Below are 144,179 nucleotides of genomic sequence, written 5' to 3' on the forward strand. Positions count from 1 at the left end.
TGGAAGAAACAAGATCAAAAACTGAGTCCCGAGCGAGGAGATATGCCCCGAACAAGATTGACAACTAACGGGGTTCAAAAATTCAAAATAAATAAAATAAAAATATAAAAAATATTTTGAAAGTACCAGAGTCTATAAAAAGTGAAAATAAATCCCTCATGAAAGTTTGAATCCAAAACGAGAAAATTTTCTAAAAACTTTTCAAAATTACACAAATGCCCCTCCACTAAATAGCTCAAAATGTGAATTTCCCAAAAAGCCCAAAATGATGTGTCATTCAAAAGATACATTTAAAAGAATCTTAAATACAAAATATCATCAAAGTATAATTACGAAAAATACCCCAAGTAAAGAAAATAATTTTTAAGAATCTTTGCATTTATACCCCTACGGACAAAAGTAAACATCTAACATACTTTTCTACAAAATTAAAAATGTGCAACACATTAAAATCAAGTAAAATGAATGCATGCAAGGTCGGAATCAAATCCGAGCATGACCCGATATGTTACGCAAAATGAAAAGATAGTGAAAAAAGACTGGAAAAAGAAAACTCGGAAAAAGAAATCAATAGAAAAAAATATATCCGCAAAATTTGAAAAAATGGAAAAGAAAGAAAATGACCGGATAATTACATAAAGCATGCCTAACTTTTATATATATATATATATTGTGTAGAGATATCATGATTATTAGTAGTTTGTTGAATTGTGGCTTATATGTATTATATAGCTTGTTTAATGATTCAAAGCGTTTGGAGCATGTATATCTTGTTATATGTAAATTATTTCATTCACTAGGTTGCTTGATTCTAGAGATTTTTCATGTTGAGATGACAAACTCTTGTAGAATAATGCATTTAATTACCTTGTGAGCTTGAAACTAACTTGTTATAAATTTAGTACTTGTGGCTTCCTATGATGGTAATTTGATTTAACATGATATCATTATCTTGTATAGCTTGTGTATACATATCTTGTATGTGTGTGTTGCTTATTTAGAATATCACTAATGTTTACCCTGAAAGCTTGTTACTAAGTTTTAGTATATTTATTACTTGTGGCTTACATTTGGTAACTTGATTTAGTTGTTAAAAGATATTCTTGTTTTATTAAATAAATCGTATATTGAAGACACATTTCATACGCCATTTAAACTTGAAACTTTAGGACATGGCTTATGTGGCTTCAACCTTACTTGTGCATGGAACGTGGTTTCTTACATTATTTCTTTGTGTATAAGTTTTGAACTTGTTGATTTTGGAAAGCTTGTAAGGACATAAGATATGTTACGGTTAGGGTTCGGCTCTAGTATGAGAGATAGAGAGCTCCCTACAACATATAGTGCGCACTAGATAGTACCTTGTGGGTCGTAATCACCCGAAATCACTTATTTGGTCTCGAGACCACATGTCCTGGTCATTCCACTACTTGATTTTGCATTCAATTCCAAGTTGTTAATTATTGATTACTTGTAGCTTGTGATTTGGCGTTTCCATATTTCAATTGCTTGGTATACTTGTGCATTGTATACTTGTTTCGTGCGTATTTCAATTTCATTTAGTATACTTGTGCATTGTATACTTGTTTTGTGCGTATTTCGATTTCGTTTAGTATATTTGCGTCATGTATACTTGTTTCGTGCGTATTTTAATTTAGCTTAGTATACTTGTGCCTTGTATATTTGCTTTACGTGTATTTCAATATTGTTAGTATACTTAAATACGTATACTTATATATTCTATATCTAGTTCCAATATTGTTTAGTATACTTATAAGTATATACTTATATATTGTACATTTAGTTTAATATTGTTTTGTATACTTGAGTATGTATACTCGTATATTGTCTTTCATTTCAATTAATTGTGTAACTTAAGATGATCCTTGAGTTCACCTTGGAACATAGACTACGAGGAATGATCCCTTGTAATGATCTATGTTGAACTTGCATTATACTTGAAACTTTAGAATACACGTATACACTTCTTCCTACAAGTAACTTGTTTACTTATCCTAATTGTTTGGGTTATTTTGCAGGTAAAGGAACCTTGTTTTAGGATGCACAACATTCCTAGGTTGCCTTGGATACTTAAAAGTACTTTGAGTATTTGTAAACATGCATATGTTAGCATGTTAGAGCATCTCCAACCGTTGTGTATATATTTTTGTGTAAATCTAATGTGTCAGAGTAGATTTACACAAAAATTTTGTACTATCTATTTTTAGCTCCAACGGTTGTTTTATGCTTTTTGTGTAAAAAAATATCCCCAATAACAACCAACTACGTATCATACCCAAGACCCTACAAAACTTTTACAAACCTACTTGATTCACTTTACTTTTTGACGATTAAACCTTACGTCCCAATCCTCCTCAATTAGGAAAAAAATAATAATTTCCCCCTATATTTCACTTTACCCTCTCAAAATCCACCCAAATCTGAATGTACTATGCAAAATTACCACCTTCTACCAACCAGATTTGGTGCTAGGAAACAAATTCAAACAATAATTCCAGAAAGGATTGGCATAAAAATCCGAGTACAGAAAGCAAAAATATGCAACAACAATTGCGATTAAATTGATTAATCACCAAAAAGAAAAAAGAAAATAATTTCTATAACTGTATCAAACAACAATTATATACAAACGTGATTAAAATATATATCTATTTTTTGGCTAGTACATATTTATCTCATTAGAATATAATGTAAAAGAATAAAAAATCTAAAAAAAACCTTAGAATCTACAGCGATGATTGCAGAAGATAAGATCAAATGAAAGTGATAAATCAAAATATGTTTATTAAAAATAAATAAATAAATAAAAGATGGTCAAGTAATTCTTAACTTACCGCTAGTTGCAGATTATTCTCGATGGTGCTCTAGAAAAGTGGAAAAAAAAGAGGCGTGAATGAATGAGAGAGAAGAAAGAGAAACGTGAGCGGGAAAGGAGGAAGAGATAGAAAATATGTTTATGTGGCTGTGTAAAATACACAACCATTTTACACATTGGTGATGTGGCAGTGTATCTTAACAGACGGCTGAAGATGAAAAAAATTTACAATTCATATGTGGCAGTGTATATTTTACATAAAAGGGTTTTTTAACATACGGCTGGAGATGCTTTTAACTTTTAATTGGTTTAATATATCAAGTTTTGTAATATTTGTCTTGGGTATGTAATGTATACTTAAGTACCCTTTTTGGGACTTATTCAATTTGTATGACTTAAAGCCAAGGACCATGTACCTTTAATTATAAAAGTGTTGAAAATTGAGGTTTGGGATATGAATTTTAGTGTTTGACATAAAATGAGGCTGTAGGCCAATGTAACGCATTTCTATATGTAAGATACGTTTGCGAGCATGTTTGTATACTCACACAACTTTCAATTTAGGCCTTGGAGCCATGTTTTGGAAATTTATGCATTTTTACGCTAAATTATGCATTGGTGTATGCTTCACACATTTTTATTGATTTTTCATGTTGTAGGTGCTTGTGTGAGACCTTGGAATGTTTTAAAAACAGTTTTGGGATTTTTGGGATACATGTGTAAGTTTAGTTTTGGACCAAGCACATTTCCCACACTCTGCTGTAGCTCATTTTGCTGCTATCTGGTGCGTCGGTCGACTGATGAAGGCCATCAGCCGGCTGACAAGCTTCTTTTGGTTTTCCAGTGAGTTTGCAATTCTCACAGGGTGTTTCGGCCGGCTGATCCTTGCTGTTAGCCGGCTGATCCTCCATTTTTCTCAGTACCTTTTTAGTTTCTTGGACAGATTTGTTGCACTGACTTTAAACAGTCATATCTCACTCGTTTTTAATCCAAATTGGGTCATTCTTGAGTCTAAATTCAAGAGCTTGAAGTTATATTTCCAATTGTACCAACCACACACAAAAACTCCAATCATAGTAAGAGTTATGATAGTTTTTGTGAGATAGGGTCGTGGTATCTCTTAATCGGAGGATGCCACTTTGTTCTGTCTTCATATCTTTGTCATCCGGACTCCGAATCAGGCGATTCTTGAGTCTAACCTTTTTTATTTTTTGTTGTCTTTCCAATGATATGCCTGGTAGCATCCATTTCTGTTTGAAACAACCACTTCACCCTTGGTTCATTTCTTGTCAGGTTTGAAACCTTAACTTCCGCAATTGACTCATTTGAGTTTCGTGGCTTCATGGGGAGTCATTTTGGTGTCTTAGGGATAACGTACATCTCTAGAGGCCTTGTTCTTTCTTTTACTTTTGAATTTTGGATCCATTATCGGGTCATCTTTCGGTTCATCACAGGACGCACCGGGTTTGTAAAACTAGGATCGTCACAATTTATTTTAATTGGCAACTTATTTTAGTATTCGGTAAATTATTTAATTATTTTATCTATGAATGATTTTAAACATCTTGATTGAATTTTGATTAAACAATTACCTACTTAATTTTAATTGGTAATTTATTTAATGATTTGAAACATCTTGATTTATTTTCAATTAAACAATTACCTGATTTGTTTTAATTGGTAACTAATTTTATTATTTGGTAATTTATTTTATTATTTTATCAAATGATTAAATAGGAATTTATTTAATAATTTGAAATATCTTAATTGAATTTCAATTAAACAATTACCTATTTAATTTTAATTAACAATTTATTTTATTATTTTTTAAAATAATTAACTATTTTGTTCTAGTTGTTTTAGTAATGATTTGAAACATCTTGATTAAATTTCAATTAAACATTTACCTATTTAATTTAATTGGTAACTTATTTTATTATTTTATTTATAAATTATTTAAAACATCTTAATTGAATTTTAATTAAATAATTACCTACTTAATTTTAATTAGTAATTTATTTAATGATTTGAAATTAACATCCTGATTGAATTTCAATTAAACAATTATCTATTTAATTTTAATTGATAATTTATTTTATTATTTGATAAATTATTTTATTAAATAATTAACTATTTTATTTTAATAGGTAACTATTTTTAGTTGTGTTAATAGTTTTATATAAATTTTTTTATTTTAATTCATTTTATTTATAATTTTATTTTATTTTAATTTATTTTATTTTTATATTAATAAATAAATACTGAAATATTGAAACACTTTACACTTTGGAGCTTTTTTACAATTCACCACTTTGTAACATAGGCCTCCACAAATTTTCAAAAATCAAAATTTTCTCGTAACATTCCGTAGTTCTAATATTTTAGTCGAGTTATTTAGTTATTTTTTAATTTTTTTTAGTCGAGTTATTTAATTAGCCATTTTATTTAATATAGTCTCCGAATCTTTGACTCATGACGTGCAAAAGAAATCTTTGACTGATAAATTAATAATACTATATCAAGTTTCGGTGACCTACCGCAAATAGCCTAATGCTAGTAGTCTAGTACTATGTATTATTTAGTTTAGCGCCATCATCTTTCATGCATTCAATCTTAGCTCGCCACGTATACCACACTCAGTTTTTTTATTTAGAAAGCGAAACACTTTAAGTTACCAAAATTAGCCATTATTAATTACTAGTATTAAATTTGTCAAACATAATTAGAATTTAGACGGGTCTAAGATATAATTTGAACCTAACTCATTATATAAAATATTAAATTCAAATTTAATTTTAATTCGATTTTCAACTCTAACTACTCAATTCGAACCCAATTTACCTTTTATTTTTAAATTCAAACTTAAAACTCCGGCGTAGATTCTGAATTAAAATTTCAGTAAATTCAAGTTAACTTGTGTTCATATTGAAAAATTAATATAATTTTAAATTATTTTTATATTAAATTACTCTTAAATAATAAAAAAATAATTATACTAAATGTTAACATACAATAAAATAAGATTTAACAAAACATGTTGAAAAGAAAAAAAATGTAATCATGATTTAAATATTATGTATAATGTATTTAAAATTAAATATTTATATAAAAATAATATTGGAGCTTGAATTCAAGTTGCTAACACCTTGTATGGTGAGTTAGGTTTAAATTATACCTTAAACCGGCCAATTGAAGCCTTAATTGCGCTTGACAAATTTAATATTAGTAATTAATAATGGCTAATTTTGGTAACTTAAAGTGTTTCGCTTTCTAAATACAAAACTGAGTGTGGTATACGTGGCGAGCTAAGATTGAATGCATGAAGGATGATGGCGCTAAATTAAATAATATAGCTATTTGCAGTATGTCACCAAAATTGATATAGTATTATTATGAGTCAAAGATTTCCTTCGCGCATCACGAGTCAAAGATTCGGAGACTACATTAAATAAAATGGCTAATTAAATAACTCGGCTAAAAAAAATGTAAAAAATAAATAAATAACTCGACTAAAATATTAGAACTACTGACTGAATGTTACAAGAAAATTTTGATTTTGAAATTTTTTGGAGCCTATATTACAAAGTGGTGAAGTGTAAAAAGGCTCAAAAATGTAAAAAATTCAGTGTTTAAGTATTTATTTATTAATATAAAAAATGTAATTATAATTTAAATATTATATATAATATATTTAAAATTAAAAATATATATGAAAATAATATTAAAATTTGGATTCAAGTTGCTAACACCTCAACTCAAGTCCAACCTTAATTAAATTCGAGTTAAAAATTTTCAACTCAAACACAACCTTAATTGTAAAAATAAGCTCACAAAAAATCGGGCTAAATGATTAGGGTTACCTAACCTAAATTACACCCTCTACGCATTGTGCACAGGCTCACCAAGACTAAGCGCAGAGTGCCATCAAATACCTTCTCCCAATGCTCTATCACTATCATCATTGGCTTTGTCAATCAATAGTTAATGCTAAGTAGCCTAGCTCGGTAAGAAACAAAAAATTTGAATGAGTAGGAAAGATAATTTTTTTTCTTTTTTTTTTTATAATAATATTTATAATGTTGGATAATTTTAATTTTAAAATTTATATAATTTAAAATACTATTTAATTAAAAGTTTCAATAATAATCTATTTATCTTCTCTTCTTTCTTCCATCCAAAAGTGAACCCATAAAAATTTATAGACGTATTTTCTTTATATAAATTGTACGAACAAAAGCATTCTTTTCTATTTTCTCTCCAAACTCCTTCCCTCTCACGTACAAAAGCATAAGGATTTTTATTTTTTATTTTTATTTTCTCCTGACACCCTTTCCTTCCAACCGAACGAAAGCATGAGAGTTTTTGTTGGACAGTACCGTCAATATATTTGTCAATTAATGATAAACTAGTGTTGTTACACGATGGCTTGATTAAGATCTAAGTTCGCTCTTCAAACGCCTATTCGACACAACAAAGTACTGTCTCTCTAAAGTGCCTTTTCTCGTAATCAATCTCTCTCTGCATATACATATACATTCCTACACATATTGATGGACCAGGTTTTTTGAACAACAACGGCAAAAAGAGGTTCAGCAGATCTGCCTCCATTGACATTAACGACCATGAGTGAAAGAATTTGAGGAAATTTCAGGTTTTATTATTATTATTATTATTATTTTTTGGCTATACCTATTCATTCATTTATTTAATATTTTACTTTATCAGTCATTTATTTTAATTTCTTTGGGGATTTTCAGATCTCTTGGTTTCCTGCATTTAAACATAGTTTTATTATCAGATTGATGTTGGAATTAAACTAATACTTTTTTTTTTTCCTTTCTAAGAAGAGTGTAATCTATTCGGGCATCTGCTAATACCAGATGCTATGTATCCCATATATTTTGTGAATTTTTAGTCTGTTAAAAAATTTTCATTACAATTTGACTGCGTTGTTATTTTCTTATTTTTTTCAATTTTTGTTACATTTTTATAATGTGGAGATCTTACTTGGAATTTTTTTTTTTTTTGGTTAGATATTTTCTTGAGCACAGTTGAATACAAAATATTTTTGAGTGTGTATGAAGTAGCCATGGTAGTACTTGAATAATCATCCAAATAGTTTATGCGTGCGGTGGTTTATATGAGTTGATAATAGGTCACTTTTTGAGGAGTTTTTGCTTGATCTTTGCAAATGGTATATCCTTACTGATTGACAGGGCTCTTGTATATTCCTTAGTAGCGGCTATAGAGGCACTGCTACTATGATCTTTCTTGTACTTTTTCTACAGGAATGGTGGAAATGAGGGCACACTGACCTCCCCTGTATAAACCAGGGCATGCCCCCTTATAAGTTGTATTTTGGTTGCCTTGAGGCTTGCTAATTGAAATCTTACCTTATGGAAAAAAAAAATTGAATATGAATTCAAAATTTAAAATAACTTCTGGGACATTTTTCTCTAATAATTATGTGTTTCATAGGGTGTAAAAGATAATTTATGCAAAACTGGTTTGTTACTGCCAATTATTTAATATATTGGTGAAAGAGCGGAGGTGCACAAGAAAAGAAAAAGAAATCCACACCAAATTACTGGTGTTGGTAGTATTCAGTTTAAGGTTATTTTATTATTTGAAAACACTTGTTTTAGTAGTATCAGTTTTTGTTTAGTCATCATTTGCATAGCATTTCTGATTCAAGATGAGAGGATAGATCGAGAGAAGTTTGTTGTTGTGGTCAAAGATGGTGGATTCGTCCCAGATTTTGTGATTGTGGAGGATGAATGGCTTGCTTTCAGATTTTCGCTTCCTGTAATAGCTCCTCTGACAATGGAAGCGACGGTGGCGTGGGCTACTCATAAGGCTTACTCGTCGGATCCTAAGGTTGGGTTGGGAAGAACGAAGAGGGAGGATACGGTGGTGGATCGACCGGAAAAAGAAAACCAGAATGGGTTTCTGCAGGTGTGAGTTGTGGAAGGTAAGGGATGAGTGGTGGTCCACGCGAAGGATAAGCGCGTGAGGGAGGAGTGACATGATCAACGTGTCAGCAAGACACTTAACGGATATAAGATAAGGTATACAGCTGGTGGGACGCGTGTTGAAGACTGTGTGGTGAGGGGCTCTCGGTCACGTGATACGCAGCGTAATTTAAAGTTCTTTGGGCCGAGGCGTGGACCTGCGGATAAGCAGTACGGTGGGTCTGGTGTTCTTGGGCCTTTATTTAAAATGAGGGCCCTAAGGCTGGGCCTAACACTCGCAGGCCACATCTAAAGGAGACTGGGGGGATGATTACCTGCTCTAGGCTGGGTTGGACTAACACGAACAGATTTGGGTCACTCCATTTTGCTAATAAAGCTGCAGATTGTTTTGATGGGTTGGATCAAACATGGGGTGAATGTAGGCTTGGCCCATTTAATAAGGCCTCCAACTCGAGACAGATTCAGAAGATACACGAACCGTTTGCAGCTAATCTGAAGTCTGATGTCCTTCGTCGTCATCCTCGACCTAGTCATCGTAAATGGTCGCGAGTAGATAAACAAAAATGGCGTGCGAAAAAGGTTGTTGTTGATGGTTCCATTGCGGGTAGGTCTTCTTTCTCTCACTCTGCTCCATCTTCTTCTTGTGGGGGACCATCTTCTACAATTGCAAATCAGAGTAGAAGGGAGGGGGGTCCGCCTCCTACTTTCCGACCTGCTGGGAGGACTGAACTGAGCTCCATGTAGAGACCAGTCCCTTTTTTTTTTATTTTTTATTTTTATTTTTTTTTTCCCGTTTATTTTTCGGGTTTGGGTCTTGCCGGACCAAGTCGAGTCAAGTGCTTGGGAATAGTTATCGACACTTCCTTCATTAGAGATTTGTGTTGCACTTGTTTTTGTTTCATCTTTTATTATTTGGGGTTATTTATGCGATTAAGTTTTGAGGACATTTTTGATTTTTTGGGGCCTTTGTGCGGAATATCTTTTGGAGATATTTTTATTTGGGGCAATAATGCAATTATCTTTTTGAGATATTTTCTTGGAAGGACTTTTGTGCAATTAGTGGAAGTTAGGGCAATGTGCCTTAATTGGGTTAGGATTCTTGTACGGGTTTCTTTTTTTGCCTTTTTTCGAGTCATGAACTCTTAGAAATGCATTTTAGACCTTTTATCCCGTTTTAGGGTTTTTGATCCGGGAGGTCGTCGTGTGGGTTCGGGACGGATTCTCGGGTACGGGATTTATTTTTCGATGCTGTTTCTTTTGTCGTTGATTATTTTGGCCATCGGTATTTTTACATTTACGGTTTTGATCCGTTTGAGCGTGTTTTGACAATTTTTGTTTTGCGGGTCGCGCGGGACCCACTCAGGGGATATTTTAGTGAGTATAAAGGTAAGAGGGGAGAGAGAGAAATCAGAATTTCTCTCCCTCTTTGCCGAATCCTCTCTCCTCTCTTTTCTCCTCTTTTCATTTCCTAGATCTACTTTCCCTCTTTAGGTTTTGATCTCTTTCCCCTTTGATTCATTCCTTGGCGTAGAAGGGTTTTGTGTTGGCCTTGGCAACGGCCATCTTTCCATCCGATTAGATTTTCATTTGGATCGTTCTTGAGATTTTAGAGTGAGCTCGGGTTTGGATTCGGAAGGTGCCGCAAAAGGATTAGTTGTTGCCTTCATTGTCTCCGACGTAACCCCGAAATTCCGTCGCATTTGGAGCGGTTCCGTTTTGGTGTCATTTGAGGTTTTCATCTCAAAGTGAGGCAGGGGTATCTTATGCTAGTAATTTATACTTTCTTTGGGTCTTGTGGATGTGGGGATATGTAAAGTGAGGTAGGTGTGTTGGTAGGGACTTTAACGTGGTGAGATCCCCGTCGGAGAGATCTTTAGAAGGAAGGTGGTCTTCAACTATCGAGCAGTTTTCGGACTTTATTGACAGCCATCACCTTATTGATTTGCTAATGGAGGGCACTTGTTTCACTTGGGCTAGTGGCAAGGAGGATGGTACACTTTCTCGGCTGGATAGATTCTTAGTTTATGGGGATTGGGAGGTGCGGTTTCTGGATGTGGTACAGACAGCTTTAGCCAGACTAGCGTCCGATCATATTTCGTTGGTTTTGGATTGTGGAGGGATGAGCTCCCGGCGCACTCCCTTTCGTTTTGAGAACATGTGGCTTAGGGCAGAGGACTTCCAGGGGAAAGTCCGTTCTTGATGGGAGGAGGCTACAATTGTTGGCACTTCGAGTTTTATTTTGGCCGGAAAGCTTCGGTTCTTGAAGGTTGAGATTAAAAGATGGAATAAGGAGGTATTTGAGAATCTAAGTGGAGGAAGAATACGGCCCTTGCTGAGATTGCAGAGATCGATAGGTTGAAAAGTTTGGGTGGTATTGTCGAGGCTCAGAGGAGTGGAGGGCGGAGTGTTTGGCAAAGTTTGCGGAGATTGTAACTTTGGAGGAGATATCGTGGCGTTAGAAATCACGGGCGTTATGGCTCTAAAAGGGTGACCACAATACAAATTTTTTTCATAGGTTGGCTAATGCTCACATGAGGGGTAATCATTTTGGGCGGATTTGTGTTGATGGTGTGGATCTATGTAGGGAGGAGTAGGTGTGCACGGGGATTGTCTCGTACTATCAGAGACCTAGACTTGGTGGCTGGTTGACTCGATTTTAGAGATGGATAGGGAGGGTCTGGAGGTTCCTTCTCCGAAGAGGAAGGTTTGAAGGCGCTAAAGAGTTGTAATGGCAACAAGTCCCCGGACCAGATGGTTTCACTATGAGGTTCCTGTTGGTGAGTTGGGAGGTGGTCAAGGGTGAGGTGATGGGGACATTCAAGGAGTTTTATTATTTTGGGCGGTTCGAGAAATCTTTGAATGCTACTTTTATTGCTCTCATTCCCAAGAAGAGTGGTGCCACTGATGTGAAGGATTTTAAACCTATTAGCTTGGTGGGGTGTGTTGGAAATCATATCTATAGGCTGACTTGATGATTATGACAGATTTATTGGGTCTTCATTATAGGCTTATGTTTAGGCTTTTGTTTTGGGATTTGATTTTTATTCTCTTTCCATATTTGTAATTTTCCTCTTGTATACAATGATAGTCAGTCTCTCAAATTGAGTGCGCCAATTTTACAAGATCACTTTTTGGTATCAGAGTCTCAAACCTATCCTTTCCTCTCTCCCTCTTTCACCGCCTTTTTCCCTCTTTCTCTCTCTATCTCATCACAGCCTCTTCCCTCTTTCTTTCTTTCTTTTCGTCGCAGACCCTCTTCTTTAGGCCGCTGTTGCGACAGTCCTAGGGGAGTCAATCTCTTCTAGGTTTGACCCTGTAGGGGTATTCCCTTAGTGTTTTTCATGCACTAAGGGTCAGAAGACATATTTGGAATTTTTTGGTCTACCGAGATATTCGGCAGCGTTTTCGGATCGAACCGCCATTTATCTAGCTTCTTAGTTTGATCAAAATCAGGTTTATAACTCCTTCATTTGAAATTATTGGTGATCTGTTGAATTGTTCTATTTAATATTATGGTTGATTCAAGTAATAATAAAGAAACTCTTTTCTGCTCAACACACATCGGCTCAACAAGTTACTAGTGTGCTGTTGAATGGCCGTAATTTTGCATCCTGGTCTCGTTCCCTTTGCCTTTATGTTGGTGGAAAAGGCAAATCAGGGTGGCTTTTGGGTACTAAAAAGATGCCAGATATTAAAGATCCTAAATATGCTTAGTGGGATATGGATAATTGCACCATTTTAAGATGGATGTTTAATTCTATGGAGGAATGAATTTATAATATATTCATGTTTTTTTGACTCTGTTCATGATTTGTGGACTACTTTGAATCAAATGTATGCTCATTCTAGGAATGATGCTCGTATTTTTGAGTTATACCAGGATATTGCTAAGTCCTCGCAAGAAGGCCTGAATTTGTTTGTAGCTGATTACTTTGGTTATTTGAGATCTCGTTGGGAGGAACTAGCTCAATATGAGCCTCTGAGTGAATTTCCTCCCAAGGCAGCCTCTCTTCTTGTCAAACGTCTTGACCACCAGCATACCTATCAGTTTTTTATGGGAGTACGTCCAGAATTTGAACACTTAAGTCCCACATCTTGAATGCATCACCAATGCTAACCCTGTTGGAAGCCTTTGCTACTGTTGATGCTGAAGAACGCAGACACCATTTAATTCAACCCCCACTTGTTTGGTGGGATCACGTAGGATTGGAGGTCAGATTATTTGTCACCATTGTGGAGGGGTTGGACATGTTAAGGCTCGCTGCTTCAAACTTCATCCTGAACTGAGGTAGAAATTTGCTAGGAATCGTTTATCTGGAACTGGTTCTTCTCGTACTGCTGCTGTTGCAGAGACTCCTGCTACTACTGGTGGACCTACTGTATTTTCTGGACTGAGTGAGCTTCAGTCCCAAATTGGGCAGATCCAAGACCAGCTTGGCTCCTTTGCTTCCAGAGTTGTGCTCCTTTGGCTGCTCCCACTGCTACTATTGTTACAGGTACTCCTACTGCATTTCATGTTAAGGCCAAGCAGCTTACTTGGGTTCTGGATTCTGGGGCCATTGATCACATGACTGGTGAGTTATCAGTTTTTTCTTCCAATGTCATACCTGTTACCCAATCTGTGTGTCTTGCGGATGGCTTTCCATCTTACATTCATTGGAAGGGTGATGTTTGTCTATCTACTGATATTACTCTTTCATCTGTCTTTCATGTACCTAAATTTTCCTTTAACCTTTTATCTGTTAGCCGGCTTGCAAAAGACCTCCAATGTGCAGTTATTTTCTTACCAGATCATTGTCTTTTGCAGGACTTTCATTTAAAGAGGATTTTTGGCAGGGGTTATGAGCGTGATGGGCTTTATTACTTTCGGGAACCACCTGGAATGGGTCTCCAAGCTTCTGTCTTACCTGCTTCTAGTGCTTATGATGTTTCTTTTTGCACTTTTAGTCTATGGCATGCCCGTTTGGGGCATGTAAACTTTCAGTATCTATGTTTATTGTTTCATTCGTTAAATAAAGCATATAAGGATCATAATTTTCAATGTGAAGTTTGTGAGCTTTCTAAACATACTAGAACTAGCTATATTTCTCATATGAGTCATGCTCCTAGTATGTTTGATCTTAACCACTCTGATGTTTGGGGACCTTCCCCAGTTATTGTTTCTCTTTCTCTGGGTCATCGATATTATGCGACATTTATTGATGATTATTCTCGTTGTACTTGGGTTTATTTATTGAAAAAGAAATCTAAAGTGCTTCTTTTATTTACCCAGTTTCTTTAATTGATCAAAACCCAGCATAACACTGTTCTCAGTAATATTCGTTCTGATAATAGGCATGAATATGTTTCGAATGAGTTCCGGATTGAACTTAATAAAAAGTGGATTTTACATAAACTCATTTGCCCTACAAACAAAATGGCGTGACTAAATGCAAAAACCGTCATCTTATGTATGTGGTCCGATGTCTTTTGAGTGGTATGTATGTGCCTAAATTCTATTGGCATATGACTGTTCTTACAACTGCTTTTCTGATTAATCGTACTCCCAGTCGAATTTTGGGTGGTAAGGCCCCTCTTCAGATTCTCCAGCCCGATTATACATTGTTTCACCTTCTGCCTCGTGTTTTCTGCTATACTTGTTTTGTTTAGAACCGTAGTGTTTCTCGTCATAAACTTGATGATAAATCTAGTAGGTGTATTTTCTTGGGTATTCTGCTATGTCAAAGGGATATCATTGTTATGATCCTGTGGCCAAACATCTGTACCATTCTCTTGATGTGACATTTTATGAAACTGTTCCTTTTTATAGTACTAATTTTGTGGTACATGATTCTCTCTCTTGTAGTCTGGAGAAGGAGATCTCTCCTTTTATCCGCCCTGTTCCTATCTTTGAAGATCACGCTGTCCTGGAATCTCTTTCTCCACCTATGCGGGGGTTCGCCTCCGCTTGCAGGTCTACTCTCGTCGCCATCGCACTCAACCTCCCCTGCCAGAATCATCTTTCGAATCGATCCAGGTAACTATCCTTCTCCCATGGCTCCTACCATTCCTGAGAATACATCTCGTTATCCTACCCGTGTTCGTCACTCTCTTAATTGGTATGGTTTCTCTAGCAGCACTAACCACCCTATTTCCCAGTATGTCTCCGATGGTCTTTCAAGTGCATATATATCCTTTTTGGGTAAGATTGGATCACAATTGGGTGTCTAACAGCAGAAATAGATGCTTTAGAGCGTAATAATACATGGGAACTTGTTGCCTTACGTGCTGGGGAGAAAACAGTTGACTGCAAATGGGTCTTTAGTGTGAAGTACTTAGCTGATGGTTCTATTGATCGGTATAAGGCTCGGTCGGCGGCGAAAGGCTTCACTCAGATTTCAGGCAAAGACTTTGGTGCTACCTTTGCTCCTGTGGCAAAGTTGACATCTGTTCGACTACTTGTCTCCTTGACTGCTGTCCATTCTTGGCCTCTGCATCAGTTAGATGTCAAGAATGCATTTCTTAATGGAGATTTACTTGAAACTATATCTATGGATCCACCCCCTGGATTTCGGGTTGACGGGGAGTATGCTGGGAAAGTCTGTCGGTTTCGTAAGTCTCTTTATGGTCTGAAGCAATCTCTATGACCATGGTTCAGTCGTTTTAGTGATGTTGTTCTATCCATGGGCTTTGTGCGCTGCCACTCAGACCAAGCTTGCTTTATTTGACATCGCTATGATGGTCACTGCATTATGTTATTAGTATATATGGATGATATCATTATCACAGGTGGTGATGCTTCAGGGATTGCTCAGACGAAACTTCATCTTCAAAAGTCTTTTGATGTGAAGGACTTGGGTCCCCTTCGATATTTTATTGGAATTGAGGTTGCTAGATTTCGTCGTGGAATTTCTTTTATCTCAAAGGAAATATGTTTTGGATCTTCTTCAAGATACTGGTATGCTTGGGTGTCAACCCGCTTACACTCCTATGGACCCTAATCTCAAACTCTCTGTTGAGTCAGGGGAATTACTTCCAGATCCATCCGTATATCAACGTTTGGTAGGTCGTCTTATCTACTTGACTAACACAAGGCCTGATTTGACCTTTGTTGTTAGTGTGGTTAGTCAATTCATGCATGCCCCTCGCTCAACTCATATGGATGCAGTCTACTATATTTTGAGGTATCTTAAGTCGTGCCCTGGCCTTGGTCTGTTCTATGCCTCTGTCCGGACTCTCATGTTTTACTGATGTAGACTATGCTGGATGACAGATAGACAGTCTATCTTTGGCTTATGTACTTTCTATGGTAATCATCTCATATCATGAAAGAGTAAGAAGTAAGCTGTTGTCTCCAGATCCTCTGTTGAAGCTAAGTACCGAGCCATTGCTCAAGGTACCTGTGAGCTCCTTTGGCTTCAATCAATTTTGGGAGAGTTGGGTCTTGTAGAGAAAGGTTCTTCAAGGTTGTTTTGTGACAATAAATCAGCCATTATGCTTGCTTCTGATTCTGTGTTACATGAAAAGTCGAAACATATTGAGGGTAGACATTCACTTCATTCGAGAGAAGGTTCGATCAGGTATCTTTAATCTTCTTTTTGTTCCCTCTTCAAAATAGGCTGCAGACGTGTTCACGAAGTCTGTTGGGCCTTCTCTTCTTCAGTCTTCCATAATCATATCTATAGTTTGACTCGACGATTGTGGCAAATTTATTGGTCTTCATTATGGGCTTATGTTTAGGCTTTTGTTTAGGGATTTGATTTTTATTCTTGATTTGATTTTTATTCTCTTTCTATATTTGTAATTTCTCTCTTGTATATAATGATTGCCAGGCTCTAAATTGAGTACGCTAATTTTACCAAATCACTTTTGGGTGTTTGTACAAGTTGATAGCTAAAGTTCTTGCCGTGAGGTTGAGGGATGTTTTGGATGGAGTTATTTTAGAATCTCGAAATGCTTTTATTGGGGTCAGCAGATCCTGGATTCAATGGTCATTGCTAGTGAGTGTGCTGATTCTAGGTTGAGTAGTGGTGTTCTGGGAGTTTTGTGAGCTTGATATTGAGAAAGCTTACGATCACGTTAGTTGGAGTTTTCTGCTTTATATGATGGAGAGGCTGGGTATTGGGGTGAAATGGAGGAGGTGGATCGATTTCTGCATTTCGTCAATGGGATTCTCGGTGTTGGTGATGGGGCTCCGTTTGGCTTCTTTGGCATTTCTCGGTGTTTGAGACAAGGGGATCCTTTTTCTCCTTTTTTGTTCATTATTGTTATGGAGGCTCTTAGTAGGTTGGTGTGGAGGGCTTTAGATTTGGGATTCATTAAGAGCTTTAGGGTGGGCAAAGGCTCGGATCATTAGATAGAGGTTTCCCATTTGTTATTTGCGGATGATACATTAGTCTTCTGTGATGCTGATGTGTCCCAGATGAGATATTTGAGATGTGTTTTAGTTTGCTTTTAGGCTGTTCTTGCAGATTTTTTAAGCAGACCTCCGGAAGTATCTAACAAAGATATTTCTTCTCTCCTTCTACAGAAGAATACCCCTTTTGACTGGACTGATAATGACACAACCATTATCGGTGGGGACCGTAGAGGGGACTGTAGAGAAGTCGTATTGATCTGTTGGATAATGGTTGTGTCATTATCAGTCCAGTCAAAAGGGGTATTCTTCTGTAGTTTCTTTAATAAAGGAAGTTCTTTTTGTGCTAACCCTTTAATAAAGGAACGGCCATAATTTAAGATTCCTAAAAAGCGGATCAACAATCTTTAGCAAATTTGATTGTAAAGCTGGTTTCTGGCAGATCAAACTACGCAAGAAGTCCAAACCGCTAACAGCATTTAGCACGCCCATTTCCGCACTGGAAACGATGAAATTTTGATTGCTCCTTCTCAAGGCAAAAAACGAAAATACACATATGATCTCACGTATACGAGTGATGATATGGGCGCTTTCGTCGAACGTGAGTTTTGGATCGACATATAAAGCTTGTAGGCAACTGAGCTGATCTATGATGTTATCATCTTTATAAGGAAAGTGAGTAAGATCTAGATAAGTTCCATTTTGTGAAATGGGGAACTTATTGAGGTCATCTTTACGTGTCCAGGTGGGGACCGTAGAGGGGACTGTAGAGAAGTCGTATTTATAGGAAGATGTATAGATTTTAGGTTCAGCGGCTGGTTTAGCTTTGTCGTCGTCAGTTTTTTGACCTGAACCAAAGACTTCTTCTGCTGGAAGAAAATCTTCTGTAGGAAAATCGCCATAGAAGGATTCGTCGAGAACTGTCTTTGCTTATATGTCAATGTCTAAAAGCGAATGTAGGGAAGAGTTTGTTTGTCCCTGTGGGGGAGGTGCATAACATTGATGAGCTTGCAGCGGTGCTTGGGTGTGGGATCTCCTCTTTCCCCATTTCTTATTTGGGCTTGCCTTTGGGTTCACCGTCGAGAAGGGTGGGGGGTTTGGACCCTGTGGTTGAGAGGTTTGAGAAGAGATTAGCTGGGTGGAAGAAGTAGTATCTTTCGTATGAAGAGCACATTGGCGAGTCTTCCCACATACTTTCTCTCTTTTTCAGATCCCGGCAACCATGGCTTAGATGATTGAAAGGCTTCAGCGGAACTTCCTTTGGGGCGGGTTAGGGGATGAGTTTAAGTACAATCTTGTTCGTTGGGAGCAAGTGTGCAGGCGTATCCAGTTGGGTAGTTTGGGTATCAGGAGGGTGATCCCTTTTAATAAGGCTCTCCTAGGGAAGTGGCTTTGGAGATTTGGAGGGGAGCGACATCGATTATGGAGGAGGGTCATCTCTTGCCGCTTTGGGGAGGAGAGAGGTGGGTGGTGCTCTAGTGTGGTTAGATCACCTAGTGGTGCTGGGGCTTGGAAGTTCATTCGGAAGGGTTGGGATGAGTTTTTGAAACACATCAGATTCAAAGTTTAAGTTCGAGATGGCAGGGACACTCGGTTTTGGGAGGACGTTTGGTGTGGGGAGCGGCCATTGGCATATTTGTTCCCTAGGCTCTTTAGGATTGCCGTGGACAAACATGCTTGGGCAGTTGACAGTTATCAGTTTGATAGCGGAAGGATTACTTGGGATGTGTGTTTTTGACGACATTTTCATGATTGGGAATTGGACGATGTTTTTGACTTTCTTGATCCGGTGTATAGACAGACGCTGGATGGTGGCGGCCCAGATTCCCTCTATTGGGTGCTATCTTCTCAGGAGAGATTTGAGTGTCGGTTCTTTTTCTGTTGCCTCTCGGGTTTCTTAGGGTCTGATTTCCCTTGGAAAACGGTGTGGTGTTCGAAGGCTCCCCTCAAAATGGCTTTTTTTGTTTGGACTGCAACTTGGTTTAAGATTCTGACACTTGATAACCTCAGAAGGAGAAGGCAGGTTAAAGTTAATTGGTGTTGCATGTGCAAAAAAAGAATGGTGAGTCGGTGGATCACTTGTTGTTGCATTGCTCTGTGGCTCAGCTGGAGTTTGATTTTTGGCTTGTTTGGAGTGCAGTGGGTTATGCCCTGGACGGCGAGAGGTTTGATAGACTCTTGGAGAGGGTGTGGGGTGGTTCTCATGCTTGTCTTTTTTGGACGGTAGCTCCTCTCTGTGTTTGGTGGTGCATTTGGAAGGAGCGAAATAACAGATCTTTTGATGGGGCGGAGTCTCCTATAGGAACTTTGAAATTCTGTATTATTAGCTTCATTTTTTGTTCAGGTATGGGCAGATATTGTACATCTATAGAGGAGATTGTTGATTTCTTTGCCTTTGTGGGTCCTTAGGATCCTTCTTTTGGCTTTGGCTTCGGCCTCTGTGTATTCTAGGGACGCGTTCCCCTTTTGAACCCTTTCTATATATATTTACTTATCAATTTTTTTTTTTTTGATTCAAGATTCTCTTTGTTAAAAATGAGTGTGAAATTCTTTTATTGGTTTGATTGTGAATCTCAATTAAGCCATCATGGATCAGGGTACTTCTCTTATGGGGCCTATTTTTTTACCCTCTCTCGGATCTCTTTTGAATTGTCTGATCTTCTCTTACACAGAATTGTTAACTGAATCAAACTCTAATTATCGATGCTCAAATTCATTGTTTTGAAAACCATAACCCTAGTATCCTTATTTTGACAACTTAATTTTTCCTTGCAATTCTTCCCTAAAAGCTAAGAAACCTAGTTTTGTGACATTTCCTGTCCAACTTTTATTTTATTTTTGTATTTATATTTTATAACCATGATCTCATGTTCATGTCCAAAGTTGTGATGTTGTGGCCCGAATTTGGTGCCGGGTCGCGATGCGATCCGTTTTTGCTCATGGGTTGTGGATCCTAATTAGTACTCTCTTGTAGCCCGATATATAAGGGCGGTTAGAGTTTGGAGTGTGATAATCAAGAGACACTGAAAATCATACACAGAGAGAGTGGGGTTGAAATTGTAATCTCCGATTCTACACATAAGACTTTCTTCGGATCTCCACCGTGGATGCAGGCTTTGCCGTATCACGTATAAATCTTTGTGTGATGTGTTTATTTTTCTGTCGTGTTTCGTAATAGTTGCTTTGTTCGCTGCGTTTGGCGTAACAAAAGTCATGCAATTCATTCTTATGTAACCTCATTGTTGAGTGTGGATTATTTCTGAATGATGCTGATAATTGTTTGGAAATTTTTCTTAGTGGAAGAAGGAAAAAGAAAAAAAAATCAAATACTTCATTTTCATAGTCCGAAAGACTATAAGGATACATATTTTGAGATTGAGTTTTCTTCCCAACTGGTGAGATGATGTACATTCTATAATCAAAATAAGTAGTTTGATATATCATTTTAGGATATAAATCATATTTCTGAATAACTGTGAATTATTTATCAACTTAAAAATAGGGGATTAACCATGGGCTCGGCGTGTAACTGAAATAAGTATAGAAATGACATTGCTTTTGAAGTTCTATACGAAGAATTGTAGTTTATCTCATTGTTAGCCTTCTGATGCATGGTTTAAGATTAGGATTCTTTTTAGTCATTTTGGTTCACTTCATAACACGGTTGCAATTTAGATGGAGTGCATGATTGGAAAAGGTTGAGATGTTTGGTCTAATTGTTCAATAAAGTGAATGTTGTGGGTGCTAAGTTGTCTTACAAAGTGAATGTCAAAAACATTAGGTAGGATTTGAACTCGAGAATAACCAGAGACATAAACTCTTCTATGAGATGCGTAGAAGAGACAACTTGAGATAAATATGTAATATTGACTCATTTTTTCAGAAGATTCACTTGGTGCAGAAGGGTGTGATGTGGTAGTATGGTATAGCATCTTAACAACCATATGGCTTCCTAAGCAGATATGTGTAACTTTTGTTTCTTTTATTTTTTTCTTTTTTCTCCTTTTTGGTTTGTCAGGAGGAGCATAAGAACTACAACTCCCTGTTTCTCTTTTGATTGTTTACGGTCCATGGGCTCTTATTGTAGTAGGGAGGACCATGTGGCTGGACTGTCAACTAATTATCAAAGTTCATAAAACTCAATGAATCAGACAAAAAAATTAAAAAAAAAATAAACGAAACTTTTGACGAATTCTACACTAATATTAATCGTATTGTTAATAGTACTTTTGTTTTAAGAGAAGCTCTTCCTGAAAACCAATTGGTTCACAAAGCTCTTAGGTCCGGGCTTTAGAGATTTCAACCTAAGGTCACTACCATTGAAAAAGTAAAGATGTAAATAAAACCAAGGTAAGTTGATATTGTAGGTTCACTACAATTCACTTTTTATACACATTCAAAGATTGCTGCCATTGATCTCCGTCAATTCTCCCTGGCTTGGAAAAACTCGTGCCCGACGAGTTGAAGGGATGAAATTGCCATAAAACTAAGGAGCTAGGTGTTTTAACACACTATTGGCAATCCATTTATCAAGGAACTTTTGATAACGACCTCCTCTTGTTGAAACAAGTTGGTGATCAATAATATATTTTATTTCCTCCTTTAAACGTGTGGCTGGTGGAAGACGAGTAACTATGAATCTCATGGAGAGTTCGATCCTCGCTCAGGATGAACGCTGGCGGCATGCTTAACACATGCAAGTCGGACGGGAAGTGGTGTTTCTAGTGGCGGACGAGTGAGTAATGCGTAAGAACCTGCCGCTAAAGATCAATCCCCACACCACATCCTTCCTGAAGTTGATCCCTCTTCCGCACCTCACCCTAAGCCGTATGTGTTTAAAAAATCCATCCCACCCTCTCCAGATTCCAAACCCCCACCTTGGCCAACTGCCTACTCACAGCGATGGATGTCAACGCGCCATGAAATTACTCACAGGGATGGATGTCAACGCGCCATGAAATTACTCACCAATACTAAAAAATAAGAATGATGAATGCAAAAATAAATATGATGCACTCTAGGACTCGTAGATGTACTCTCTCTATATTCTCTAGATAGATATTCTTTATATATTGTATTCTACCCTAAGTAAGAGTAGTGTATATATAGGCAAAATAGAGGTGTATAAGGAAGTGTTTTTAGTGTTTAAATTTTAAAAAGAAATTGGAGTTCCGCACTCCTCGATCGATCAAGGCAATTCCAGTGACCCTTGATTGATAGCTCGACAGATTGAAGTCTACTGCAATTTGTATACTTACAGAACTTCAGAAAGGAAGTTTCCATACTAGCTCTATCAAACCCATTTCCAGTGGCCCTTGATTCATTACTTGATTGAGTCTACTGCAATTTGTATACTTATAACTTCAGAAAGGAAGTTTACAAAAATACTTTCATGCATATCAAATAGGTTTTGAAGAATAAATCATGAAACCTTAGAAGCCCTAATACATGTATGCATGAACCCTAATTGGTAAGTAAATCCAAGTGTTAAAATTACCTTTTTACCCTTGGTGTAGAAGATTATGACTTTACCCTTGTATGTAGCTTCAGCTTCATCCACAAGCAAACAACTTCTACAAAATTTGCCAACCTAAGACGTATTCACAAAACATCCTCTGTTACATTTTGCCTTGCGGTTTTATTTGCAACTTACTTTCCATGGACATTTAATAGTATGCTTTTTTATTGCAGAGTTAATTTAAAAACCTATTTTTATACAGAATAGTATGACTAGATTTACACTGCTTATTTATATTTTAAACTGATTTTTTTTTCCTTTTTCAATTTCTACAACTGAAGCTTTAAGCATTGTAACTGAAAGTCATGATGGATTTTGTAGGAATATCTTCATCTGGAGAATCTTGAAGTCCTCATCTCCACTATAACTGATAGATGCCAGTGAGGTTTGACTGAGGAATTCTGTTTTTTGGTGTGTATATGCGGAGATGAAAGGAGGAAACTTTAGTAGATTTTGGGGGAGACAATTTTCTTTTACTATGGTTCTTATTTTTACTACCTTTTTTCTATGGTCTTGGGAGAAAAACCCTCTTCTCACGACTTTGCTCTCAGCTCAAGATCAGTTCATAATGCCTTCTTCAGGTCGGTACTCTCTCCATGCTTGTATATGTGTATTAGTGTTTGTCCATGGTATACATGTTTGTATCATATTTGATATCCTACACTATTTGATTTATTTTTTGTCAGTAAAAAGCTTAACTGTAAGTAATAAAAATTACAAATCAAACTACATAAAATATTCTTTTTAAAATTTTCATCTATTTGTCTGTGGACAAACATAAGTTTTGAAATCTCTACTTCTTGGGAATCATCTTGAGACACTTCCATCAATTTCTTCAATGGTTCCCCCTTTCTCACCTCAAATCCATGATTTGCAGACTGAATAATGATAGCTGCCTCAGTTTTTGACAAGTTCTTGGCTGCTGCTTCATACTTTTTCACTTCTGCCTTATTTTTTTCTTCATGTACCTTCATTGTTGTCGAATCCTGGAAGCGAGAAAGTTGAATTTTCCTCCAGTCTCTCACGCTCTTCATCATCCCATCCAACGAATTCATCCCAAGCTGATTTCCAATGTCTTCCTCAATCAAGAATTGTTTTGTATTGACCATGTGATTATCTAAAATTATTGGACACTCGATAGATTTGCATCTCAAACCCTCGTGTCTGTAATACCACAAATCAGACTTCTTGGTATTGTTCACCATTGCCGTCCAAATGTTTTTTGACTGCTTAACTGAAGTGGCAGCACCTGATTTTGCACTTCCGAACTGCTTACGCTGCTGATTTCTTTCTCTAGTAGGCTGTTTAGTCCAATCCTTACTTTTGAACTGCTTATGCTGTTGAATTCTTTCTCTAGTAGGCTGTTCTGTCCAATATTTGCATTTATATGCATCCATTTGCTGATCCCTTTCTCTCCTGCTGTCCAGATTCAGAAATGATTTCATATTGTTATAATAGAGTGCTCAGTCCAAGGCTCTGATTCGGAGGATGCTGAAATACCTTTATTTTATTTATTTATTTATTTATTATTTTTGTAAATTAAATGCCACTTCAAAATTTTTATGAAATAAAAATCATTTAGTTTCTCAAAATAAAACAACCCGATTTCCAAATTTTCATTTTCTCAAGACGAATAGTGTCTACCAATCCATGGTGAAATTTCGAAATAAATTCACCAGCCAACCTTTGCATTGGCGTGGCCCCAACCCTCAATTATTCAACCAAGCAAATGGTGGTCCTACGAGATCGATCCACTGGCCAACCTTTACACCAGTGTGGCCCTAACCCTCAGTAAATCATTCTAATCAAATGTTGGTCCTCCGAGAGGAAAGCAACAGCCAATTTTTACACCGGCATGGCCCCAACCCTCAATTATTCAACCAATTTTAGCTTTGCAGTTTAACAACTAATAAAAACTCAGTTAACATTCAAGAGTTGTCATATAACACTTACACTTCAAAGATCCAGCTGCAAAGTACCATAGGTACTTTCACAATTTAACAAGAGATTAATTGTATAAACATCTAGAATAAGTGCATTACAGTTTACAGCAATTTTCCGAAAATGATCATGCTTTCAAAATTCACAATAGAAGATGTCACAAGTAGTCATGCTTTAAACTCATTTTAGAAGACAAGCAAATGGAGATATAAAAAATATAATTAGATCTAACTATCTAAGATTGTCAAACCCATTTTCACAAAGAAGAAAACACACCCAAAGTGAATAAAAGTTGGAATTTCCCTACCTCTAAAGAGAGTATTTTCTAACCCAAATCTTCAAGAAATTGCAGCTATGTTTTGGGGTTCTTTAACCTTGAAAGCCCTCCATTTGTATCTTCCTCATTCTCTCTCCATCTATTACTCCCCTTTTCATTCATTCCTTTCTTTAGCTTAATTCTCTTCTCCTCCCTCATATGTGTGATAAATGTAAATATATATTAAATAGTTTTTGTATATATTGCCCAAGAATGTGGGTTAAGCCAAAGGCTTCCATAGGAAGCCTTGTTGTCTTATAATATATATATATACTCATCCTTGGCAAGGCTTCCTTGGGAAACTTTTTCATCTTTTTCTCCATTGGGCTGTGGCCCAAGATTGTTGGGGCCTTTTGTTGAGTTTGTTTGGGGTCCATGGGGTTATGCCTAGGTCCTCTAGGGGTTTGATTGAGGTTTGGAGAGGTTGTACAGTGGATGCCCAAGCCCGCGACATTTGGAGGATAATGTCTCTGTGTGATTGGTGGTGCTTATGGACATAAAGGAATAGGAGATCCTTCGGTGGCGTAGAGACTCCTATGGAAGCTCTCAAGTTCTTTGTTCTTTTTTCTCTTTTTTGTTGGATTTTGGGGAGATTGTAAATCCATGGGGGAAATTGTTGATTTTTTTGGACTCTTTGAGAGCTTAGTGGCCTTCTTCGCTTTGTGTAGTTTTCTGGGCCATGTTCCCCGTTTGAACGCTTTCTAATACAATCTTACTACTTGTTCACATGTGTCTCTTTGGGGTACGGTTAGTTCATCGGGAGGATTGCCCTTCCTTGTAAAAAAAAAATATATAAATAAGAAAAGAAAAAAGAAACCTATTTATCTTGATTTTTATAATATTATATACACTTCAACACATGCACACTACTAATTATATGCATAACGTGTGAGAGTGGAGGTTTTGAAGCCCGATGGATCGGCGGGTCACATCTTGATGTTGTGGTATAGGAGGTTGGTGTCTAAGATTGTTGTGTGGGTAGGGAGACTTTCATATCATGGCTTTTCTCTCTTGTGGAGGATGGATCTTTGTGGGTCTTTTTGGAGTTTTGGCCTGGTGATGGATGGGGAGAGAGAGGTTGTGGGAGGAGCTAGACTATATTAGAAGGAGATAGAAGTATCCGTGGGGTGTGGCGGAGATGTCAGTGCTTCGATCCCTATTCGAGAGCTCTAGTGGAGGGAGATGCACTGTAGCGATGTAGCAGTTTTTCGGGTTTATTGACTCTTATCAGTTGATTGATCTTCTGATGGAGGGAGCTTATATCATGTGGTCTAGTGGCAGGGAGTGTTCCAAGTTATCTCATCTTGATAGATTTTTGCTCTCAGGGGAGTGGGAGGAAAATTTTCCAGATGTTGTGTAGTCAGCTTTGGCTAGGCCAGTCTCGGATCATATCCTGGTGTTGTTAGGCTGTGGTGTCATATGAATGAGGAGAACCCCATAGCAAGCTTTGGTCCTTGAAAGAAGATTTAAAGAAGTGGGACAAGGAGATTTTTGGCAACTTAGAGGGGAGGAAGAACAGACTTTTGATGGAGATTGCTGAGCTGGATTGGAAGGTGGATGAGGTGGGGTTGGTTGAGAAATCTGTGTGCTTCAACAAAGGAACGAGCCCTCACATATTTACCCAAAAAAACGAGCCATCACAAGAAAGGAGTCAGGGAAGACCTGCCGCCTCAAGAAAGGAACAAACCATCGTAAACACGTTTTGTAAAAAGAGTAATATTATATTGGATGTAGTAGCTTTTATAATGTAGGATATCAAGCCTTATGTATGTGTTCAGGAAGATCAAAATTCAAATGAGATGCTTCAAATGAGAAGGCGCCGTAAAACCTGTAGCCCAGATATGTGCTGTGCAAAATAATTGATGAAACCTCTAGCCACGTTTTCAGTCATTTTCCCATATTTTTTTGATAAAAGAATTATCTGTGTTCAGGAAGATCAAAATTCAAATGAGATGCTTCAAATGAGAAGGCGCCGTAAAACCTGTAGCCCAGACATGTGCTGTGCAAAATAAATGATGAAACCTCTACCCACCTTTTCAGTCATTTTCCCATATTTTTTTGATAAAAAATTATCTTTTATTTTATTTTCTCGGAAAATATAACATTATTGACACTTATATGACTAATGACTTTTTTCCAGTAGATGGTATTGTCTGGGTTGCCTCTGGATGTCCATTCTTAGTATGTGGGTGAAAATAGAACTTCTGTTCCTTTCTCTTATGCCGATTTATTGAGAAAGATCTTGGATTTTTGTGCTTCCTTCGAACAGTTATGACTTGTAACCCTTGGTTGACAAATAAAGATGCAGACAAACTGGGCTAATAGAGGGGACCATTTGGTGGTTTGTTGGTATCATTATGGATGTTTGCTTGTTTTGCCCCTTCTTTTCTTTTTTTTTCTTTTTTTTTTTTTTTTTTTTTTCTAGTTCAGAATATTTCCTCCTCTTCATTATACTTTCTCTTTTCTCCATATAATAATATTCTAGTTTCTAACGAAAAATTTTAAGTCTAATATTTTGACTAATACGTGTCCATAGTGCAATTCAGCCTGCCTAGGGGCATATCATCTACATTGCAGGCCATTTTTTCTATTCATCACCTTAAATCTTGTTCTGTTTGGCAATCTCCATGTCCTTATTGTTGCTTCCACTCGAAGCATGTTGTTCCTTACAGATAATTTCATTTCTGCTCATGATGAAACTGTCTTACATGTGTTTCTTGTTCTTGATTGGTGTTATTTTAATTTTATCACAAAGATATTAATTTCTTGATTACATACTCTGTTTATTTCTTATTATATCTTTCAGTTATATATCTATTTCTGATGCAATTAGATGTGTATTTAAAATTCATACAATTCATTGTTTTAATACTTGGACTAAGCTTCTTCATTAACCCTTTCTTTGTGTTTGACGGAAAAAGTATGTCTTTCTGCTCATGCTGCATAAGTTGAGAATCTAGATTGTCTCTCTCTCTCTCTCAAACGTTCTCTCTTGTGGCTCAGATATGCACATAGATGATTACAGTGATTTGGCAGTGTCTTTACACTCAACGAAGCATATAGCGAAAGAACAGTCACATTCACAAGTGGCTGATGATACAAGAAATGCTGAAACAGTGCAAGGTTTTGATAAAGCACTAGTGAATATAACATCCACATTCTCTTCTGAAAGAAAAGATAATGACAAGATTCTTAGGTCATCTTTCAAGAAGAAAGGTAGAGTTCTGTGCTCATCTAATAATAAAATTGCTTTTTGATAATTGTATTGTTCCGTCTTATATGTTTACTAGATATCCTTATTTGATTAATAGTTGCGGCTGAAGAAGTTACTGGATATATCATCTCAACTGGGATGATTAGTTCTTGATGGACTTATCATGCTAGGAAACTGTTTTTAAGAACTCTAGTACCCATTCATCTTTTCATCATCTTCGTTCCCTTTTATTTTTATTTTTTCAAGGGTTACAAGAATTTTTTTTGTAGCATAATTCTTTATCGTAGATGCCATACCTGCACCACTTTACTATAATGGTTTTTGTTGACTTTAAAAGATAATCAAATCAAGAATAAAGTATAAGAAGACGAAGAAAAAGAGAAGAAAGAGGATGAGAAAAAGAGAGAGTGATGGGGAAGGAGAGAAAGAATGAAAGAATACTTTCATCATTCCATCATATTCTATTTATACTAACAAGTTTCAGAAATTACATAAGCACCTAACGTTATAGAAGTAATAACAGATAAGCCCTTGACAACACTCTCCCTCAAGCTGGTGCAAAGATATCTATCATGCCCAGCTTGACTAACATATTTTGCAAGCAAGTCTTGCTCACACCCTTAGTCAAAACATCAACAACTTGATCATGTGTGTTGACGTAAGGAGTACAAATCAGGCCAAGACGAAGTTTTTCCTTGTTGAAGTGTCGATCGACTTCAATATACTTTGTTCTGTCATGTTGAACTGGATTGTGGGCAATGCTAATAGCAGGCTTGTTGTCACAATACAACTTCATTGACTCGCAAATAGGGTAACCAAACTCACCCAACATAGTTCGTAGCCATAACAACTCATAAACTCTATGTGCCATGGATTTGAACTCAGCCTCTGCACTAGATCTAGCTACTACAGACTGTTTCTTGCTTCGCCATGAAACAAGATTACCTCCAACAAATGTGCAATATCCAGAAGTAGATTGTCGATTTGTCACAAACCTTGCCCAATTGGCATTAGTATAGGCTTCAACACGCAAGTGACCATGATGGCCAAACAATATCCCCTTACCAGGTGAACCCTTGAGGCTGCAAAGAACATGATGAGCTGCCTCAAGGTGAGGTGTACGTGGAGCATGCATAAATTGACTAATCACATTAACAACGTAGATAATATCCGGGCGCGTGAGAGATAGGTAAATCAGTCTCCCAACCAATCGCTGAAATCTTCCCACATCATCTAATGGGCCTCCATCTACATCATTAAGCGTTTGGTTCTGCTCAATGGGAATATCAATAGGTCTAGCTCCAAGCCTGCCTATTCAGCCAACAAATCTAACACATACTTTCGTTGAAAAATGAACACCCTTTTCTTCGATTTGCACACCTCGATGCCAAGAAGTATCTCAATGATCCGAGGTCTTTAACCTCAGACTTTGTCCCCAAGAAAGACTTCATTCGATGAATCTCTTCTAGATCATTTCCAGTGATAACAAGACCATCAACATATACAATAAGGGTAGTGGTGTAGCCTTAATGCTTCTTGATGAAGAGAGTATGATTTGCCTGACTCTGTGTTTACCCTATTCTTTTCACAGCAGTGTTGAATCTCTCAAACCAAGCACGTGGCGACTGCTTTAGCCTATACAAGGCTTTATTTAGCTTGTACACTAAATTCTGACCATTGGCAAGCTTACCCTGTGGCATAGTTATATACCCCTCTTCCTCCAAGTCACCATAAAGGAAAGCATTATTTACATCCAGCTGATGTAAATGCCAATTCAAATTAGCTGCCAAAGAAAGGGCACGTATAGAGTTCATCTTGGCAACTGGAGCAAATGTTTCTAGATAATAAATCCTATAGGTCTGAGTGAAGCCCTTTACAACTAATCAGGCTTTCTATCTCTCAATTGTTCCATCTACATAATACTTTATTATGTATACCCATTTGCAGCCTACTGGTTTCTTACCCCTATGTAATGGAATAATATCCCAAGTAACATTCTTCTCAAAGGCCAAGGCCTTCATCTCTTCAAGCATAGTTTCGTTCCATAGAGTTTGACTGAGAGCATCTGAAACACTGAAATAGTAGAAGGAACAGATACAGAGGAGATACACAAAGTGAAAGCACAATATGTTGGAGATACTGCATTATAGGATACAAACTGAGATGTGGGATATTTTGTATAACTACGAACACCCTTACGATAAGCAATAGGGACATCAAGATCAACATGAATGCTATTGGGAAAATAATCAGGAGTATCAATGTCAATTGCGGAATTACTTGGATCGAGGGAGACTTCTTGGTCCTGGGGTGAGTCAATGACTTGTTTTGTCCTCCTATAATTGATTGCTTTCCCTGCTGCAAATCACTAGTGTTAGGAGGACTAGACATTGACTCCTCAATAATAAGCTCCACTTGAATAGGAACCTCCCCCTGAATGGGAACAGGCAAAGGAAGGCATTCCTTTTGAAAGGACGACGGATTCTTTGCCTGTATAGTAGTCTCCCACTATAGAGAATCCCGAGTAGTGGGAAAAAAAAGAACAAACTTAAAAAATTTATCATCCATGGAGCAAACCAACGAAGAATGGTAGGGTTATAACACTGATACCCTTTCTAAGTGGCGGAATATCCAAGAAAGACGCATCGGATTGTCTTAGGTCCCATTTTGTAATTGCGATGATGAATGTGAACAATATATATATATTTTTGATAAGTAAAATTGTATTATAAAGCGTTCAAGGGGAACGCGTCCCAAGAGCTATACGAATACCGAAACCAAAAAGGGGGTCCTAAGGACCCAAAGAACCTAAAAAGTCCACGATTTCATCTAAAGATATACAATTTCTCCCCATGACCCAACTAAAAAGAGAACAAATAATAGAAAACTTCAACACCCCAATGGAGGATTCCTCTCCATCAAAAGATCTTTTATTCCGGACTCCAACAAACATAAAGGGGGTCGCCTTCCAATAGCCACGAGCATGAACCCCCACCCTTTGGCCCCTCCACAACTGAAGAAAGTTTTTGAATAGGGAATTATATTAATTTCCTTCATTGTTTACAGATTGTATAAGGCCTATATATACAAGAAAGGACAGCTACACTCTAAACTATAAATAAGGAAAGAAATAAATGTACAAGGTCAAAGATTTATAGCTGCACAAACAATTGGAATCAGAGACTAAAATGGGAAGGAATCATTCCAATTTATTTAGGGAATAATTCCGAATAAATTGGATCTATAAATAAGGAAAGAAATAAATGTACAAAGTCAAATATTTGCAGCTGTACAACTAGAATCAGAGACTAAAATGGGAAAGAATCATTCCAATTTATTCAGGGAATTGAATAAATTGGATCCGAATCCTAGGTCAATCGCGCCTAGAATCCCAAATTTTCTGGTGATTTGTTTTTCCACACTCCCACTCAAACTGGCGTGTAGTCATGCCCAGCTTGCCAATTGAGGAAAGTTTTTGAATAGGGAATTCTATATTTCCTTCATTGTTTACAGATTGTACAAGGCCTATATATACAAGAAAGGACAACTACACTCTAGGCTATAAATAAGGAAAGAAATAAATGTACAAAGTCAAAGATTTGTAGTTGTACAAATAGCTGGAATTAGAGACTAAAATGGGAAGGAATCATTCCAATTTATTCAGGGAATAATTCTGAATAAATTGGATCTGAATCTTGGGGTCAACCGCACCTAGGATCCCAGATTTTCTGGTGATCAGTTTTTCCACTCCCCCTCAAGCTGGCGTGTAGATATCAGTCATGCCCAGCCTGCCAATTAACTCCTGAAACTGTCCTTTAGCCGGTCAAGGTATCAGCTAGCTGTTCTTTAGATCGGATGTAGGGAGTACAGACTAGGCCTCCTTCAAGTTTCTCCTTGATAAAGTGTCTGTCGATTTGTGTGCTATACTAATGGCTGCTTTGTTGTCACAGTATAGTTTCACAGGATTACTGCTTTCCAACTTCAGTTCTTTTAAAATAAACTTCAGCCAAAGTAACTCACAAATTTCTAAAGCCATTGCACGGAAATCAGCTTCAGCGCTTGATTTAGCCACAACTGTTTGCTTCTTACTACTTCATGTCACCAAATTACCTCCTACAAAGGTACAATACCCTGAAGTAGAGCGTCTATCACTAAGTGAACCTCCCCAGTCTGCATCGGTGTAGGCTTTAATCTCCATATTCCCATTTTTGGAGAATAAAATTCCTTTTCCTGGAGTGCCCTTGAGATATCTTAGGATCTTGAATGCAGCGTTCCGATGGTCTTGATTAGGAGGTGCATGAACCTGCTGACAATTCCCACGGCATAGGCATTATCAGGCTTAGTATGGGATAAGTAAATGAGCTTTCCAACTAATCGTTGGTACCTCTCCTTTTCCACCACTGGGCTTGTGGTTATACCATCAAGTTTGTGGTTAAAGTCAATATGAGTATCTTCTGGTTTGCATCCCAATAGGCCAGTTTCCTTAAGCAAATCGAGGATATACTTTGTGACAGAGATATTCCCTTTTCTGACCTTGAAAATTCTATTCCCAAGAAATACCTCAGATTTCCCAACTCCTTAGTCTCAAATTCTTTTGCAAGAGACTTTTTCAGGTCATCCACCTCGTTGTCATCATTATCGGTCACAATGATGCCATCAACATACACAATTACTACAGTTACCTTCCCTCCTTTGTGTTTGTAAAACATCTTGTGATCTCCTTGGCTTTGCATATATTCCTTACTTCGGACAACCTTGGTGAGTTTTTCAAACCAAGCACGTGATTGCTTCAGCCCATAAAGAGATTTCTTTAATCTACATACTTTCTTTTCTTCAAAATTACCTTTGAATCTTGGCGGCAGCTCCATATACACTTCTTCCTCAAGGTCTCCATGGAGAAATGCATTTTTTTACATCAAGTTGGTGCATCAGCCGGTCTCAGTTTGCAGCTGTTGATGCGAAACATTAGGCTTATGGTTATGCTCAATGGGAATATCAATAGGTCTAGCTCCAAACCTGCCTGTTTCAGCCAACAAATCTAACACATACTTTCGTTGAGAAATGAACACCCCTTTCTTCAATCTGCACACCTCGATGCCAAGAAAGTATCTCAATGATCTGAGGTCTTTAACCTCGAACTCTGTCCCCAAGAATGACTTCATTCGACAAATCTTTTCTAGATCATTTCCAGTTTTAACAATGTCATCAACATATACAATTAGGGCAGTGGTGCTGCCCTGGTGCTTCTTGATGAAGAGAGTATGATCTGCTTGACTCTATGTGTACCCTACTCTTTTCACAGCAATGCTGAACCTCTCAAACCAAGCACGTGGCAACTGCTTTAACCCATATAAGGCTTTATTTAGCTTGCACACTAAATTCTAACCATTAGCAGGCTTAAACCCCGGTGGCATAGTCATATACACCTCTTCCTCCAAGTCACCGCGAAGGAAAGCACTCTTTACATCCAGCTGATGTAAGGGCCAATTCAAATTAGCTACCAAAGAAAGAAGAACACGTATAGAGTTCATCTTGGCAACTGGAGCAAATGTTTCCAGATAATCAATTCCATAGGTCTGAGTGAAGCCCTTTGCAACTAACCGAGCTTTATATCTCTCAATTGTTCCATCTGCATACTTTATTGTGTAAACCCATTTGCAGCCTACTGGTTTCTTACCCCTAGGTAATGGAACAATATTTCAAGTACCATTCTTCTCAAGGGCCTTCATTTCTTCAAGCATGGCTTTCTTCCATGGAGTTTGACTGAGAGCATCTGAAACACTAGAAGGAATATATACAGAGGAGATACACGAAGTGAGAGCATGATATGTTGGAGATAAGGCATCATAGGATACAAATTGAGATATGGGATGCTTTGTGCAACTACAAACACCCTTACGATAGGCAATAGGGAGATCAAGATCAACAGGAAATGCTATTTGGAAAAGAATCAGGAGTATCAATGTCAACTAAGGAATTACCTGGATCGAGGGAGACTTCTTGGTCCTAAGGTGAGTCAATAACTTGTTTTGCCCTCCTAGTGTAAACAATTGGCATAAGAGATTTGATGGACAATCCCGTTATCAGCAAAAAAGGAGGTAAGACCTCCATACATAAACTCTCCTCCATTATCAGATCGAAGGATTTTGAGGGGACAACCAAACTGAGTACATACCATCCTATGAAAGGTTTTAAAAATGGAATGAACTTCATCTTTGGTTTTCATAAAATAAAGCCAAGTATATCGACTAAAGTCATCAACAAACACAACAAAGTAACGAAGTAGTAGATTCAGGACCCCACACAGTAGGATAAGAAACACGACATTGTTTGGCAAGAATGCATGTTTCACAATTTAACTCAAAAGATTCAACAGAAGCAAACTGGGGAAGCATGTGCTTCAAATCAGGAAGAGGTAAATGACCTAGTCTATTATGCCATCGCATCAACAGATTTTTATTGACATTACTATTCCTAACACTAGATTGATTTGTAACATAATAAGAAGTTGGCCTTGCGTTCAGCAAATACAAGCCATTGTCCTCACGTCCACTTCCAATCGTTTTCCTCGTGTCCAAGTCCTGAAACACACAGTGAGATGGAAAAAAGGTTACACTACAATTCAAGCCTTTTGTAATGTGACTGATAGAAAGGAGGTTATTAGTAAACTTTGGGACATGAAGAATAGAAGATAAGGTAAGATTAGGAGAGGCAGAAACTGTGCCCTTCCCCGCAATGGAGGTGAAGGTGCCATCAGCCACTTTAACCTTATCCTTATCAAAACATATCATGTGATCGTGGCTCCTGAATCAATGATCCAGGGTGGCCCACCAGATAATGTGGAAACCTGATGTGCCGAATGAGAGTTACTTGTCTGAGCGAAGTTAAAGGTGGAAACGGAGGAATGTTGTGTTAGTAGATGTCGGAGAGCATCAAGTTCAGCCTCGGACAAAGAACTCGGTTGCCCTGAGGAGGCATGACTAGTAAAAGCAGTCTCACGCTCTGCAATATGTGCCGTAGATAACCCCCCTAAATGGACCAGGCCTTGGCCTAGCATTCGCATTAGCAGGAGCTGCAGTAGGGCGGCTGTGTAGATTCTAGTATGTTTCCTTAGTGCGGTGCGTACGCCCACAGTGATCAAACCTCAACTTGCTTTTGTCATCATGTTTCCCTCCTTTTGGAGGATTGGGCTTGTTCCATTGTTGTGTGGCAAGAGCAGACATCTCAGACAATGGTACTTCTGGCATAGGCTTAGTGTATATAGGTGCAGACACAACCTTCACTCTACTCTTCTCAGCCTGGATATATGAAAACACATCTCTAACAGAAGTAGGGGCTGGATACCTGCCTAACATTTGTACCCTGGCATGCTTGTATCTCGGATGCAGACCACCCAAGAACTCATAGATTTGATTCCTTTCTACTATAGCATGAAATGCTTTAACATCAGCTGCACACACAGGTATATAGACTTGGTAGTGATCTAACTCTTCCCATTTAGCACGTAGAGTGTGGTAATATGTAGCAAGAGTTTGGTCTTCCTTCTTAAATCTTGAAATCTGTTGTTGGAGTTTATACAATTTTGCAAAATTACCAACCGAGGAATACGTCTCTACCACAGCCATCCATGGCTTTTTAGCTATTTTCACAAACAGAATCTATGGCTGCATTGACTGTAACAACCACGTCATAACTAGTGCATTATTTGCAGTTCACTCTTTGAATTCAGGATCGCTTTTGGAGGGATATGTGACAGTCCCTTCTATATGGTCGATCATCCCACGACCAGTGATATGCATACAAGCAGATTGAGCCCACTCCATATAGTTCGTCTTATCCAGCCTAATAGTCACAATACAAAGGCTTGGATGGTGATCACTACCACTTCCCAATACTGGAGTCAGACTAGGAGAAGACCTAGCTTCTTTTGAAGTCACCTCTGGGCCAAACATTTTATCAAACAGTTTCTGGGTATACAATCCTCAGAAACAAAAACAGCAACAAAATACGTAGAGAACCACCTCTCTGACACACAAACTTCAACTAAAAAGATTACCGTCTTCTGAGATGTATAAAAAAGCGACCACATAGTCACCACATAAACCCTAGAATTCAACAAAGTAGATCATACCAGAATCGCGAACGACGAAGAAAAAGCCACTGTTGCAGAACCTCGCGAATACAAAAAAACACCAATCGAGATTGCAATAGATAAAAAACAGGTCCAAAAAATCCCATCAGGTTCAAAACCCTTCACACCCACTAGGGTTTACACAAACTTTCCCTAGGGTTTCAACTACACACCTAAAGCTTTACAAACCATGCACTGATACCATGTTGACTTTAAGATACAATCAAATCAAGAGTAAGTGATAAAGAAGAAAAAGAGAAGAAAGCGGATGAGAGAAAAAGAGAGAGATGGGGAAAGAGAGAAAGAATGAAAGAATACTTTCATCCTTCCACCACATTCTATTTATAATAACAAGTTTAAGAAATTACACATAAGCCCCAACATTATATAAGTAATAACAAATAAGCCCCTGACAACACTTTTATCACCTTAAAATTGGAATTTGTTCTGGAATTTTGGAGAAGTTTATAAAAGTTATAATCCAAGTCAGTCAAATATAATGGTAAGGTTTTTCCCAGTATATGTTTTTTTAATTCATTTGTTTTGTCATATATATATATTCAGGCTCTCAATTTGGTGAAATTACTTAATGAGAATTATCAGAAGTTGTTTTCATTAAAATATGTTCAGTGTTTAAAGTTGCCTAAAAGTATCCAACCTTTTACCTTTACAGTTTGTAATTATGCGAAGGGTAGATGGGTTGCAGACAACCGCCACCCACTGTATTCTGGGTTTGGTTGTAAGCAGTGGTTATCGGACATGTGGGCATGTAGACTGACCCAACGCACAGATTTTTCTTATGAGGGATATCGTTGGCAACCAGAAAATTGTGAGATGCCAGAATTTGAAGGGTCAAATTTCTTAAGAAGGTATGCATTCTGTTAAATCCCATTTCATGTTGAACCTTTAGAAGATTTGTTCTCCATTATAATTATGCTTATTTCAACACGTTTTACTCGTCCTAACAAGCTTTTGAAACAGTTGAGGAAGACTAAATATAACCAAGTTCCTTTCAATGTAACCCATCATATATTTTAAATATTTTAGGAACGAAAAAGAAATCAAAAAGAAAAAGAAAAGAAAAGAAAAGACAGATTTCAATTAATTTTACTACCCTAAATGTGACTAAATTCCAGAATGCAGGACAAAACTATTGCTTTTGTAGGAGATTCCCTGGGCAGGCAGCAATTCCAATCTCTCATGTGCATGGTCACTGGTGGTGAAGAGAGATTGGAAGTTCAAGATGTTGCATGGAAATATGGTCTTGTCAATCCTCGTGGAGCAATTCGTCCTGATGGCTGGGCTTATTATTTTCCGGACACCAACACTACAATCTTGTATTACTGGTCAGCAAGCCTTTGTGGCATACAGCCCGTTAACGACACAGATCCAGCAACTGAATTCGCCATGCATTTGGACCGCCCTCCAGCATTTTTGAACCAATTTCTGGATCACTTTGACGTTCTGGTTCTTAATACAGGACATCATTGGAACAGAGGGAAACTCAAAGCAAATAGGTGGGTGATGTATGTAGACGGAAAGCCTCTTGAAGATAGGAAGCTTGCACAAATGGGGAATGCAAAAAATTTCACAGTTTATAGTATTGCCAGATGGCTTGATTCGCAAATTCCTTCACATCCACAGCTTAAAATTTTCTTTAGGACCATCTCACCAAGGCATTTCTTTAATGGGGACTGGAACACTGGAGGGAGCTGTGATAATACCACTCCATTGGCTGGTGGGAGTGTTGTTTGGCAAGATGAATCCAGTGATCCTGTTATTTCTGGTGCTGTTAAGGGCACAAAGGTGAAGATTCTGGATATAACTGCACTTTCTCAACTGAGAGATGAAAGTCACATATCGCGCTACAGTATAAAAGCATCGGAGGGCGTACGGGATTGCTTACATTGGTGTCTACCTGGCATTCCCGACATATGGAATGAAATCCTTTGTGCACAAATATAGGGTTAATCATGTCATCTGAACATGGCATTAAGGCATAGTCAGTAGAAGCGGCATTCAATTCAGTCCCAATAACCAAGTATTGTGTTTCTTAAAGGTACAGTGATAACATAGAAGAGAGTTAAATAACCAAGTATTGTGTTTCCAGTGAAAACTTAGGAGGTATTCAATTATCCAGATAGAATGTCAAATTGATAGTTATCTCATGGATTTCTTTTGTAAGTTCAAATTGCAGTTAGATTAAGAAAGCAGCCTTGCGGCTTTTTGTTCTTCCCAAGAGCCATCCTATCTAATTACTTTACCTGCAGTTCTTTTTTTTAAATGCTCATTCATCCTATAGTAATTCTAGAAAGAAATCTTGTGATCATATCATCTACACAACATTGTATCGAATATTTACTATTTATCGTTATATTGACCTGAAGGAAGCTGATTTACTTAATATTTTCTTTTTGAATTGGACACTTTTATTATTGGGTAGAGTGTAAAAAAGAAGAAGCTTGATTTCACTTTAAAAAATTGAATACAAGTACCTCATAAATGATTGGTTAGAGTGTAAAAAATAAAAATAAAAAAACACCTTGAAGAATGGCCAAATATGTAAATAACCCTTGAACTATTTTTATTTTTATTTTCTAAACCCTTGCACAATAATCTAGTATTGAATACCCCTCAACAATTACATTTTGTTACAAAATGCCCCATATGCCTATCGGATGGCTATTTTTCATTAAATGATTATAATGCATTTTCTTATTAATACAATTAATCTATTTTTTTATTTTTATTAAAATCAATTATGAAAAAATTCATACTATTTTGATGATAATAGTTCATCAAATGTGCACAAATTTATCATTAATTATTGAAATTAGTTGTTTTAATAAAAATCATGAGTAGAAAATTTTAAAACAATTTAAGTAATTTTTTAATTTTTCATGAATATATTGCATGAAAAAGAAAGTATTTAATTAATTAAGTAATTTCTTAATTTTTCATGATTATATTGTATGAGAAAAAAGTAATTTTTTACGATAAAAAAGTATAAATTAAGTATAATAAATTTTATCATAAATAAAAAGTTTATATAATAAATTTTTCCTTTTACAAAATGACTAAATTTTTTAGTAATACAACTCACCAACACAATTAATCATTTGATAAAGAGAAAAGATAATAAAAATAATTTAATAAGAAATGACAAATTTAATAAGAATGGATAAAATTGTCTTTAGTGATGGTATGTTTTTAATTGTAACAAATCATCAGGGCAATTGTAATTTAGAAGGTTATTTGCAAAATGTACATTGTGTGTAGGGTGGCATAGTTTGACACGAGCCACCAACATAGCACAAGTTAAACGGGTTTGGGTCTAAAACAATCCGTTTAGTAAATTGTGTCGTATTTGGGTTAAGGGGTTCAACCCGTGTAACTCACTTATACCCGTTTAACTATATATGTTATAAATAAAATTCTATTAAAGTTCCAAAATAACTATCTAATTTTATATCTTATAATTTATTCTTTTGTAGATTATAAATTATTTAGTAATTTGGTTGGATTGAAATTTATATTTTTCTAGTATTTAATGTTTGATAAAGTATTATTAATAATTTAAATAATAAAATATTTGATTTTATTAAACAGGTTACACTTGTAACTCGTTTAATAAACAGGTCGGGTTAGTATTGAGAGTTCTTGACAAAATTATTAAACGGGTCGTGTTCAGATTGAGCTGTTTAAACGAGCTAGTTTTATTAGCCTTGAACTCAAAGAGTCAAATTAATGATAAACAACGAAAACATAGGAATTGTGAAATCACTCACGGCACCATTAATGTATACCTTCTACCAAATAGCATTTCATGTCATTCCTAGTTGGGCTCGAGATCAAGACAAAGGCTTGTATATAAATCTTAGGGTATTTTTACTACAGCTGAAAATGAAATTGTTATGGGACACAAGGAATTTATAACAAACAAGCTTATCCATAAGAAGTATAAAAGATGATTAACATGATTAGAAAAGGGGCAGTGAGGTAAAATGAGTTCCTTGCTTTCAACTCATCCGAAGAGTTGGTTCGTTTGAAAGCAAAATGGAGAGGCAAAATGGGGTGAATACAGCTGGGCACTCTTTGTTTGTTGTTGGATTGCCATGTCAAACGAAGAAGTAAACAAAACTCATTTTTGCAAGTGGTTTGGATAAAAGTCTTGTGTCTGAGGCGGTCTGGACTTTTCTCCCTTGTTTGAGTGATTGCTAAATGTCATTCCTTGGGTTTGATATATCATTCCAACAATCCTTGGTGAAATGAGCAAGTTGCGAGTTTATTTGGGGAAAGCACAACGAAGAGGATAATCCGTACCTCTGTTTTCGAAAAACTCTCTACACTACCAGTGAATGTAGTGTCCAATGATCTTCTCGCTGAATGGGAATCTCGCCCTCCACAACGTCCACCGCCACAACCACCTGACGGCGGTGCAACGAGGCAGTGACGCAGCGGTGCAACGATTGCTTTTGTTAGGTCACCGGATTGTTTAATAGCGTCATTACCGGAAGCTATGTTGGGTAGGGCCTTGGCTCGGGTTGGCCATAAGTTGGGTTAGTCTTGTTCGGCCTGTTGGGCCTGGTTGTAATCTTTTGCTTACGCTTCACTTGGGCCTTGTACAGTTTCTTCCATGTTTATACAATTGTTTTACATTTCAAAAAAGAAAAAGAAAAAAGAATTGACTGGGGAATGGGTTTGAAATTGGGTCAAAATGGGGTTTTAACCTGTGCTGAACTTAGCATATGGTCATACGAAACAAAATCCACTTCGGCATAATAGTATGTCTGCTGCAACGTGTCAAGAAAAAATTGGGATATATGTTTGAGATGTATGTTAAGACATAGGTTAGGAAAATATTGAGATGTAAGGCCAACATCTCAATATTTTGGTAATATGTATCCCAAACAAAACTCACTAATTGCAACAGATACACTATTGCACCGGAGAGGATTTTGGTCATAATGGCAGTTTGACCGGTATTGGACTTCAAAATAATACACAGCCAAAGCGGCAGTTTGACTGGTAATGAAGAATTTGAAACTTATATAGTCATAGTTGACCTATTGAGACCGGTCCCTTTTTTATTTTATTTTGTATCTTCTTTTTTGTGTTTATTTTTTGAGTTCGGGTCTTACCGAATTAAATCGAGTCAAGTGCTCGGGAATAATTCTAGTACTTCATTAGAGATTTGTGTTGCACTTATTTTTGTTTCATCTTTTATTATTTGGGGATATTTGCACGGTTAAGGTTTGAGAACATTTTCATTATTTGAAACCTTTGGGCAAATATCTTTTGAAGATATTTTCATTTGAGACAATAATGCGATTATCTTTTTAGAATATTTTCTTAGAAAAACTTTTGTGCAATTAGTAAAAATTAGGACAATGTGCCTTAATTGGGTTAGGATTCTTGCACGAGTCTTTTTTTTTTGGCCTTTCTTCAAGTTATGAACTTTTAGAAATGCATTCCAAAATTTTATTTTATTTTATTATTATTATTATTATTTTTCCCCATTTTAAGATTTTTGACCCACGTGTTGGTTCGGGATGCCTTAGATTTAACATGTGAAATGTGTCAAGTAGTTAAACATGTTCGTTCCAATTATCTTATTAACAGTAATAAAATTGCTCATCATTTTTTATCTTGTTCATTCAGATGCACTCATTCATAGCTCTTATACAAGAAAAATATGTAAAGGCTTGAATGAGATTCACTCATTCATAGCTCTGATATATATATATATGTTCTAAAGAACACCTGCTAACATTGCAATAAAGGAATTTGAATAAAATTGTCTAGACGCGTAAATAAAGTCAAATTCCATGATACTAGACTACCATATCTCAGCTAATATAGTAAGTCAAATTTCTTGATTTTAGGATATCATTTCTAGGCTAACATACACGAACTCGAACCAAGCCATTGCCAAGGGCTGTTCATGAACAACTCTGTTAATTTACATCCCTAAGCAATTGCATAATAATTAATTAAGCGAATAGAAACAAACTAATTTGACTTGTTTGACACAAGCTGTATAAACAAAATAATGGAATAACTGAAAATGGAAATTTTAAAAGTTCTACAAGACCTATTACACAAGCTGTATTTCTCTTTTGCTGTTAATTTCATTTGTCGATATCTGCATCAGCCAACAAATGCTCACTTTCAAACTAGAGGATTTTGTGTTACACAAAAGGTACTCTTGGGCATGGTACTCGAACCTGCTGCAGCTACTACAGGATTATGAGAACTTGAACCCCTTATCCTCCACAAGAATTGAGGCAGCAGATACTAGGAAAACACAAGGTCAAACATACTACACACAATGTGGAGGCTTCTATTTTCTCAGAATCCAAACAATATGGAACCTAAGGTTCAAAATTTTCAATTTCCTTTCTTTTCAAACTATATATATATATATATATATATATATATATATATATATATCTGAGAGAGAGAGAGAGAGAGAGAGATGCGCATTTTTTGTTCAGTGAAACAAAGGTAATATGCCCCATTGATGCAGAAACCCCTCCCCAGTGGTCACTTCTAGGACCAATAGAACAAGCACCGCCAACATAGCGGCCCTCCCATTCCAAGTTTCAGCACTTTTTGTCCAACCCCATTCCCACACAGTCACAGGTGGTGGAAGTTCCCGACGCTGTGAATCATATGCTGCCAATAGCTCTTCTACACTGCCAAGTGGAACTAGGGACTGTACAAGTCATACCAATAACCTCAATCAGACAGTAAAATAGTGGTGCAGAACACAGGCATTCTAGGACATAAATAATATATTTGAAATTAGTAAACTCCGGACATACTTAATGTACATACATATGGGAGTTCCTAAGAAATATTTTAAGGTCCTATTGTTCTTCACATATGCATGTGGCGTGTGTGCCTTGGGAGATTGAGAATGTGGTGTCCCATACAAGCATTCCATTATACAAGATGGAACTTTTTTAAACCTTGAAATGGAACAGCCAATCCATGCGAAGCCAAGGCTATGTTCATCTGACCCTCCGAATGAATAAGAATATTTTATGAAATTCATTCATGAGTGATCTGATGCATGAGAGAATTCCAGTCAGTTAGACAAGTCCGTTTTCAACAAAACAGGAGGTTTTTTTTTTTTTTTTGTTTGGGTGGAAACGACCCATTGAGAAAAATCCACTAGTTTAACCTCAATCAGACAGTAATATAGTGGTGCAGAACATGGGCATTCTAGGACAGAGACAATATTTTTGAATTTAGTAAACTCGGGACATACTTATTGTACATACATATGGGAGTTCCTAAGAAATATTTTAAGGTCCTATTGTTCTTCGCATATGCATGTGGCACGTGTGTGTTGGGAGATCGAGAATGTGGGACATACAAGCATTCCATTATACAAGATGGAACTTTTTTAAACCTTGAAGTAAAACAGCCTCTCCATGCGAAGCTAAGGCTATGAACATCTGACCCTCCAAATGAATTAAAATATCTTATGAAATTTATTCGTGAGTGATCTGATGCATAAGAGAATTCCAGTCAGTTCGATGAGTCCATTTTCAACCAAACAGGAGTGATTTTTTGGGTGGAAACGACCCATTGCAAAAAACTCTATAGTTTAAGCTAGTGGGCAATGTCGGTTTTTGGCTGAAAACCTTCGTTTAGGACTCCGAAGTGGGTTTTTCTTGTCTTATAGGGGTCCTGCTAATTATTTCGGGATTTTTATTCGAGGCCTAAACAAATGCTTTGAGATTTTATATTTATCATTTTTTTATTTTTAGGTTTCTTATTATTTTTTTTTCAGAATTTTTAGAAATAATTTATTTTTAGGCTTATATTTAGTATTAGTTTCCTTATGTTTTTATTTTCCTTTAGCTGATAGGTAGCCTTTCAGTATTAGGTTTTTTTTTTTATTATTATAAATATGCATGTACGCTACAACAGAGTTTAACCTTTGATTGATAATATTTCAGAAATCTTTGCGAATTTTCTTCAACTTCGTGGATTAAAAGTTACCCCTTGTTCCCTTGTGAACATTTCATAGCTTCTGCTACGTCAATTGGTATCAGAGACTTGATTTACCCTGGTTTGCTAGTGATTGATCATTTTGGTTTCAGCCACCTTATCGACGATGATCGTAGAGTGAAGGCCCCTTGGGCAACTATGCATACTAAAGAACGGTTCGTAGCAACATGTTTTGGGATTTGTGGCAACCAGGTTCATGGTTCAGTCCGAGTTAGCGTTGATAATGTCTCCCACAACTAAATGTGGGTTATGTTCCTGTTTATCCATGTAGGCCTCCAGCCTATGCGGATTATTCCGGAGATGAGAAATTCGCATTCAGCGGACAATTGTGAGTTTCAAGCAAAACTTGATCTACTTACTTTCAATGGAAGTATTATTATTGAATATGTCTTGGACTAACTTGAAGAAGTTGAAGAATCTTTCAAGTATTTTGATGTACCTGAAAACAAGCAAGTTCCACTTGTTGCCTTCAAGCTTAAAGGCTAGGCTTCAATTTGGTGGGAACGAACACGGATTAACCGGAGGAGGCAAAGAAAACTGCCTGTGCGGTTATGGTACAAGATGAAACAGTAGAAATATAATGTAGAAGAAAGAGAAGATAAATATGTAAAAGGTTTGAATGAGATTTATAATATGTAAAAGCTTGAATGATATCAATCACTCATTCACAGCTCTAGTATTTATAGATAAAATAAGAGCACATGCTCATATTATAAGAAAAGAAATTAAATCAAATCTCTGCTACTATGGTAAGTCATTCCATAAATCATGGCTATCATACATGCTAACATATGCATAATCAAATATATGTTAATATGGTAAGTCATTCCATAAATCGTGGTTAACATATATGCTAATACTCCCCCTCAAGTTGGTGCGTGGATATCTGAAACGCCCAACTTGGACAACGCATCTTCAAACACGGTCTTGCTAACACCCTTCTTCGGAATCTACAAGTTGCAGAGTGCAACGCTGAGTGCAAATCTGACTAGATTAAAAATGTCGATCAACAAACCAAAATGTTTCCTCAGACTATAAACAATTAATAATGTCTCCTTAGACCATAAACAACCAATTATGTCTCCCCAGACCATAAACAACCAATAGTATCTCCTCAGACCATTTCCCTTCACATGTTTAAAATTTGTAAATGGAAGAATCAACAATGTCTCTTCAGACCATTCCCCTTCATACATATATTTAAACAATGTAGATGAAAGAATCAATAATGTCTCCTCAGACTATTTCTGAATGGGTGGTGCCAAACTCGCAACGCCCTCATTGAAGTCGGATCACCCTGCCTACCCGACACCTCCCTGATGGGCGATCTCACCTTAGACCATTCCCGAATGGGTGGTGCCGAACTTGCAATGCCCTCATTGCAGTCGGACCACCCTGGCTCTGATACCAAGTAGAAATATAACAAGAAGAAAAATGAGAGGATTGTGTAAAGGCTTGAATAATATCAATCACTCATTCATAACTCTAGTATTTATAGGTAAAATAAGAGCACATGCTCATATTACAAGAAAAAAAACTAAATCAAATCTAAATCAAATCTCTACTATTATGGTAAGTCATTCTATAAATCATGGCTATCATATATGCTAACATATGCATAATCAAATCTATACTAATATGGTAAGTCATTCTATAAATTGTGGCTAGCTATCATATATGCTAACAGAAACGGATGTTGATGGCTAAATTCCTACCACCAAATTATAAGAAGATGATGTATCAAGAATATCAGAATTGTTGGAAAGATGGTCCATCTGTCAAAAAGTCTATTGAGGAAATTTACAAAATCGATAGTAGCCTCAACGATAATAATAATTTGGTTGAAGCAATGAGTGATTTTATTGAGATTGATGATGAGCAAAATTGTGTTGCTTCACCTATTGCAATTAAAGTTGAAGAAGTCAAGGATGTGAAAACATCAATTCCTTTGTACAAGTTGGCAGATAAAGAAAAAGAATTCAAAATGACAAAAGAAGACGATGGTGACAATAAGTTCAACGCTGAAAGTAAGAAACATGAATTAGTTGATGATGGGATCAACGAAATTTCTAAATTGCATGTCCAAGATGGTATAGAAGAATTTAGGCATCAGGTTGGTGAAGAATCATCATGTGAGCAAATTGTAAGTGAACAATTTTTATTCTAGAGAATGGGAATGAAGATATTTTAGTGTCGTGCTTTGAAGTTTCTCATGGCAATGAATGACATGATTTTGTGGCAGGTAAGACTTCACGTTATTCGCAACCAAACTCGAGGACGAGCTTTTTTTTTTTTTTTAAGTGAAGGCACTGAAGGGGACTGATGTAAGACAGAAGTTAGTCAGTTTGACGAGTCCGTTTTCAACCAAACAGGAGTGCTATTTTTTGGGTGGAAACGACCCATTGGGAAAAACCAGCTAAAGCTAGTGGGCCATTACGATTTTTGGCTGAAAACCTTCGTTTAGGAGTCCGAAATCAGGTTTTTCTGTCTTATAGGAGGCTTATTGATTATTTCGGGATTTTTATTCGACGCCTAATCAAAGTTGGAATGCTTTGAGATTTTATTTTTAGTAGTTTTAAATGTTTAGATTTCTTATTTTATTTTTTCATAATTTTTAGAGAGAATTTATTTTTAGAATTAGTTTCCTTATTTTTTTAGTTTCCTTTTGCTAATAGGTTTCCTTACATTATTAGGTTTTTCTTAACAAAAAATTATAAATATGCATGTATGCAACAACAAAATTTAACCTTTGATTAATAATATTTCAGAATTCTATGTGAATTTTCTTCAATTTGTGGATTCAAAGTTACCCTATGTTCCCTTGTGAATGTTCCATAGCTTCCGCTACGTCATATTCACAAAATATGAGGTTTTGAGACCTTTTCAATTTCATTAGTCGTACAAGATTCTCTGAAGAAAGAACTTCAAGTTTTGTCCGAAGGGTTTGAAAGGTACCCCCCACCCCCCAAACAATTAGAGGCAAGTAGTCAACCATAATCCACTGCGCAAGATAAATTACTTCTGGTCGGTGAATTAAGCCCATTTGAGAAAAATTATCGACCTTCTTGCTCTAGTGCTGCCTATACTTTGGTTTATTCATGGTTGAGCCAATGATGGAACCGACTTCTAGCTAATAGGGGACCTGCACAATGCATGTTACTAATTCCAGAAACAATTTCCACACTTGGATGGCTTTTGTACTTTTGTTGGCTGGGTCTACATATGTTTCATTAGATCATGTAGGTCGTTCCATTTTTTTGTTATCTTCTTCTTTTATTTATTTATTTATTTTTTCTCTTTCCCGAACTACTTGGGCTCGGCTCAATTTGAGCTCAATTCGTGTCCGTTTATTTACTAAATGAACCGAGCTCAAACAAAATTATCGGGCTCGTTTATTAAATGAGCCAAGCTTAAACGGTATCCTGCTCGACTCGTTTATGTTCGTGAACAAGCTTGCTTCAGGCTCGTGAACACTCACATATATACACATATACATATATATATACATTTTCATATATTTATGTGTCCTAATAGGTATTTTAATGATTTAGATCTATTTCAAGCTCAAATGCAATAATCCAAGCCAACCCAATTCAATTTGTTATATTGTGTTCTCTTTTTAAAATAAAATTAGCCCAACAAACCAACCCAATCCAATTTGTTAATATTTTCTCTTCTAAATATAAAACTAACATAGCCCATAGCTTAATTTGCAAGCCCACTTTGGGTTATCTACTTCAAACCCTAAACATCACGTTCTATATTCACTTTCTGTTGTCTCTTCTCTAAACCGTAGCCGCGAATCACCCCCACCCCCCCAAGCGACCGACGTTGGCAACAGCGGAACTGCTGCAAATTGCCTCTTGAAGCAAATTGGTGTTCTTCTCTCTCTCTTATCCTCCTCTTATCTGGTATCACTTCTCCGTTCTCTTCATATTGGCGTTAATGCTCAAAATCGAAAGGGGTATTTTAGTTTGTGAAACTTTGGAAATCAAATATTGAGAGAGCATTGATGAGGAAGTCAAGATCAGTTGATATGCATATAGATTTATATATGCAGATTGTGTTTTTTTTTTTTAATGAATAATCAAGCTGATGAGCCGAGCTCAATCACAGGTGGTGACGGCTTGATCGAGCTTGACCAGTGCTCTGTCTGTGACGAGCCGAGCCCGAACCCACCATAACTCTGCTCGGCTCAATTGCAGCCCTACATAGGTCGTTCCATTCCTTTTTTATCGTTTTTTTTTTTTCTCTTTCTTTCTTTTTTGTTTTTTCATTATTCTTCTTGGTGCACTGTCCTTCATCCATTTTTTTACCAAAAATGAAGGAAATTGAAATCATAAACAGAAGTACAAAACATAAGCTAATAATACAAGCTAAAAAAAATGAGAATTAAGAACAATGCAGCTTGTAGCAGTCAATTGTTGTTAGGCATTACCTGTCGAGCTTCAAGATTCGAGACTGCCATTGCTCCTACATATGGGAGACTTTCAATCACAGCATCAGCCAAATCTGAAATGAAAGTGGGCTCACATCCCAGAGCAGGAACACGACCCCATTTCTCTATACCAGATTTTAGAGCCAACTCTTTGTACTCAACATCAATTTCTTCTAAAGTTTCAATATGCTCACTGACAAAGCTGTGAATCAGTGATGCAAAATATAAAAAACACATAAAGAATTGATAACCAAGAAATATAAAAAACACAAAAATAATTGATAACTAAGAAATAGTTATATATATATATATATATATATATATATAATTAAGTAATTAATTACAATTATAATGTTGGAATATAGAGGTCTAATAGTAAACAATCTGATAAAATATCATTTAAAGCTACATAGTTGACAGTGCCAAATACCTAATTGGAACGGCAAGAAGACTTTTTACCCCTTTTTGCCCAAGCTCAATGATTGTCTCATCAGTATAGGGTTTTAACCATTCCACAGGTCCAACTCTACTCTGTATAAACATTAAGAACAAAACCATTGTCATAATTACACCACCAGTATGTGTGTGTGCGTGTGTGTGTATACATATATATATATATATATACGGAGAACAGGCATATTACAGACAATTTCATTTTTCGTAAGGATAAAAATATAAAAATAATGGCTGCGGATGTTCTTTCTAGAATGGCTTGGCCTTCTTAATGGATGAAAGATTAGAAATGGTACACAATTTTCAAAGCCTTCCACAAGGAAATTGAAAATTAACTTGACATAATATTTTGTGTTGCATAAGAAATGTAAAATAAAAGCCTTTTTCTGTTCAAATCACATATGTTGGACCACAACAATGTTAATTAACTTGGTGTGCGGATCGGATGTTTCTGTGTGTCTTGTTCCTTCTCTATGAAGGAGGATGGTTTTCAATGGGTTTTTTCGGGCATTTATGGTCCGAATGATGATGACTTGCATCACCTGTTGTGGGCAAAACTTGGTTCTGTCCAAAGGAGATGGTCGCTTCCATGGTGTGTTGGATGGGACTTCAACGTCATTCGGTCCCCAATGGAGAGGTTGACTGGGGGAGGTGGACTTCGGCTATGGAGCAGTTCTCAGGGTTCATAGACGACTTTCAGTTGATTGATTTACCTTTGAAGGGTGCATCCTTCACTTGGTCCAGTGGTCGCTTGTCTCCTACACTCTCTTGCCTTGATAGATTCCTTGTATCTGGAGATTGGGAGGTGTCCTGGACGTTGTTCTGGCGGCTTGGCTAGACCAACCTCCGATCATGTTCCCTTGATTTTGGATTGTGGTGGAATGCGTAAGAGAAGCTCTCCCTTCCGTTTTGAGAATATGTGGCTTCGAGCTGAGGGATTTTCTGAGAGAGTCTGTTCTTGGTGGGAAGGTTATGATGTGAGTGGTACCCCAAGTTTTACTTTGGCAGGCGGCTTCTAAAGGAAGACATCAAGAGGTGGAATAAGGGGGATTTTGGGAACTTGGAATGGAGGAAGAATCATGCCTTCTCTGAGATTGCAGAGATTGATCGGAAAGAGGGGAATGGGTAACCTTGAGGAGGCTTTAGGACGATGGAGTGTAAGGCGGAGATTGCCACCTTAGACAAGATTTCTTGGAGAATAAATCTAGAGCCTTGTGGCTTAAGGAGGGGGATAGAAACACGAAGTTCTTCCATAGGCTCGCAAATGCTCATTGTAGAGGTAACCATATTGGGAGGATTCGTGTGGAAGGGGAGATGTTGTGTAAGGAAGAAGAGGTCTGTAGGGGGGTTTCCTCTTACTATCAGAAGTTGTTCACAGAGACTCATAGTTGGAGATCTTTGCTTGGGGGTCTGCAGTTTGATTCGATTTCTCGTGTGGAATGTGAAGGATTGGAAAGGCCTTTTTCTAAAGAGGAGATGTTGAATGCGGTAAAGAGCTATAATGGGGACAAAGCCCTAGGTAGCGATGGTTTTACTATGAGGTTCCTTTTTCAAAGCTGGGAGATGGTTAGGGGAGAGGTGATGGGTACTTTTCATGCTTTTCACTCTAAATTTTGGATTCTGTCCTGATTGCTGGTGAGTGTGCGGATTCTAGATTGTGCAGCAGGTTTCCTGGTGTTTTGTGCAAACTGGACATTGAGAAGACTTACGATCATGTCAGCTGGAGCTTTCTTCTTTATTTGTTGGAGAGGATGGGATTTGGTAAGAGATGGAGGAGATGGATCGAATTTTGTATTTCCAGTTTTCGCTTCTTGGTCATTGTGAACGGCTCTCCGACATGATTCTTCATTTGAGAGGATTGAGAAAGGGGGATCCGCTTTCTCCCTTTTTGTTCCTCATTGTGATGGAGGCTCTCAGCAGATTGATGAGAAGGGTTGTGAATTTGGGCTTTTTGCGAGGTTTCCGGATGGGTAGAGACGTTTCCATACAGTTGGAGATATCCCATTTGATGTTTGCCAATGACACTTAGGTTTTTTGTGATGTGGAAGAGTCTGAGATGAGGTATTTGAGTTGTCTTTTGACCTGGTTTCAAGTCGTATCTGGCTTGAAGGTGAACGTGGGAAAGAGTGTGTTGGTTCCTGTTAAGGAGGTTCCCAAGATATCCACTCTAGCTGACATTCTGGGGCGTAGCATTGGCTCTTTTCCTATTTCTTATATAGGGTTGCCGCTTGGGGCACCGGCAAGGAGAGTGGGAAGTTGGGATGCGTTCCCCTGTTTGAACGATTTCTATTACCTCTTTACTTATCAAAATATATATATATGTGTGTGTGTGTTCTCCAGCAGCATAATTTCTTGTGGAAAAAGAAGTTTTAAGGCCTGGCTGATGTGTAGATCAACATAAATTATGATTATTTTTTCCTTAAGTTAGCTCAATTTCAATAACTTAAAGAAGAAGATATAACTACTATTAGGTCCAGTAATTACCACTGGCAAATCCTATCGGAAAATGACATCTAAATTGCCATTGGTTTGGACAATACTAAGTAAAAAAAGCAGATTCTTTGGTAACAATGATCAAAAGAACTACTATCTCCAAACTTAGCCCTTAGAACAATTAAATTACTTTATTTAGCAAATTTATATGTTGTCAATCCAGATGATTTCCTGCAATTTGTATTCGAAGCCTTTTCAATCATTTCAAAACTTTTTAATATTGTTCCACCACCACAGTCTAATGATGATGATGATGGCATTTTATTCGGCTGAAACAAGGTTCATCATAATTACCTGATAAGCAAGAGTGTATGCATTAGTTATCCTTCTCTTTTCTAATTCTTCCATAATCAAATCCACACATTCTTCCATCTCAGCCTTGTATGGATCACCAGCCTCTTCCACATATGCAAGTGGCACCCCATGCGCACTAAAAAATATCATCACCTGTAACGCGCATTCTAAAATAAGATTGTCTATAAATAACAATGTAATGGAATGATGAGGCTAGGTAATGGTTAAAGCTAGAAACTTCTGAGATGTGCATCTAATAGAAGCTTGAGAGGAGCAATGTAAAATTTAAAAGTAAAGCAAGTTTCCTCAAAGGTACGTGCTGAGCACAACACTCAACAACGTGTGACTTATCCTCAATAATACAATAAGTGCATGTAACTAGAAGTACAGTTTAACACAAGCACCTTATTTCACTCAGGTGCATGCGTCATTTTGAGCCTCAACTCCTACAATATTAGAGAAATCAGTGCCTTGACTGTGACTTGACCGTGGATAACATATAGAACCATATTGAAAAAGAGAAGTGTTTTAACTTTTAAGCATCCGTTTAGAAATCATAAATTTAAATTCCAGTCATTTAGAAATTATAAATTCAAAATCCATTAGAAAAAAAATATATTATTTGAAGCAAAAATTAGCATGCTTCAAAAATAACGTGTGGGCACACACCTGCATCCTATGGCCTTATTTTGTTTAAAACGTGCCAGAAAATTTCACTTCAATTTTAACTATATCATGTGACGCCAGGCACATGTTGGATTAGAGATCAGTAGTTCAAATTTTATAATCAAAACAGTAATCAAGATGGATTCAAACAACTAAGAATCAGGAATTTCATTACAAATAACGAAGAAATCAGTATTCTGTTTTAAAAAAAAAGCAATATGAAAGTGGAGTGATTTGTGTCTGACTAAGCAATGAGTCACGCTGCATAGATTATTAGCGTCATCGTGATTTTGACACCTAGACGACATGCATCAAGGATAAGAAAATGTGGAAATTTGTTTTGTGTATCAAATAATGAATATACACAACATAACTATGATACATTATCCATCTTTGACCCAAACACTCATGATATCTGTAGGTCCCACCTTTGATTTAGGGTTTGCCCTTTAAATGTCAAAAAGACTGTCACAGGTTCACTACATTGAGTCTTAAGTGATTCTGGCATGCACACTGCATAATAGTGATCTTCAGGGACAGCTTGGTCATTCCACATTGATAAGAAGACTTTTCAAATGGTCTAAGAAAGGTACATTGTGTTGAAGGCTCACTGTGCAGGCCAATTAGGGTTACAGGCCCTAGCATATATGTTGATTTTTGGCTACAGAGAATTTCAGGGACAATTAAGTTTTTCCACACATGTATTATATCATATACACTTGTGTATAATAGTACATTGTATTGAATTGCTCTTATTCTCAGTTTGATCGAGTGTTCACAGTCACAGCTACAGAAGACAATATATATTGACAAATGTCACTACAAGAGCATCATTTTGGTCAATACAAAATAGCTGAGCATTCTTGTGACACGTGTCCTGTGGTCTTAGTGTGAGGAAATGCAAGTTGTTATTCATTGCTTAGTGATTAAATTTGATATATATTCATATTCATATACATATACATATACATACACAAGCTGTCAATTAGCTTGCTTGCAAAAAGACAAATGCTGTAAAGGTGACGGGTATTATGGTCCATTCACAGAGGACATTACATATTATTCCGTGGCCAATGATTGGATAATGGTGTCGCCAGATATATTTCCTCTTTGAGATAGGATTTATATTCAAGGGCTACTATAGCATTGTTTAGGGTTTAAGCCTTCTTGAAAAACCCCAAGGTAAGGTACATTATGTGAGACCAAAGAGCTGAATATGAACATAGATTTCTGAGATTGTTTATAATGATCAAAGCTTGATTTGAGCTCAGAAATACACTCAGAGTAAACACGAGTAGAATACCAAATAAAGGCCTGTTGCTGTGATTTTGCTGGTGCAGAAGCTGGTTTGGAGGTCTGAGTTTGGTATGAGCATGTTGGGGTGCTGAGACAAGGTTGAGGCAAGTGTAACTTACCATTTTACATCTGCAGAAGGTACGTGTGTGACCATCTTATAGCTGTATTTGATTTTGATGTCTCAGACCTGTGTTTTAGCCTCTTTTACTGGTTTAGCTTGAACTTATTATCACAATATTTTGCTATGAGTTGCATTATTATCATCAGAGCAAGATTCCATTGTTGAATCAAGGCTGTTGAAGTTGAGGTTTGCAAAGAAATAAGATCAACACAGAGCTTGACCTTGTGAAACCCTAGTTCTTGAAGGTTATGCAGAACTGAGCCTATATCAGTGTTGTAATTGTTTATACATGTTATACTCATCATGATTATCATTTGAGCATGTTTGTATTGAAGATATAAGGTTGTGAAATTCATCTATGAGCTTGAACGTACATGAAATTCCATATTTACCCTTCAAACCCGAACTGCTGCAGAATGAAGAACAATTGTTGTGGTTGATACTTTGAGCTTGTGTATCACTCTAATATTGTGTAATAGCTTAAGTATTGTTGTAATACATCTTTTTATATGTATTTGGTGAGCTGTGAGAGTTTGCAGGGTCCAAGCATGATTGCTTAGGGCAGGGAGAGTGCAGAGTGCACTTAGTGGTGCTAGTGTGTGTGTAGAGACTGTGAAAGCTAGTGTTTCATCTTGTACAAGAGTGTATGCAGAGAGTGAGACAGCAGAGTGCGTAACTACTTGCATACAACTAGTGGAGACTTTATTGGCTGAGGCCAAGAACCAAGGTTTTTCCATATTAAGAGGGTTTTCCTTGTAAATGCATTGAGTACTTATAAGTGTGTGTATGCTTCTTGAAACTGTCATCATCCTTGTCACATTGTATTGATCAAAGAAAGAAGAAAATTTTATAGAAGAACCAATTTCATCAATATCCTACTTATTTTTAAAAAATTAGAATTTTTAATAATTAATACAAATAAAAAAATAAAAAAAACTATATGATTATTATTTAAAAATTACTTTTACTATACCTAAGAAAAAGTTGAATTACAATGTTCCAATTATGTTAGATGTATCCAAGAGTGTCCAAAAGTGTTAGCCACATGTCAAAAGCGAAACTTATTTTTAGACTCTGAAAACCAAATTTATATGGAGTTTTGGTAAGAGGTTTACAAAATAATTTAACTGATTACGAATACATAGTTGCATAAGAAAATGTGCTACCTTTCCAGGGCTGTCAAAAAATTTTAGCTCCTTCTCAATCAAATTTGCCATGGCCTTGATGTATCCTTCACGCTGATACCAGGAAGGTATAACTGTATGCTGCATGTTAACTAAGTATTCGTCCTCCCTAAATATCCAATTAGAAAATTCACCAAATGACCAAATTAATTAACATTGTATAGTAATATTGGAACACCACAATGTAAAAGTAGCATAGGTCCAATCATCACCGGAATATACTCTCCAACAGTCGCAGGCTTGAACCACTAGTAGATATTGAAAACTGGGGATATAGAGGGAGCACAACAAGCTTTGTAATTCCATCTCTTTTTATCTATAAAAAAATAAAATCAATGAAAAATGCAACTATTAGGAAATCCACAATTTTTGCACTGTATACTAATCTTGTGAGTTTGACAAGTATCTAAGCCAGAAGACTCAAAATGAACAAAAACAGTTTTGACGTGAATAGGCCCATAGATATATGAGTAATCTTGATTTTGTAAAGAACCACACAGAGTTTATATACCATTACCATTGGGCTCCTTAATTGACCAATCCAAGTTTTAGCACTTCGGGATACATGCACTTGCCCGTGTTGTGTCGTGCATGCACTGTATAGTCAGGCATGGAGTGGCGCGCACACGTGTGAGAGCCATTTCAATCACATGTTTTTCATTTTTGGACTGTTAGAAAGTCTGTCAGTTACGAGTGACTACTAGGATTTATAAGAGAGAGACGTTCAGCCATTACCCATATGTTTTGATCATTTTCAACTGTTTATATATTCTATTTACTCATAGATATATAGGCCTATTCATGTCATCGGTTTTTATTTCAAATTTCAACATCAGCCCAAATAGGCTATAAAATAGCAACGCTACCTCTTCAGACCAATAATATAAAACACCCAATCAATACGTCTATTTCTCAAACCCTGACCAACATTATCTTTATTTTCTACTAATTCTGACTTGCATTCATGGAGGTTACAAGGACTTTAGGAGTTACAATGACATCTCTGCATGTGTGTAGGCCTATTCAGTTGGGTGGTTTGGGCGTTAGGAGGTTGATTGAAAGGGCTCTCCTAGGTAAGTATTAGTGGAGATTCGGTGGCGATCGTCATGGGCTATGGAGAGGAGAGAGGTGGGTGGTCCTCTTGTGCGGTCAATCACCGCACCATATTCTGTGTGTGTATGAGAGGTATGTTGTTTCATTCAGCACTCAATCATGTATTCTCTTTGTGTATGAGAGGTATGTTGTTTTGTTTAGGTCTGCCCAAACTTTTGATATAGATAGGCAACGTAGTAGTAGTAGTAAGAGAATAAGATTTTTTGAGAGTTTAAAACAAAGTTGGAAATTGCCTTCCCGGACAGCTCAATGAATGAATTAACATCACTCCAGAAGCCTTTGATTGATGCCTCGATCAATAAAACCCTTCTGCAGGTTTTAACTTAAGAAAATATTTCAATATAGAAATTTCCAAACTATATTCAGGCATAAATAAAACATTTTCTTTAAATAATTAACATTTAGAAACCCTAAATATGCAATACATGAACTGCTACGACAAACACGGTGAACCAAGAACAAATCAAGAATCAAGCAGAAAAATAAACACACCACACACAAAGAATACAAAGATTTACAAGAACAAATCAAGAATCAAGCAGAAAAATAAACACACCACACAAAGAAAACAAAGATTTATGTGGTTTTGCCTACCACTAGTTCACAGCGAAGATTTGTCAAAAGATTACAATATGCGAAAATAAGGAGATTACAAATTTCAGCCCCCAAACCCTAGCGCTCTCTCTCTCTCTCTCTCCCCCACACACTCTTTCCTGCAGTTTTCAGTGTTCTCTCATATCCCACTCCAAAAACTAAACACCCTTATATACTAGGCTACGAGAGTGTCCTAAACAGGGTCCAAGACCTGCAAGAGAAAAACAGTTCAGTTTTTTTTTTCCCAGGGCCAGTTTTTCAGGTCAAAATGGGGACGTGTTGACCAAAACAAAAATTGGTCCACAACATCACAAGAACCCTAATTGGCCAGTGCATCAAAATGTGAAATTACCTTTTCAACTTGATGAAGATTATCAAAAAAGGCCCTTGAAAGTGGAATAAATTCCATATTCCACCTTGGGAGGTAACTAACTATAACTAACTTTCATCAAATTTCTAAACTAAGTTAGATATTGAAACAAAAGTACAAACTCAAGTTTTGATCTATGAAATTTGCCAACATAAGTGCTATTGACCAAACAAGATCTAAAGAATAAAATAGTCTAGTACACACACACGCAAAGAAACAGAGAGACAATATTAAGTATACCTAACCATTAAAAATATTTCTGTTTTCCTAAATTAGAAGGTTGTGAAGATTATCCTAAAACAACTCAATTCAACATTGATGGGGTCATAGAGCTTTAGTAATTCTTAATTTACTTCAACTCTAATTAGCCTGAGTACCATTCAACTCGAAAATTATCAAGTTCTGTGAAAAAATCAGCTCAACACTCAAAATTGTCAAACTTTATAATAAACACTTAAAATCTTCCAATAAAGCTGATTCAGCCAGCGCTTCTTTGACTATGATTCTCAAACCAAGTGATTGAAAATCTGCCAGGAAAATGATAAAATGCAAATGACAAGCTTCGTGACATAAAGAGCTAATACAAGATGGTACTGAATTGGTATTTTACATTACTTGGTGGAAAGGCAGCACCATAAGTAGGGACAAGTAAAAGAATGAAAATATTTTTCACCATTTTGATCATAAACATCCCGTTCCCTCTAATAAGTCAATAGCTTAATGCGTCACCGATTAGTTATGTAAGTTTCTTTTAACAATCCAGGAAAAGGATGAAGGGTAAACAAACTCCACCGATGTTGGTGCCTTAATTGTTATACGTTAAATGATTTGTGTTGTAAATATCCAGGTACCTGTTCAATAGCTTCTTCAGTGAATGGATGCCAATAACGCATGCCAACATACACCTTTGCTGGGACATTCTTATCACAAAGGGCCTTCCGCAACTCTTCAGCCTGAACAAGGATATTAATAATCAATGAGTAAAAGTGAAATATAAAAAGAGTCACCACATAGAGCATTTTTAAGGGCAGATTTTTTTATTTTTTATAAGTAAAAATGTATAAAAAGCGCTCAAAAGAGGAGCGCATCCCAAGGAACTACACGAGGGAAACGGACAAAAGGCCCTAACAGCTAACGAGCTCAAAAAATCAACTACCTCTAAAAATTTACAATTTCTTCCCATCACCCAACAAAAAATAGAGCAAACAATAGGATACTTTAAAGCCCCAAAGGAAGAATACTCTCCGTCAAAGGATCTCCTATTCCACAACTTCCAACTAAACCACCAAATACAAGAGGGGGTGCCACTCTCCAAAGATCTCGGGTGTGAGGGCCCCACATAGAAACTTCTCCATGCATCAACCAAACCTCGCGCAGACCTAGGCATAACCCACTGAACACTGAACAGGCCGAAAATAAGACTCCAACAGTCTAGAGCCACGGGACAATGCAATAAAACGTGATCAACTGACTCCCCATCCCGCTTGCACATACAGCACCAGTTCACAGCAACCTGTCTTCTCCTTCTCAAATTATCAAGCATCAATCTTTTAAAGGGCAAAATATTTTAAATGGGTATATTTTGTTTATCATAGAGAAATATTACTAACCATCAGCCATGAAGAAAATTGAATTCACTAATTCTGATCCCATTGATAAATATGAGACTTTGAAGTGTGCTTGAAAAAAAATTAGTTAAAATGGTCAAGTTCTTGAAAAGGAAATAAGTTAGAATTACAATGTCCATTAATCAACACATAACAACATTATTGATGTTAGGAAATAGAGCCACATGTTGGCATAATCCTCATCAAAACGTGAATATAATTGTGTCATGGTGTCATTGAGTTGACAGTGAACTTCAGCTACAAAAAAACAGACACGAGGATGCAACGGCAATAAATATTCAATCACTTGGCTAGACTAACAGGTAATGGCCTAGAATGACCCTAGGTTAGTTTATTCTGGGCATGGTTTGAATTAAAACGTGATTTCAAAACTTAAACGTATATATCTTATCAAGTTTCAAAGTTTTTAAACTTACTTAAATGTGAAGAAAAGTTCAGAAAATCATGCATACAAGTTTCAAAGTTTTCTTAACTTGTGTATTAAGAATTTTTTTTTTAAAGTAATGCATATAAGTTTTAAAGGTATCTATACGTACTTAAATGCTATCTATGCACCGACACCAGGGAATTGATTGCATACAAATTGTTTTAGATAACATGCATGCAATTTTTTGTAACTTCAATCTGAGCCATGAAGAGCCTCGATCGATGGATCCACTGCAGCCTTCGATCGATGAACCACCAGTAGGGTTCGATCTGTTGAAAATCTGACTTTATTTTTCTTTACTTATTTTAAGGCTTGATGTTTCCTTATTTTTCTTTCCTTATGTTACGGTTTAACGTACTCCTTTTGTATATATATAAAGAGTGGCTAGTCTCATTAGGAGTCGTTATACATATTTTGATTTTTGGCATCAGAGCCTAATTTCTCTCCTCTCCTCTTTCTCTTTGCGTCAATTTTTTTTCTGCTCCTAAGTTGCGACCAACCCTAGATCACAAACCTCTCTCCCCTTCTCTCCTTTTTTTTTCCCTCTTGCTGCGACTGCCTAGCTATAGAAACCCAAAGGCAGTCGCCTGGTGTGTGCAACAGTTTAGGGAAGATCTCTTCCCATATTCGGACCCCTATTTTGGGGTATTCCCTTAGCATTTGCAATGTGCTGAGTGTTGGTCCTAGTAAGTACCAAGTGGTGTTTGCTGTTGTCAGGGGCTTATTTGTTATTACTTATATAATGTTGGGGTTTATGTAAAATTTCTGAAACTTGTTATTATAAATAGAATGTGGTGGAAGGATGAAAGCATTCTTTCATTCTTTCTCTCTTTCCCCATCTCTCTCTTTTTCTCTCATCTGTTTTCTTCTTCTTTATCACTTACTTTCGATTTGATTATATCTTAAAGTCAACATCGTATCAGAGCATGATTTGTAAAGCTCTTTGTAGTTGAAACCCTAGGGCAAGTTTGTGTAAACCCTAGTGGGTGTGAAGGGTTTTGAAGAGATTCCAAGATGGGATTTGTTTGCAACGAAGTAGTGTTAATCACATCCACACATACCACTCCAACTCCGCGGTGAGTTGGCTGGGGGTTGCAGGGGGCAGCGTTATGTTGATGTTGATTGGGCTGGCTGCCAAGATACACAACATTCTACAACTGGTTGATGTATGTTTTTCGGGTCATCTCTAATCTCTTGGAAGTGCAAAAAGCAGCCAACGGTTTTTAAATCCTCAGCTAAGCTAAATACAGGTCTATGTCATATGCTAGTAGCTAGGTGATATCGCATCATAGACTACTTCTGGAACTCGGAATTCCAATTCTTGGTCCTACTCCACTTAATGCTGACAACACTAATGCTATACAGATTGCTAATAATCTTGTGTTTCTTGAAAGGACCAAGCATATAGAAGTTGACTGCCATATTATTCGAAACCATGTTCTCACAGGTTCAATACAGCTTTCTCATGTTTCCTCTGACAACCAGCTCGCAGATATTTATTCACAAAAGCCTTACCTCATCCACATCATGAATTTCTTACAACCAAATTGTTGCTTGATCAGAACCAGCATCAATTTGCGGGGAGACGTAAATAGTGACAAAAATTATGCCTTACAATTAGGACTAATAGCTAGCATTAACTTGACTTAAATTTAGTTGTTGTAATTATGGGATTAGATTAGCTGACTTACCCTTTACTTAGTTACCGTAATTATTATTATTTTTTTATAAGTAAAACTGTATTAGAAAGCGTTCTAAAGGGGAATGTGTCACAAGAGCTATACAAATACCGAAAGCAAAAAGGGAACTTGTTTTAGGCATAACTCTCTGCTCGGGACTCAGTTTTTAACGCCGTTTCTTCCGTTGTTCGTATTTTCTCATTTGGAATCTTTTTTGTTTTGGTTTTCAAAATTTCCATTTCAAATTCATTTACGCCTTTTTGGCCGTCAGGGGGTCGGATTTTGCATCGGTCATTTCCGGGAGCCGCCCTATGGACCCAAAGAACCTAAAAAGTCCACGATTCATCACCCAACTAAAACGAGAACGAGAACAAATAATAGAAAATTTCAACGCCCCAGTGGAGGATTCCTCCCCTCCCCATCAAAAGATCTTCTATTTTGCTCTTTCCAAAGACTCCACCAAACACAAAGGGGGGTCGCCCTCCAAGAGTCACGAGCATGAACCCCCACCCTGTGGCCCCTCCACATGTCAATCAAATCCCTTGAAGTCCGGGGCATAACCCATTGGACGCCAAACAGACCAAAAATAAGACTCCAGTATTCCTGAGCCAAGGGACAATGCAAAAGAATGTGATCCACAGACTCTCCAACATTCTTACACAAACAACACTAGTTGATTATGATTTGTCTTCTCTTTCTCAAATTGTCCAGAGTCAAAAACTTGCCCCAAGCTGCAGTCCAAACAAAAAAAAGCCACCCTAAGAGGAGCCTTCAAATGCCAAACCGTTTTCCACGGGAAATAGGAACCGAGAAACCCGGAGAGGCAAGGAAAAAAGTAACGGACTTGAAAAGTACCCTGCAAAGAAGACACCTGTTGGAATTTGTATCTCAAATTCCTATTCTAATTATGTTTCTATTTTAGAATTGTATTCTGTTTGGTAATTTTTTGTTTAACAAGTCTTGGCCTCTAAGAAATTGAAATCCTTGTTTAACAAGTAATTGGGCTTGGAACTCCATAAATAGATACATAGGCTCTGGTTGAGACTTATGAGAATGAGAGATGTAATCTCATGAGAGAGTTGATGGATAGAGGTAGTATATGGATTAATAGAGCAGGAAAACACCGGCGACACTGATAGCAAGGGAATAGGCTCGTGAAGTGGCACATGGTGAAAAGGCATGTATGGGGTGTTAGAACTCTATTGTTGTAATATCTCTACGAATCATAGTGAAATCTCTTCTCATCCATGGATGTAACCCTGAATTTGGGTAAACCATGTATATCTTATCTTTGTGTTCGCATACTTTCGCTGCCCCAAACAACACCCAAGTCAAGGAATCCAAACCAGTACCATCCACCTCCTGTCTATACAAAAGGTCTAGCAAGCCAGTCGTCCAACTCCCAATCCCGGAATCGCCGGAATCGCACATCCCAAGACAACCTACCGCTATCGAGTCGATAACAATCAGCTACCAAAGCATGTCTATCAACATCAATCCTGAACAACCTTGGGAACAAACAAGTCAATGGGCGATCCAAGTACCAAGTATCCTCCCAAAATCACTTCCCTTCTAAACTCTGAATCTAATATGCTTAGAACACTCGTCCCATCCCTTCCGAATGAATTTCCACACCCAGATTTGACCGGCCTACATGATCATCCCCCTCTCTCCTCCCCAAAGCGACACGAAATAACCTTCCTCCATAACCTATGTCTTTCGCAACTGAATCTCCATAACCACTTGCCTAGGAGCGCTCTGTTGAAGGGGGCCAACCTCCTTATCCCAAGACCGCCCAACTGAAAAGGCCTACAAACTTGATCCCATCGGACAAGATGAAATTTAAACTCCTCCCCCGGCCGCCCTAAAGGAAGCTCTGCTGAAGCATCTTAAGTCTTCCAAAAATAAAGAAGGGTGTTAGAATGTTATATATATATATATATATATGTTGGGTCATTATGTAATTACATACAGTTGGTAGGGCCCTTGTGTTATTAAGTAAATCTTGTACACTTTATATAAGCCTACATAGGCTTATTAGGGTTGAGTGAGTTGAATATACAAGATATATGTCTGTTCTCTCTCTCTTTCTCATATGATTTTGAACATGGTATCAGAGCTACACGATCATGGGTGTGAGAGTCTGTAATTGGGTTGCTCTTGTATAAGATCGGAATCGCGATTGTGGTGTTGGTGTCTCTGCTGGCAACTCCTCGTTCACCGTCGTCATATTTGTAGCCCCGTTCGTCGTCGTCAGATCTGAAGCTTGTTCGTCGTCGCCGGCAGCTCCTCTTTGGTTGTCAGCGAGCTCGCCGACATCTGCCGTCTCGATTTGCAGAGGTGAGGTTCATCGATTCGCGTTTTTTGGTCGGAAGTTGCAGCGGTCGCTGCTTATTGATTCGGTCGTTGCTTGTGATTGGGTTGTCGTTGCCTCCGTTGCGTTGTTCATCGGCGTTTGTGAAGGTGTGAAGAAGAAGGCCCGTGTTTGGCTACACGGTTATGCTATTCCAACCTTGGTTTACTAAACCTGGGATAGCCTAGATCCGGCCCGTTTGCCCAACTCCGGCCCGTTTGACCAGATTCGGCCCGTTCGCCAGGTTCGGCCAAAATACAAATTCAGTTTTTTTTTTTTTTTTTTTTTTTTCTTTTCTTCTTCTCAATTTTGCTGGGTTCAACATGGCGTCCAGTTCCGATTTGTTTTCTCCCACATCTGGTCTTCATTCTCCCATGACTTTAGTTAAACTCAATGGGAAGAATTACATACTGTGGGCTAAATCTGTTAAAATTTTTCTTAAAGGTAGAGGCCTTGGTACTCATCTGACTAAAGAGAAACTCAAGGAAACTGATGCTTCTTTTAATGCATGGAAAAAGGAAGATGCTCAGATCATCTCTGTGATGATAAACAGTATTGAACCTCAAATCAGTTCAACTTTACTTTATTTGGATACTGCCAAGGAGATATGGAACAGATTGCAACAACTGTATTCTGGGACAGGTAATATCACTCATGTTTATGAGCTCTGTTAGCAGTATTTCAATCTTGAACAAGGTAATCACAGTATAGAAGAGTATTATTCCAAAGTTATGGGAGTCTGTGAGGAGCTGAATATGTATCAGCTGATTACTGCTGATGTTCGAAGTATGCAACAACAACGTGAGGACTTTAATGTTGTCTGTTTTCTTACTTCTTTGTCATCAGCTTATGAGTCTTTTCGTTCATAGATTATGGGCAGTCCCACACTTCCATCTCTTATTGATGTGTTTTCTCGACTTCAGCGCACTACACTTGTAAGTGATACCTCAACTTTGAATACTCAGCAGAGTGGTGAGCATTCAGCATTGATAGTTTCAAAGGGTGAAAATACTGCTTACCGTGGAGGTCGTGGGGGACGCTCCACACGTGGCGGTCGTGATTCACAGGGAGGACGTGGCTGTGGCAGGGAATCACAAAAATGTACTCATTGTGGCCTTTCTAATCATACTGTGAATTATTGTTGGGACCTTCATGGCAAACCATCTAGTTATGCAAATCAAGTTTCCTCCTCTCCGAAGGATGTTGCTTCTGGATCTCACAACATAGCTGAATCAAATACGGTCCCTGTTCCACGTGATGAGTATACTCAGTTTTTGTCTTATAAGCAAACATCTAATTCATCTTCCATGGCTACCTTTGCCCAGTCAAGTACTGCACACACCTGTCTATTGTCTTCCACTCATAGTCCTTAAATCATAAGACACTGGAGCATCCGATCATATGACTGGATGTTCTTCTCTCCTGTCTGATTTTAATTCTGTACCTCCTCCTCAAAGTGTTACTCTGGCTAATTGTTCATCCACTAAGGTTTCAAGTTTGGGGACAACTTAACTTAGTGATTCCTTGTCTCTCTCATCTGTCTTATATGTTCCTCAGTTTCCCCTTAATTTAATGTCTATCAGTAAGCTTACTAAATCTCTTCAGTGCTCTGTTACATTTTATCCTAATTCTTGTGTGTTTCAGGATCTCAAGACGAAGAAGAAGATTGGTACGGGATATGAAGCTGGTGGCTTATTTTTCTTTGATTTGGCACCTTATCCTATGGCTCTTCAGTCTTCTTTGTCTCTATTCCAGTGGCACTGTCGTCTTGGTCACCCGTCACTTCAAGTTTTGCAGCATCAAGTTCCTAGTCTTAGTCATTTGAAATTCTTGTCATGTGAAGTTTGTCAACTTAGTAAGCACCATCGCGTGTCTTTCAAGTCTAGGATTAATAATCATGTCTCTAGTCCTTTTCATTTGGTTCATTCCGATGTATGGGGTCCAATAAAGCATTTTAAAAAAATAAATTTCATTATTTTGTGACATTTGTGGATGATTATTCTCGCCTGACTTGGTAGTTTCTAATGAAAGATCATTCTGAGTTATTTTTAATTTTTCAAAAATTTCAAAAAGAAATCAAAACTCAGTTTGGATGCCCAATTCGTATTCTACGTTCTGATAATGCTAAGGAATATTCTTCAACCCCCTTTGATACATATCTTAGTGATAAAGGAATTATTCATCAAAATTCATGTGTTTATACTCTTCAACAAAATGGAGTTGCAGAACGTAAGAATCGACACCTCTTTCATATGCGTATGCCTAAACGGTTTTAGGCTGATGCTGTTCTTACTGCCTGTCATCTTATTAACCGTATGCCGTCATCTGTATTAGATTTGCAAATCTCCATATTCTATTTTATTGCCTAATTCTCCCTTTTTTTCTCTTCCTCCTAGAGTTTTTGGATGTGTATGCTATGTCCACAATCTTGGTCCTGGTTTTGATAAACTAGACCCCAGCGCTACATAGTGTGTATTTCTTGGATACTCTTGTTCTCATAAAGGTTATCGCTGCTATAGTCCTGTTTCTCAATGGTACCTCATTAGCGCGGATGTAACCTTTTGTGAGTCCATCCCATATTTTTTAGATAATGATTCACTTCTTGATATCACTCCTGAGTCGCCTCTTCCTGCGATTCCTCTTCCCTCACTTTCTCTTCAACCTAGATATCCTTCGCCTGCCCCGTTACAGGTGTACACTCGAAGACCAAAGCCATCTGTTGTCGTGCCTACTCCATTGTCTTCAGAGTCTTTGGATCCAACAACATCTACTGTGTCTGATTCCTTGCCTATTGCACTTCGTAAAGGTACTCGCTCATGTGTCACTAATCATCCTATTGCTCATTATGTCTCTAATAATTCCTTATCGCCATCCTTCTCATGTTTTTCCTCTCAATTGTCTACTACATTTGTTCCTAAGACTGTGCAGGATGCTTGTCTGATTCGGGCTGGCGGAAAGCCATGCAAGATGAAATGGATGCTTTGCATCAGAATGGCACGTGGAATCTTGTTCCATTACCTTCAGGTGCCAAACCTGTTGGTTGTCACTGGGTATATACTGTGAAGTATCTTCCAGATGGGTCCGTTGAGCGTTTAAAAGCACGTCTTGTTGCCAAAGGTTATACACAGACTTTTGGTATTGACTATGATGAGACGTTTACCCCCATTGCTAAGATTTCTTCTATTCGTGTTTTGATTTCTCTTGCTGCTAATAGACATTGGCCTCTGTTTCAATTAGACGTTAAAAATGCTTTTTTGCATGGTGACTTAGCAGAAGAGGTTTATATGGAGCAACCACCTGGGTTTGTTGCTCAGGAGGAGTATCTTCACACTGTTTGTCGCCTTAAAAAGGCCCTGTATGGATTGAAACAATCTCCACGGGATTGGTTTAGAAAATTCTCTAAGGCGGCGTTAACATTTGGTCTTAACAAATGTCAGACCGACCATTCGGTATTTCACCAACGCACTAAAGCTGGCTTCATATTTCTTGTGGTATATGTAGATGATATTGTGATCACAGATGATGATTCTGAAGGCATTGCTAAGTTGAAGTTGTTTCTGCAATATCGATTCCACGCTAAAGACTTGGGTAAACATAGGTATTTCTTGGGTATTGAAGTTGCTAGATCCAAGAAGGGTATAAGTTTATCTCAACGAAAATATGCGTTGAACTCATTAGAAGAAACAGGTATGTTGAGTGGTTGTCCAATTGATGCTCCTATGGATTCAAATACAAAACTTGTGTCTGATGAGGGTGACCTATTTAATGACCCGGGCAGATTTCGTCGCCTTGTTGGGAAATTAATTTATCTCACTATCACTCAACCTGATATTTCATATGCAGTTAGTATTTTAAGTCAGTTCATGGGAGCCCCTAGAATGCCACATTGGATTGCTGCTCTTTGGATTATCCGATATCTCAAGCAAGCTCCAGGTTTTAGGTTACTATATAAATCAAATGGTCATCTCAGGGTGGAAGGTTTTACAGATGCCGACTGGGCTGGTTCTCCTTCAGATAGGAGATCTACTATAGGCTACTGCACATTTGTAGGAGGAAATCTTGTTACATGGCGAAGTAAAAAGCAAACGGTGGTAGCTCGATCTAGTGCTGAAGCTGAGTATAGGGCAATGGCCCATACCACTAGTGAGTTCACATGGATACAATATTTTCTAAAAGAACTTGGGTTAACAGTTGAAGCTCCTACTCCATTGTTCCGTGATAATCAAGCAACAGTCCACATTGCATCAAATCCTCTGTTTCATGAGAGGACCAAACATATTGAAGTTGATTGTCACTTCATTCAAGAAAAAATATTACGTGGGAGCATCTCTACTCCATTCGTAAAGTCTAAAGATCAATTAACTTATATGTTTACCAAAGCATTGGGTCATAACCGGTTAAGCACTATCTGTTCTAAGCTAGAATTATTTGATATATATTCTCCAACTTAAGGGAGAGTGTTAGAATGTTATATATATATATATATATATATATATATATGTTGGGTCATTATGTAATTACATATAGTTGGTAAGGCCCTTGTGTTATTAAGTAAATCTTGTACACTTTATATAAGCCTACATAGGCTTATTAGGGTTGAGTGAGTTGAATATACAAGATATATGTCTGTTCTCTCTCTCTCTCTCTCTCGTATGATTTTGAACAGAGGGGATCTAGAAAAGCGAAGGAAAATAAGTTGGAAGACTAGACAATGTCCTCTTCACCAAAGTAACTTTCCCTCCCTTCGAAAGATATTGCTATTTCCACCCAGCCAACCTTCTCTCAAATTGCTCTATCACCGGGTCCCAGCTTCCCACCCTCCTTGACGAATCTCCCAACGGCAAGCCCAAGTAAGAAAGAGGGAAGGAGCTCGTCCCCCACCCTAAAACCGCCACAAGAGAAGCCACCTCCTGAACCTCCCCCACAGGAACAAGCACACTCTTACCCACATTAACTTTCAAACCTGAGACTGCTCGAAAGCAAACCAGGACACATCTCAAATATCTGAGTTGGGACACATCTGCCTCACAGAAAACTAGAGTGTCATCCGCGAAAAGCAGGTGAGAGATCTCCATCTGCTGAATGAATCTAGACCCATCCTGAAACCCCTGATAAATCCCAAATCCATAGCCCTTCTCATCAACCTACTAAAAGCCTCTTTAACAATAATGAACAGGAAGGGGGAGAGTGGATCCCCTTGCCTCAAACCACGAGAACTGACAAAAAACCCAGATGGAGACCCATTCACCAACACAAAAAATCTGATAGAGGAAACACACGCGTCGATCCATCTCCTCCATCTCTCTCCGAAACCCATCCTCTCTAGCAGATAAAACAAAAAATTCCAGCTAACATGATATTTGACTTTGGCCCTTGTATAGCTTTCGGAATGCGTTCCCCTTTTAAACATTCTCTAAAATACTTTTATTTATCAAAAAAAAAAATTTGGGACAGCCCAAAATACAAATAGGGGCTAATAAATTAAAATGCAAAGGGGGACTAATAAATTTGGACTGAGTCAGTCAAAGTTATCAAGGTATACAAAAGACCTATTAACCCCTTCTCTAGGTCTAATTAAGCATACCGTACTGCATTTAGGTGACAATTAGATTCCCCAATGGCCAAAGGACATAATTATAAAGTCACAATGCCTGCACCTACAACCCTCTACGTCATGCATGTGGGTTAAGGCTGCAGCCCACAGAAATAGTAATTCCTTTTAAAGTATCATATTCATTCTTTTCTCTTGTCGAACTGTGGTGAGTAAACATAACAATAAAATTAAAGTATGTTTCATAAAACTTATGCATTGAAAAGCAAAGCTCTAAAATTAAACATGAATAGAAATAAGATACTCAAAAAACTGCACATTACTATAAACAATCATGCCTGTGCATCAGTTATCCGTCGAAGAGGAGAACCACCACCAATCGAGGCGTAGCCTTCTTTGCTCTTGGGTGCTCTGAGAACAGATATAAATTGTGCCAACGGCTTTTGAAGGAAACGAAACAGTCTTGGTAGCCGAATAATATCCTATTCAGTTGTATAAAGTCAGACACAAAAATCAACTAGAGATTGTCATGTAAAACTTAGATATATAGGTACCATGAATTTTTGCCCCAGGAAAAAGGATTGCTAAATCTAAGTACTATGTTAGTAATTGTGTGAAATTGATCAATTTGCCCCCATTCCCCAATGTCATTTTATATTAGTGACTGATTAGATGCAGTAAAATAAGAGAAGGAACATAACAATCAATATCATATTAGTACATTGAAATCAATGGCAATATGATTAATTTCCGGTAATAAAAAGCTAGACAAGACAAGGATCCTCAAATTGGCCGGTATTCCATTTTCTAGGTTTGGAAGAAAGGTGGGAGGTTAAAATCCCAAGGGATCAAAATAGAGATTTGCCAAATTATGCATCGAGTTAAATCCATATCAAACAAGTTCAAAATCATGCCATCAACTTTGACTGATAGAATAAACCTTCCATCTTTGACGACTAATTTATTTTATAAAAGACAAATCTTTCCGGAAAGAGAAGAGAGATGGCATTGCAGAGCAAGTGGAAGAGGATTTTCTTCAAACAGTTGAACGTCCTAAGAAGACTAGACTGAGATTGCATTAATAGGGGCAGCTGATGATTTGATCAGATTGTGTGATTTTTTATGGCTCTTAAGTCATTTATGTAAGTCTTAAATTTGTCTTTATTTCGTGTTTAATGATTGTCTTAAGCTCCAGTTAGGATATTTTTGTCCTTCTACTTCTATTTTGTATGTGAGTCGTGACCATGTAAGTGCTGTTTTGTCAATTTTAGTGTTTTTTATTCTGCTGGACTGAATAGTAGCTCTCATATTATAATATATATGTAGGATTAGGATTGAATCTTTGCTAGGGCATCCCTTGTGCCTTATAAAAGGTTGTTCCAAGTTGTATTCAGCAACTTTTTGATATTATCCGCCTGCTACAACAGCTTTCTACATCCCCCTTTCTTTTGGGATTGAGTTGTGGGTGTTTAAGCTAATCTCTAGCGTGATCTAGCTCTCTGTTTTCTCTTATAGATTTTATTCTCTCTTTCATAGCTGATTGCATTAGATGGCAAATGATTTTCAAGAAGATACATCCTGATGTGGAACATATTGGGGTATCATTTGTCAAATCACAAACATTAGGCTAAAATGGTTAGACAAGCACAATTGTGAAAAGAAAAGACTCTAATTTTTTAAATCAAGCAAGATCAAAAGCTATATTCCAACATATTTGGAAAGAAGACCTTAGTGAGCATTTATTAAATCATGAATAGAAGGAAGAAGGTGGGGGCAAGACATCATGAATGCAAACTTTTGAAATATTTTGCGCAAATCAAGACAAGTTTAAATATGTTAAACAGTTTGAATCTGTCCTCTTCAAAATTAGGTAAGATCTTGAGCATGGTTTGCCAAACAGGTCAGCTCGAACTGGCCAGTTCGCAATGCAAACTAGCCACGTTGTTACCGAGACACACTAATGAATCAGTGAGTCCCAATATCGCAAGCAAACCGGCATGTTCTCTTGAAAAACAGCCAGCTTGCTGTCTTAACGGACAGGTTCGCTACCACACCGGCCTGCTTTGTGGAAGACATTTTTTTTTCAAGAAAAAATTTGGTGCCAAGGAGAGACGACCCTTGGCTCATCTAGTGAGGTGTGCAAGCAATCTACCTACCTATCCCACATTGCTTTGTGTTATAATATGCCAAGAATAATTTTATTATTGTTTTAGAAGGCTCTTTTGAAACTTGAAACAGTTAATTTAATTATATATATATATATATATAAAATAAAATGATAGAGACCGAACAGTGATATATTCTTTGAAAAAGTAAGAACTCTAAGCATTGTATTACAAGCTACTTTTTGTCAATAATACTCTAACACTAATGTTTATTGTATTTCTTTTAAGAATGTTAAAACATGTAAAGCATATTATTATTATTATTTGCTTGAGAATGTTAAAACCTAGAGTATGGGAAGGGTTCTACCAATTTTCCACGCTATTTGTTTTGACTTGTATTATATTTTTCTTTTCTAGTTAGTTTCTATTTTCTCTTCTCAAGTGTTATAAATGTTAAATTTCCATTTATTTCATGCTTAAAATTATTATTATTCATCATTTACTAGAAAATATTGTTGAAAAGGAAAGATTTGGTAGTAATACCACCAAATATTATTAGCTGTAAATATAATATTTGGAGGATATTTGCTGTAAATAGAATATTGGACAAATGCTGTAAATTAGGAAATTATTAATTAGGCCAACTAGTTATTGTAATTAGTTTTCTGATTTTTTATATGTATTCTCTCCTATAAAGAGAACCCATGTAAACTTGTGAATAGTGAGCTAATACAGAGAAAAGATTTATTCCGTATTTCTTTCCTTTCAAGTTTATATGGTATCAGAGCCACCCTAAGAAAAAAAAAAAAAAAAAACCTAATTTTCTTTTCTGCACAATTTCTTTGCTGATCTGACGTTTCCTCCATGTCAACCTCGTCTGTCACAACCCAGCCAACCAATCTTGCAACCCAAGCCCCCAATACCGATTCTCACTCGGTTCAGATCACCAATATCCGCCTTAATGGTGACAATTATTTACGGTGGTCCCAGTCCGTTCGAATGTACATCAGAGGGCGGGGAAAGATCGGGTACCTGATGGGAGACAAGAAGGCATCAGCATCGGAGGACCCAACGTACGTGACTTGGGATGTAAAAAAATCAATGGTGATGACTTGGCTTGTGAACTCCATGGACGAGGATATTAGCTCCAACTATATGTGCTACTCCATGGCCAAGGAGCTTTAGGACAACGTGAATCAAATGTACTCTGATTTGGGAAATCAGTCTCAGATCTACGAATTGACTCTAAAACTTAATGAGATTCAGTAGGGAGAAGACTCGGTCACCAAGTATTTCAATTCATTGAAGCGCCTTTGGCAGGACATGGATTTGTTCAATGATTATGAATGGAAATCCACTGAAGATGCCAATCACTACAAACGGACCGTGGAGGCTCATCGCATTTACAAATTCCTTGCTGGGCTCAACGTGGAATTTGATGAAGTACTGGGACGGATCATTAGCAGGACTCCACTTCCTCCAATTAATGAGGTGTTTGCTGAGGTTCGAAGAGAAGAGAGCCGCAGACATATAATGTTAAGGAAGAAGACTATCAGCGAACCTGTTGAGAGTTCTGCCTTTATTGTTGCCAAGACTGCTGCTAATAAAGCAGTCAATTTTCAGCGAAAACCTGAAGAGAAGCCACAGGTCTGGTGCGACTTCTGCAACAAACCTCGCCATATTCGGGAGAACTGTTGGAAAATTCACGAAAAACCAGCGAATTGGAAGAGTAGCAAGCCTGCTGACAGAAATAGGCGTGCGGTTCCTACTGCCAATGAAGCTGAGACAAGTCCCTTAAGCAAGGAGCAGATGGATGACCTTCTGAAGCAGCTGAAATTTAATTCCTCATGTTCCTAGTGTTTTTCTTGCACAAACAGGTAGTGCACTTAATGCCCTTTCTTCTTGTTTAAATTCTACTCCATGGATCATCGATTCTGGAGCCTCTGATCATATGACTAGCCTTTCCAATCTTTTTAGCACTTACTCACCATGTTCTGGCCTTGAAAAAATTAGAATTGCAAATGGTAATTTTTGCAATTCTAATTTTTTCACCTATTGCAGGAAAAGGTTTGATAAAATTATCCGAGAATATAAATCTTAAATCTGTTCTCCATATCCCTAAACTAGTCTGTAACCTTTTGTCTGTGAGTAAACTAACCAAAGAATCTAATTGTCGTGTAATTTTCTGTGATTCTTACTGTGAATTTCAGGATCGTTGCTCGGTGAAGAAGATTGGCAGTGCTAAGATAATAGATGGACTTTACTACTTTGATGGGGACTTCTCCAGTAATAAAAAGGCTCAGGGCCTTAGTAGTGTTAGTTCTAACTCTGTTTATGAACAAATAATGTTTTGGCATTTAAAACTAGGACATCCTAGCTTTCCATATCTTAAACTTTTGTTTCCTACTTTATTTAAAGGTTTGGATTGTTCATCATTCTATTGCGAAAGTTGTTGCTTATCTAAGAGTCATCGTACTACTTATTTGCCAAAACCTTATACTTCTTCAAAACCATTTTATTTAATACATAGTGATGTTTGGGGACCTTCAAGAGTCACTACTATCTCTAGGAAAAAATGGTTTGTTACTTTTACAGATGATCATACCCGTTTATGTTGTTTATTTGATGAATGAAAAATCTGAGGTTGAAAAAAATTTTAAGAATTTTTACACAATGGTTGAAACTCAGTTTCAAGCAAAAATTAGCATTTTTCACACCGATAATGGAACCGAGTATTTTAATGAAATTTTGGGGAGTTTTTTGAAAGAAAAGGGTATCCATCATCAGTCTACTTGTGTGGATACCTCTCAACAAAACAGAATTGCTGAAAGAAAAAATAAACATTTACTTGAAGTGGCTCATGCTATAATGTTTTCAATGAATGTTCCAAAATATCTTTGGGAGGAAGCTATTTTGACAGCTTCGTATTTGATTAATAGAATGCTTACATGTGTTTTAAAATATACCACGCCATTAGAATGTTTCAAAAAAAAAATTTCCATTATCAAGGATATACTCGGATTTACCTCGAAAGATTTTTGGCTGCACAGCTTTTGTTCATATACCCAATAATACCCGGTCCAAACTTGATCCTCGAGCTGAAAAATGTGTTTTCATAGGGTATGCTTCAAATCAAAAGGGATATAAGTGCTATAATCCCCAAACAAGAAAATTTTATGTGAGTATAGATGTCTCTTTCTTTGAAAATAAATCATACTTTCACAAAATTCTCTTCGGGGGGAGAATAAGGTGATGGAAGAAATTTTTTGGGATTTATCTCCTACTCTTTTACCAAATGTGATTTTGACTTCACCTCATCCTACTGTTATTCCCAAAATTCAAAGTCAGGAACAATGTGATAAAACCAATGAAAACAATGAAGGGAATCCTAGTCATATAGTGCCAAACATTACTATATCTGAAACAGGGGAAGAATCACTAAAACCGGGCACAAAAGTTCCCAATACTGAGCCTCTGGTTTATAGTCGGAGAATACCTCATCAAAAGAGTCAAAGTCAGCCTATTCCTCTTGGATATGATCAATCTTGACCTCCGGGAACTGGACCTCCAGATATCACAGGTAATTATGTTCCTAACACATCTTTAGTTCCTGTTGCTTCTCCTAACCAAGAACCATCAGACCTTGATATTCTTATAGCTGTTAGGAAAGGTATTCGAATCAAATATCCAAACAAAATATCCCATTGCCAAATACCTTTCTTATGAAAAACCCTCTCATACTCGTAGGGCTTTTAGCTCAAAAATCTCACACTTGTTTGTCCCGAGAAACATTCAGGAAGCTCTTGATGATCCGAATTGGAAGTTAGCAGTGATGGAAGAGATGCATACTCTTAGAAGTGGTACTTGGGAGATAGTTGATTTACCTAAGGAGAAAATAACAGTAGGCTGCAAGTGGGTCTTTACTGTGAAATGTAAAGCTGATGGTAGCATAGAGAGGTACAAGGCAAGACTAGTAGCAAAAGGGTTCACCCAGACCTATGGAATTGATTATCAGGACACTTTTGCTCCTGTAGCCAAGATAAACTTAATCAGAATTTTGTTATCTTTGGCTGTGAATTTCAGCTGGCCATTACACTAGTTAGATGTAAAAAATGCCTTTTTAAATGGAGATCTTGAGGAGGAGGTCTTTATGAATCTACCACCTAGATCTGAGGGAAAATTGGGACCTAATAAAGTCTGTAGACTGAAAAAATCTTTATATAGTCTCAAACAGTCCCCTGGAGCTTGGTTTAAGAGATGGGAGAGCTGTGAAGAATTGTGGCTACTGTCAGAACCAAGCTGACCATACCATGTTCTACAAACACAGTAGAGAAGGCAAGGTTGTAGTCTTAATTGTCTATGTGGATGATATAGTCTTGACAACTAATGACAATGAAGAATTGGTGAGACTGAAAAAGAGACTTGCAACTGACTTTGAGATCAAGGATTTGGGTGCATTAAAATACTTTCTTAAAATGGAGTTTGCTAGATCCAAAGAATGTATATTTGTGAATCAACGTAAATATGTTCTTGATTTACATAGTGAGACAGGTCTGCTAGGATGTAAACCAGCCGAGACACCAATTAAGCCCAACCTTAAGCTGCAGCCTTCTAAAGATGAAGAAGTTCTGAATAGAACGCAGTATCAAAGACTTGTTGGAAGACTGATTTGCTTGTCACATACACATCTAGATATAGCTTTTGCAGTCAACATGGTTAGCCAGTTCATGCATTCACCTAAACGAGAACACTTTCATGCAGTCTACAGAATTCTTAGATACATAAAGGGGACCCCTGGAAGAGGTTTACTCTTAAAAAACCGTGGGCATTTGAAAGTTGAAGCCTATACTGATGCGGATTGGGCTGGGAGTGCTATTGATAGACGGTCAACTTCTGGCTACTGCACCTTTGTTGGAGGTAACCTTGTCACATGGCGGAGTAAAAAACAGAATGTGGTAGCAAGAAGCAGCACAGAGGCCGAGTTTAGATCAGTTGCTCATGGAATTTGTGAGGTGTTAAGGATTAAGAGACTATTGGAAGAATTAAAGGTCTCTAATCTGTTGCCTATGAAATTGACTGTGACAATAAAGCTGTTATTTCGATCGTTCACAATCCAGTGCTTCATGACATAACAAAGCACGTGGAGGTAGACAAACACTTCATCAAGGAAAAGCTCGAAAACGGATTGATCTGTATGCCGTACATTCCTACTACCGAGCAAGTTGCAGACGTGCTTACAAAAGGACTTCTTACAAGACAGTTCGACAGACTAATTGGCAAGTTGGCTATGGAGGATATCTTCAAGCCAGCTTGAGGGGGAGTGTTGAAAAGAAAAGATTCAATAGTAATACCACCAAATATTATTAGCTGTAAATATAATATTTAGAGGATATTTATTGTAAATATAATATTGGTCAAATGCTGTAAATTAGGAAATTATTAATTAGGCCAGCTAGTTATTGTAATCAGTTTTCTAATTTTGTGAGTGTATTCTCTCCTATAAAGAGAACCCGTGTAAACTTGTGAATAGTGAGCTAATACAGAGAAAAGGTTTATTCCATATATCTTTCCTTTCAAGTTTATAAATATAATTCTTAAACCTTTTATAAGGACAACCTCTGTTGTTGCCTTTGACTAACAGATTGTGTCAGGACATATCAATTGAGACATAATGGAAGGGCTAAAGAAAGCAGGAAATTTATAAAAAGGTTTCTGTTTGTGTTTTTTCAAAAAAACCCGTTTTATTGAATTGTGTTGTAAGTAGTAGTGTAACTATACATTTTGGGCCCTATGTGTGACGTTGAAAAAAATTCATGACCACTACAACCTATTCCATTATGTTATACAAGCCAAATTTCCTCATATATCACATGGGCAACCACAGCCGTGGCAATGGTTGTGAACCATGATCTCATGTAATTTGGGACGATATTTTCATTTTTACCTTAAACTCTGGTCATTCTCAAGGATAAATTATTTCAAGGAAGTCTAAGTAAATTATAAATAAATAAATAAAGAATATATATTTCGTTATTGAAACAACAAGATTCACAAATTCAGACAGAGGGGGTTGAGCAATCGAGTAACAAAGTTGGTTAAAGAAATGTAGAGGTTGTTGTCAGGGGCTTTTTTGTTATTACTTATATAATGTTGGGGGCTTATGTGTAATTTCTGAAACTTGTTAGCATAAATACAATGTGATGGAAGGATGAAAGTATTCTTTCATTCTTTCTCTTTCCCCATCTTTCTCTCTTTTTCTCTCCTCCTCTTCTTTCTTTTCTTCATCTTCTACTTTATTGTTGTTTTGATTCTCTTAAAGACAACATGGTATCAGAGTATGGTTTGTAAAGCTCCAAGGTGTGCAGTTGAAACCCTAGGGCAAGTTTGTATAAACCCTATTGGGGGTAAAGGGTTTTGAAGAGATTCCAAGATGGGATTTGTTTCCAAGGAAGTAGTGTTAATTGCAAGGAAGTGGTGGGTGTGAAGGGTTTGGGTCACTGAGTAGCATTCTCTACAGTTATAAATTTAGTTCTTGATTCGTGAAAGTTCTTCCCTCCGTGAACGTAGCCCTAGTTTTGGGTGAACCACGTAAATATCGTGTGTTGTGCTTTATTGATGTATGATTGTATCTCCTGTTAGGGTAGCGTAAGCGCAGGAATAACAACGATCCAATGAAAGCCAACAAAGCAATCACACACAAACACAAAATATAATGTGGTTCAGCCAAAGCCGGCCTACATCCATAGATGAGAAGAGATTCCACTATATTTCGTAAAGATATTACAACACTAGAGTACCAATACCGTCGTTTACACGCCTTGTCATCATGTACACTCCACGAGCCTATCTCCTCGCTACCAGTATTGTAGGTGTTTTTCATACTCTACCGACCCATAAACTACCTCTACCCATCAACTATTTTGTGAGACTACATCTCTCTCAATCTCAATCTCACGAGTCTTAACCCATAACCTAGGTATCTATTTATAAAGTTCCAAACTCAATTCCTTGTTGGACAAGGATTACAATTTCTTAGAAGCCAAGACTTGTCAAACAAGAAATTATCTAATAGAATACAACCCTAAAATATAAACTAATTAGCATAGGAATTTGAGACACAATTTCCAACAATCTCCACCTTGGCTCAAATTCAAGGTGGAGATTGTTAGGGCAGCGGAAGCGCAGGAATAACCTTAGTCATCATATTTGTTGGGGTAGCGGAAGCGCGAGAATAACAATGATCAAAGCCAACAAAACAATCACACACAAACAAAAGAATACAAGATATAACGTGGTTCAACCAAAATCGGCCTACATTCACGGATGTGAAGATATTCCACTAAAATTAGTATAGATATTACAACAAATTGGTATCAGAGCCAAAGGTGAAGGAGATCCAGAAAACACGAGTCTCAACATGTGCTGTAACGACTTTCAGTTGCAGGTGGAGTCAACCGACTTCGTTGGTCACAATGATCAAAAAATTATGATGGGTTACATCAGCTAGAGCAGTCAAGGGAGAGCCTTAGAGGTTTGACAGATTGTGCAACGTACAGTGTGGACAATGATAGTTTTGCAAAAAGATCGTCAAGATTGAAGCTGAAATGAATTGCCCTGATCAATGCCGTGGGAAGCGATGATTGGCCAGATGGAATTTGAGACACTATTTCCAGCATCCCCATATATTCATGTTTCATGTGATGTGATGATATGCTTCCGATGTGCTTGAAGAAGGGGGATTGGATTCCCAACAACTAATATTAAAGCTAGTTGGAGGGAGTTAAAATTCCTAACACTATATGCTTATTATTGTTATAGACTAATGGATTTTTATGTCTACTATCATATAAACTTAAATTCCTACTAAATTAAATTCAAAAGGTTGTTAAAATTCGGTATTCAGTTTTACAAGGCTTATCCACCTCCTCCTCTCTTGCGCACAACTCTCCATCATAGCCAGGTTCCGGTCCTTACTATTACGTGTAAACCTTATTTTGTTCTCAATTATGAGCTAAGAGATGGGCCATTCGCTTGGAAACTAACATATACCACTCTAATAAATTTATGTAATACTATTTCTTAACCAATGAATAGTGATTCCTAAACGGATATATGGATACATATAAGGAGGTATATGTGGATTGATGACTATCAAGGAAAATAAAGAGATCCTTGTAAATTGGTCATCAGATAAGATGATTATATGACCTTTATGATGTCACGTTAAACTTTGCATTGCCAACCGCTGATGAGCTATGTACATGCATGATTGGATTTAATAATGATTATTATATAATGTACATATAGATCTTCAACATAGAATCTACGTATGAAGTTATTCCAACACTTCCTAATAAATTGGGAATAAAAGCCCATAATTGCAAACATGTCCCCCAATATACTTACAAAGAAAGATTAGATAGTAGTTTATTTACAAGCAAGTCTCTTCCGAGCATTTGTTTGCTATTAGGTCCTTCCACTTTTCTTTATTCCAATAAAGCTATAGGGATAATAATTTATTTTACTGTCACCCTTGTAGACTTAGATTTAATTATAAATGGTAATTAGACGTATATAATGTTTTAATGAACATTTTGATAAGTTATATATTCAACTAATATATAAATTATCAACTAATATTAATGAAAGCTTCATCAAATCATACCGATTGGATTTAATAAGTCCAATCTATTTAAGGAGATAATTATGGAATAAAATCTAATGAAGACTATTAATTTGTTTCTAGTTAGAGAACGTTAGGGCTCATAACTAGAAAGCCGATTCCCTAGAGATCCCATGGATGAGCTCTCTCAAAGGCAGAATTTTCTTGCGATAGAGAGGAAGGTCACAGTAGAAATACAATATAGAAGAAACAGAAGAGAAATATGTACAAGGTTTGAATGAGATAAATCACTCATTCACAGCTCTAGAATTTATAGATAAAGAAAGGAAATTAAATCAAATCACAGCATATTCTAAAGCATATTCTATAGCATAATTAAATCTCTACTAATATGGTAAGTCATTCCATAAATTGTGGCTATCATATCTACTAACACTCCCCCTCAAGTTGGTGCGTGGATATCTAAAACGCCCAACTTGGACAATGCATTCCTAAACACAATCTTGCCGACGCCCTCTGTAAGCATGTCTACAGATGAAGTGCTGATCAACAAATCTAAAATGTCTCCGCAAACCAAAAAACAATTAACAATGTCTCCTCAGACCATAAACAACCAATCATCTCCTCAAACAGTGAACAACCAATCATATCTCCTCAGACCGTAAATAGCCAACAATGTCTCCTCAGACCATTTCCCTTCATTCACATGTTTAAAACATGTAGATGGAAGAATCAACAATGTCTCCTCAGACCATCCCCCTTCATACATATGTTTAAACAATGTAGATGAAAGAATCAACAATGTCTCCTCAAACCATAAAAAGAAACAAATATGTCTCCTCACACCATTTCTGAATAGGTGGTACCAAACTCGCAACGCCTTCATTGAAATCGGAACACCCTGTCTACCTAACACGTCCCGAATGGGCGATGTCACCTAAGACCATTCCCAAATGGGTGGTGCCGAACTCGCAATGCCCTCATTGCAGTCGGACCACCCTGGCTCTGACACCAAGTAGAAATACAATATAAAAGAAAGAGAAGAGAAATATGTAAAAAGTTTGAATGAGATCAAACACTCATTCACAACTATAGAATTTATAGATAAAAAGAGCACATGCTCATTTTACAAGAAAGAAATTAAATCAAATCTAAATCAAATCAGAGCATATTATAAAGCATATTCTATAGCATAATTAAATCTCTGCTAATATGGTAAGTCATTCCATAAATCGTGGCTATCATATCTGCTAACAGTCACCATCTCCCTGTTCATGAATTTTGTTGAGAAAAAACTCAAAGAAGAGACCCGTGAATCAAATAGGAGGCAGAAAGCTTGAGGTACTAAAAGAAATCCAAAGAGTGTTATTGTGAATCAAATTATTTACAAATCATTTAAGGTATGTTTTGTTTATTCAATTAAAATCATGTGATTAAGATCGGCAAATAAATTTAAAATTTTGCTTCCGCTACCTACATTAACACCACAAACCCATATTTGGAACCCATAGCGATACACTATGTCCAACTTAAAAGCTACAGAATTACTGGACGACATATTGTGTTAGTTCTAAAGGCTTTCTTAAAATTCAAGAAACAACATATCAAGACATAAAATGCAATAGTATGTAAGTGATTCCCATTTATACAATTATCATTTCATATGGATCCATTTTATTGCTAAATTTGCATACGCAGCAAAGCGAAAATAGATTTTATTCAAGTCAGCCAGAAAAAAAGGTGCACGAACCCATTCAAAAAGAAACTAGTGGATCCAGACAGAAGGGAAGGTTTGGTATATTACTAGAATATATACTCCATCAGTAGCAGTAAAATGAGATGACATGCGTAACACAAAAAAGAAAGAGCAATTTACCGGGTCAGCAAAAAGGTTAAACAAGAAAGGTTGCACATCATTTAGAGTTTCTGGACCTCCAAGATTCAGCAATAACACTCCTATCTTCTGGTCACCGGTAAGAGGTGCACTGGATATATCTTGAGTATTTGAAGTCAATAATGCTCCCGATGGCAATGAATAACTTTTCACCGGTTGTTTTGAGTCTTTTGAAAACCAAGATTGTGTTTGAGACCACCCAGGAAAATATCTGGCAACTACGGAAGTTTTCGAGAGATTAGAACTAGAACAAGCCTCGAATTGAATCCCAAAGCAACGAGATATCCTTTGGGAGGTACAAATTGCCCCTGGCAATAGCCTATGAGAGAAAAGACAAGAGTACATAAATAGCACTCGCTATAACTCATTCATCGGATACTAAACAACATTATTACATACTACAGAAATTCATCTTATGACAGAATATGAACACACTAGGTGTGGCAATAGCATATGAGAGAAAAGAACATAAAAGTATATAAAATCGCATTCAAAATGACTCCTGCATCTAATAATAAAATTTATCATATATCATGGAATTATCCACTGCCGATGACAGCACCAAAGTGAAACCATTATTGCAGCATTCTTCTCATAAACATATATGACATTTTTCAATGCAACAAACATGCATGATGAAACCAAATAAATTGAACAGGAAAAAGTATTAAACAGTTATCATAAATTACATACCTATATACACATAGAAGAAGAGTACAAGATTATTATATTAAGTTGGAAAAATACATACATATATACATATAGAACAAAAGTACAAGATTATTATATTAAGTTGAAAACTTACCTGAGTAAAAAATAAAAATAAAAAGAAGAAGAAGAAGAAGAAGAAGAAGAAAGTTTTGATCATTCAAGAAAAACTAATTAGAAGGAAGACAACAAAGCATGAGAGCTAAAACAATCTAAAAAGATAGATAAACCCATATTTTTATAACATGAAAATCCCACAATATATATATATATATATGTAATGACCAGGATTTTATTTCTTTTTTTTTTTCACATTTTTTGTTTTGCGTGCATTGTATATTTCTTATGTGTGGGGATGCGTGCCACGGGTTTCCGGGATCCATTTAGACATTTTCTTCAAGTCAAGAACTCTTAGAAACACATTTAGAGTCATTATATTCATTTCGGGTTTGTGGGCCCGGGTTGGATTCCGCATTCGGAAATATTTCCGAAGCCACTTCCACCAAGAATTTGAAGAAGCTGTAGTTGAAAAAAAGGAAGACCAAGTCCTAAGCTACCTTTCCATGGTCTTAGATTTTATTTTGGGGCATTTTCAGCTTGGGACAGATTAGGGCTTTTGGTTTCCTTTGAGGTAGGGTTGTCTAACTAATGAGTTTCCTTGGTTTATGTAAGTGATTGTATGTTTTTCCCCTTACTTAGCATGCTATTGTAGGTAGATGTTGTACATAATGCTTGTAAGTTTACTATTATGTGTGTAACCCTTGTTTATTGTGATGTAAATTGGTGAATTCTCATTTCTCTAAGTTTTCCTTGAACAATAGCATGATTTAGGTAGGTTAATTTTGTTGTGGTTGCATATAAGCTACATGTATGTTTTCAAGTTGAACTTGAGCATGCATGTTTATGTCTTCTTATCCTAGCTTGCACATGACTACATGCTGGAAAATTTAGTAATTGCTGGAAATTCTGGAAATTAAGATTTATTGCTGGAAATTAAGATTAATTGCTGGAAAATCCCATTTAGGTGCTAGAAATTATATGTATAGGTGCTGTAATTTATATTTACAGTGCTGAAAGTTATATTTAAGTGCTGGAAATTATAGGAAGGTGCTGGAAATTATGTAAACGGATGAATTGTTTAATCTTGATGTTATAATTGGATTCAACATGTACAATTGTGTTAGTTGTGTGCTAGCATGCTATGTGTTTGTCAAAATGTCCCATTTTGCAAGCATGTATTAGAAGTGAAAGTTAGCATGTACAATTGTGATAGTTATGATACTTAAAAGTGCTACATATGTATGTTGCCCATGATGATATCATGATTGTCAATTTAATCCAATCCACAATGTTTTCCTTGAGCAAATTGTGCTCACCTATGTACTAGCATGCCTTGCGTTTGTCAAAATGCCTACTTGAAGGTTATCTTTGCTGCATTTCTGAAGCATGTATTAACATAGTTCTTTGGTTACTATTCACATTCCATTGCATAGAGTGTGTGTGTTGTGGAAGACAAGTGTGAGTATTGAGTTTCACAAGTTTGTGAAGATGATTTTCCTAAGTTTGTGGAAAATGCTTTGAAAATGGGATTGGTTGTGGTTAAATAGGAAGGGCGTGGCTCTAGGGTTAAAAATCCCAACACTTGGCCAAGCGGGTGTCGTTACCAACGGGCTAGTAACCCGTGAAGCGAGGGTAGGGATATGGGGAGATACCCCACATTTGGTGGTGAACCAATCCGTGTGTTTGAGTTGATTTTTGGATCACAAGGTTGTGTTATGTGTGTGAGTCTATGTGGGGACTTCATAATGCATAGGTGTGCATTAGTATATGATTTGGATGGTGTTTCTAAAGCTATGTTGTTTGAATTATGTTGTAGTACAAGCGTGTCATCGTTATGTTACTCTTTGGAATTTGTGGTAACTTGTACATATACTCTTACTTCTATCCCCAAAGCATCATCCCTTCTTCTTTGTTTCACTATGTGCTATGTGAGCATGACTTATGTGACTTTAGGAAGTATTAGTTAGCCACCATCTACTGAGCATTTTAAGCTCACCCGTTGACAACATTTCAGGTAAAGGGTTGGCGGTTGAAGACAGTCCACAATCTCAACCTTGAAGTTACTTATGGAGCTTTGGACTCATTTTTGGTTTTGGTCTTGTATTTTTGGTAGATCTCGATGTTACACCTGAAGTAATATGTTACTTGATGTTAAGCATGTAATGTTTGCTGGCTATGTTCATTTTGGAAACACCTGTACATTTTTGAGATATGGTATGTAAAGGGCATAGTTAAGGCCATGTTGGCTCACGGACCGGGTCCTATGGATTCGGGTCGTGACAATATAAATATATATATATATATATATACACATATATATGTATCCTAACACATTATTTTTTTTATTTTTTATTTTTTGAAAAGTCCTAACACATTATTATATCTGTTGGCCATTTCTACAAAAATTGAATTAATTTGTTGTGCAACACTTCGAAACTAAATGAGCCTATTATGATTTTCCTCAATTAAATGTACAAATCTTTATCATAATTCGTTGAAAATAATGCAGTCATAGTGATGTGTCCATCTTAAACCATCTGTGTGTCTGTCCCTAAACAATGCAGTTTCTATGCATGAGGTATCCAATCATTCTCTCAACGATTCCTACCACATCCTAAGGAAAGGTTACTTATGTCTTGTGATACCAAGAATTACCAATTGTAAAAAATTAAAAACAGACAATTGCAACACTATGTAGATGACTTGGGTAAAAAAACACTATGTAGATGCAGCATAATTAATAATTTAGCTGATGTCTTAGATTTGTTTTTAAAACAACCCATAACAACTGAGTTGGGCCTGAAAATCTAACGCCGGGCCCACCAAACTTACAATAATAGTCGTATGGATGGTTCGCCTTTGCACCTACACATTCAGAAACGTAACATACCTTAAGACCTTTAACCACATTCAACAAATCTAGCCAGTAAGGTCATTTTTCTGTAGCAGCCCTTTCAGTTGAGTTGAGGTTTTTGTTGTCAGGGGCTTATTTGTTATTACTTATATAATGTTGGGTGCTTATGTGTAATTTCTGAATCCTGTTAGTATAAATAGAATGTGGTGGAAGGATGAAATTATTCTTTCATTCTATCTCTTTCCCCGTCTCTCACTCTTTTTCTCTCCTCCTCTCTCCTCTTTTGCTGTTTTTTTTTTTTTTTTTTTTTTTTTTTTTTTTTTTTTTTTTTTGATAAGTAAAATGTGTTAGAAAGCGTTCAAACAGGGCACGCATCCTAAGAGCTATACAAAGACTGAAGCCAGAGACAAGGTCCTAAGGACACACCGAACCCAAAACATCAATAAACTCATCAATGGATATACAATTTCTCCCCAAAACACAACTAAAAAGAGAAATAACAATATAAAACTTCAAAGCCCACAAGGAAGATTCCTCCCCTTCAAAAGATCTTCGATTCCGCTCCTTCCATAAGCACCATCAAACACAAAGGGGAACCACCATCCAACACTCATGGGCGTGGGCACCCACACTATAGCCTCACCAAGCATCAATCAAACCCCTCGAGGACTGAGGCATAACCCAATGGATGCCGAAAAGGCCAAAGATAAGGCTCCAATAGTCGTGAGCTACAGGGCAATGCAAAAGAAGGTGATCCACAGACTCGCCACTCCACTTGCACAAACAGCACCAATTGACTGTAATCTGTCTTCTCTTTCTCAAATTATCCGGGATCAAAATCTTGCCCCAAACAATAGTCCAGACAAAGAAGGCCACTCCGAGGGGAGCCTTGGAATGCCATATCGTCTTCCAAGTGAAATTAGAACCTTGAAAATCAGAGAGACAACGGAATAGGGAACGAACCTCGAATCTCCCCTGGGAGGAAGGCACCCAAACCAGAGAGTTAGTGTCACTACCATCCACCTCATGTTTATACAACAGCTCCAACAAACCTGAAACCTCATCCAACTCCCAATCCTGAAAAGAACGCCTAAAACACACATCCCACGCCAGCCTACCGTTATCGAGCCAATACCAGTCGGCCAAACCTGAAACCTCATCCAACTCCCAATCCTGAAAAGAACGCCTAAAACACACATCCCACGCCAGCCTACCGTTATCGAGCCAATACCAGTCGGCCATCAAAGAATGCCTATCCACGGCAATCCGGAAAAGTCTGGGAAAGGAACGAGCTAACGGGCGATCACCACACCATAAATCCAACCAGAACCGAACTCCCCTGCCATCCCGCACTCTGAATCTAATATGTTTAAAAAATTCATCCTCCCTTACGAATGAATTTCCAAACACCCACACTTCCAACAAATTTGACTGGATCAAAGGACCACTCGCCTCTCTCCTCCCTGTAGCGGCACACAACCACCTTCCTCCAAAGACGATGGCGCTCACTTCCAAATCTCAACCACTTTCCCAGAAGAGCCATGTTGAAAAGGGCCAACCTCCTAATTCCCAGACCTCCCAAAGGAATTGGCCTGCACACTTGATCCCAACGAACAAGATAATACTTGAATTCCTCCCCCTGTCCACCCCGGAAGTTCCGTTAAAGTCTATCAATCCTTTCAACTACAGAGGCAGGAATCTAAAAATGAGAAAGAAAGTATGTAAGGAGGCTCAACAGCGTACTCTTCAAAAGAGTAACCTTCCTACCCTTTGAAAGATACTGCTTCTTCCAACCAGCCAGTCTCCTTTCAAATCGCTCAATCACAGGATCCCAACCTCCCACCCTCCTTTACGGAGCACCCAACGGCAAACCTAAATAGGAGATAGAAAAAAAGCCCACCCCACACCCAAGTACTACAGCAAGAGATGCGATGTCCTGAACCTCACCCACAAGCACAAGCATGCTCTTCCTATATTAATTTTCAAATCGAGAACCGCCTGAAAACAAACCTGGACACACCTCAAATTTTCAACTGGGACACATTCGCATCACAAAAAACCAAGGCATCATCCGCAAACAGTAAATGAGAGATCTCCATGTGATGACCTAAGTCTTTACTGACCCTAAAGCCCCTGATAAAACCCAGATCCACTGCCCTTCTCAACAACATATTGAGAGCCTCCATAATAATAAGGAATAAAAATAGAGATCGAGGATCATCCTGTCTCAAACCCCGAGAGCTGCCAAAGAAACCCATAGAAGATCCATTCACCAAAACAGAGAATCTAACTGAGGAAATACAAGCCTCAATCCACCTCCTCCATCTCTCTCCAAAACCTAACCTCCCAAGCAGATACAACAGAAAGCTCCATGATTATACGCCTTCTCGATATAAAGCTTGCACAGAACTCCCGATTCACCACTGCTCAGCCTCGAATCCACACACTCATTGGCAATAAGAATGGAGTCAAGAATCTGTCGACCACTAGCAAAAGCGTTCTGGGACTCTAAAACAACCACATCCAACACTTCCCTCAATCTCAAAGCAAGGACTCTAACAATAAGCTTAAAATTACACCCCACAAGACTCATTGGTCTAAAATCCATAACATCATAAACTCCACCCCTATTAGGGATGAGGGCAATGAAAGAAGCGTTCAACGACTTCTCAAACTGCCCGTGAGAATAAAACTCCTGAAAAGAGCCCATAACCTCACTCTTAACCACATCCTAGCTCTCTAACAAAAATCGCATAGTAAACCCGTCTGGACCCGGAGACTTATCACCATTGCAGCTCTTCAACGCCTTCAACGCTACCTCCTCAGAAAAAGGATTCTTGAGCCCATCCCTCTCTAACACTGAGATTGAATCAAAATGAAGACCACCGAGCCTGGGTCTCCAACCAACAGTCTCTGAATCTACTACTTCGTTACTTGGTTTTCGATACTTTGTTGTGTTTGTTGATAACATTAGTCGTTATAATGAGCTTTATCTTATGAAAACCAAAAATGAAGTCCATTCCATTTTTAAAACCTTTCATAAGATGATATGTACTCAGTTTGGTTGTCTCCTCAAAATCCTTCAATATGATAATGGAGGAGAGTTTATGTATGGTGGTCTTATCTCCTTTTTTGCTGATAATGGCATTATCCATCAAACCTCGTGCGCTTATACACCAAAACAAAATGGTGTAGCTGAAAGAAAACACCGTCATATTACGGAGGTGACCCGTTCTCTTCTAATTGAAATGGGACTGCTTAAAAGTTATTGGGCTGATACAACCTTGACAGCTACATACCTTATTAATCACATGCCTTCTAGGGTTCTTGGCTATCAATCCCCCTTCTCTATCTTACACCGTCACACTGTCTTGTTTACTATCCCTTCGGAAGCGTTTGGTTGTGTTTGTTATGTTCACATTCATCGTCACGAGGGCAAAATGGACCCTAAGGCAATTTAATGCGTCTTTCTTGGATACTCCGCCACTCAAAAAGGGTATTGGTGTTATAACCCTATCACTCGTCGTCGATTCATCTCCATAGATGTTACATTCTTTAAGTTTGTTCCCTTTTTTTGCACTGCTCGGGATTCTCTACAGGGGAAGATTAACATTCATGTAGAGAATCCGTCATCCATTCAAAGGGAATGCCCCCTTCCTTTTCATGTTCCCATTAAGGGGGAGCTTCTTACTAAGGTGCCTATGTCTAGTCCTCCAAACACTAATGATTTGCAGCAGGGAAAGCAACCAATTGTCTATACTAGGAGGGAAAAACAAGTCATTGACTCACCCCCAAGACCAAGAAGTCTCCCTCGATCCAGGTAATCCCTCAGTTGACATTGATACTTATGATTCTTTTCCTAATAACTTACCTGTTGATCTTAATGTTCCTATTGCTTATCGTAAGGGTGTTCGTAGTTGTACAAAACATCCCATATCTTAGTTTGTATCCTATGATGCCTTATCTCCAATATATCGTGCTTTCACTTCGTGTATCTCCTCTACTTCTGTTTTTGTTCCTTTTAGTGTTTCAGTTGCTCGGTCAAACTCCATGGAAGGAAACCATGCTTGAGGAGATGAAGGCCCCTAAGAAGAATGGTACTTGGGATATTGTTCCATTACCTAGGGGTAAGAAACCAATAGGCTGCAAGTGGGTCTACACAATAAAGTATCATATATACGGAAAAATTGCAAGATATAAAGCCCGGTTAGTTGCAAAGGGCTTCGCTCAGACCTATGGGAATGATTATCTGGAAACAATTGCTCCAGTTGCCAAGATGAACTCTATACATGTCCTTTTTTTGGCAGCTAATTTGAATTGGCCTTTACATCAACTGGATGTAAAGAATGTTTTCCTTTATGGTGACTTGGAGGAAAAGGTGTATATAACTATGCCACCAAGGTTTAAGCTTGCCAATGGTCATAATTTAGTGTGTGCAAGCTAAATAAAGCCTTGTATGGGTTAAAGCAATCGCCAAGTGCTTTGTTTGAGAGGTTCATCACTGCTTTGAAAAGAGTAGGGTACACACAGAGTCAGGCAGATCATACCCTCTTCTCATCAAGAAGCACCAAGGTTGCACCACTGCCCTTATTGTATATGTTGATGAAATTGTTGTCACTGGAAATGATAGAGAAGAGATTCATCGAATGAAATCTTTTTTGGGGACAGAGTTCGAGGTTAAATACCTCGAATCATTGAGATACTTTCTTGGCATCGAGGTGTGCAGATCCAAGAAAGGGGTGTTCATTTCTCAGGGAAGTATGTGTTAGATTTGTTGGCCGAAACTAGCAGGCTTGGATCTAAACCTATTGATATTCCCATTGAGGAGAACCATAGGCTTAATGATGTGGATGGAGACCCATTAGATGATGTGGGAAGATTTCAGTGATTGGTGGGGAGAACACGCCCGGATATTGCCTACGTTGTTAGTACGATTAGTTAATTTATGCATGCTCCACATACACCTCACCTTGAGGCAGCTCGTCATGTTCTTCACTACCTCAAGGGTTCACCTGGTAATGGAATATTGTTTAGCCGTCATGGCCACTTGCGTGTTAAAGCCTATATTGATGCTGATTGGGTAAGGTTTGTGACTAATCGACGATCTACTTCAAGATATTGCACATTTGTTAGAGGTAATCTTGTTTCATAGCAAAGCAAGAAACAGTCTATAGTAGCTAGATCTAGTGTAGAGGCTGGGTTCATATCCATGGCACATGGAGTTTGTGAGTTGTTATGGCTACGAACTATGTTGGATGAGTTGGGTTATTCTGTTCGCGAGTCAATGAAGTTGTATTGTGACAACAAGGCTGCTATTAGCATTGCCCAAAATGCAGTTCAACATGACAGGACAAAGCACATTGAAGTCGATCAACACTTCATTAAGGAAAAGCTTCGTCTTTGGCTGATTTGTACTCCATATGTCAAACACACATGATATGTTTTGACTAAGGGTGTGAGCAAGACTTGCTTGCAAAATATGTTAGTCAAGCTAGACATGATAGATATCTTTGCGCCAGTTTAAGGGGGAATGTTGTTAAGGGCTTATTTGTTATTACTTATATAATGATGGGTGCTTATGTGTAATTTCTAAATTTGTTAGTATAAATAGAATGTGGTGGAAGGATGAAAGTATTCTTTCATTCTCTCTCTCTTTCCCATCTCTCTCTCTCTCTTTTTCTCTCCTCCTCTTTCTTCTCTACTTCTTCATCTTCTTATATTTTACTCTTGGTTTGATTATCTCTTATAGTCAACAGTTTTCGGCTTAAACTTTAAAATGACTAGCTTACCTGTCTATTGCTTACACAATGAGAAACCCACTAATCACTCCTAGTAACTCACTTATATTAGTAATAAAGCGCTAATGGTTTGCACACAGAATCCACACAATCCCATAATCACTATGCAAATATCTTTACAGATCACTAGAAGCTATATAGACAGTCAAGGACGGACCCAGAAACTCAAGGGATGGGGGGGGCAATACTGAATTTTTTTAATAATTTTAAGGGGGGCAAAGGTAATATTTCATTAGTATATATATCAAAATGATAAAAATAGTGAGGCATAATAGTAAAAAACATATATATATTCAGGGGGGGCAATTCCTAGGTCCATCCCTGTAGACAGTTATTCAACATCCCATGCCGTTACACGCCACACGGGAAGTGTAGGAGAACACCTAGCAAGATATATACTAGACTCCTATGTAATAGCTATTATTGAAGATTTTTTTTTTTTTTGGTTAATTCCACCTACACCCCCTGACGTTTGCTTATATTCTACTTACACCCCCTCTAAGTTTCATAATTCCACCTACCTCCCTTGAGGTTTTGATTTATGTAGCAACTTACCCCCTGCCGTTAAGTAACTGACGGTGTTAGCATTAACAAATCAGTACAAGGTCAATTTTACCCCTCCAATACTTGAAATGACATTTTTAACCTTATTGACCAATGCAAATTTACAAAATTACCCTTAAGATAGTTCTGTCGGTGACAACCCAAACCAAGATAGTTCCTGCTTGTTGTAGCCGAGAATTTTCAAGTTTCAACAGATGGATAACTTTTGGCCATGAGGTACACAAGCTTGGAGATGGAGGTGGCGGTTGTTGTAGAGCCGATCCGGTGGCGGCGGATCTAGCAAAAGCAGGGAGGAGTTAGCGGTTTGTGAGGATGTTGATGGTGCCGGCAAAGAGGGAGATGGCTGGGTCCGATCCGGCTGTTGAAGATGACGGGCTGTGAGGATGTTGATGGTGGCGCCGGCGAAGAAGAAGATGGCTTACTGTGAGGATGTTGATGGCGCTGGCGAAGAGGGAGATGGCTGGCTCCGATCCGGCTGTTGAAGATGACGGGCTGTGAGGATGTTGATGGCGGCGCCGGCGAAGATGTAGATGGCTTACTGTGAGGATGTTGATGGCGCCGGCAAAAACTGAGTTCGGGGCTGTGATGTCCGGCAGCGGCGAGACTGAGTTCGACGAGATGGATTCGGCTGAGCCAAGGCAATTAAAGAACAGAGAAAAGCTTTGAAGCTTCACACAGTGGACTATAATGGTACAGACTATTGGGGTACGGTGCTTCTTAATCATCCGGCAACATTCGATACAATGACGATGAATACGGAGACGAAGAAGGAGCTGATTGAAGATATTGAGAAGTTCATAAATCATAAATGGGAAGGAGTATTACAGAAGAGTCGGGAGGGCTTGGAAGCGTGGGTATTTGTTGTATAGACCACTCAGTACAGGGAAGTCGAGTTTGGTTGCAGCCATGGCTAATTACTTGAAGTTTGATGTGTATGACTTGGACTTGAGAAAGGTACAATGCAATTCAGATCTGAGGAGGCTGTTGATCAGCACGACAGACCGGTCCATACTGGTGATCGAAGACATTGACTGCAATGTTGGGTTGCAGAATCGAGAGTTTGGGGATGGAACTTAAGATGATAAGATTACATTGTCCGGGTTACTTAACTTCATTGATGGATTGTGGTCGAGCTGTTGAAGATGGCGATGGTTGGATATTGGGGATGATAAGAGCTTATAGATTTTGATTTTTACTGAATTTAATGAAATGTTAGCTTGGATTGAAATTTTGATGTGGAGACATTTTATCGGTCTTCAGATCGACGATGTGCAGCCATGGACGACACGGGTTCTTATCATAGCCGTTGTCTTCCGTTGCGAGCTTCGCCTAACTGAACTGAACTTCACCGGACTTGGGATTGCCATCCGACTTGGGTGAAGCAATCTTGAGAGGTGAAGAGATCTTCGTCGTCCGACTTGGTCACGGGCGTTTACATAATGTGTCTCTGTGTAGAGAGAGAGATAGAGGACATTTAAGTCTTTTTATTTAAGTTATAAATTTTAATATATAATTTATGGGCAAAAAAGTAAAATCACACATTTCTGTTAGAAAACTAAACGGTGGTTACTGACAGGGGGTGTAGGTGGAATTATGAAACGTAGAGGGGGTGTAAGTGAAATATAAGCAAACGTGAGGGGGTGTAGGTGGAATTAACCCTCTTTTTTTTTATAAGTAAAATGAATTAAAGAGCGTTCAAAAGGGGAACGCGTCCCAAACTATACAAAGACAAAACGAAATCTATGAACTTAAAGAGCCCATGAAGTCAACAATCTCCTCAAGAGAGGAGTAATCTCTCCCCTGACCCCAACAAAAAAGGGTATAAAATTACAAATAATAGAAAATTTCAGCATCACAATAGAGGACTCCTTCCCATCAAAAGATCTACAATTCCGCTCTTTCCAAAGGCTCCACCAAATGCAAAAAGGGGTCACCCTCCAGAAGACTCTCACCTGAGCCCCCACCCATTGGCCCCTCCAAATATCCAACAACTCCCGAGAGGTCCGAGGCATGACCCAATTTAATGGAGGAATCACTGAAGGAAAATCTTTCAGTAATTGATGTTGTTTCCTATTATTGAAGATTTGGTGTTACTAGAGGAACCAGTGGAGAAAAATCCTCCTTATTTCCTATTTTCTAATTCTTTCTATTCTCATAATTTCTTCTCCTATATAAAGGAGTCTCTACCATTGTATTGTGTACGAGTTGAAAGAGTATTAAAAAAGTGATGTAGCCCTTTGGGCTCTTTGTGCCGTGGATGTAGGCCCTAATGGCTGAATGATGTAATATCTGTATGTTCTACTGGTTTTATTTATCTCTTCGCTTCCGTTTTATGCTTTTCAACATGGTATCAGAACCTAATTTCTCTTCCTAGGTTCGGACCCCTATTTTAGGTATTCCCTTAGCATTTGAAATGTTGCTAAGGGTTTTTCGGTACTATTTGTGACTTGTTTGAGCTGCCTGTTTGTTCGGCAATAATGTTCTTCACCTTTGCCATGTCTCCGGCAGTTTTTATTGACTTGTTTGGGCTACCAGTGTGTTCGGTAGCATTGTTTTCGTCTTTGTCATGTCTCCGGTAGTTTTTATCGACTTGTTTGCGCTGTCGGTGTGTTCGGTCGCATTGCCCTCACCTTTGCTGTGTCTCCAGCAATTTTTTATTGACTTGTTTGGACTGTCGGTGTGTTCGATAGCATTATTTTTCGTCTTCTCTCTTCTCTTTTCATCATTCACACTTCTTGTTACTCGTCATCTCAATGGCAAGTTGGGATTTCATGCTCCAACTTGAGGGGGAGTATTGAAGATTTAATGGAGGAATCAGAGGAGGAAAATCTTTCAGTAATTGTTGTTTCCTATTATTGAAGATTTGGTGTTGCTAGAGGAATCACTGGAGAAAAATCCTCCTTATTTACTATTTTCTAATTCTTTCCATTCTCATAATTTCTTCTCCCATATAAAGGAGTCTCCACCATTGTATTGTATATGAGTTGAGAGAGTATTATAAAAGTGATGTAAGCCCTAGTGGTTGAACCACGTAATATCTGTGTGTTCTAGTAGTTTTATTTATCTCTCCGCTTCCGTTTTATACTTTTCAACAGCTATCATGCCACTCTTCACCTTATCAAAGTCATCCTATGGATGATGACTCTCCACTCTCTAGTTGACAATTGGGCTGGCTCCAAAAGACACAAAGTCCCTCATGAATGTGACACATCGCAAGTTTCTGCAAAACTCCAAAACAAACCAAAGGTTGAATGCACCCAGTTCTGGCACCTCAGACTACAATAACAGTTAATGTTAACTCCACCACCATGCACCTGTATGGTCAAACTTGCATCTAAATGGCCGTATAGTTGGCTCTCCTAATCAACCTCCACCAAGCACTCTATGCATAGACAACTGCATGATGTATTGTCCCCCACAATGGGCACTTCTCCAACTGTGAAACTGCCACTGCACATACTCTTTATGAAAGTATCTCCAAGAGATTCAACTATGCTCTTCTCTAGTCGTGCAATTTGTATTCTCTACAGAAAAACCTTTCTTCTTTACAGATATATATATCCCCATGAAATCAACCATGCACCAAATAGCGAACGCGAAAATAGCATACAGAACCAATACATTACAGATATGCCAACATATCAAATCCTGAAAAATGGGATATAGATACGAAGTGAATTTGTGACGCAAATAAAGAATGGAGTCTTGAAAAGTATCTTGTTGTTTAATGAGGTCAAAGTTCATCCTTGTTTCTATAAAAAGCATTAAGGTTTGGAACTACCAAGTGTTAGCTTAGGAAAGTTGTGCAACCCTCTTTTGTCTTTTGTAACACATCTTAATCATTATAGTTTGAGATAGTATCAGATTATTACGTTCCCTTCAGGCATTTTCCATATTTCCCTTCATAAATCTAGGATCCAACAGTGATTGGGGTAATTCTTGTCAATCTTACTGCTTCAAGAGAACTTTCTTTTAACTCTGTTTGCTTCAAGTCAGAGCCTTTCCAGTAAGATCTGTGAAGACTGTGATTATTGGAGATCTATGGCTAGGCAAGGAAGCAAGATAGCCACAAAAGAAGACACTGTGAATCTGCAACATAAAATTTCTTGATTGAGCACTATATCAGATCACTATGGAATGATTTCTCCTTTTGATCTGGACATTAGGAGACAAAGGGATAAGCAGGAGACCCATATCAACGTGAAAGTTAAACAGAATATTGTAGTAGAGAAAAAATTCAACAGCATAAGAAACAGGGTGTTGCCACATCAGTTAAACAGTCACAAAGCACTTGGGCAGCAATGGTGAAGCATACTAAAGAGTCTGAATTTTGGTACACGCACACAAGGAGTTGAGATGCAAGTCTGCCAAGAGTTCAATAGTTTTAGATAATTGCAGTATCATTGCAAAACAACTCATCATGAGAAAGATGTAAGAAATTATGTTGGTTTCGTGGTTGCCACATCAGCTTAGGATAAATTCCCTGGGTGGGTAGATGAACAAGGTGATAAATTGAAGGAAAATTCAACTTTATCATTTCCAGAATTTGACAACAATTAGGAGGAATATGAAGAAAAAAGTAAGGTGGAAGAGAAGTCTGAAGAACCAGCCAACAACTTGTCAAAAGATGAGGCAGACGTCATTATTATGTCTGAATATCATGGATTTGAAAGGAGAAACTGGGAACCATTGAAGAAATTGAAACAAATATGTCACGTTGATTCCCGAGTTGTAGAAATTTCTGAGCTTCTATTGGTTGATAAACAAATAGGTGGAAATTTTGAAGATACGAAAGTTGAATTTCCAAGGGTAAGTGGTTCACTAGATAACACATCAGATGTAGTTTACTTGAAAATTATGGATAGAAATAAAGCTTCTTTGTTCATTAACTTACAAATCATAAATTCCATATTCGTGATCTGATTTGGGATGAGTTGATGACGTAAAATATAGCTAGGAGTTATTCCAATGCAAAACCAAGATTAACTTAGGGTCTTGGTTCATTATTTGTATTCAAGCAAGTTCCGGAGATCTACTAAATTTCAAAAGAGAGCTCTGAAAGTTTATGCAAAGCTATTTTTAATCAGTAACAGTAGCCTAGTGTGTTTTGTTCAAGCACGTAAAAGAAGAAACCAAGGATGGAAGGCCATGATTGGGTTTTTAATAGATTGTGGTATACTGTTTCAAACATGAGGTTTCTTCAAGGAGGGATTGATGCAAATAAAGAATGGTTCCTTAAAAAAATGTCACTCCAGTAGAAATCGAGAATCATTAGAAGATATATTATAAAGGGACATCCCTCCTTATCTGCCCTAAGAAGTCTTAATAAAAAAAATTTAAAAAAAGGGTATTTTAATTTTTTGATGATAAGGACATGAATAAGTAAGAAAAACTATCCTGATTGGGTGTTTAACACTTGATAACGTTATGCTGATCAGCCAACTCGAACGAATGTATTATTCATAGCCATATTATTTATTTCTTTGTTAAGTTCACATGATTCATATGAAGAAATTATGCAACAGACGGTAAAAAACCACACATATGAGTGGTTGTTCATCTCACTAAAAAGACTATAAAAACCACAGTGAGAGAATAGAAATTGTAATCAAGAAAGGGATACATCAGAAACCAAGACAAAATCACATCATAATCTACATGTGCGTGTGTGAGATTTAAATCAATCAGTGATATATGTGTGTGTGTATATATATGAGAGAATGTTTAAGCAACACTTACTGATGAGTTTTGTGAGAACGGGAGAAAGCAGAGGAGGGACGTGGAGGAGGGGACGCAGACGAAGGAGAAGGGGCTTGAATTCGAACGTTCATCGACTGATTCATTTCCAATTTTTCCAATCCAACCCACAACTCCTCCAATTGAGTGCAGGGAGTGAGAATGAGCCTTCTACAGCTAGAGCTAGACACTTGACTGACTCACTTTACTTTGCCCTAAGCAGACCAACAACGTCGTAATATCGTTTTCATTTTTTTTCCCCCTAAGCACCGTCGGGTCAGTTCAAGTACCCCATTTATGTCTTGCTTCCTTCCTTACTGAACTCGCTCGTCCTTACAACGCGCCACGTGTCCAACAAATTATCCTATCACATTCCATGAAACATAAAATTATTACCTTTCAAAAAAACATAAAATTATGATGGGCTCTCAAAAATATATATATATATATACCAATCCAGACTGTCCAGTCAAAAGTATATCCACTCAAATGTTTGAATTTTTAAAATTTTTGTGGGTTAGATTAGTACTCACAGGCACCTCGACAGAATGTCCATGGGGTTGGAATTCCTCACCTCCATTAAAAAAAATAGATTATTTTTTAATAGATTACAACAGTTGAGCCAATGACCCAATGGTGGTTAAAATATCTTGAATTGTCCATGTAACTATTAATAAAATCGTTTATTTTGTTTGATTTTGTCGGGCAGAATTGGAGATGCTTAGACAGAGGACATATTTAGGAGGGTTCTTAATCGATCTTGAATCTTGAAAATAAAATTTATAATTTGATCAGACTTGTTTGAAAATAAAATTTGTCAAATTATAAATTTATATCTCATAATCTCTCTATTTGGCAATTTCATGACAAAACATACTAAAAATAATTAGACTTGGATCTTCATTACTCGGTCTCACGGAATGTCATCTTTTAAAGTTCAAAATCTCTAGTCTTGATTGATTTTACAATTAAAGCCCTGAAATAAATAAAAATAATAAAACAATGTAAAATTACAAATAAACTACTATTAAGAGAATAAAAGATGCAAGTAAATGGGCTAAAATGTATAACATTCAGCACCTAACACAAGTAAATACACCATGTCAAAAAAGACTAAAAAAGAGATCCAAAATTATAACTACAATCATCAAAAAAATTAGTTACTCATAAATCAATCATCATCCTCTGAAGCATCAGTCCCATCATCACCAAGACCAACATCATCATTTTCTCACATAAAGCTCTAGAGGCATAGGGATGTACACGTCATCCATAGAAGGAACACTGGAATGTTGATCTTGCATAGAGAGAACGACGAGCTCTGATCACAATTGGAGCGCAAAATGGAGGCTCATCCTCCACCACTGCCAGCAGATCAAGCGGCGGTGAACGAGGTAGATCCTCAGAATGATCGAGTTGGATTTGTGCACCTTGACCCCTATTAAAAGAAGTTTGGTGGCGAGATAAAGGACCAAGCGATCGAGCAAGAAGGCACCAACAAGACAATTGCTCAAAGGTTGGACACACCCCAGGTGTTCGAAGAAATGTCCAAAGCAAATATCCGAACACAAGTTCAACGGGAGGTGGGAGAACGACTTAAGGACCTAAAGGCACAGACACCGCCAACATGGTTGTAAAGGCCTCCGTTGACATGTTCAATTCACCTTTTACTAGGGAGATATTGAAACGTCACAAATCGAAAAAGTTCATCATTCCATCATTCGCATCATTTGACGGGTCAAGGGATCCGATGGATCACGTTTACCATATTCAGCTGAAGATGGCCTTGCATAATGATGACGATGCCCTAATGTACCGAGTGTTCCCAACGAGCCTTACCGAGCCAGCTCTCAAGTGGTTCAAGCACCTATCGAAAAGAACTATTGGAAGTTTTTGCCAATTATGCGAAGTGTTCATGGCGCAATACTTCGGCAATCAGCAAATTTAAAAGAGCGTATCGAACCTATTTACTATGAAACAACAGAGAGGAGAAAGGCTGCAAGCGTTCCTCATTAGATTTATCCTCGAGCTGAGCATAGTGGATGAATGTGATCAGAGAGCGGCAGTTAAAGCTTTCAAGCTAGCCCTCATTCTCAGAACTATCTTCCATTGCGCATTAGTGCGCAAGACCCCAAAGAATATAGGCGACTTCGATGCTGAAGCACAAGGCGACATACAAATGGAAGAGGAGAAGGATATGCGAATACATAGGGCTACCATAGTCACCATTGAGGGTCATTCACGTGACAAGATGAAGGGGCGAAAATTGCCGAGTCAGATGCTACAAGCCCCATGGAAGCCACCCAAGCTCCAAAGGGAGGAAGAGGTCATCACACCCCTCAGGACTTCCTTGGTCAAACTCTACCAAGAAAACAAAGCTAGGTTCTTACCGCCACAACCGATCGAGCAAAGAGATCAATCCAAGCATTGTGCCTTCCATTGTGATTTTGGACATCAAGCCAATGAATGCAGAAATCTTACAAGACAGGTGGAAACGATGATAGCCAGGGGAGAGTTATCAAGCTATATATTACCCAAGGGATAGCATAACCCTGCCCAAACAGTGAGGCAGAGTATACAAGGAAGAACGAATGACAGGACAAACCCCCAAGAGGCTCAACCTTTGAAAGTTACAAACGTCATTCATGGGCGTCCTGAAGAGGATGAGAAAACTGAGGAACTGCTTAGAAAACGCCCGAGGCAGGCGCAGAATTTAGGAAGAGGGAACAATGTCAGCACTATAAGAAGAATGAATGTGGACACCCAGATCAAGTTTCGAAGATTAGACCTCTAAAGGGTTCAAACTCTGCACGAGGATCTCTTCGTGATTAGTCTGATGGTGGCGAGTTTTTTGGTGAAACAGGTCCTCATCGACCTAAGAAGCAGTGCGAACATATTCACAAAGTCAACGTTCGAGCAACTAATGATTGATCCAAGGCAGGTTAAGCCTACCAGGAATCCGTTGGTGGGTTTCGATGGAAAAAGAGTCGAACCAATCCGAGTGTTAGAGTTGCTCGTCTACACAGTGCGAAGGAATCTCACGGAGAACTTTGTCATAGTGGATGCCCACCCCATGTACAAGCTACTGATGGGAATAGGGTGGATCCACCACATACAAGGAGTGCGATCCACTCTGTACTAACTAATCAGATGCCTTAGTCCGGATAGAAACAATGTGGTCGACATCCAAAGAGACCAGGTGGCAGCGAATGAGTGTTACGCAGTGACTATCTAATCCAAGGATAAGGGGAAGGGCATAGCCCAAAACCCAGAGCGACAAATAGCAATTATCATCTCCTCCGCTTACTCATATCCAGTTGGTAGTAGAGGCGGAGGAGCAACTCCTTACGGATAAGCAATTTGACGAACCTAAAAGAATAGTCAAGATTAGGTCCTTAAAATTTGAGGAAGAAAAGATCGAACTAACAATGATGCTCAACGCTAACCTAGATATTTTCTCCTAGAGTTACTTGGACATGCCAGGGGTACATCCCGAGGTAGCATGCCACAGTCTCAATGTTGATTCAAAATTTTACCCCCGTTCGTTAAAAGCAAAGAAGATTTGCCCCAAAGAGAAATCAGATCAAAGCTAAGGAGATTAACCTCATATAAGAGGAAAGATTCATAAGGGAAATACACTACCCACAATGGCTGTCGAGCATGGTGGTAGGTCAAAAGAAGAACAGGAAGTGGAGGGTATATATTCACTTCACTAACCTGAATAAAGCTTGTCCCAAAGACAGTTACCCTTAAGATAGACCAAATGGTAGATGCCACCACTAGGTTCAAGCGTTTGACGTTCTTAGACACATATTCAGGATACAACCAAATCCCTATAAACCCTAAAGATGAATAAAAGACCTTGTTCATCACAGAATGAGGAACCTACTACTACAAAGTTATGCCGTTTAAATTAAAAGACATTAAGGCAACTTACTAGTGCTTGATTAATAAGATATTTAACGATCAAATGGGCTGAACAGTTGAGGCCTACATTGACGATATGGTAGTTAAGAGTAAAATGAAGCAGGACCACATACGTGACCTGCAAGACATGTTCAATACTCTAAGGAAGCATGGCAGGAGGTTAACCCCCTCAAAATGTTCCTTTGGGGTTTCCTCAGGATAGTTCCTAGGCTACATAGTTAATTACAAAGGTATTGAGGCAAGCCCAACTAAGGCCAAGGACCTAGTGCAGAACAAGGAGCCCAAGTCTCTCAAGGATGTGCAGGTTTTTATAAGAAGAATAGCCGCATTGAGCAGATTCATATCACGTCGCTGATAAACATTGAATATTGCATATTCAAACACCCTTATTTGCATATTCTAGTCATTTATGTAGTTATAGTATGTTTTCTTTATGTGATTTTTGTATTTCTCTTTATTTTCAGGGTTTTATCTCCAAAAAGAATAAAAATAAAAAATTACGGGCTTTCAAATAATCAAATCATCTTGGACCTTATTATCAATGGAAATCTCAAGCTAGATGACCCAAAGATCATGGATAATCCCAAAAGAAGAATGAAGAATGCATTGAGTAAGCCCAAATATCAAGCACAGAAGGCAAAGTGGACTATGAAGAAGAGCTGCTACCAGTCGTTAATGCCAAGCATTAAGCTGGCTACCGGTCGTCGATTCATGACTTAGCCAGATTTTGTTGCACACAAATTCGAGTACTCTCGCAAAATCTAATGTAAAGACATAATCATCCATTCCATCACACATAGACATATGAATAAAATGAAAGATCAATTGGAAGAATTGATTCATACAAATCATGTAGGAACTTAAGATATATATAATTCATTTACAATATGAATTCCCAAAAAATAACAAAATACTATAGTTCAGGAGGAAAGCCTAGCGTTATCTCTAGCCCCAAGAGGATGATCTAGCCACTCATGGTTATTGTTATCCAACAGCCAAGTACTGTTATTTTCAATGTAAGCTCCATCTTCTTCCTCTTTGCTTTGCTCAAGAACCCTAATCTAGAGAGAGAAAATTATGTCTAAGCTATGTAAAAAATTGCTAAAAGTTGAGAACCCTAACAAAATGGTCCAATTTGATTTAAATATAAGCCTCTTTGTGGAAAATAGCATTTCATTGGTCTAATCCTGCAGCCAAAAGTTAGGTGGAATTTGGGCGCGCTGGGGAATTAAATAGCTCGTTGCCAGCAGGATTTCGATCGATCGAAAGGTACTTCAAAGGATCGAGATTATCTTTGATTGATCGTGAATAACGTGCCATGCTTATCTTGACAACTGGCAACCTGATCTGCTTAGTTGGCACTGACGTGGCATTGTGATCGATCGAAAAGGGCTTCAATCGATCAGGAACTTGGTCGAACGATAAGGTGGCAGTCCTATGCCTTTGCTGACATAGTTTCGAACGATCAAGAAGCTTCAAACAATTGTGGATGAATCTTCGATCGATCGAGATTGCTCCAGGTCATATTTTAAAACTTTTTTCGGATTTTCTTCTTGACTCCAAAGAGGGCTTAATAAGTTGTTTTTAGCTCATTTGAACCTTATTGATTTGAAATAGATAAAAACAAGAATTAGAACAAATACGAGAAAGTAAGATAGATGAATAGACTAAAATACCTTAGTTTAAGTGTTACACATTTTAGCACTTATCACACCCCTAAACTTAGATATTGCTAGTCTTTACCAATGAACTACAAAGCAAAGAAAGGAAAGTACAGCTAAATGACTATAAACTAGAAAATAATAAAAGGATAACGCCACTTTCGTAGGGAACACGGTTACATTTAGCATATGTAACAAGCCTTTTGAACCTCTAGTGGAAGAGTGACGTATCGTGAGGGTTTCCAGAAATAATACCCACATACATTAAGCTCTTTCTCACTTAAGAGGCACCAACATTTCAAACAAACATTAAAAGAAAACTACCTCAAATATGCCATTTTTCAATCACCTCTAAGCAATTTTCCAAAATTTCAACAAGCAGCAAGCAAATATGGTCCTTCACACATCAAGTAAGATGATCATACAAATCAAAACAACTCTAGCATCCTTCTCGAGTGAACCGACATCAAATATGTTGCTCTCTTAGCAAATCAATGAAATGGGCACAACCGGTCTCAAGCTAGCACACAAATCTAGTACCAATCATCAAGACAACCTCTTTATTTCAATTTATTTCCTACATGCTCTCTTTCTTTCTTTCTTTCTTTTTTAATTTTTATAGGATCAAAGACAAGAGTATGGTGCAATGTAGTGATTTCTTAAGCTTTCTAGAAGATCCATTTAACGAGCGTTAGGTCAATGACTCCCAAACTGGACGGCTTTAAGGTATTAGGCTTAAAGACACCCCTAAGGACTTACAAGCTCAAATCAACTAGGCGACAAATCAAAACAACTCTCATCTAATCATTTCCTTACTTTCACCTTTGGTGAGAAGTGCTCATTTATTTGCATTTGCAAAATTTTTTATTTTTTATTTACTATTGTGTGGGCCTTCATTTTTTGGCGCAAAAGTTTAATGCTTAATGAGACTCGAATCTCGGCTACTTGGTAAAAGGTTTGTTATTAGCATGCAATGTCATCTTATCAAGAATGAGAGCTTTCAAAGCAATACTAGCTCAATAGGGATATAACTAAAGTAATGATTAACTAAGCTTGTACCCCACCAATAAATACTAGAGTGTGCATGAGCAAGTGTAGAACTCTAGAGATGAATCTTAAAACAATCTCACAAACAAGATGACATGGACCACAAAAGTATACAAGATGTCAATCTTTTGAAAAAATTTGCCCCAAAATGACATTCAAAAGGCATACAAGGAGTATTAAACTCACAAGTCAAACAATTTTTAAATTTTAAGTACTATGGCCCTTAAAAGATCAAAATCGTTGCTAAAATGGATCTCAAATCTCAATCATGTAATTAAAGCTCAAACTTTAGTAGAATGCAACAAAGCCATCTACCCCTAAAATTAAACCACACATTGTCCTCAATATGCAATGAGAACAATGGAAGAGATGGAAAGAGTATACCGTGGTGGCAAAAGCCTATGAAGCTCGGTAATGATCCAATTCGAAAGACGTCTCCCCTAAACTTGGAATCAACAACCTATTTGAATAACCACAATAGCAAACTCAAATCAAATAGCACAATGGGATAAGAGCAAAATGAAAAAGAGATAAGATCAAGCCCTAGATAACAAATGAAAATATGCATGACTATACATAAGGGAACAATGGGAAAAAAAAAATAATAAATAAATAAATTTTATGTGTTTTCTTTTTATGAAAGTATATAAAGAAATCAAAATGCAAGATGAAAAATAGAAGAGAAAAATAAAGAAAGAATGCAAGAAAACATATAAAATGCAAAAGAATGCAACAGATTTATTTATTTATTTATTTTTGCTTCGATCAATTGAGAATTTGGTGATCAATCGTGGATTTGTCGAAGGATGACCTGGGCATGGAAAATTTCTAACGATGCTGGTGATTGATCAAAAATATCGTCGATCGATCGAAAAGTCAGACGAAGGATAGATACCAAGAGGTGTTTTCAAGGCAAAATGGGGCTCTACAGATTTGGAATGATCGAAAAGGTTCTTCGATCGATCAAAATGACCGGCGATCGATCGAACTAGGACTGCCTGGGTACAAAATGCTGAATTTTTGAAATCTTTTCCAGGGCAAAAATTTTCAAAGGCACAAAATGCTTGGAGTATTTCAATGATGCACCATGGAACTTATCTAAACGACGTAAGAACGAAAAATAAAAGAGAAATGGGGGAGGAATAGAGTTTGAAAACTCTATGAAACTAGGTTTAACGTCTTTGGTTGACGATCAAATGCTCTTAATCATCAAGATAGATGGGATCCACCAAGAGGGCGGCTTCCACATCTCTTTGAAAAGCTTGTCCTTCAATGTAAGACTTCAATCTTTGACCATTTACTTTGAAAATGTTCCCATCTTTTAGGCTCTTGATCTCAACCGCTCCATGAGGAGCAATGGAAATGATTTCATAAGGGCCTTCCCATTTGGTGCGAAGTTTCCTTGGAAAGAGTTTTAGCCTAGAGTTGAAGAGCCATGCCTTTTTCTTGTGCTCCAATGACTTCTTCATAATGTGTTTATCATGAAAAGCTTTAGTCCTTTCTTTATAGAGTTTAACATTTTCATAGGCATTATGTCTCAGCTCCTTTAACTCATTCAATTAGAGTAAACGGTTCTCACTGGCCTTATCAATATCAAGGTTGAGCTTTTTGATCACCCACAAAACCCTATATTCTAGTTCCACCGAAAGATGGCAAGGCTTCTCATAAACAAGTGTATAAGGAGACATGCCTATTGGAGTTTTATAAGTCGTGCGGTAAGCCCATAAAACATCATTCAATTTTCTTAACCAATCTTTTCAGGTCGTGTTCACCGTTTTTGCCAGAATTTACTTGATTTCTTGATTTGATACATCGACTTGCCTGCTTGTTTGAGGGTGGTAAGCGGCGGCAACCTTATGAGTGACGGAGTACTTCAAGAATAGTTACTTCAAAAATTGATTGCAAAAGTGTTTTCCTCCATCACTAATCATTGCCCTTGGCATACCAAAATGAGTAAAGATGTTCGATTTAATGAATTGAACTACCATCGAATGGTCATTCATTTTAGTAGCACAAGCCTCCACCTACTTGGAAACATAATCGACGGCAAGAATGATGTATTGATAGCCATAAGACATTAGGAAGGGTCCCATGAAATCAATGCCCCAAACATCAAAAATTTTAACAACAAGGATAGGAGTTAAGGGCATCATGTCTCTCTTTGACATTGATCCCATTTTGTGGCATCACTCACACGCCTTGCAAAAGTTATAGGCATCTCTATGAATTGTGGGCCAAAATAGGCCACTTTGAAGAACCTTCAAGGCGGTCTTCTTTGCACTAAAATGCCCACCACATGTAAGTGTGTGGCAAAACACAAGAACACTTAGAACTTCACTCTTCGGCAAATATCTTCTCACTATTTGATCTTAGCAATATCGAAACAAAATGGGATTTTCCTAATGATATTTTCGGATATTAGCAAAGGAACGGTCATTTTCTTGTCTTGACCAAGTAGTGGGAAGTTTGCCAATTGCAAGGTAATTTACAATGTTAGCAAACCAAGGCAACTTCCCATTGGAAATGTGAAAAAGTTGCTCATCCGAGAAAGAATCATGAATTAGAAGACTAGGGGAAGATTTAACCATTAACTTAGAGCGGTGGACGGCAACGACATTGTCGGAGCCTTTCTTATCCTTAATTTCAAAGTTAAATTCGTGGAGGAGAAGAATCAATCTTATTAAGCGTGGTTTGGTTTCCATTTTCATCAAGAGATGCCTAAGAGTGGTATGATCAAAAAACATAATTACCTTAGATCCATGATCGAAATTTGTCAAGGGTATACACTACCGCAAGTAACTCCTTCTCAGTAGTGGAGTAATTTAATTGGGCTCCCAATAAAGTTTTACTTGTGTAGTATATAATGCATGGAAGCTTGCCCACCCTTTGCCCCAAACAACACCCATTGCATAGTCGGAAGCATCACATATAATCTCAAATGATAATGACCAATTTAAAGGTTGTATGATGGGGGCGGAAGATAGAAGAGTGTGAAGTTAGTGAAAAACATCAATGCATACTTGATCAAAGACAAATGGTGTCTCCTTAGAGAGAAGATTGCACAAGGGTCTAGCAATTTTGCTAAAGTCTTTGATGAAACAGTGATAGAAGCTGGCATGACCAAGAAAGGAGAAGACCTCTCTCACCGTAGAAGGTGGAGGCAATTCGGAAATGAGCTCAACTTTAGCCTTACCAAGTTTGATTCCTCTTTGAGAAATGACATGTCCTAGCATTATCTCCTCTTGACCATGAAATAGTTCTTCTCCCAACTAAGAACGAGGTTTGTCCCACAACATCATTTAAGCACAAGAGAGAGATTTTGGAGGCAAGAATCAAAAAAAGACCCGAAGACTGAGAAATCATCCATGAAGACTTTTAAATATTTTTCCACCATGTCCGAGAATATCGACATCATACACCTTTAGAATGTGGCTGGAGCATTGTACAAACCAAATGGCATTCGTCAATAAGCGAATGTGCCAAAAGGATAAGTAAAGTTGGTTTTTTCTTGGTCTAACGGATCAAGGGCCACTTGATTGTACCCCGAGTAGCCATCTAGGAAGCAATAGTATTTTTGCCCGACCAATGTTTCCAAGATTTGATCGATGAAGGGCAAAGGAAAATGGTCCTTCGTAGTGGCAGAATTGAGCTTGCGGTAATCAATGCATACACGCCACGAAGTGGCGATGCTTTTCGAGATTAGATCATCTTTGGCATTCTCCACAACCATAATTCCCAACTTTTGGGAAACTACTTGTGTTGGACTAACCCACTTGATATCGGAGATAGGGTAAATGATCCCCGCATCTAATAACTTTACCACCTCCTTCTTGACAACTTCCTTTATGTTAGGGTTGAATCTCTTTTGAGCATCTCTAAAGGGTTTTTCATTCTCCTCCATAAGAATACAATGTATACATATAGAGGGGTCAATTCCCTTTAGGTCAGCTACACTCCACCCAATAGCTTCCTTATTTTCTTTAAGCACTTCCAAAAGATCATTCTCTTGGTCCTTTTCAAGGTTTGAAGCAATGATGATCGAAAAATTCTCATTTGGGCCCAAGAAGGCATACTTGATATTGGAAGGGAGAGGTTTAAGTTCAAGAATGAGTGGAGAGATGAGAGATGGAACCAGTGAAGTGCTAGAAAATGAAAGAAAATGTTCTATTTTATTTTTCCAACGTGGGAAAGTTTAAAGTAGCAACGGAGTCCATCAAAGCATTCACTTCGCTTATAGATCCTTCATTGTCAAAACCACAATTTTCATACATTTTAAGACACGCCTCTAGAGGATCCTTGGAAAGGATAGAGGAAAGGCTCTCCTTAAGAGGGTTCTTTGAGAACATTAAAGGGATAGACTCTTATACAATTTCATCCAAAACATCTACAAGACAACACTCTCTTCATTGATAGGATGTCAACTTGCATTGAACACATTCAACTTGACCATTATGTTGCCAAAAGAGATGTCCATGGTGCCGGATCTACAATTGATAGTTGCATTTGTGGTGGCAAGGAATGGCCTTCCTAAGATGATTGGAATGTGATTAATTGGATTGGAAACCAGTTTGGTATCTAGTACCACAAAATCAACCGGGAAGTAGAACTTGTCGACCTTAATGAGAATATCCTCAACCATGCCCCTTGGCTTCTTGATGGACCTAGCGGTTAATTGAAGAACTACCGAGGTTGGTTTCAAATCACTCAAACCTAGTTGCACATACACAGAGTAAGGAATCAAGTTAACACTTGCCCCTAAGTCAAGAAGAGCTCTACGAACCTCATGGTTACCAATTACACAAGAAATGGTCGGAACACCGGGATCTTTGAACTCAGGAGGGGTGTTATGGAGAAAAATGAAGCTCACTTGCTTCGTGAGAAGCACTTTCTTAGGGCTTTATCCCTTGTTCTTTCTCTTTTGTGTGCACAAGTCCTTCAAGAACTTTGCATATAGTGGAATTTGCCTAATAATATCTAAAAGAGGAAGATTGATTTTAACTTGCTTGAAGATTTTCACCATGTCATGAATTTTTCCCTCTTATCGCCCAAAAGGTGAAGTTTCCCTCAAAGCATAAGGAAATAGAGATTTTGGCTCATAAGACTTTTCAACTTGGGGAAATGATGAAAGAGAGTTCTTTTTGGATCTAGTTACATCCAAGGAAGTAGGAATAGGATTGGAAATGGGACGGGTGTCAACACTTAGTTACACTGGTTCACTATCTTCACTTGGTTTCTCTACCCTATTACCAATTTTTCTACCACTTCTTAATGTGGTTATAGCTTGTACGTACTCAAGTGGAGGGCATCCCAATGTAGGACTTGCTTCCACTATATAATGTGCCTTAGGATTTCTCTCAGGTTGACTAGGCAACTTGCCTTTCTCTCTCGCATTCAATTGGCTATTATCTCGATTTGGGATTCAAGCTTTGAGATAGATTAAGAGTGAAAGTGCAACAATTGATTGTTCGATTCTAAGTGGCCTAAAGTTGCCAAGACCTTATCCTCAAAAGTAGAATTCCTAGGAGGAGCTTTAGATTGATGAGGGTACACTTGAGAATTGTAAGCTTGAGGGTCAAAGAATTGATTCATATTTTGATGATGATGGGAGGATGAATGGAAGTTTTGAAAATTTTCATTTCTTATATGAGGAGGCACATATTTTCCTTGGAAATTTTTATTTTGTGGAGGGTTTGCACTGGCTCCTTGGTTATTTCAAGAAAAATGTGGAGTTTCACTTCATCCCGAAACATAAGCATTAATGTAAGGATGGGCGATTGTGGCATTAACTTATTGATGTTGCTATATTGAAAAGGCTTGTCCTTGAGGATAATTGGAAGCATTATGGTTATAATTAGAACAAGTCATGCATACTTCACTTTGGGGATGAGAAGAGTAGAAAGATTGGATTGCCGATTTTTAACTAAAACAAAAATTGGTTAAGTTTTTCGGTAAGAGTTTTAACCTCGGCTACAATTTCCATTGGACTTTCCACTTGACACACATTTTAATTTTTATTCCTTCCCACATTAGAATTCCCACTTACTTGAGATGATTGAAATTTGTGTATTGAATTCTCACTCATATTTTCAAAGAGGTGCTAAATGTCGTCCTCATGTTTTCCAAAATATGAACCTCCACATGAAGCATCCACTATACCCTTGTGGGCATTGGACAAGCTCTTATAGAAGTATTGAACTACTTGCCATTTTGGAATGCCATAATGTGGGCATTTCCTAAGCAATTCATTCAACCTCTCCCATGCTTTATAAAGAAGTTCTCCCTCACCTAGAGAAAATTCACGAATAGATACACGCATGGCATTGGTTCTAGAGGCGGGGTAATACTTCTTTAGAAATTCATTTTGCAATTGAGCCTATAATGTAATAGCATTAACCCCCAAATTGTTGAACCAATATTTAACTTTTTCTTTGAGAGTGAAAGGGAAAAGTTTTAACCTTAGCACTTCTTCGGGCATATCCGTGTATTTTATAGTGGATCACACCTCAAGAAACTCATCCAAATGGTTGTAAGGTTCTTCATTGCTTAACCCATAGAAAATGGGACACATTTGGATAATCTAGGGTTTGATCTCATAATGGTTGGCCCTAAAATCTGGCAATTGTATGCATGTAGGGGCATTGTAAACATTGGGAGTGTAATGATCACAAAGGACCATTGGAGGATTTGGAGCTTGAACTCTAGGAGGAAATGGATCTCAATGAGGTTGCTGACCTACATTGGGATCTAGGTATCCAAGATTTGCATTTTGGTCGTCCATTGGAGTGATGATTAAGAGCAGAACAGATTTCACGAGAAATAGTTAACACACCATACTTCAATCAACAACAAACCTCCACAAACATTGTTCCCATATTCCCATGCTTTGAATAATACAAGAAAGAAATTGGCCTCCACACGGGCCGATGATTTAACAATATTAACAAAGCTTCCACATGGGCCAATGATCAATTAAGTAAAAGAGTTAAGAAATGCTCACAAAGGTCTTTAAGTAACTTCAAGAATTTTTATGCTTTTTGCTTTGCTTTTTTATTTATTTATTATTATTATACTTTCTTGCTTGCTTTTTATGCTTGCTTCAAGACTCAATGCTTGCTTTCCTTCGGTTCCAAGTACCTAATTGACAAGAGTAAGAAGTAAGAAAACAAAAATAAAAATTAAAAATAAGGATCAAAAGAGTACTAATTCCTATTCAATTCCAAATACGATGTTGCTAATCCCCGGCAACTGCGCCAAAAACGTGGTGTGTTTATGTGGAGGGAAATTTCCCCACCAATCATAACACACCACGTATCAGTAGGTGCATAACCCATTATTAACCAAATTTGCCTTGAAGCCTATAATGACCTAGAAGCCCAACAAGAAAGGTCCACAAACACATCAAGTCAGCATAATTAACGAAGGATGCTCCACTTGACACGAAATGGATCCAAGGTCAGCCCGATCATAAATAGCCCAAAGCTCCATAACACCTGCCATGAAAGAAAGGGGTGCACAATCGGAAATCATAAACACCCACGTCTAGAAGCATAAACACCCACGTCTAGAAAACTGCCAATAACGTCTCCTTGTAATTCTCTGAACAAAACTTATAAATAGAGCATAAATAAGAATGGAAAGGCATCGAATTCCCATTGTTATTACTCTCTTCAAAATTGTTTGTTGTCTCTTCTATATTTCATGTATTTCTTTCTGATTTATTTCTTTAAGTGCTCGGGTGTGAGAAATTGCACCTACAGTTCGGGACCTCGTGCTCAAAATGATGTAAAAAGTGTGAGTGTGTGAAGTGGCCACCACATTTAAAAATTTATAAAAATCACTAAACACTTATACTAGGTAGTATAAAGTGAGTAGGGATCGTCCCAAGGGATTTGCAAGGTATTCGGAATCAAAGTTGGATTAATAGGTCTAGTGATCAAAGAGAGTGGTTTGTTGGTTGAATTAAGCTTCACTTCAATTAAAAACATGCAATAGAAAACAATCTAAAAGTATTAGGATGTAGAGAATGAGAGAGAGAGGTCTTAGGGCATAGAGTTCACCACTAAGCTCCGCCTCTAAACAACTAGTGTTTGTCAATTTAGGGGGATTCAATGTTGTAAAACAAATGTGTGTGTGTGTGTGTGTGTGTGTGTGTGTGTGTGTGTTTGTAGCATGGATGACAAAACAAGCATAAATTGTCTACCTAAGCTAATGTGTAGTTCAACTCATCAAGCTAAGCCATTAACCATTCAATAAACCCACAATTGATACACACGAAAATCTAGAGAAATGTACTACTTGTAATCATAAGCATGGATCATCAAAAACAAGCATGGATTGTCTACCTATCTAAGAATTTAAAGGCAACTACACTACAGTTATACTAATGATAAGGAAATTAAACTAATTAAGCTAATGATGTAGAACAACCCATTAAACATAAGTATAATCCATCAAATAAATTACAAGAGTAGCCAATAATCACCATGCATTGACCATCACTAAATTCACAATTCTAACACAGATAGACATGCATCGAATTTGTAGAATCTAATGTAAAGACATAATCATCCATTGCATCTCACAAAGACATATGAATAAAATGAAAGATTAATTGGAAGAATTAATCCATACAAATCATGTAGAAACTCAAGATCTATATAATCACAATGTCAAAACATCATTTACAATATGAATCCCCTAAAAATAACAAAATACTAAAGTTTAGAAGGCAAGACTAGCGCTACCTCTAGCCCTAAGAGGATGATCTAGCCACTCATGATTGTTGTTATCCAACCACCAAGGGCTATTTTTAATGTAAGCTCCATCTTCTACCTCTTTGCTTTGCTCAAGAACCCTAATCTAGAGAGAGAAAATAATGTCTAAGCTATGTAAAAAATTGCTAAAAGTTGAGAACCTTAACAAAATGGTCCAATTTGATTTAAATACAAGCCTCTTTGTGTAGCCAACAAGTCAAAAAATAGCCATTTTCATTGGTCTAATCCCGTAGCCGAAAGTTAGGTGGAATTCAGGTGCGCTAGGGAATTAAATAGCTCACTGCCAGCAGGATTTCGAATGATCAAAAGGTACTTCGAAGGATCGAGATTATCTTCGATCAATCGTGAATGATGTGGCATGCTTATCTTGACAACTGGCAACCTTATCTGCTTAACTGGCGCTGACGTGGCACTGTGATCGATCGGGAACTTGGTTGAATGATGAGGTGGCAGTCCTATCCCTTTGCTGACGTGGCTTCGAAGGATTGAGAAGCTTTAAACAATCATTGATAAATCTTAGATCCATCGAGATTACTCTAGGGCATATTTTCAGACTTTTTTTCAGATTTTCTTCTGGAATCCAAAAAGGGCTTAATAAGCTGTTTGTAGCTCATTTGAATCTTATTGACTTGAAATAGACAAAAACAAGAATTAGAACTAAAACGAGAAAGTAAGATAGATGAATGAACTAAAATAGCCTAGCTCAGGTGCTAAAATATGCAACATTTGAGCACTTATCAAGTGCCAAGCTTTTATCCCAGACTGTGAACAATGCCAAGGTACAAGAAATCGATGAGCTCAAATCTCCTACGTGTAAATCTCATTTACACACTTTAGTCACCTATAATGCAACTTGATGACTATAATGCATCTCATGCAAATATAAGTAAAGCCCAATGCATGAATATCAAATTTATTAATAAAATATTAAACAAATAATAAATAATTGGCTTTTAGGGCATATGATCCCAACAATTTCCCACTTGCACTCAAAACCAATTACCAGTTCATCTGACATCCGTTCCTTCTACAAGAGACACCAAAACTGAAATAGGCAAAATCTTTGTAAAAAGATTAATTGTAGATGCAACCTTAGTGACAACAATATCCCTATGTTGAATTATTTCCCATGTTGAACTATTTCTTTAAAACACCACCATACTTCCATCACTCTTTTTGTATACACAAGGCCTATTCAGATTCTAATCAAATTCAAATGATTTGACCACTCGATCAAACCAAATGTTCCGAGTCACAATCATTCGCAACCTTTTCATAAGTATAAAGGGATCTTGCTCTTCTGGGATCACCTCATTAGACTTTCCCAAGAGCATTAACCTATCAGGTGGCCTGATAACCCTCCCACTACGTTAAGGTTTAGATATAATAAGAGGTTCTGGACTCGTAGTTTTTGATGTCTCATCATCAACAACTGTCATATCCACTCTTGGATTGAATAGTGTATCTATCATCTCCTCTAAAACAACCATGCTTCGAGGATGGTGATTCATTATATAATCCTCTTCGAGAAAAGTAGCATTCGTGCTAACAAACACTTTTTTTCTCCTTAAGATCATAAAATGAATAACCTTTTGTACCATTTAGGTAGCCCACAAATAGACAAATATCTAATCTCGATCCCGGCCATCTTCTCAAGCTTTCCCTTCCATACACGTGCAGGACACTCCCACTTACATAAATTTTGTAAACTAAGCTCACACTTGGTATATAATTCCTTGGGAGTGTTTGGAACTGCTTCAGTTAGAGCCCAAAAAGAATACTGGTAGACTTGAACAACTGATCATCAATCTTACCATGTCTAGTAAAGTTCTATTCCTTTTTTTTGTAACACCACTTTGATATGGTATGTCTGGTGCAGAAGTTTTGGGATATGATCCCATTTATAGGACCACATACATCCGTATGCACCAACTCTAGTACCTCTTTAGCTTTTATCTCTTAGCCTTAAAAGGCCTTTTGGTCATTTTACCCTCTAAGTAGGATTCAAAAACTGGAAATGGTTTAACCACTAAAGAGCCCAAAGGCCAATCCTTTAACAGTCTTTGGATCTTATTTGGATTAATATGACCTAACTACATATGCCAAAAATATATAGAGTTATTCAAAAGAATCTTTCCTTTTAATGGTAAGACATTGAACACATCAATTATTTGAGTATGATACAAGGAGTAAGGTGTAGGAGTAATTAAATAAAGACCATCCATCAATGTACCAGAATAAATAAACATTTATTTTTAAAACTTCCGAATTAAAAGATATTGAAAACCTAGATTTTGAAAAAGCTGAAATAGAAATCAAGTATCCATCTACTCTCTGGTACATAAAGACAATCTTTAATAATAAACTCCTATCATTTATTTTAAAATAACTGCTCCTACTGATACTGCCGCTACCCTTGCTTGTGAAGCAAGATGAAGATAGATATCTCCCCTTCACTCAGTCTTCTGGTTTCCTGAAACCCTGTAATAAATTGCAAACATAGTTAGTGGCTCCAGAATCTACAAACTAGGTATTCGTAGATCTAACCACATATCGTGTCTTAATAATGAGTATCATGTCTTAATAATGAGTGACTAAAGTATACCTTTAGGGTGCTTCTTTGCTAGATACACAAAACAATTCCTTTTCCAGTGCCTTTCCTTACCACAATGGAAACAACTTCCTTTGATTTTAGCCTTGCCATTTGATAAGTGCTCAAATGTTGCACATTTTAGCACATGAGCTAGGGTATTTTAGTCCACTCATCTATCTTACTTTCTCGTTTTAGTTCCAATTCTTGTGTTTTTGTTTATTTCAGGTTAATAAGGTTCAAATGGGCTAAAAACAGCCTATTAAGCCTTTTTTTGGAGTCAAGAAGAAAATCTTGAAAAAGTCAGAAAAACTACCCAGGAGTATTAGCAATCAATCGCAGATTCATCCACGATTGGTGGCTGGCCACGCGATCCATTGCAACCACCTCAGCAAGGGACAAGACTGCCACCTCATCATTCATTCCAAGTGGTGATCGATCATAGAAACTGACGATCCATCATAATGCCACGTCAGCGCCAGCTAAGAGGATAAGGTTGCCAGAATGCCAGTTGTCAAGATAAAGATGCCACGTCATCGGCAATTGATCGCCGAGGATGGCGGTCGATTACAGAAGTTGGCAATCGATCACCATCCTACTGGCAGTAAGCTATTTAATTCCCGAGCTCACCCAAACTCCACCTACCAAAGGGGTTGCGAGATTAGACCAATTGGAAGGTTATTTTCTGACTTGTTGGCTACATAAAGGAGCTTGTATTTAAATTAAATTGAACCATTTGTTAGGGTAACACAATTTGTTCAAGAATTTGTTCTACTTTTTTACATAATTGTTCCACAACTAGATAGAAAGTTTCTCTCTCTAGAATGAGGGTTCTTGAGCAAGAAAAGAGGAAAAAGATGAAGCTTAACTTGAAGATAGCCCTTGAGGGTTGCAAGACTACATCCACGAGTGGATAAATCATCCTCTTAAAGCTTGGAAAAGCCTTAGGCTAGTCCTCTAAACCCTAGACCTTTGACATTTTTTAGGATTTTATGTTGTAATAAATGTTTTAACCTTGTGATTATATAGATCTTGACTTTGTCTATGATTTGTATGGATCAATTCTTCCAATTAATTCTCTGATTTATTTACATATCTATGTGTGATTAAATTTAGGGTTATGTCTCTACACTAGTTTTTCTAGATTTGATGCATGTCTATTGATAAGTGCTCAAATGTGACGCATTTTAGCATCTAAGCTAGGGTATTTTAGTCCATTCATCTATCTACTTTCATGTCTTAGATACTTATTTGTGTTTTTGCCTATTTTAGGTCAATAAAGTTTAAACAAGCTAACAAAAGCCATTTAGCTCAATTTTGGAGCTAAGGAGAAAAGTTGGAAAGAAACCAAGAAAATTACATCAGAGGAGCTTCGATCGATCGAAAAGAATCTCGATCAATCGAAGAGGTCTATAATCGATCGAGATGAGGTGGTGCCAGCTCAGCGCATTGGATAAGGCCTGAAAGATATTTTGATGCCACGTCAGCTTCGATCGATTGAAGCTAAGTGTTAGATCGATCAAGAATCTTCGATCAATCAAAAATACTGCTGGCAGTGAGCTGTTTAATTTCCGAGCGCGCCAATTTATACCTAACTTGTGTAGCTGCGAATTTCCTCCAATCATAGGCTGTGTTTCTGACTTGGTCCTTACTTAGAGGAGTATGTAATTGATTTATTGAACCATATTGTATCATATCATCATATAGAGATATTACCAATTATAGAAAAAATATTCCTCTCTCTAGAACTAGGGTTTTGGGAAGAAAGCAATGATGAAGATGATGATGCCAACCTCCAAGCTAGCCTTTAAGGGTTCCATGACCACTATAATGAGTGGCTAAATCCTTTTCTTGGGGCTAGAGATAGCCCCTAGGCTTGCTTCCTAAACCTAGCTTTTGTGTATTTTTGGAGATTTTAGTTATAATAGATGTTTTGACCATGAATAAATATAGATTTTGTAATTTCTACTTGATTTATATGGATTAATGTTTTCAATTGATCATTTGATTCTATTCATATGTCTATGTATGCTAGAATTGATGTTCATGTTTTTTATCTATAGGTTTAATGAAATTGATGCATGTCTATCTGTATTGATGATGTTAATCTAGTGATGGTCAAGGCATGTTGCTTAATTGAACACTCTTGTTGTTTATTTGATGGTTCATACTTATTTCTTGATGGATTGTGCTACATCTCTAGTTTAATTAGTTTAATTTTCATGTCTCTAGCTTTGTTGTAGTGTAATTACTTTAATTTTTTAGGTAGGTGGACAATCCATTCTTGTTGTTTGATGTTCCATACTTGTGAATGCAAATAGTACATTTCTCTAGATATTTATGCGTGCACTAATTGTGGTTTAATTGAATAGTCATTGGTCTCATTTGATAGGTTGTGTTATTCATTAAATTGGCTAGAAAATCTATGCTTATTTGCCGTCTATCAGACTTTGTTTTCAATTAGTGGCGCACACACACATTTTACAACTTAAATTTTCCCATTAATTTACAATTGCTAGTGTCTGGTGAAATGAAGCTTAGTGGTGAACTCTAAGCCCCAAGACCTCTTTCCTATATCTTTTCCCTATTTTCTAGATTGCTATTTACTTGCGTTATTTTTAATTGCATTTTAGTTTACTTAATCAACCACCAACCATTTTTTGATCAGTTGATCTACTAATCTGACATTAATTTCCATGCACAAATATACCTCTTTTCTCTTGGGACGATCCCTACTCACTCTAGCTACTTTTAATAGTTAGTAGTGGTAGTGGCAATCTACAAATTTAAACTTGGCCACACTACACACTTCATCATCAATTTTGTGCTTTGGTATTGACCACATCAAGTTTTGGCGCCGTTGCCGGGGATTGACATTGTTGTATTTTGGAAATTAATTAGGAATTAGTACTTTTTTGGTTACTTATTATGTCTTTATTTTGACTTTATTTTTATTTTATTTTAGTTACTTATTGTGTTTGTTCTTGATTGGGTAGGTGAACTGAGCCAAGATGGTGAAGCAAAGGGAAATGCAAAAGAAGCAAGCCAAGCAAAGCTAAGCAAAAGCATAAAAAACTCAAAAATAAAAAAATTGCAAAGCAAAGCAAGGCAAAGAAAAAAATTGAAAAATAAATTGAAGTTGCTTAAGGATCTTTTGTGAGCTTTTCTAAACTCTCTCCTTAGTTAAATTGTCGGCCCGCGTGAAGGCAAAATTTTTATTTTCTTAGATAGATCGTGAGCCCGCGTGAAGGCAATTTATTTTTCTTGCATATTGTTGAAAGCATAGGAGTATGGGATTATTGTATGTGGAGGATTGTTGATTGATTTGTTGAGGAGGAGAAGTGCTTGTTATGTACTTGTTGTTTATTTTAATAGTGCATGCATGGTCGTAGGTCGTTAAATCCTATTCTTGTCCCACTAAATTTGAATCTTGAATCCATTGTTCGTAACCTTAAGGGAAGGGGTAATTCTCGTCATTCCATTTCATCAATAGAAGACATCAATGAAGACTATGTGGAGGACCTTGGTCACATCGACCAACAAGGTATCCTCCACCCAATGTGCTCCATCATGACCACATTCAAGTACCATTAGACATGCCAAGGCCTTTCATTCCACAACAACAAGGACATGTTCCATTGGGAATGCCTCGGCCAATTTTTGTTCCACCACAACCTCCCATTATTCAAGGCAATCAAGGTGCTCATGTAGTGCCACCGGTTGTGAATCCCCCTCTTACTTTGAGAGATCATTATGTGACAAATGAATATAATGCACCTACATGCATTCAACTTCCCCCATTTAGAGTACACCATTATGAAATTAAACCGCAAATAATTCAAATGCTTCCTAATTATCATGGACTTCCAAGTGAAGAACCTTAGCAGCACTTGGATGAGTTTCTTGAAGTGTGTTCTACCGTGAAATACACGGACATGCTGGAAGAGGTTTTAAGATTAAAACTCTTCCCTTTTACCCTTAAAGATAAGGCAAAATATTGATTCAACAATCTTAGGCCTTTTTCGATAACTTCTTGGGCAGAGATGCAACAAGAGTTTTTGAAAAAGTGCTACCCTGTTTCAAAGACCAATGCAATGAGAACTTCAATTAGAGAATTTTCTCAAGGGGAAGGGGAATTGTTTCATAAGGCATGGGAGCGCCTTAATGATTTGCTTAGGAAGTGTCCACATCACGACATTCCTAAATGGCAATTGGTGTCATTTTTCTTTGAAAGTTTGTCGGATAATTTTAAAGGAATGGTAGATGCTTCCATGGGTGGTTTATATCTTGATAGGCATGAGGATGATGTATGGCATCTTTATGAGAGTATGAGTGAGAATTCAATGCATCGATCATTGTCTTCCAAAAATGGTAAAAATCTAGGTGGAAGGAAGAATGTCAGCTTGTATCAAGTTGACAATTCTAATGACATAGCCGCCGGAGTCAAGTCTTTATCTCAAAGGTTTGATCAGTTTTTTATCAACCAAAATTCGGTGAATCAAGTGTCTTCCTCCCCTAGTCATCATCATCATAATTCCAATGAAGCTTGCATGACTTGTTCTAGTGTTTTACATTCTACTTCCAATTGTCCCCATAGACATGTGCAAAGTGAGCATCATGAATAAGTGAATGCCACATTTGTTAACCAAGGGAATAATCCCTAGGTGATACCATTTAGCCACAGGATTGGTATTTTGTCATTCAAAGAGCAAACAACATCAACAATCTCCCCCTTTTGTCTTTTAATGACAAAAACCTAGTCTTCTCCCCCTTTTTGACATTGAAAGTCAAAAGAGCCAAATATCAGAGCCACCATGATAGAGAGATGAAAACCTTCAGTGCAACGGGTAGGATAACTTTCATTTGAGGGATCAAAATAAAGTGACAAGGGACCAGCAATTATACGAGGCAATTAAACAATTGTAGTAATAAATAATAGTTATGTTAAGTTGGTAAGAATGCAACTATTTCCAGTGAATTATTCAAAATAGGTTCTTCAACGTCACACACAACATTTGAATAGTAACATGTAGATGCTCAAATGATGAACTTGAGGTACTGAGCAACATACCAAGAGATGAAAATCAATTCTGAAGTGATACCACAAACTTGATCCTACCATTTGAGAATGCTACCATCCAGAAATTTTCTCTTAGCTAAGAGCTGAAGAAGGACTTCTATTGACATGAAACAACAAACCACTCATGTTAGAAACAACACCAATCAGTGAATAGCGGTTGAATTTTAGAGTTCTTTGTTAAACCAGTCTTAGATTTTGATTCTGCCGCAACAAGTGATTTTTAAGGACAATTTGAAGATTTCACCACAGCATAGACATAGAAGTCTGTTCCTTTTATCTGACACTAACTGAATTCACACTCCAAGGAGGATTAGACTTGAAGAAATTTGACTGAAAAGATTTAAAAACTCTGCAAGTCCACAGCATAGTAGTTTTATCTAGAGGGTTGGTTTAAGAAATTAAAACTAATTCGAACAACATTTTGGACTTTTGTGAATAGTAATAGATGATAAGAAGCATTAGTAGAACATGGTAGAATAAGGACAAGTAAAGATTTTTCAGCTTACATCAGTCTTCACACAAACTCTATAGAAATAAAGTTCAGAGTGAAAATTTGTAATTTAGGTTCAGAGATACCCCAAACATCACTCCCCCAGCCTACAATAGGCAATATACACATGCTTAGATGATAAGATCAAATTATAAAGCACGGTATAACAAAGAATAGGCTCACAGCAGTAATATAAGAAGATCAAATCCTCAACAACCAATGACTCCTTCAGCTTGAAAATGATGTATTTCACTAATCCAACAGCTGGGACACGAAGTACAAGTAGGGGCACCACATAGCAATTTGAATGGAAAGAAGCTATTAGCTTGCGGTAGGCTTAATTACTGCTGCTGTATTAATCTGGTTTGAGGGGTACATTTTTAGAGAGAAGATTGGTCCTTTTTGAATCAAGCTCCCACAACTTACATTCATAATATTGTACATACTCAGAGAAGTAGAACACCAAGTACAACAATGAAATGCAATGTCAATACCCAACACAACCTTGTAACCAGGCGAACACATGAGTTGGTGTGGTTCAACGTACCAAAACCAACATAAGTTATTCCTCAGGTAAAACTTCAACGTGGATAGTCACAAACTGATAAACTAAGCATGCTCAGATAATAAAAACATAGCCCTCAAAAGAATAATCACATTCACAGTCCAACCACAAGAATATATTGCAGCATATAACTGAGTGCAGTAGGTTTGAGATGCTGAATTTATTTTCACCTTGAGCATGATGAAGCATATAACTACAGTAGATGATGATTGATGGTTTGCACTAAAATTGACCATGGAGAAGCTCTGAACTCACTTCAAGATTATTTAACTCTTCAGAACACGTATTAGCACTAGCAAACAACAGTAAAAGGCATTTGAATAACATGAAACAACTTGTCTCTGAGAGGAGGTGGCCTTGAGAAGATTTAGAGTTAACAAACAATAGAAGAGCATTGATCATGAAAAACCTTATCTCTGAGAGGAGGTGGCTTTGAGTATGTTGCATTCATAAGGATTTCTTCGTTGGAGTTCTGAGATAGGTACTTATTAGAACACTTCTTCTTCATCATGGATTGAATAAGCCTTGAATATTTGAAACTTGATATAGACATGTAACTGATCCTAGAAATTATATGTACTAACATACTCATAGGATGTGCCTTCAAGGGTGACCTTATAATTTTGAGATTAATGAGGAGCTTTTTGTCTCTAACATTGTGGTTGTGTTTGAACAACCTTTTGAACTTGACATCCTTCCAACCTTCTTGAATCATCATTGATTTTCCTTTTGAGGTGTCAGGGAGAGAGCACTTTAGACACAGCATTTTGAAATTTAAACAACTTTTAAATGAGTATTCAGTCTTTTTCTTCATCAGCCTTAGAGCTTTGCAACCATCCTCAACATCTGAATCAAGTTCGAGTGTATTCTCATCTGTCACAGGCAGTGAAAAACTTTCATTTTTCTCCAAGACTTTCTTTGATCTGATCTTCAATATGCTGGGCACAATAAGTGAGAATGAAATCAAAACTGAAATTTCAGTCTTGAACACTTCAGTACAAACATTTTTTTCAATCTCTTCCCTTTAAACCAAAGTTTTTGTGCACTGATTTGACACAGTATTTCTTCCAGTATTTGTTGTTGCAGGTTCTTCAAGCTCATCAGAGGATTCATAAACAGCCCCAAGAGTATCCTAAATCTCCTTTGATGAATTACAATCCTTGATAGTCATGACATCTAGTTGATTCAGCCCTCTAACCAACACTTGTTTTGCCTGAGATCATTTATAAGATAGTCTTTTATACTTTGAAATTTGGTACCATTGATTGCTCCATCCCATATATTATAAGACAATGACATCAAGTAAGCCTTCATTCTAATCTTCCAATGGGGTGAGGATGTAAAGCCTCACTACCATATATAATAAAGTGTCAATACACTAAGTACACACTGCTTTAGCTGCAACACAAGATAAAAATGAAAACACACAGCTTAAAGTAGAACAATGTGAAACCCTAGCTTTCTCTTCACTGCAACTGGAAGGATTGAATTGTAAAATCACAATGCAGCTTCACGTGTAGCTCACACTAGGTTCCCACAGCCTTGAATTAGTTTAATTGACTTGCTCAAATAATTCTTGATCAATGGACAGCAAGTACATAATACGTTCAGTATACAAGGCTTCAAAACTCTAAGAAGGGTAAATTAGTTAAATCACTTGAACCTTAAGTAAATGTAGGTTCTCACAACTTCACATAATCATAGCACACTTACACAAACAATGTATTCAATAAGCTCAGCAAGATTATCACACTTCAGCACAAAAAGCTTCAGCACAAGAAAGCTTCGACACAGAATAGCCTCGGCACAGAATGGCCTCAGCACAGAGTAGCCTCAGCATAGAGTAGCTTCAGCACAAAACAGCTTCAGCACAGAATAGCCTCGGCACAGAATAGCTGTGACAAACTACAGAATAGGCCACGGCAGCTTGAAACCCAAAGTGACTATTCAATACAGCCCTTGCATCAGCTAATTTGACAACAACCTCATCTCAACATTCAATACACACCTTAAAGTTGATTCAATGAGTTTTTCTTTTATAAATCAGCATTAAACAGTAGAGAAAAACTTGTTTGACATAGTATACTTGAGATCCTCAGTCATATTTCAGATTAATACACATGCTCAGATAGAAATCACATCAAGAATGGCATGGTATATTCTCTTTAAAGCTCAAATATCAGTTTTCAGGCTTAAACCCCTAATAACTTAGATTTACAAGGCCGAACAATAAAATGGTCAGGTTTGTGGCAACTTTTTATTTTCAATAGCCTCGAATCAACGATTGAAACTTGCTAGAATGTTTAACATGTAACTCATTGCAAGATATAGGCAGTATATACTCAAATCAGTAGGCTAAATCAGAAAACAGGTTTGACAGAGGATTTAAGATATCAAAACTTACTTCAGCTCAACTTTGTATAAGTGAGCACCTCCTGCAGATGTAAAAATCATAAACAAACTTGCTTAAGCCTTGTTTAAACCATAAAAACCTCCACAGCAATTTTTGAACCTCCATAGCCATTTTTAAACCTCCACAACCCCCTTCTTACACTAGAAAATTAGCAACACCAGATCTTCAATGCTTTGGTGATTTAATGTCCCTTTTCTTGTTGATTTCAAAGATTAAATTCAGCTCAGAACCTCATAAATTCTCTCTGAAAATCACTCAACATCTTAGCTCACGAGACTCTCATTCACAACAGCTCAATTAAAGCTCATAAGGCCTTAAGTCGGTGCGCACCTGTTGCAATTAATATGATAGTATATTTATACTGACATTTTATTGCCCTAGTGTGGATGGGATTCAGTAACCATCCACTAATCATTTGACAGTAAGATTTCAGATATTTTCAGAGCAATGAACCAATACAGGCCTGCCACCTCAGCTAATTTTGTCACTGTTCTACCAGTTATAGCAGGTTACAAGTTTAAGTACTGAATTCCATTTCTGTCCAAATTTAGCCTCTAAGGAGTGAAATATTCTTGCATATACCAGCTCTCTAGGACCACTGAGACGTGTCACATTATTCTCTAGGACCACTGAGACGTGTCATTTGAACATTCATTGTACAGCCTTGTAACCACAATTGTATATGGACTTCCAGAAATGCCCTTTAACTTGACACTTGTTTTGCATGCAGGAGACTTAGTAATTCTCGGCCAGTTGATACAATGTACCTTCATACAAGGGATTTAAATTGTCTCTGCCAACTAAATTGACCAAGATACCCATGAGGATGTAGATAAGATTACTGAAATACCCTTGAGGATGTAGCTGAGATTACATAATTTGCCTTCATAGTTGACACTTGTCACTTAAACCAAATGTTGCTTACTGTAGCCCATTTAGCCTTCGGCTTTCAGCCTTTAACTTTGCATAGAAATGCCTTCAGCCCATTTAGCTTTCGGCTTTCAGCCTTCAGCCCTGTATAGAAATGTCTTCAGCCTTCAGCTTTCAGCCTTATATAGAAATGCCTTCAGTCTTCAACCTTCAGCCTTCAGCCTTCATCTTTTAGCCTTCAGCCTTGTCTTCAAGAACAAACCTCAAGATAGGTGATACCATTTAGCCACAGGACTTATTTTGTCATTCAAAGAGCAAACCACATCAACAATCTCCCCCTTTTACCTTTTAATGACAAAAACATAGTCTTCTCCCCTTTTTTGACATTAAAAGTCAAAAGGGCCAAATATCAGAGCCACCATGATAGAGAGATAAGAACCTTCAGTGTAGCTGGTATGACAACTTTCATTTGAGGGATCAAAATAAAGTGACAAGGGACCAACAATTATACAAGGCAATTAAACAATTGCAGTAATAGATAATGGTTATGTTGAATTGGTAAGAATGCAGCTATTTCCAATGAATTATTCAAAATAGGCTCTTCAACGTCATACACAACATTTGAATAGTAACATGTAGATGCTCAAATGATGAACTTGAGGTACTGAGCAACATACCAAGAGATGAAATCAATTCTGAAGTGATACCACAAGCTTGAACCTACCATTTGAGAATGCTACCATCCAGAAATTTTCTTTGAGTTGAGAGCCAAAGAAGGACTTCCATTGACATAAAACAGCAAACCACTTATGTTAGAAACAACAACAATCAATGAATAGCAGTTGAATTTTAAAGTTCTTTGTTAAACCAGTCTTATATTTTGATTCTGCAGCAACAAGTGATTTTCAAGGATAATTTGAGGATTTCACCACAGTATAGACATAGAAGTCGGTTACTTTGATTTGACACCAACTGAATTCACACTCCAAGGAGGATTAGACTTGAAGAAATCCGACTGAGAAGATTTAAAAACTCTGCAAGTCCACAGCACAGTAGTCATATCTAGAGGGTTGGTTTAAGAAATTGAAACTGATTCGAACAACATTTTGGACTTTTGTGAATAGTAATAACTTTGATTCAGTGAGATACTCATGCTCAGATGATAAGAAGCATTAGTAAAACATGGTAGAACAAGGACAAGTAAAGATTTTTCAGCTTACATCAGTCTCCACACAAACTCTATAGAAATAAAGTTCATAGTGTAAATTTGCAATTCAACTTCAAAAATAACCCAAATATCACTCCCCCAGCCTTCAATAGGCAATATACACATGCTTAGATGATAAGATCAAATTATAAAGCACGGCATAGCAAAGAATAGGCTCACAGCAGTAATATAAGAAGATCAAATCCTCAACAACCAATGACTCCTTCAGCTTGAAAATGATGTATTTCACTAATCCAATAGTTGGGACTCGAAGTACAAGTAGGGGCACCACATAGCAATTTGAATGGCAAGAAGCTATTAGCTTGCGGCAGGCTTAATTACCGCTGCTGTATTAATCTGGTTTGAAGGGTACATTTTTAGATAGAAGACTGGTCCTTCTTAAATCAAGCTCCCACAACTTACATTCATAATATTGTACAGGCTCAGAGAAGTAGAACACCAAGTACAGCAATGAATTGCAATGTCAATACCCAACATAACCTTGCAACCAGGCGAACACATGAGTTGGTGTGGTTCAACGTACCAAAACCAACATAAGTTATTCCTTAGGCAAAACTTCAACGTTGATAGTCACAAACTAACAAACTAAGCATGCTCAGATAATAAAAACTTAGCCCTTAGAAGAATAATCACATTCACAGTCCAAACACAAGAATATATTGTAGCATACAACTGAGTGTAGTAGGTTTAAGATGCTGAATTTACCTTTACCTTGAGCATGATCAATCATATCACTGCAGTAGATGTTGATTGATGGCTTGCACTAAAATTGACTATTAAGAAGCTCTGAACTTACTTTAAGATTATTTAACTCTTCAGAACACGTATTAGCACCAGCAAACAACAGGAAGAGGCATTTGAATAACATGAAACAACTTGTCTCTGAGAGGAGGTGACCTTGAGAAGATTTAGAGTTGACAGACAATAGAAGAGCATTGATCATGAAAAGCCTTATCTCTGAGAGGAGGTGGCTTTGAGTATGTTGCATTCATAAGGATTTCTTCATTGGAGTTCTGAGATAGGTACTTATTAGAACACTTCTTCTTCATCATGGATTGAATAAGCCTTGAATATTTAAGACTTGAGGTTGTGCCATTTCCATTTCTTAATATAGACATGTAACTGATCTTGGAAATTATATGTACCAACATACTCATAGGATGTGCCTTCAAGGGTGACCTCATAATTTTGAGATTAATAAGGAGCTTTTTGTCTTTAACATTGTGGTTGTGTTTAAACAGCCTTTTGAACTCGACATCCTTCCAACCTTCTTGAATCATCACTGATTTTCCTTTTGAGATGTGAGGGGAGAGCACTTTAGACACAACATTTTGAAATTTAAACAATTTTTAAATGAGTATTCAGTCTTTTTCTTCATCAGCCTTAGAGCTTTGCAAACATCCTCAACATTTGAATTAAGTTCGAGTGTATTCTCATCTGTCACAGGCAGTGAAAGACTTTCATTTTTCTCCAAGACTTTCTTTGATCAGATCTTCAATATGCTGGGCACAATAAGTGAGAATGAAATCAAAACTGAAATTTCAGTCTTAAACACTTCAGTTCAAACATTTTTTTCAATCTCTTCCCTTTGAACCAAAGTTTTTGTGCACTGATTTGACATAGTATTTCTTCCAGTATTTGTTGTTTCAGGTTCTTCAAGCTCATCATAGGATTCATAAACAGCCCCAAGAGTATCCTAAATCTCCTTAGATGAATTACAATCCTTGATAGTCATGAAATCCAATTGATTTAGCCCTTTAACCAACACTTGTTTTGCCTAAGATCATTTATAAGATAGTCTTCTATGCTTTGAAATTTGGTACCATTGATTGCTATATCCCATATATTATAAGACAATTACATCAAGTAAGCTTCCATTCTAATCTTCCAATGACTATAGTTTGAACCATCTAAGACAGGAGCAACATCTAGATCAAGTCCTTCTTCCATTGATAGGATCTTTGCTGCAGGTATGTTAAACCTCAAGATAGTAGACCCGAGGCTCTGATACCAATTGTTAGACCAAAAGGGGGGGTGAATTGGTCTAATTAAACTTTTTCTTCAACAAAAATAACACAAGTCAAACACCAATTAAGCACATAACACAAGGTCTACAAGGAAACCCCCTCAATAGGGAAAAACCTTGGTTCTTGGCCTCAGTCAATAAAAGCCTCCACTAGTTGTATGTATCTTGTTACATACTCAGCTGTCTCACTCTCTGCACACACCCATGCACCAGAATAGACACTAGTTTTCACAACCAATACACACATACTAGCTCATTAACAACACTTGTTGTATGCAAGTAGTTACTCACTCAGCTGCCCTATTTTCCAACCACTTTGTACTCACTAGGACACTGACTTTCACTCAACCTACACACACACATGCTCAACAATAAACACACAGGCACTCCCCCTGTCCTAAGCAACCCTGCTTGGACATTCAAGCTCTCAATAGCTTAATCAACAATGGGGTGAGGATGTAAAGCCTCACTACCATATATAGTAAATTGTCAATACACCAAGTACACAGTGCTTCAGCTACAACACAAGATAAGAATGAACACACATAGCTTGAAGTAGAACAATGTGAAACCCTAGCTTTCTCTTCATTGCAACTAGAAGGATTGAACTGTAAAATCATAATGCAGCTTCACGTGTAGCTCACACTAGGTTCCCATAGCCTTGAATTAGTTCAATTGACTTGCTCAAATAATTATTGATCAATGGACAACAAGTACACAATACGTTCAGTATACAAGGCTTCAAAACTCTAAGAAGGGTAAATCAGTCAAATCGCCTGAACCTTGAGTAAATGTAGGTTCTCACAGTTTCACATAATCATAGCATACTTGCACAAACAATGTATTCAATAAGCTCTGCAAGATTATAACACTTTAACACAAAAAGCTTCAGTACAAGAAAGCTTCGGCACAGAATAGCCTCAGCACAGAGTAGCCTCAACACAGAGTAGCTTCAGCACAAAACAGCTTTGGAACAGAATAACCTCTGCACAGAATAGTTGTGACGACCTTCAGACTAGACCACGGCAGCTTAAAACCCAAAGTTACTATTCAATACAGCCCTTACACCAGCTAATTTGACAGCAGCCTCATCTCAGTATTCAATACACACCTCAAAGTTAATTCAATGAGTTTTTCTTGCATAGGTCAGCATCAAACAGCAGAGAAAAACTTGCTTAACATAGTATGCTTGAGATCCTCAGTCATATTTCAGATTAATACACATGCTCAGATAGAAATCACATCAAGAATGGCATGGTATAATCTCTTTAAAGCTCAAATATCAATTTTCAGGCTTAAACCTCTAATTACTTAAATTTACAAGGCCAAACAACAAAATGGTCAGGTTTGTGGCAACTTTTTAATTTCAATAGCCTCGAATCAGCGATTGAAACTTGCTAGAATGCTTAACATGTAACTCATTGCAAAATATAGGCAGTATATACTCAAATCAGTAGGCTAAATTTAAAACAGGCTTGACAGAGGATTTAAGATATCGAAACTTACTTCAGCTCAACTTTGTATAAGTGAGCACCTCCTGCAGATGTAAAAATCACAAACAAACTTGCTTGAGCCTTGTTTATTCCATAAAAACCTCCACAACAATTTTTGAACCTCCACAACCATTTTTGAACCTCCACAACCCCCTTCTTACACTTGATAATCCGCAACATTGGATCTTCAATGCTTTGGTGATTTAATGTCCCTTTTCTTGTTAATTTCAGAGATTAAATTCAGCTCAGAACCTCATAAATTCTCTCTGAAAATCACTCAACATTTTAGCTCATGAGACTCTCATTCACAGCAGCTCAAATGAAGCTTATAAGGCCTTAAGTCAGTGCGCACCTGCTGCAATCAATATAACAGTATATTTATACTGACATTTTGTTGCCCTAGTGTGGAAGGGATTCAGTAATCATCCATCAATCATTTGACAGTAAGATTTTAGATATTTTCAGAGCAATGAACCAATGCAGGCCTACCACCTCAGCTAATTTTGTCACTATTCCACCAGTTACAGCAGGTTACAAGTTTGAGTATTGAATTCCAGTTCTGTCCAAACTTAACCTCTAAGGAATGAAATATTCTTGCATATACCAGCTCTCTAGGACCACTGAGACGTGTTACATTCTTCTCTAGGACCAATAAGACGTGTCATTTGAACATTTATTGTACAGCCTTGTAACCACAATTGTATATGGACTTCCAGAAATGCCCTTCAACTTGACACTTGTTGTGTATGCAAGAGACTTAGTAATTCTTGGCCAGTTGATACAATGTACCTTCATACAAGGGATTTAAATTGTCTCTGCCAACTAAATTGACCGAGATACCCATGAGGATGTAGATAAGATTACTAAAATACCCTTGAGGATGTAGCTGAGATTACATAATTGCCCTTCACAGTTGGCACTTGTCATTTAAACCAGATGTTGCTTGCTGTAGCCCATTTAGCCTTCGGCCTTCAGCTTTGCATAGAAATGCCTTCAGCACATTTAGCCTTCAGCCTATTTAGCCTTTGGCCTTTAGCCTTCAACCCCGTATAGAAATGTCTTTAGCCTTCAGCCTTCAGCCCCGTATAGAAATGTCTTTAGCCTTCAGCCTTATATAGAAATGCCATTAGTCTTTAGCCTTCAGCCTTCATCCTTCAGCCTTCAGCCTTGTATTCAAGAACAAACCTCAAGATATGTGATATTATTTAGCCACAGGACTGGTATTTTGTCATTCAAAGAGCAAACCACATCAACAACTTTGGAGGCAAACACCCAATTACTTCATTTTCATTCCCAATCTATTGCGAAGCTAGAAACCCAAGTCGGGTAAATAGTTAGTACATTGAATGCTAGGTAAAAAGGGAAAATGCCTTTGTATCTACCACCAAAGCAACAATTTGTCGTAGAGACCAATTCCTCTTCGGAAGGTCCCACAATTGACTATGTCAATATGGTGACAACCTTGAGAAGTGGAAAAATTGTTGACAATCAAGTTGGTATTCAAAATGAAGAGAGTGAATTGGTGCAACCAAAAGTTGACACCCGTCCTGTCTCATATTTTATTCCTCCTTCATTGCATGTGCATGACCCCTTTGTTAAGAAAGATTTGCAAAATGATTTAAAAAATTCTTGTGTTAAAAATGCTTCCAAGAAGGATTTTGAAAAGGTTTTGAGCCAAAGGCTCCATTTTCGGATACCTTAAAAGGATCCAATTCTCTTGAAAAAACAAGTCAAGGCAAATGAAATAATAGAAGTGTTTAGGCAAGTGAAATATTTTTTTATATATTTGGTAATATCTCTATGATGATATGATATAATATGGTTCAATAAGTCAATTGCATACTCCTTTAAGTAAGGACCAAGTCAAAATTACAGCTTATGATTGGAGGAAATTTGCAGCTACACAAGTTAGGTAGAAAACGGTGCGCTCGGGAATTAAACAGCTCACTGCCAGCAGGCATTTCGATTGATCGAAGATGTTCGATCAATCAAACACTTAACTTCGATCGATCGAAGCTGACATGGCAGCAAAAATATCTTTTGGCCTTATCCACTTTGCTGAGCTGGCACCGCCTTTATCTCGATCGATTGTAATCCTCTTCGATCGATCGAAGCTCTTCTGGTGCATTTTCTTGGCTTCTTTCCAACTTTGGTCCTTAGCTCCAAAATTAAGCTAAATGGCTGTGTTGCCCAAGTATAGACTCTAGAGGGGGGGTGAATAGAGTCTAAGCAAACTAAAGTCAATTTTTCATTTTAATTAAATGACTAGGACTTAGCTTAATATCTTTGATAATTATTGATGAAAGCTATCTGAATTATAAACTTCAAAGGACAATATTTATCAAACAAAATATGAAGCAATGAATGTAAGAGATAGAGATAAAGATTGCAAACTTATACTCAGCAATTTTAGCAAGGTTCAGAAGCTTCTACTCCTCGGTTCATGACCCCTCTTGAGACTTCCCAATTCACTATAGCTTTTCCTTGAGGGTGGAGAGCAAACCTTTTACAAGAAGCTCTTCCTTGCTTCTAAGTGCTAAGAGAAACACCTTCTCTTAGTTTTCCTTAGGCCACACCAGCCCTTACAAGATTTGAACAAGATTGATGAAGTACAAGATGATCTCTCTTAGATCTAAAGTACAAGATTCAACTCACTCTAGAGTATGTATGAATAAATTGAAGCTCAATACTCTTTAAGGATATGAAGTATGTGAATGATGATAAAAAGGTTCTAAGATTGCAAGAATATGTTTCTCAATGAATGCAATACCTTTTTATGAAGTTTAAAAGTCATTATATAGTCTTTCAGATCTATCTGATATGAATTCTAGCTGTTGGACACACACTTCGAGGCAAAATAGCCATTTAAATTTTGAATCTGCATAGGTTCGGTCGATCGAAATGTGCCATCCTTGTGTTTCGGTAGACCGAAATAACTCAGTGGTTATCTTGTACTTTCTATTTCGGTAGACCGAAATGATTCAGCCTTTTGTTTCAGTTGACCAAAATAGCTTGAGCCCTGAATGTAAAAGTCTCTATTTGAATCGGTAATCCGATTCATTTGGCCTTTCTATTTCGGTTGTCCAAAATAACTAGAAACTTGGGATATGATTTTATTTCGGTAGACCGAAATAAATTGGAGTTCTATTTCGGTAGGCCGAAATGGATTGATGCACAGTTCCAAAACTCTCTGTTTACATCGGTCGACTGTTTCAATGTGTCCTTCTATTTCGGTCGACCGAAATAGAACTTGAATCTTAGGAACATGTTTGATGATGTTTAAACTTGGTCCAATGTTCCTTAAACTTGATGAATGTGTTTTTATGCATGATTTTGAGAGTAAGAGCTTCAAGATGTTCATTCATGCTTTAACAAATTTTCCTAAAAAGCTCACCATCCTAGCTAACCCCTTTTTATGCGATCTTGATTACTTCACTTAGTCTCTTGATTCCTTTTGTCTTTTTCACATATCTTCAAGATGCTTCTTCATTTAAGCTTTTATCTGTAATGTCTTGGACTTAATGAAGGCTTAGATCTGTAATTTTGCTCAAGGTAGATATTAGTATGCAAAGAACATCATTAATGAATTATGATCATCAAAAGTCTTGGATTCAAGATCAACAGGCTCTTTTTAGCCTGATTGAACTTTATTGACCTGAAATAAGCAAAAACACAAATAAGTAACTAAGACATGAAAGTAAGATAGATGAATGGACTAAAATATCCTAACTTAGGTGCTAAAATGAGTCACATTTGAGCACTCATCACACCCCCAAACTTAGATATTGCTACTCCCTAGTAGTGAACTATAAGGAAAAGGAAGAAATAAACATCTAAGTAACTATGAACTAGAAAGCAGTAAAAAGATAGCGCCACTTTCGTAGGGAACACGATTGCATTTAGCGTATGTGATAAGTGCTTAAATATTGCACATTTCAGCACCTAAACTAGGGTATTTTAGTCCTTGCATCTATCTTATTTTCATGTTTTAGTTCTAATTTATATTTTTGTTAATTTCAGGTCAATAAGGTTCAAACGTGTGACAGCCCAAGTTTTTCAACCCGGTATGTCAGTGATGAACCGGAAGTCGACCCGAGAACGGATCCGAAATGCGGAAGTGAAAACTAGAATAAATGGATAAATGGTACCCCATAGTACCAATGACAACTAAGGGAACAAAATTTAGTTCAAACTAGACCAAGAGTGTCTTAAAATAGCTAAAATAAGCTAAGCAAGACCCTGTAAGAACAACCAAATGGAGTCAACCAACCTAGGCAACAAACCAAACAAACCTACAAGGCAGCCTCATTTCGGTCGACTGAAATGGAGCTTCGGTCGGCCGAAGTGAGCTAGGAAGAGAAGAGGATTGAGCCCTCATTTCGGTAGACCGAAGTGAACCATCGGTCGACCTAAATAGGCCTGAAAGCTGAAAATGGCTACTGGAACTTGGGATTTATTGTGCAAATGGAATTCAAAGATTTGTCAGTCGACCAAAACAACCCATCAGTCGATCGAAATAGGACGAAAATGTAAGAATGAACCTACTATGCACCAAAAATGAAGGAAAGTTTCTAAGTCTTAAATGAATCCCCCATTGCATGACCATAATGAGTTATATGCTATTAAATGATGATATGAACATACACGCAAGTATAAAATATCATTTTTAAATATGCTACAATGGCCCTTGGCCTTATTACAATTCATTTACAACATTTGACATGTCAAACCTCTAAGTTAGAAAAATTACATTTCATAGGCAAAACTAAACATGCCAACACTTATATATGAACAAGAATGCTTCTAAAGAGGCTTCAACTCTGCAATTCACCCAGAGCAAGTGCAAAACTCCAATCTCGAATCCTGTACCTGAAATATGCCCTAGTAACTTTGGGGTGAGCAACATAAAGCCACTCGTAGGAAATGAGCATGCATCGACCTACGTTTTACAAGTTTGCATGATTTAATCATTGTGGTTCATTCCACCTAGCGTCTATGTCAAAGATGAGACTCAGGGAGCATCCTAAGCTACGTAAGATCATTTTTAGTATATAACACATCATTCATGCAATTTCAACAACATAGGAGCATGCTTACACAAAGCAACAAGATATAGATCCTCAAAGTCATCAACTTGAAATCTAAAATACGAAAACGACAAAAGTGGTCATGCCACCTAACATTTATGTTCCAAATGAATATATAGGATCATTCCTAAGCTACATTTGAACATGATAGCATAGATGTACTTAACAACATCAAAATTTACAAAGATCTCTTAAAATCATAAAGCATGAATGTACATAACAACATCAAAATTTACAAGATCCTCTAAGATCATAAAGCATGGATGTACTTAACAACATCAAAACTTACAAAGATTCTCGAAGATCATAAAGCATGGATGTACTTAACAACATCAAAATCACCGATAGCCAAAACCACAAGTCACAATATAAACATGATTGTCAACTTGGAAGTGAATGCGAAAACAAATAGTGGAAGACTTGGACATCACGCTCGAAAGTCTGCCGAGACCTCAATGGTTATTCCAGGAACTAACACGCTGGGAAGACCACCCTAGTGCGCACTATCTCAACGACTTAGAGGACTCTTGTCCCCGTACTAGAGCCAAACTCTAGCCATCTCAACATAACAATGTCCCAAGACTCCAAAATAATAAGTTAACAACTATATACGTATTGAATAGTACACGAAACCACCTTCATGCACAAGTAGGTTGAAACCACACAACATATGCTCTAAATCCACAACTACTATAGGATGATAATGTCGAATCTTCAGAGCGCGATTCGTTACACGCTATAATAACATCACATGTCGAATCTTCAGTGTGTGATTCGCTACACGCTATAACAATTTAATCCAATATTGAAACATAACTAATAAATCCATTATAAGTCTGAAATCATGCCTTAAACATATTATCAATGTCAAATACATGATTTAATCAATAATGTAATAGAAACGGAAATTAATCAAATAACTAATTGATTTCCCTAGGTTTCAAATCTAAATCAAATGGCCCACAATTTATACATGCTAAACAACATAGCATGGTATCCACACACATTCACTAAAATCTCATGTAGGCCAATGGTACAACAAGGTAGAATTTAATTATATCATGATAATTAAGCTTCTAAATTTCAAAGCAACTTCAAATGGTCCCTATTTAATATATACTAGTATACAAGTCCTAGTCATCATGATTATCAAGTTAAAAACTTAATTAGGCCAAGGGAACCGTTAAATAGATTTTAATTAGTCATTTAATTTAAAATCTCTAGATTTTCATACTTGTCCAAATGCTCTCAAATTAAAGTATGTTAATAAACATGCCACTACTTAGTTTAAAAGCACGTCACAACTTAATTTCATGCAAGATACGACTATGGGAATTAATCTTTCACAAAGAAAAATATTAAATAAAAAGTGCAATTCTTATTCAATAAATCCCAATTTAATATATGGTAACAAACATATTAAAACTAAACTTTCTAGCATGCCACAATTTAAATCTAAGTTATACATCATCATGTGAATTAAATCTTATACAAAGAAATAATTATTACTAACTTTCTAGATTTAATACAAGACAAACATATAAGTAATATAATCATGAAAAACACTCAATACAACACATAGATAGTCCTAAAACATCCCCTACCTCAATTTGAGATGAAAATCTCAAAAGTCACCAAAACAAAACGGCTCCGAATCCGACGATACGTCGAGGTTTTGTCGGGGACAAAGCCATAAACATTAAACTCCAAAGAGGACTTACCAAAATCCCAACTTGACCTCAAACCCGAACTCGAAATGTGGCCAAAAACAGGTTCTAATAAGGGTGAAAGATGCGTATCGCCAAAACGAGCAATAAACACAAAGGTCCTACTATGTTTTGACAAAGGAATGAAGTTCAAAAGAGGAGAGAGGTGGCAGCTCCCTTGGGCTGCCCTGGGGAAGATGAAAAATGAAATATCTCATCCCCTTTTTATAGAAAATCTCAAAAAGTGCCCCGAACGAGCCCTGTTGGGTCTGAAAAAGTAAAATTTGAGCAGACGCACTCAAATGGCAAAACTCTATGAACAAAAAAGATTCAAAATGAGAAAATATGAACAACGAAAGAAACAATGTCAAAAATCGAGTCCCGAGCAGAAAGTTATGCCCCAAACAAGTTTGGCACTAACTACGGCCAGAAACCCTGAAACTAGAAAACAACGACCAGGAGGAAATCCCAAGAGTACGCGACTTGACAAAAAGTGAAAATGAATCCCGTATGAGGATCCAGGCCTAAAACAAGGCATTTAGCAATAACTTTCATTAATTGCACAATGACCCCTCCAAAAAGTGAAAACTACACTAATAGCCCAGAATGAAAATATCTTCCAAAAATATTTTCTTAAAAACCCATGAAATAAAATATCTTTAAAAGATATTTATGAAAAACACCCCAAGAAAAGAAAAAGTTTCCAAAGAACTTTGCATTTATGCCCCTATGAACACCGGGAGCAACCAGAGTACTTCTCTACAAAAGTAAAGATACGTATTTCGTAGAAACCACTTAGAATGAAGATAGATGAAGTCAAAAACCAATTCTGAATACAAGAAGTGTGGTTATGCCAATAAAGTGACAAACAGGGAAAAGACAAAATAGGGAAAAAGACGAAATAGGGAAAAGGACGAAAAGTGAATAGTGTCGAAAAACGAAAAATGTGGAATTGACTCGGTCCTCAAAGAAAGTTGTCAATCCAAAGAAAAGAGTCTCATAAATCACCCCAGAGCACTCGAGACGACACTAAGCGATGAGGAACTGAACTTAGAAAGGAAAAGATCAACGGAAAAAAAATATCCATGAAAATCTGAGAAAGGGAAAGGAATGAAAATGACCGGGTCATTACAAAATGGACTAATTTTGGTTCATTAAAGCCTTTTTGAAGACAAGCAAAGACATTCGGAAAAAGTTCAGAAAATGGCAAAAAGAGGTCGCAACCCATTATTCGTATACTCATCCTTCAAAAGCGGTCAATTCTACCTTTTATGGGCCTTTGATGATGTTCCCAAAGATCAAGAAACAAACCAATGAGCCCGAGGCCAAAACGAAGCTAAATAAGGCTTAAAGGAAATTTCTAACTCTAGGAGAGTGGGGGATCGATCCCCCACTATTCATAGAACTAAAACTGCCCTTAGGGGATCGATCCCCCAGCTGGGGGATCGATCCCCTAGCCCCTGGCAGCATTACGGGATTTATGTTTTGATGGCAACGAGATTTTGCCTTTTGGGCTTATTTTTATAACTTATGGGCTTTAATAGAGTTTGTTACTTAAGGGAAACAAGCCCATTATTTTTAGGGTTAGTTTTTCATTAGTTTTGAGAGAGTTATTTTTTTTTTTTTTTTGATATTTTCATTAGGTTTTATTTTTCTGCATCGAGATTCTCTCTGGAAAATACGAAAGAAGAAAAAAGCTAGCGTTCTTGGAAAAAGCACAAAGAAGAAGAAAAACTCAGAGAAAATGAAGCAGATGATGGAACTTGTTCTGTCTTCGACTCTATCAACCATGAGTGGCTGATTCTTCTACTTAAGGTTGGATAAACCCTAAGCATGTAACCTAATTTCTCTCTCTTTTTACTTTTCGGGGATTTAATTGTATTTGATGTATAGTCTTGAATAATATAATTTAATTCTTTCATTTGATTATTTATGTTAATATCATGTTGTCTTATATGTGTTTGATTGGTAATCAAGTTTTACACTTGAATTCTTTGTTAATTGATTCATGTGATGGCTATACATGGTGTTAATTAGTTGTATTTGTGTTTTGATTTGATGGAATTTGCTTCTACTAGATGGATTGCACTACAAAGTTAGTTTAATTAGGTTAAGTTCTTGTTGAATTTAGTTAATTTCAGGCTTAATTAGTTTAATTGCACTTTCGTTCTTAGGTAAGTAGACAATCCATGCTTGTGTTTGATTTCCATGCTTGTTGCCACAATTTACATTATCCTCTAGATTAATGTGAGTTAAAATTGCTAATTGAATTGATGGACCATGCTTTGAATTGGTGAATTGATTTACACTTAGTTAATTGTCATAAGGTAAATAATTCAAGCTTTAAATGGATGTTTCATACTTTTCATTGCAATTGTTAGCAACATTTAGATTATACATTTTATTTTTCCCCAATTAGTTGAAAGTGAGTGAGTTAGGGAATGTGCTTAGTGGTGAATCCTACACCCTAAGTCTTTTTCCAATCTCTTAAACTCTATTTTTTTATTGCAATCATTTAGTTTAAAATTAGTTTTAATCACAAACAAAACCCTTTTTAGCAATCACGTAAGCACTAAAGTATAATTCAATTCTGAGAACCAATAATTGTTTAGATCTCTTGGGACGATCCCTACTCGCTTCATACTTCATAGTATAAGTGTTTAGTGATTTTATAAATTATAAAATATGATGTCCACTTGACATTATTTTTAAACCTAAAGTGATGTGCATTATTTTGTGCACACGCTCGGTCACATCATAGTTTTGGCGCTGTTGCCGGGGATCAAATGGTTTTTTAAAGAATTGAATTAGACATTAGTTCTTTGTTGATTATTTACTTTAAAGTCATTTTTATTTTTATTTTCTCAATTGATTTGTCAATTAGGTACTTGAAACAAAGTGAAGCAAATGCTAGACTTAGAAGCAATTAAAAAAAAAAATTTGAAGTTGCTTAAGGACTATTTGTAAGTTTCTCTTTAATTTTTGTGCTTAATTGTTTACTGTCTTGCATGCTTTGGACAACCCAAGTGGAGGCTTAATTTGAATTATTTTATTTTTAAGTCCAAGCATACCTTCTTATAGAAGGCATCGGCCCATGTAGAGGCTTTTATTTGTTTTAAGTGCATTGATATTATTGAGGAGTTTGGGAGCATCGTATATGGAGGTTGAAATTTTGAAGTGTTGGTGTGTTGACTTATTCTAGTGCATGCATGGTCGTAGATCACTTAATCATCTTATTGCTCCTATAAATCAAAATCTCAAAGTTTCTCTTCGGCGTTTAAGACGTAGTACCAGGGATAGTCATCCTAATCTTCAAAATTTTGATCTTCCATCACCTTTAATGGAAGACCCAATAGATCTAATTGAAGATCCCATTATAGATCTTGGTCATATGGATTATAATGGTGTGCACCACCCACCACAAATTCATATTGTAGATCCTCAAGCTGTGCATCCACCCTTGGGAATGCCACGACTAATCAATCCTGTTGTGTAACAACCTAATCTAGGGATGCCAAGGCCAAATGTTGTTTCCCCAATTGGTGAGCAATAACAACAATATGTTCAAATGGCATACCCTCAACAAGGTCAAATGGCATATCATCAGCAAGGTCAAATGCCATATCCTCCTCTCAATCCTCTTAATCCTCCAATGGTCCTTACGGATCGTTACACTCCAAATCAATATAATGCACCCACTTGCATTCAATTACCAAATTTTCGTGTTCATCATTATGAGATTAAGGATTCCACCATTAACATGTGCCCCCTTTTTTATGGGTTGAGCAATGAAGAGCCTTATAAACATTTAGATGAATTCTTGGAAGTTTGTTCCACCGTGAAAATCAAGGATGTTTCGGAAGAAGCCCTTAAAATGAAGCTTTTCCCTTTCACTCTTCGGGATAAAGCTAAATATTGGTTTAATAACTTGCGGTCAAATACAATCACCTCTTGGGCACAATTGCAACAAGAGTTCTTAAAAAAGTACTATCCCACGAGTCGAACCGATTCAATGAGAACTTCCATTCGTGAATTTAAACAAGAGGAATGAGAACCCCTTCATAAAGCATCGGAACGTTTAAATGACTTGCTACGGAAGTGTCCACATCATGACATTCCTAAGTGGCAATTAGTTCAATGTTTCTTTTCAAGTTTATCCGATACTAATAAGGGCATTGTTGATGCTTCCTGTGGCGGAAGCTACATAGAAAGAAATAAAGATGAAATTTAGCATCTCTTTGAAAAAATGAGTGAAAACTTAATGCACAGATCTTCATTTTCTAGGGGTGGTCACCTAACAAATGTGGGAGGAAAGAAAGCTCTAAATCAAATGGACTCTTCCATGGAAATTGCCACCGAGGTCAAAAATCTAACTCAAAGGTTTGATAAATTCCTTTTGAATCAAGGTCCAGCAATTCAGTCTTATCCTCACCATTCCGATGAAATGTGCATGACTTTTTCTAGTTACACTCACCATACTTCGAATTGCCCTCTTAGACAAATCATACCAAGTGAGTCTCAAGAACATGCAAATGCAGCTTTCATTCATCAAGGGAATAACCTTTATTCCAATACTTAAAATCCGGGGTGGAAAAATTATCCAAACTTTGCATGGAGAAATCAAGGAAACGGTTAAAACCCTCCTCAAACTCAAGGTTACCAAGCAAAGTATGTTCCCCCACATCTGCAAAATCAAAATCAAAATTCTCAAGGTTACCGTCCTTCATTCTATCCTCACAATGTGAATCAATACTCTCATCCTCAAGCATCAAATTCTCAATCTTACTCTAATCCAAATCAATTGCCTCCTAAGAGTCTCACTTTTGAGGACAAGGTTGACGAGTGTAGAATTATGGATTCTGTCGTTGTTTTTCTACACTTCGTGCAAAAATAAGAAAAACTTGCAAAAACTAAATTAAAGATGGTATAGAATAAGCAGGGTCGAACCATACAAGATTTAAACTCGTAAATCAAAATTAAAACCAAAATTTAAGGAAGAATAACTTTTAAAACAATTTAAATATTTTTTTTACTAATGAACTAAAAATAAAATAAATAAATAAGATGAAATAAATTCTAATCAAATACTAAGAAAAATCTCAAGGAAAGAATCCACCACCACAGCTTACTATAAATAAATCTGTATATTTTCTCTTTATGTAAATTTTCCTATTGTAAGCAAATCACTCCACCAGTCCAATTACAACTTGGAAAGATGAAGGAAAATAATAGCGTGAAATAATAATTGCTTGAGAACATATTTTACTTAATCTGATATATCTTTGGGAAATAAAAATAGGCATTCTCCGAATTACCATTAATTAGCAAACACGAAGAATCCTCTTTCTAATTTTTTATCAAAATAAGAATACAGAATAGAAGAGTAAAATAATGCTCTAAAGAGAAAATTTTATAAAAGAATTAAACTAAATTTACTTATATTTCAGCCATGGTGGCTTCATCACTCCCTTGAGAAGGGATGTTTAAGCTAGCATAATAAGAAAACAAAATAAAGAAATAAAAATAATCTTCATAACAAAAATTATAAGAAATAATTTGAAGACAAAAATTCTCTAACTTTTATTATTTTATCTCACTAACAATGTATATCCCACCTCCTCTACACATGTCTCTATTTATAGAGTTTAGAATGGAACAATCGGGAGGAGAAAATTTTAATTACAGAAGTGAAAATAAAATAAAATAAAATCTTCCTAAAATCTTCCCAAAATCTTACTGCTTTCCAATTTGGCTTGATCTTTGACTTGACGTGCTTTCCAATCTATCTTGATATATTTTCCAATTTGGCTTGATCTTTGCTGATTTAATGGAAAAGGCAATTTCTTAATTTGACTTTGATTGATCGTATAATCCCACATTTCTGCTATTTTTGTCTCTTTTCTTCTTATTCTGAAATCAGCCCCTATAAAACATGAAAAACAAATATAAGCATATTTATTTAATGAAAAATATTAATTAATCATTTATTATTACGTATAAAATAACAAGTTTTGTGCACTTGTCAAATTACCCCCAAACAAGCTTTTGCTAGTCCTCTAGCAATTAAAGGCAAAAACAGACAAGTTTACAAAATTATTACTTTAACTGACTTCTAACTAAAAATATGCCACTTTCACAGGCTACTTTCGATTGCATTTACCATATGCAATAAGGCCTTAAACCCCTAGGTTACCCTAGTGGACGAGTTATAGCCTTGTGAGGGTTTCCAGAGATGATACCCACAAACATCCAAAATTGTGCACACTTTGCACTTAGCTCAATTACTTCCATGAAATCAGAAACGATTGCATACACATCATCATCAAGTTAGCTATTATGTCAAGTATAAAAAAAATTAATATTCTTAAGCAATCACAAACCTCTAATTACATGCAATAATACTAAAGTCCCCACACAAAGTTCAATTCAACATATTTCCAATAACAATCAATCCCTAGTTTCCTTTTGAAGTGAACTAGTATCTAATTATGTGTTTTACCCTTTTGTCCTTATATTACACATCACAATAGCTTCAACTCATTAATATTCCCTTCCAAGTTAGAGTATCCAAGGCATGAATTCATGACTTTACTTATGCATGCGAATTTTTCATCTTTCTTTCTTCCATCTTTTTTTTTTTTTTTTTTTTTTTTTTTTTCTTTGAAGATAGCAAGTTGTGCAATGTTTAAGTCCCTTAAGCTTTCTAGATGACCTATGTAATGAACTTTAGGCTAATGACTCCCAACCAGACGGTTTTAGGGCATTAGGTGTAAAGACACCCCAAAGAGCTTATTAACTCAAGTCAACTAGGTTTCGAACCTAAACCAACACATTCATTTTTTCCTAACCCTCCACTTTTTGACGCGAACACTCACTGCTTACTGAGGCAAAAGGCCCGATTACTTCGTGAAAGGTATTAACTAATTATGCATATTTCTCTATCATCATGCTAAGGACATCTACTTTTCAAGGTCTACTAACTCGTATCCAACACATGTAATATATCACATAAGGTTAGGCCTATATCCCACAAAAAGATGCTAGTGTGCATCTATGAGAAGTGAAGTGCACTAGGGACTAATTATCATTAACAATAGTCAAACTGGACAATGATGTGAACCACATATACCAAAACATGAATTAAAGATTCAAAACTGCCCTGAAATACCAATTCCTAATCATACATGAACAATAATTCACCCAAATTGGACATAACATGCAATTCAACTTATAATTTCCATAGAAGCAAGAGCATTGCCCCACCCCTAAACAAAATACAACACTGTCCCTAGTGTTGGCACCAAAGAATAGGGAAATTAAATGGACAAGTATAGGTGGAGACATATAGGGAAACATTAGAACATATTTACCTCACTGGTTTTGATGTGGAGTACAATTTCTGCAAAAGAGGTTATGGAAAACAATCGAAAACTATATCAGATAAATATAGCACCTCCAAACAAAATATAACCATATTCAAATACTAACCAGTTACGGAGCTAACGAGTAGGAGTGAGATACAACTGGTTAAGACTCGAAAATCAATCCAAGGTAACTGAATAGACACAACCGGCTGGGTTACCTCCCAGGAGCGCTAAGTTTAACGTTGTCAGCCAGACGCAATGGGGGAAGTTCCCCCCAAAAGAGATTAGTCCGAATAGACCGGATCGACGAGGAAAATTTCCTCAATAACATGAGCCTCAAACTTAAGGCACCATGACTAGCAACATGGTGTACATAATATGGACCAGACTATGGTGACCTCAACTTCTCAGGAAACAATACAAGATGAGAGTTATACAAAAGAACCTTTTGGCCTTGGAAAAACTCCTGTCTTAAAATTTGTTTGTCATGTTCCAATTTAGTCTTAGCTTTATAAATCCTCGAACTCTCATAGGCATCATTTCTGAGTTCTTCCAACTTATTAAGTTG

At 37.2% G+C, this 144,179-nt stretch overlaps 3 protein-coding genes across 10 annotated transcripts in view; 1 reads left to right on the plus strand and 2 right to left on the minus strand.

Annotated features, from left to right (window-relative positions):
• Positions 1 to 7,069: 7,069 nt before the first annotated feature.
• On the plus strand, positions 7,070 to 38,496 carry LOC132267334 (protein trichome birefringence-like 14). 3 transcript variants are annotated; one of them, XM_059768482.1, is made up of 6 exons: positions 7,070 to 7,487; positions 13,616 to 13,694; positions 22,983 to 23,242; positions 27,922 to 28,134; positions 36,937 to 37,132; positions 37,400 to 38,496. In XM_059768482.1, the coding sequence occupies exons 3-6, from the start codon at positions 23,089 to 23,091 to the stop codon at positions 38,226 to 38,228; spliced, it is 1,392 nt and encodes a 463-aa protein (XP_059624465.1). In that variant the 5' UTR covers positions 7,070 to 7,487; positions 13,616 to 13,694; positions 22,983 to 23,088; the 3' UTR covers positions 38,229 to 38,496. The 3 variants fall into 3 exon arrangements, with proteins under 3 accessions (XP_059624465.1, XP_059624464.1, XP_059624466.1); XM_059768481.1 differs by lacking the exon at positions 13,616 to 13,694; XM_059768483.1 differs by lacking the exons at positions 7,070 to 7,487; positions 13,616 to 13,694 and adding an exon at positions 14,638 to 14,824.
• Positions 38,497 to 42,112: 3,616 nt separating this feature from the next.
• Positions 42,113 to 97,574, minus strand: LOC132267335 (ferrochelatase-2, chloroplastic). Of its 6 annotated transcripts, none has more exons than XM_059768484.1 (10): positions 97,294 to 97,574; positions 81,553 to 81,889; positions 69,287 to 69,430; positions 58,162 to 58,263; positions 55,446 to 55,549; positions 55,216 to 55,342; positions 51,967 to 52,119; positions 49,157 to 49,257; positions 48,727 to 48,928; positions 42,179 to 42,981 (listed from the first exon to the last, which is right to left on the minus strand). In XM_059768484.1, exons 1-10 carry the CDS (start codon positions 97,395 to 97,397, stop codon positions 42,757 to 42,759), a joined length of 1,599 nt encoding a protein of 532 aa, XP_059624467.1. In that variant the 5' UTR covers positions 97,398 to 97,574; the 3' UTR covers positions 42,179 to 42,756. The 6 variants fall into 6 exon arrangements, with proteins under 6 accessions (XP_059624470.1, XP_059624472.1, XP_059624467.1 ...); XM_059768486.1 differs by lacking the exon at positions 42,179 to 42,981 and adding an exon at positions 43,003 to 45,238; XM_059768485.1 differs by lacking the exon at positions 42,179 to 42,981 and adding an exon at positions 43,003 to 45,276.
• Positions 97,575 to 143,999: 46,425 nt separating this feature from the next.
• Positions 144,000 to 144,179, minus strand: part of LOC132266339 (uncharacterized) — a 1,553-nt gene continuing 1,373 nt past the window's right edge. Inside the window, exon 4 of the mRNA XM_059767193.1 lies at positions 144,000 to 144,179. This exon is cut by the window's right edge and continues 138 nt beyond it. Within this exon, the coding sequence (XP_059623176.1) occupies positions 144,000 to 144,179 (180 nt within the window).

Source organism: Cornus florida, unplaced genomic scaffold (genome assembly GCF_030987335.1).
Source record: "Cornus florida cultivar Cherokee Brave unplaced genomic scaffold, ASM3098733v1 CherokeeBrave_3.0.0_Hap2_Chr07, whole genome shotgun sequence".
NCBI classification, from domain to species: Eukaryota; Viridiplantae; Streptophyta; class Magnoliopsida; order Cornales; family Cornaceae; genus Cornus; species Cornus florida.

What these genes read in the sequence shown, in the direction of transcription:
- LOC132267334 (XM_059768482.1), top strand. Translation starts at nt 23,089, where the DNA reads ATGAAAGGAGGAAACTTTAGTAGATTTTGGGGGAGACAATTTTCTTTT. An exon ending in GTTCATAATGCCTTCTTCAG is followed by an intron (nt 23,243 to 27,921) that starts GTCGGTACTCTC and finishes CTTGTGGCTCAG; the next exon opens with ATATGCACATAGATGATTAC. An exon ending in GGGTCAAATTTCTTAAGAAG is followed by an intron (nt 37,133 to 37,399) that starts GTATGCATTCTG and finishes ACTAAATTCCAG; the next exon opens with AATGCAGGACAAAACTATTG.
- LOC132267335 (XM_059768484.1), bottom strand. Translation starts at nt 97,397, where the DNA reads ATGAATCAGTCGATGAACGTTCGAATTCAAGCCCCTTCTCCTTCGTCT. An exon ending in TTAACCTTTTTGCTGACCCG is followed by an intron (nt 69,431 to 81,552) that starts GTAAATTGCTCT and finishes ACAACTGAATAG; the next exon opens with GATATTATTCGGCTACCAAG. An exon ending in CTGTTGGAGAGTATATTCCG is followed by an intron (nt 55,343 to 55,445) that starts GTGATGATTGGA and finishes TTGGATATTTAG; the next exon opens with GGAGGACGAATACTTAGTTA.